The sequence below is a fragment of the Castanea sativa genome, chromosome 4, assembly GCF_040712315.1.
Source record: "Castanea sativa cultivar Marrone di Chiusa Pesio chromosome 4, ASM4071231v1".
Classification (NCBI taxonomy): domain Eukaryota; kingdom Viridiplantae; phylum Streptophyta; class Magnoliopsida; order Fagales; family Fagaceae; genus Castanea; species Castanea sativa.
In genome coordinates, this window is record NC_134016.1 from 16,778,799 (window position 1) to 16,897,078 (window position 118,280).

General features: G+C 34.1%; 4 protein-coding genes across 7 annotated transcripts; 2 read left to right on the plus strand and 2 right to left on the minus strand.

Moving 5' to 3' along the window:
- The first annotated feature begins 11,882 nt into the window (after nucleotides 1–11,882).
- Nucleotides 11,883–18,887, plus strand: LOC142631982 (filament-like plant protein 3). Of its 3 annotated transcripts, none has more exons than XM_075806390.1 (5): nucleotides 11,883–12,013; nucleotides 12,773–12,940; nucleotides 15,032–15,212; nucleotides 15,820–17,177; nucleotides 18,310–18,887. In XM_075806390.1, the coding sequence occupies exons 2-5, from the start codon at nucleotides 12,830–12,832 to the stop codon at nucleotides 18,691–18,693; spliced, it is 2,034 nt and encodes a 677-aa protein (XP_075662505.1). In that variant the 5' UTR covers nucleotides 11,883–12,013; nucleotides 12,773–12,829; the 3' UTR covers nucleotides 18,694–18,887. The 3 variants fall into 3 exon arrangements, with proteins under 3 accessions (XP_075662505.1, XP_075662507.1, XP_075662506.1); XM_075806392.1 differs by lacking the exon at nucleotides 11,883–12,013 and adding an exon at nucleotides 12,247–12,261; XM_075806391.1 differs by lacking the exon at nucleotides 11,883–12,013 and adding an exon at nucleotides 12,509–12,649.
- A 27,589-nt stretch (nucleotides 18,888–46,476) lies between these two features.
- On the plus strand, nucleotides 46,477–56,233 carry LOC142631244 (disease resistance protein RGA2-like). 2 transcript variants are annotated; one of them, XR_012843557.1, is made up of 4 exons: nucleotides 46,477–50,058; nucleotides 50,213–50,280; nucleotides 52,491–52,597; nucleotides 56,099–56,233. XR_012843557.1 is itself a non-coding variant. In XM_075805364.1 (2 exons), exon 1 carries the CDS (start codon nucleotides 46,549–46,551, stop codon nucleotides 50,023–50,025), a length of 3,477 nt encoding a protein of 1,158 aa, XP_075661479.1. In that variant the 5' UTR covers nucleotides 46,478–46,548; the 3' UTR covers nucleotides 50,026–50,058; nucleotides 50,213–50,334. The 2 variants fall into 2 exon arrangements, 1 of the variants encoding a protein (XP_075661479.1); XM_075805364.1 differs by lacking the exons at nucleotides 52,491–52,597; nucleotides 56,099–56,233 and having other exon boundaries at nucleotides 46,478–50,058; nucleotides 50,213–50,334.
- On the minus strand, nucleotides 52,645–66,874 carry LOC142631246 (fatty acid amide hydrolase-like). Its single transcript, XM_075805365.1, has 20 exons — nucleotides 66,495–66,874; nucleotides 65,909–66,018; nucleotides 60,810–60,870; nucleotides 60,322–60,509; nucleotides 59,892–60,021; nucleotides 59,553–59,630; nucleotides 59,250–59,397; nucleotides 59,025–59,137; nucleotides 57,482–57,557; nucleotides 57,328–57,399; nucleotides 57,174–57,219; nucleotides 56,644–56,715; nucleotides 56,457–56,537; nucleotides 56,117–56,220; nucleotides 55,929–56,021; nucleotides 54,137–54,205; nucleotides 53,881–53,945; nucleotides 53,725–53,786; nucleotides 53,543–53,638; nucleotides 52,645–52,915 (listed from the first exon to the last, which is right to left on the minus strand). Exons 1-20 carry the CDS (start codon nucleotides 66,592–66,594, stop codon nucleotides 52,853–52,855), a joined length of 1,827 nt encoding a protein of 608 aa, XP_075661480.1. The 5' UTR covers nucleotides 66,595–66,874; the 3' UTR covers nucleotides 52,645–52,852.
- Nucleotides 66,875–97,401: 30,527 nt separating this feature from the next.
- LOC142630499 (alternative NAD(P)H-ubiquinone oxidoreductase C1, chloroplastic/mitochondrial) lies at nucleotides 97,402–103,597 on the minus strand. Its single transcript, XM_075804496.1, has 11 exons — nucleotides 103,453–103,597; nucleotides 103,087–103,274; nucleotides 102,304–102,399; nucleotides 102,064–102,130; nucleotides 101,781–101,964; nucleotides 101,195–101,288; nucleotides 100,860–101,072; nucleotides 100,101–100,505; nucleotides 99,868–99,944; nucleotides 97,787–97,890; nucleotides 97,402–97,698 (listed from the first exon to the last, which is right to left on the minus strand). The coding sequence occupies exons 1-11, from the start codon at nucleotides 103,514–103,516 to the stop codon at nucleotides 97,559–97,561; spliced, it is 1,632 nt and encodes a 543-aa protein (XP_075660611.1). The 5' UTR covers nucleotides 103,517–103,597; the 3' UTR covers nucleotides 97,402–97,558.
- Between the last annotated feature and the right edge of the window lie 14,683 nt (nucleotides 103,598–118,280).

Below are 118,280 nucleotides of genomic sequence, written 5' to 3' on the forward strand. Positions count from 1 at the left end.
AATTTAGTTGGAAGTGCATCCATGCACGCACGCCAAGCAAATATTCTAATTTTTGTCGGGATCTTTAGATGCCACAAACTTTTCCATAAAGGTGCTCTTGCATCTCCACTAGAACACTCTCCATCCTCGTTGGTCTCTACAAGTTTGAGAGCAATATAGTAAGCACTTTTGATAGTAAATTCTCCTCTTTTATTGCCAACCCAAATGATTTTATCTTCAGGCAAATTGTAACTCAACGGCATGTTAATAATGGTATTAGCTTCTAAAGGAAGAAACAAAGACCTTACCAAGTCAACGTTCCACCTTCTTGTTTCAGCATCTATTAAGGTAGAAACCATCGGGAAGTCATCAAGAGGACGAGCAGGAGAAATAACTTTATAAGTAGAGGGAGTAGGGAGCCATCTATCCTCCCAAATATGAATACGTCTTCCATTACCAACCCTCCACCGGGACCCTTTTCTTATGACATCTAAACTGTTAAAGATACTTCGCCAAGCATGCGACGGGTTGCAGTCTAGTTTTGAGTTTAGTACGTCACCATGTGGATAGCACTTGGCTTTGTAAATTCGTGCAACCAGCGAGTGTGGGTTTGAAAGCAATCTCCACCCTTGCTTAGCAAGCATGGCCAAATTGAAAGCCTGGAGATTTCGGAACCCCATGCCACCATTCAACTTTGATTTGCACATACGTTTCTAGCTAACCCAAGCAATTCTATTTTCCTACTGCTTTTGCCCCCACCAAAACTTTCTCATCATTCCTTCTATCTCCTCACAAAGGCCTTTTGGAAGCTGAAAACAGCTCATGGTATAAGTTAGGATGACTTGGGCCACCGCCTTTATAAGGATCTCTCTTCCCCCAATGGATAAGAGTCTTTCTTTCCACCCCATCAGTTTTTTTGCAACTCTTTCTTTTACCTCAGCAAAAACCTCTTTTTTAGACTTCCCAATAATTGAGGGAAGGCCAAGGTATTTTCCATGTCTTGTATCCTGCATTGGTCCCAATATCTCCATAACTTCACCCCTAGTGTCATTTGAGGTGTTTTGGCTGAAAAACACTGAGGATTTGTCCACGTTAATTTTCTGACCAGAAGCTGCTTCATAAAGATTAAGAATCTCCAAAAGCTTTTGGCTCTCCTGCCTGCTAGCTTTGCAAAAAAGGAGGCTATCGTCTGCGAAAAAGAGATGCATGACCATAGGACATCCTCTGCATATTGACACACCATTGAACATTTTATTCCTAGCTGCCTCATTGATCAAAGCTGAAAAACCATCTGCACATAATAGAAAGAGATAAGGTGACAGGGGGTCACCTTGCCGCAGCCCCCTGGTTGGAATAATACTTCCAAAAGCAACTCCATTAATTAGCACAGAGTAAGTCACAATTGTAATGCAATGCATAATAAGGTTGACCCATCTTTCATGAAAACCCATATGCTCCATAATTTTTTCAATAAAACTCCATTCAATCCTATCATATGCTTTACTCATGTCAAGCTTAACCGCCATATTGCACTCATTTCCCTTCCTTTTATTATCAAGATAGTGCAAAAGCTCAAAAGCAATCAAAACATTATCTGATATGAGACGCTCAGAAAGAAAAGCACTTTGGTTTTCCGAAATAATTTAGGGTAGGATTGTTTTAAGACGGTTCGCTAAGACTTTTGAGATCAGTTTATAAATAACATTGCACAAACTGATAGGTCTAAATTCAGTCATCTTGCTAGGATTTTTTGTTTTAGGGACAAGAGTTATATTGGTTCTATTAATTTCAGCCATAGACAAGTTTGAGTTTAACACATTTAGAACCATACCAACTACATCATTACCAACAATGTCCCAATACTTTTGAAAAAAGATTGCAGGCATACCATCCGGCCCAGGGGCTTTAATTAAAGGAAGAGAGGGAATCGTAATAAAATATGTATTTTATTTTATTTTGGGTAAATTACAAATTACACCCCTGAAGTTTGTGTTGCTTGGACTTTACACCCCAAAGTTTCAGAACTTTGATTTTACATCTTGAAATTTGGTTCCATTAGTAATGTACCCCACATGGTTAGTTTGGCTGTTAAGTGACATATGTGCAAGTTGACGTGTTTTATTTTTGCCAAATCAGCCTTCAAAACTACATCTTTTTAATAAAAAATAAAAACTTACCTGCACCATCCAAACAATACAGTTTTGCCTAAGCTAAAATACAAAACTTCAATCCTAAACTACAGCGTTTTAGTCATATTCTAAAATCCCAAATCACTCTTATCATCCCATCAGCTACTCCCAAATCGCATAGCAAGTCTCACCTTGAGTTACTCGCAAAAAGAATCACCAAAGATGAGTTCACGCTATATGCAATAGTGGCAATGAAATCCTTTGGATAACACAAGTGGACACTCTGGTTTCAAACACTAAACCCAAATTAGCCAATTTAGGGATCTTGATTCTTGAGTCATTGCTCTTTGAATTTTCAAGGCATTAATTTAGATTGAATGATGTTGAGAGGTCGCTATCAAATACACATTTGTTACACCAATAAGCTCAATACCATCCATAATTTCATATAAACCAAAAAGTAGTTGAAAACATCAATGTCTAAGATGACATACCGTGAAGATTTTAGAGGTAGTCCTCCCAAATTTGAAAAATTAGTCGTTAATAAGTTTAGAACAAACCCAAAAAAAGAAGAAGTGATAATGAAATCACTACTTTGCTAATCATTAAACAGAATTTCCGCCTATATATAGTCCTATTTGACCTTTGCTTTCAAAGCTTCATGCTGTGTATATCAAACCAGAAAGTCCCAAGAAAAAAAAAATGAAGGGTATCTAGCACCACAAACTTGTAGTCGGATGATGAATCTGCTCTAGAGATTCTCTTTATTTTGTTAGCTTGGTGTTGAGTATTTATCTTGTAGTGGTGGATGGGTTCTCACGATAAGGCCTACTTTACGATTTGGGAGTAGCTAATGAGATGATACGAGTGATTTGAGATTTTAGAATTTGACTGAAATGGTGTAGTTTAGGATTGGAGTTTTTTATTTTAGCTAGGGAAAACTGTACTGTTTGGTTGGTGTCAGGTAAGCTTTTATTTTTCATTGAAACAACGTAATTTGGGGCTGATTTGGCAAAAATAAAACCTTTCAGCATGCACATGTGTCACTTAATAGTATAAACTAACAGTGAGGAGTGAATTGCTAACGGAATCAAACTTCAGAATGTAAAATCAAAGTTTTGAAACGTTGGGGTGTCCAAGCAACCTCAAACTTTAGGGATGTAAATTAATTTGCCCTTTTTATTTTTAACAACTTGCTATAGTTAACAAGTATTTATAGCAATTTACTATAGTAGTAAAAAAAATTAACTTCTCCAATAAAAAATATTTTTTTGTGGTAAAATAGTTTTTTTTTTTAAGTACAATCACCGTTGTGAATGCTTTATTGTTCTTGTTAAGTTTTTAGGTTGGATAGTTGCTAATTGGGTAAAGCTGAATAGAGAGGACGGGCCTAAAATTTTGGAAAAGGAGAACCCCACTACAAAAATGAAAAATTTAACAAGGAAAGCAATTTTTTTTTTCTTTGGGCTAGGGGGCCAAGCCCCCTTGGGCTCCCTTTTGGGTTCATCCCTGTTCTAAAATAAAAATAAAATTTATAATAAGGTCCTCCAGCCCAATTGAAAAAAAGAAGCCCTTCATTGATTCTCTTTTTTTTTTTTCTTTGATGAACTAAAAACCTTATTCCAAGAAAAGAAGATTACAATATAGCAGACAAACTTGCCTCAACCCTGAGGACATCACTTAAAAAAGAAACCCACCCTTCGCTGAACCTCAATTAGGTTCAGCTTATGAGGAGGCAATGTACTTTTAAGAAAGCCCATGCCCAAGCAATAATGTACCCACCCATATCTCCCAAACTTTTAAATTTTTATTTTTATTTTTATACAAGATAAAAATTATAATCTAAGTTTGTACATATGTGTAAATCTCCCTCCTATAAACTTGAATCTCAGTTCCTACTTCACATCCTACAAGCACTTATATTTATGAAGTGATCATCGTACTAAGAGTGTGCAGTGATCATATTCCCCAAACATTAATAATTGTTAAAATGAAATGCAATAAATGATTTTTTGACTCACCCAGAAAGCCAAAACCAAAACAAAAGAATGGTATAGGCCCAATGTATTTTTTTAATTTTTAATTTTTTATACTCTCAAATTTATGCTTACAGTTAGAGAAACAAAAACTTTGTGGACCCAAGGCTCGCCTCGGTGGGTTGATCTGGGCGGAAGACAGAGAAACAAAAACTTTGATAAAAAAACAAATACATCAATATGTTGAATTGTCATTTTCGTACTTTAAACTTTCTCATTTTAATCCTTGAAGTTTAGACTTGTTATCAATGTAGGTCCTTTTGTCCCCTAAAGTCCATTAACTACTGAAAAAAAAAAGTTTTTAACACTAATAAACTAATAAAATATCATTTAAATAACAAAAATGATAATTACAGTAAACCTACCTGTGGTATGGTTCGTTTTTATTTTGCCTACCCGTAGTTCAAACCTTTACACTTTGCCCACCTGAGGTAACTTCCGTTAGGGATCTGTTACCCACCTCTCCCTTTGCCGTTAGAAAAACATATTTTTAGGGAAAAAAAAACATAACAAAAATAAAAAAGTTAGGGTTTTTGATTGCTTAAGAACTTCTATGAGAACATATGCCCATAAAAATTAAACCTCACCATAGGTAAAGTGTTAAGTTTAAACAAATATTTCATAAAAAAAAAAAGTTTAAACAAATATTTAGTTAACGGCAAAGGGAGTGAATGATACAAGTCAAGTGTTAACTAATATGCCCAGAAAAATCAAACCTAACCACAGGTAAAGTGTTAACTAATATTTACCCGTGGTTCAAAACAAACATATGCCTAGAATTTCCATATTAGTCTATCTCTCTCTCTCTCTCTCTCCGATGGTGGAGTTAAGGAGGACATCGGCCACCACAGCGATGGGTTTCATTTACCTTCATTCTTGCTTCATGGGTTTAATTTTTTTTTTAATGGTTTTGCTTGTGGGTTCATCTGATTTTTGTGGTTTTGGTTGTGGGTTCATTTGATTTCCTTCGTTCTCACATCCGTCTCGATCTCAGCCTCCGTCTCGGCGGTTTGGAGCAGATCTAAGAAGAGGGCCAGCGGTGGTTTAGAAAGAATGGAGCTTGATCTCAACCTTCGTCTCGGCCAAAATGGAGCTCGATCTCGGATTGATCACTATCTTTGCTTCATGGGTTTTTTCTTTTCTTTTCTTTTTTTGCTTTTGGGTTGTGGGTTTGATAATGATCTGATTATGGTGGGGTTATGGATTGTGGCTTGTGGTGGTTGTGGATTGTGGGCGAGGTGATGGTGGTGCTGAGTTGTGGGTTCTGATAGTGGTGGTGGTGGAGTGGGTGGCAACGCTTCGTGGGTTTCATTTTTTTTTTTTTTTTTTTTGCCTTTTGGTTATGGGTTTTATTTGATTTTGGTGACCTCCATGGCCGCCGTTAGCACCATTATGAGCCACCGCCACGACAGCCAAGCCATTGTACAAGCCACCATCAAACTTTAGGTCGAAGCACTCGACCACCACCATCGACAGGATGAATAATGGTGCTGTTTGTCTCTTTGGTTTGTTTATATTTTCTGTTTAATCTATGATTGGCTTCTAAAACTTTTTTTTTTATTACAGTTTGGGTTTGAAAAATGAGAGGGATTTTTGGTATGGATTCAGAGGATTTAATTGGTTTTGGATGTGTGCAATTGAAAATTTTGAACTATATTTACAAATGTTGTGTTATTGTGTTCGTGAGGAAAAGATTCAATGGTTTGTGTTTTTTATTTGTGTTATGTTTTGATTTTTAATAAGATGTGTTTTTCTAATGTCTGAGGGTGAAGTGGGTAACAGATAGGTAATGGATTGAAGTTCATTTGGGTAAAGTGTAAAGTTTTGAACCACGGGTAGGCAAAGTGAAAATGGGTCATATCACAGGTGGGTTTATTGTAATTATCCCTAAAAAAATTTTAAAAACTAAATTAAACTTAGTCAATGGCTATAGGGGCAGCCTCTGTGACTCGCTTTTGTGGCTGATGGTACTCTTCACACACACGTGGATATGTCTACTTTTGCAGCCACACTCAGAAATATTTTACAATCAGGAACACCCTGACTTGAAAAAAAAAATTTATACATAATAATTTAAAATTTTATATTTATCTACCTTTAAAAAAAAATTTGGGAACAACTTGAATTTTTTTTATGCCTATAAAATTAAATTTTGGTCCATAATTTGAGCAACTTAATAATATATTAGGGTCCTTCAAGCAAAAAGAACCACGTACTTTTATATTCTTTTGAGCCTATATTACGACTTTACTTTTAGTTTTTGCTTTACCTGACACACTGTCATTATATAAATACTTTTCCTCTAAAGCATTATAATATATATTATACAACTAATTTTGTCAAAGTCACGTAAATTTAGTTTTTTTTCATTGTACAACTACTTTTCTTTTTTCCTTTTCTGATAATTTTGATTAGAAAAAATAGTAGTTTTAGTTAATTAAGTGAATAAACTTAAAAAGTTACTTAATTTTTATATAAAATCAATTAATTCATTATATATATAAAATAAACTTTTTATTTTTATGATTATAATTAAACATGTGATTGTCCATTTTATGAAAATTTGATTAAATTTACACAAAAAGTGTCACTAAATATTATGTTTTTACATTTTACTATCATATTATTATTAATAAACTTATTATCTTTTTATTTATATAATTTAAAATTTTATTAATTATATTATTTATGACGTCACCGGTTCTACTATTGGTCGGATCTCGGTCGGACCAAAAAACTAGTAACCAGTTCCTTTTCTGGTTCTTTTATTGTACTGGTTTATAAAACCATGGAAAAAACCCAAAATAAAAAACTTGAATGAAAATTTGGAAAAAAAGATTATAATAAAACCACTAACAAGGCCCAAACCAAATGCCAATAGAAAAGCCCAGTACAAGATCAATCTCATCTCAAACTAAGACTATTACTACTCCAACACCAACACAATTACGTTTTTAATTCAACAAATATTAAAAAAAAAAAATCCTCACTGTCTTAGTGCCTCACGGATTCACAAGTCATTAAACAATTTAAACTAAAACTAAATCAAACCTAAAGGCTAAAAGAAAATAAGAAACTCACTTACTCTCCCTAGTCATCGCTGTCCATCCCTATTCAGCAACACTAACAATAACCACAACTGAACTCCACAAGTTTTATGTTGTAAAACTTTATGTATTTGCATGTTTTTTTATTATTGTTGTTGTTGTTGTTATTGTCAATATATAATTTTTTGTTTATTAGATTGTATAATTTATGCTTCTTGAGGCACACCCTAGAAAAAATTTCTAGAGTCGCTACTGAATGGCTAAGCACATTGAAAGAAAAAAAATTGTGCAAAAAAGCATCATGAGTACCAAAACTCAAGTGCGCTTTATAAACTCTCCCCTCTATCATCATTCTCTCTATTTTCTCTATCTCTTTTGGGCTTAAGCAATAACAAGAGTTTGTTTAGGTACTTCACAACTTTTGATAGCTTATTTGCATCATGTTTGTAAAACAAATATATAGTTTTTTGTAACTGTTATGTTAAAAGTGTGATAAAAAGTTAAAAACTAGTTAATTTTCAAAAAGGTTAAAACTTAAAAGTTAGATTATTTGCCAAAAAAAAAAAAAAAGAACTGAGACAAAAAACAAAAAACATTTTACTTTTACCCAAATGAACACCAAAACAATGCTAAATGAACAAAGTGGATGGTTATGCTGACTTGGCTACAACACCTTTCTGATGAATATGAAGGTGGAGGCTGGCAGTAATTATATCTTACTAGTAATTAAGATTTTTGGGATGGACAAATCTTCTCCAACTCACTATGTGACAATTCATAAAATTATGTGTATTATTTAAACAAGTTAAATGACCAATTGAAAAAGTCATAAATTAAAAATACATTTAGATGGTCTTTTCAATTGTCATGTAGTTGGTTGGAAAAGTTTTCTCTAAACTGATTTGGAGGTAAACATTTGTAATAGTAAATGATAATTGAAATCTTAGTAATTAAATTTTTTTTAAAGGACTTTTATAAATTTTGAAGGACTAAATTGCATTTTAGCCAAAACTTGTTTTGGGTGCCGAAAAAAAATAAGAGCTATCCTCACATCCCAATAAAATCATTTGTTAGTTGGATGTCACTCCTAATGTCACATCCATGAGAGAAAATATTGAGCTTATATTAAATTAACGAAGCTAAACTCTACAACTAGCTATGTATAAAAATACGAAAAAGATAAGGGGTTTTTGAGAATGTTTGTTAACTAGAAAGCCTATAAAAGACTTTCACATGTCAAGTTTCCTTAGAAAATCTGAGATGTCTACATCAACTCAACCGACAAATAGTATGTACAGCATTTATTACATATTTCTTTACCTGGATATCATTCTGCTCAATCAAATATGAGGGAGAGAGGGAAAGATTATCAAGGTTATATCATATGCTAATCCCATTATTTATTTTCTTACTAATGTATAGGGCAAATTCCAATAAGGACAAGTAATTGATGTAACGTTGAATATATTGCATGGTAAGTAAGTCTGTGATGCACCATATATTTGGCAGTGGAGTGTGATTGCTAGGATTAGCATCCTATGACTGCTACGTGGAAATTGCTGGTGGACTGTCCAACATTTTTGTCAAACATCTCAATCCTTTTCTTGTCAAAAATAACCTCAACCCCTTCATTTTGCTTATCATTTAACCAACTAATAGCATCTATTAGAAAAAAAACAAGATATTTGAAATTCAACTGTGCTTAATCCAAAAATTAATTGATATATTGACTTGATGATAAAAAATTATTATTATAAAATAGATGTTATAAGTTTGAAATATTATCTTATTTATCAAATTTATCAAAAAATAATTGTCACATTTTACATTGATACGCAAGACCAAATTTCTTATGACAATTATAGATTATAGTACAATCCTTGACTCTTTTGTTAGCTGTTAATAATTTGATTGGTGCTGGATACCAACCATGCTTTGCCAAAGAGATGAGAATTGATCTTCTTTTATAAGCCTCGCCCAAATCAATAGCGGCCATCATATAGGTGGTGGAAACATGAACTCTAAAAAATTCATGCTTGAATACAATGAATGGACCTTTAGTCCATTCTCAAAGCAACTAATCAAAAATTATTTGGTCAATAGTACCGTCTTGCACTTCGTATCGTGACGATTGTCAAAAGCTTCATACATGGTAGGGCCAAATGTGTACAAAGTGCCTTCATAAACTCATCCAATACTTTATCATTAGTCAAATTGAATGTGAAAAATAGATCAGATTGGATCTTCTTCATCAAAGTAAGGAAATTTGAGACCCGTGATTCGTGGTTGGTCAATAATCCTTTTAACTTGTGTATACTACAAATTGGTTAAACCTTTTCTTCATTCTAGACTATGTGATAGGTAATATTTGAAATCTCATTTGTGGCTTTTCCATGTTTTCTTAGAATCTCTTAACTAAATTGAAAATTACGCTATTTAAGTTTGGGAGCTGATTTCTTCCTCACCAAATACTCCAAAAGCCTCTTAGAGCCCCCCAAAAAAGAAAAAAAAAAAGGTTTAGTCACTCTTAGGAAAAAGATGGTCTATTAACTCTTAGAAAAAAGGGAAAAAAAAAGAGGTTTAATCACTCTCAGAAAGAAGAAAATAAAAAACCTTCAAATGGGTACTTAATCTCAGTTTCCACTTGAAACGTGTATATTGTCGATCATAAGTCCAACGCCAAAAGGTATGATATTATTATACTTGAAAAAAAAAATTAAAGTACAATTTGATCTTTAAAATTTAGAGTTGTTTTGTTTTGGCATTTCATGAAAGCATTATTAGTCATATCTATACTATTTCCCAAAAATACTAGTCTAGTCACAATTAAGACTTCTTATAATTGTTGAAAAACCTTGAATTAGCCTAGTACAGTGGTGTCCACGGGTTGAGTCTAGTTGGATTCCCCTTAAACTTGTGCTCGTCTTGATTGGATCAGGTTTGAGACCCATGCACTCGTTGCAGACTAATAGAATATGGGTTGTCAATTGACAAAAAAAAAAAAACCAATTTGGAACTGTCAGATTGGTCAAATCTAATATCTCCTTCAATAGTGGTAGTTTTGTGTCAAATCTTAAATTTTCGTTGAATTTTGATGAGATTTCACTAAATTAGTGATGATTTCGCTAGATGTGATGAAAATCTCACCAAATTTGGTGGAGATCTCATCAAAATTAGTAGATCTCCATCGAATCTAGTGATGTTCTTCACAGATTGACAAAAATTTGAATGGAGAAGAGTAAAGGGGTGGAGGACAACGATAGCTTGTGATGATCAGAATCGGGTCTTTGCTTGAAGAACTTGCCATTCGAACCAATAATATTGATTATTGTCAATCAACAACTATCAGTTTAGCTTGGATTGGATAGATTTTGGTTTGGATTTGGATGATGGTAGGTTGAGCCTAGTCTATGCCCAATGTAGGATTTAACACACAATTAATATCTCAAAAAATCAAGGGCACCACAATTTTTGTTAGCTTTTAGAGCCTCTCCCCCCCTCCCCCCCCCCCCCCCACAAAGGTTTATTAACTTAATCTCAATCTCACTTGAACAATTATTAGTTATGATGGAGATCTCAATTACACACCCAATTTCACAACATACTAAGGTATCAAGTTGTGATTTGTACAGAAAAGAGCCAAATGCTTCAAGAAGATTGTGCCTTCAAAAGGAAAAACCCAGTTGAACAACTTGGGCAAAACTTTCATTAATTGTAGTGGAGCTTTAGAAGCAAGCCAATTCTAAACAAGTCATGAAGTACAAGGGAAAACATTGTTTTTTTTAGAGCTAAAAGCCTAAAACTGATTTTTAATTAACTTGTCAAGTTTGTTGTTATTGTATAAGGGACCTTATAATTTATTTTATTTTTTTATTTTTATAAAAGAGCCTTAATTGTGAGTATCAAAACCAATTTGTTTATTTTTAAGTCCCCAAACAATAACATTACACATATTTGCTATTAGTTTGTAAACTGGACTCAGAAAGGTATATTCTAGAGAAATAACTGATCAAGCAAAAAAAAAAAAAAAAAGAGAAATAATTGATAAAAGGACTGATTAATTACTAATAATTGCCGTGTCATAGATCTCCAAAAAAAAAGCCAGAGTCATATCACCTTCTCTTAAAAGATACTCCATTTCACCTTTTTTTTTTTTTTGAGGAAAAAAACCCATTTTCTTTTCTAAAATGAGTACTTAGGAAATTATTGTTTTTCATTAAAGTTATAAAAATAACTTTTTGTTATGTTTTTATTTATGGTTTTTGTTTTCTAACAAAGCACAGGTATTCTATCTTTTATCTCAAAAAAAACAAAGCACAGGCAAAACATGAAGATCAAGAACAGTTGCGGAGAAGTGACAAGTCCCATATTCAAGGGCGGGAATAATGCAATCTCCATTTGAAAAAGTAGGTACCTCTAAGCTAAAGCTCAGCAACATTAAAAAAACAAAGTTAAAAACGTAGGTCTAGACTTTTTTAATACCATTCCTCCTAACTACATGTTCTCACATGGTCCAACTTTTTATTTTTTCTTAATTATTTTGATTTTTCAACACAGAAACAAAAGTAAACTTAAAAAAAAAAAAAGAGTTAAAAACAAATACGAAGTACAGTATTTCAATATTCTCCATGTGTCTGTCTACTTCATCAATCCCTATACAATAATACTATACATTTTCTTCTGACATTTCTCATCAGATCTCTCTCTGCACATTGTCAAAGCTTGTGTGTGTTCTCTCATTTTCATTCAGCTTCCAGAGAGGCCTTTAGTTATTGCGGTTTGGCTTTGATGGGATTCAACATTTTCAGCTATCTCGAAATGGGTATTCTTCTTTTCTTGTTGGTTTTCATCATGTGATATGTATTGAGTTGTATTTGAAGTGGGTCTTTGGCTCTTTCTTAGTTTTCTTCAAGATATTTTGAAATGTGGGTATTGTCTATTTCATACTCCTTTGTGGTCCTCTCCCAACTTTTTTTTTTTGGTTTTTTTGGTTTTTTTGTCTGTCTGTCTCTCTCACACACAGACACAGACACATACACATATCGTATGGCGTAAAATTTGGGGAATTTGGTAGGTAATGATAAACAGTTTGTTCGAATATTGTGCTTGAAGTAAATAAATTGTTAATTAGTTATACAGTTCAAATAAATTGTTTTTATTGCTTTTCCCTTTCTATTTCAGACTACATGGCCTTTCCCTTTCTTCTGGGTTGGTGTAAAAAGGTTTATAAGTTTTTTTTCTAATATTGTTCAGGGTAGATTGGACTGTGGAGTGAATTGTAAGTAAAGCTGGTAATTACCAGTATATCCAACCTCTTTTGGGTTAAACAGTTGGTTATATCTTATTGCTTCTTTTGGTTGCTTACAACCGTTTGGAAGCTCAGAATTTCCCATACAACACAAACCCATGACAGGGTTTTTATAGTTGTGGATGATGTGCTTGTTCCCTGGTTTTAATTGTAAGATTTTCATTTTAAATTTCAAGCAGTGAAGGTTCAAAGTTTGTTAGCTCTGGTGTTGCTTTTATTTGGTGGTTGTTTCTCAATGTAGCACTTACGGTTGCTGGTTTTTTATTTATGAAGTTGTAGATGAAAGTCTATGTGAGAGGCTACTGAGGTGAAGCTTTGCTGGGATTCGAAATGGACCGGCGGAGCTGGCTATGGCGAAGAAAGTCTTCAGAGAAGAGCCCTGGTGAGACCGAGAGTTCGGGATCATTATCTTCTCATTCTGAAAGATTTTCTGATGAGCAGGTAGGTGGTTTTGGGATTTGTGGTGTGAAGGAATCCATTTGACGATTTGGGTTGTTGAATTGTATGAAAAACTGGGATTTGCATAGATAATGATCATTTCTTGCCCAATTCATTCTTTTTTATCCCCTTTGTTAACGACTATTTGTAGGCAATTTCTTTTCTGTACTAAAAAGGAATTATATTAAATGTAGTTCAAATGTCTTGACTCATTTTGTTGAAATATTCATGCCATTATAATCAGAGACCACTTCTTTCTTCTCCTTTCCTTTTCCTCTTTTGTTTACTTATTATGACTCTGGAAAGTTGGTGTCATGGGACATTTTTTCCTTCATGTATCAAATACGCTTTGCAATGACAAAAACTATCTAGACCAATGTGATCACAGAAGCAAAAGGTGGCAATTCTAAAAGTGTATGTCTTGACTCTTGAGTTCGTCCAGGGTGTCCATGAAAATAGTTATGTGAGTGTGTGGATGTGGAAGCTTAAAGTTTATACTAGTTGATGTATAGATTAAGACAAGAAAAAACTGTAATCACCTGCTGGGAGGGGCAGGGGTTGAGTTATACAACAGTGAGTCTGCAATGAATTTGCTCTCTGATTGATTACATTCTATGTGATTGACTCTCATAATATTCAGTTAACTGGTCAATTAATCTAAAGTATTGACTGTTAAACTATATCAGTGTTGTCTAAACTCTAAACAAAATTGTTCAGTTGAAATACCAAAAACTAAGGTTGTTAATAGCCATTTCCACATGAAGCTTGGCTTGTTTTCCTGCAACAGAACTATCAACCTGTTACCTTTCCTCTTTCAACTTTCAAGTGTGATACCTTAGAATAGGAATTTTTATAGACCCAAAGATGCAAAAAATATAAAAAAACTCAAGATACCTTGTCCCATAACTTTTATTTTATTACTTCGTATAGGATTATCACGGAATATTCCTCATAACCAGGGGAAAACCTTACAAATCTTTTAATGATTATTCAGATAGACGAGATAATGCAGCTTTTTAGTCCACATCTTTGGGATGCTTTTTGTTTGTGGAGTTCCTCTTCCCTTCCCTAGCACATATAAACTTCTCTTCATAGTTATTTCTCTTTACAAATATTAATTTTCCCTCATTGGCTTTCTTTTTTACTTTCAGTGTTCTTTCTATCTTCTTGGTCAATTTTTCCATATGTTTAATTCTTAGTTCATCATTCTCATTGCCTGTTTTACTTTGATTCTTGTTGTTTTATTCATATTATCTTCACTCATAATTTCATTTCTTTCAATACTTTGAATCAACCTTTGTCCCTCAATTTGAATTTACTTCAAACATTCACTTTTCTGTGAAATTAGACAAGTTAAACTGATAAAACAATGAAAGAAAGGGTCATCGGCAACAATTGTTGATATGGAAAATAGAGAACATTGAATAGAGTTCAGAAATTTCATCTTTAGCTGTTGGAGTTAGTTCACTGTGAAGCTGCAAACTGGAATATCAAGAAGTCACAAATCAGTTTGGCAATGAACTTTTTGAGGAACAAGGGCTTTATTGATCACTTTGTTTTCATGGTCTCATGAGAATAAATTATTCTGCAATTCTCACCTTATCAGATTCGGAGGTGACATAAGCTATGGATGGAATGTACTAATAAAAGATGCAGATATTATCAACTTAAGCCTTGGGTTCCTTTGAAGAAAACAAAGGAAATGAGGTGTTAAAACAATATGAGAACTTTAGCTGTAGATAGGTTTTCTTGTTCTCACCACTAGTTAGAAAGTGTTCTGAATCAAGCATGTCCTGAATATATTTTATTCTCTGATAATAGTCATGTTCTGAATATATTTTATTCTCTGATAATAGTTATCATTTGAATTATAAATATACATGTGATTCCTTGCAGTGTGAGTTGTCTAGATGAGCTTTGTATGAAATTTGTGGTGTTGTGTACTTCCTTGACTCAATTATAATTCCTTTAAAGGATGAATGTTGTGATCTAGAAATGTTGCATGATTTTGGTCTCTTGTAAGTTTCAGATTGGTTTTTCCCTTTGAATGATGTGGTAGAACAAAATCTTATTTTATTTACTACGTTGTGAAAGGCATATCCAGCTCAAAGTACTCAATCACCAGAAGTCACATCTAAAGTTGCAATTGTTGATGAAGAAGCTAATGATAGTGTGAAGACCTTAACGGAGAAACTATCTGCTGCTCTTATGAACATTAGTGCCAAAGAAGACTTGGTAAAGCAGCATGCCAAAGTTGCTGAAGAAGCTGTCTCAGGTATTCTTTCTTCAACTGTTTTTATTCATGAAATTTCTCTTAAACAATGGTGGCCAAAAAAAAGAAGATGTAGAACTCCTATGGGAAATCAGGTTGCAATATTACTTTTGTTACATCAAATAAATCTAAACTTGTGTTGTGAAAAGGTAAATTTAGGGTCACACCATTTCTGAAAGTCCAAGAACAAATTTCAGGGAGAAATATTGTTAAACAATATTGAGGGAGGGGTGACGTGTGAGGTTATAATCAAGGCATCATGTTATGATGTTTATTTCAAAAGAATATATTTTTGTTACATTTTCCCCCTTAAATCATATATATCAAGTATTTGCATGAATTATTAATCAGGAATTGATATTAAAACTTCCAGGAACACAAAGTTTAGGGAGTCTTTTTGTTCTTGTTTTTGTTTTTTAATAAGTTAGGAATGATATTCACCAATCTTAAGTAGGTATATTTAAAGTTTAATTATTATGGGAACACTTTTTGTTTGGTGTTTGGTGAGCTCCTCTTTTTAGGGGCTATTACTTATTGATTTTAAATTTCCTTTAGTGGCCACCATATGTGTGTAATAAACTGGTTTCCTTGACTGCCTTTCTAATGCTAGGCTGGGAGAAGTCTGAAAATGAAGTATTAGCTTTAAAGCAACAACTTGAGGCTGCCAACAAGAAGAACTCAGCTCTTGAAGATCGTGTTGGTCATCTTGATGGAGCATTGAAAGAATGTGTGAGGCAGCTTAGACAATCCAGAGAAGATCAAGATAATAAGATCACTGAAGTTGTTGCGAAGAAAACTCATGAATGGGAATCTACAAAGTCTGAGCTTGACAGACAGCTTTCTGAGCTTCAGGCTCAACTTCAGGCTGCTAAAGCTGAAGCTGCTGCTTCAATTGATTCTGATCTCCGCCCAAAGCTTGAGGCTGTAGAGAAAGAAAACTCAGCCCTCAAACTTGATCTCCTTTCTCGAGCTGAGGAGATAGAAATCAGGATTATGGAGAGGGACTTGAGCACACAGGCTGCTGAAACAGCCAGCAAACAACATCTAGAAAGCATCAAGAAGGTGGCTAAGCTTGAAGCTGAGTGCCGCAGGCTAAAAGCTACAGCTCGTAGAGCTTTCCCTGCTAATGATCGCAAGTCCTTTACTGTCTCCTCAGTTTGTGTGGAATCTTTCACAGATAGCCAGTCGGACAGTGGGGAAAGGCTACTTGCGGTTGAAACTGATATGCGCAAAATGAGTCGCTTGGAACCTAGTTATTGTGAATCAAGCCGTTCTGACTCATGGGCATCTTCTCTAATCACAGAACTTGATCAGCATAAGAATGAGAAGGCTCTTGGAAGGAGCCTTACGGTCTCTTCAGTAGAAATCAATCTCATGGATGATTTCCTTGAAATGGAAAGGCTTGCAGCTTTGCCAGACACAAAAAGTGGGAGCCATTCCCTTGAAAAAGGGCCTGCTTTGGATCAAGCCAATGCTGCTGAAAGCCCTATGAAAGCAGAACTTGAAGCCATGATTAACAGGACTGCTGAACTGGAGGAAAAGTTAGAGAATTTGGAGTCCGAAAAAGTGGAATTACAGATAGTTTTAACTGAATGCCAAAAGCAGCTGGAGACATCAAGGAGTCAGCTTAAGGAAGCAGAGGTAAGGTTGGTAGAACTGCAGACTCAGTTAGAACTAGTGAACGAATTAAAGCATGCAGCAGATCAAGAAGTAAAGGTTACCCAAACAAAATGGGAAATGGCAGAGTCACAACTCAGAGTTGTTGAAGCTGAGGTCAAAACCTTGCTTTTGAAAGTTGGTTCATTAGAAGAAGAGGTCGAGAAGGAGCATGCTTCTTCAGCAGAAAATGTGGTCAAGTATCAGAAATTGGAGGATGAACTTTTAAGAATGAAAAGAGAAGCCGAGCTCCACCGTGAAGCTGAGCTTCTGCGTTTGACAAACACTAATGGTGAATTGAAGATAAAGCAGGTTAGTTTGCTAAGACAGCTAAACAATAATCTGTTCTTATTTAGTATACAGGAATATATATATTTGAAAACTCATCAAATTCCTTTTGCAATTTTAATATATTTAAAATGCAGAAAATCGTGTTCCTATTAGGAAACAGTACTGGTAGTGTTAAATGTTAATGACACATTGGCTGTTTAAAATCCATGAATGCCTTATTATTAGCGCATGATTGGTAGTGACTACTGATTTCATACAACTGTTATGACCCCATTTCAAGTATTTACAAGAAAAAGAAGCATATGCTGTGGTCTCTGTCGGAAAGTCTTCCTTAAAAGATGGCATGTGCTACAATGCAAATTATGTAATACTTAAGACATATGTTATTACTTGTTTATGTCTGGTAGGCGGATGATGCGATAACCCATTTTCATTAATTAGGCCGCATGGAACTACCAATTAGCCTCAAGTTCAATTTTCAACTTCTGAAACTATCTTTCAATTTTTCTGTTAAGCTACTTGACCACAAAGTAAGATTTAGGTATTTCCTGTTAGCAGTTTCGAGACGGTCCCTACTCCCTAACCAAATAAAAGCAATTATGCTTTTAAGTTGTAAAAGTACATCTAAAGGCTACCATGCAGTAGGTACGTGATATGGATTATTACCATCTGCTGTGGCTGTTTATGTGCTGCCCATTTTAGTTAACTAGTCTTTGCATGATGCTGCTTGTCGAACTGCCATTCTGCCAATTAGTTTCAAGTTCAATATCTTCATACCCAAATAGAGTCCTACCCTTCTCTGGAAGATACTTGATTTAAGCAATTTGAAGATACATTCCCAACCAAATGAAAGCAAATATGCCTTCACAGATAGAAAGTAAATTTGAAAGCAAATTGAGTAGTTTTTAGAAGTCATGTGTTGAAAGACCCCCTTAAACTGCTAAACTGAATTGGGACTATAAGAGATGTGAGGTCCCTGGGTTCAAGACCCATTGGGTACTTACCAATAAGAAAAAAAGAAATCAGAGGCCTGACAAATCTGCATCTTATAGATTTCCAATTGAGCAAACAAGTGCTTTTTTTAAAAAAAAAAAAAAAAAATACCAACTGCTTTCCTCAATATACTGGTTTGATGTCTTAATGTTTATGACAGGAAAAGGAACTTGCAGCGGCTGCGAGTAAATTTGCTGAGTGTCAGAAAACAATTGCATCCCTTGGCCAGCAGTTGAAGTCTCTTGCAACACTGGAAGACTTCCTGATTGACTCTGAAAAGCCTTTGGAACTCACTAGTGAGGGAATGCAAGGGCCTAAAATTAGTAGAGAACCATTGAAATTGCAAATTAGCAACCTGAATTTGCCAAAAAGAGATTCTGAATCTATGAAAATAGTCAGTGATGGTTCAAGTCTTTCAAAGAACAGTAATGAAAGTGAGTCATCGTTATCACTAAACCCATCCAATGCCTCTGAGAAATCCCGAAATGGGTTTGGGAAGTTTTTCCCTAGAAATAAGAGTGTGACTCGGAATGAAAATCTGTGAGAACGATAAACAAGAGAAATTGATAGAAAATTAGTAGGCTTGAATTTTTCGTTGTAAAGTTGCTTTATTTGTTCTTATTACCAATACTGTAGATTCGATGCTTGCGAATCAGCAGTTGTATTTACATACAAGGTGCATCTTGGAGAACAGAAATTGTTCAAAGAAGTTATAGTGATACGTCAAGTTCGAAATTAGAATTTCTAATTGCTTTTTAAGTTTTAACTGCATTTCTGCTCTTGGTTTCAATTAATCGGCATCTTCAAAAGCATTGATGTTAAGAACGGGGAGTGTTCTACATGATTAATGAGTGGCATATTTGAGCTACACGCATCCAAAATTTGTGACTGGCAAGGATGGCAGTTGAATGATTTTTTATTTTTCAAATAGAGAAAAAAAGAACGAGGTATTTTCCAGGATTTATGTATTAGAAGGGGTTGTCATTACAATTATGGGGATTATTACTTAGTAGTATAATGAATTGTGATGGTCTTGGGCATTTTGAGAAAAGCTAGACACAAAATTTGACAACTGTTAATGTGGCAGATTGTTAATAGTAAGTAAAAAGTTATGTTCCTGGTGGGTCTAGACGAGAGCTAGCAAAAAAGATTTGCTAATTTAATTATTGTGAAAAATATAATGAATTTTTTTGTATATGTAGCATTGCTTGGGCATTTTTTTGGGATTGTAATATAACGAATTGCTCTGGTGGTTGGGGTCATGTATATAGTAAGCAAACTTGTAGTGTGTGATTTTGGTGGCTGTTCGATTTCAATTTGACTTGGATTTGGTTCCAAATGTGCATGCAAATCCCTTAGTCGTAATTGTAATTGGTAGAAAGATGTGAATTATGTAATATATATTTGACTAGCAGTCTACCACCTAATATTTTCTTCAAATTAGTTCAATTTATTGAATGTTTTTTATAATTGATGTCTTGTACTTGACTTCAAACTCAGTTGTAATTGTAATTGGTAGACAGATGTGAATTATGTAATATATATTTGACTAGCAGTCTACCACTAATATTTTCTTCAAATTAGTTCAATTTATTGAATGCTTTTTTATAATTGATGTCTTGTGCTTGACTTTTGCTAAAACAGTTGCATCTGAGTTTTAGCTTTTAATGGTGAGATCAACCCACAATCATATAGTATATACCAATACTGTAGATTCAATGCTTGTTTGTGCATGAGAAAAAACAAATAGGCCAAAAAGAGGGTATTGGGTTGAGAGAGGCTCGAACTCTCGACCTCAGGATCACTCAGAAGCTATGAGACCTACGCGCTAGCCAACTGCGCCACCACCCCAGATGAGGCTTTGTGGTTAATCAAATTAATATGTACGTAATAGTTGGGATGAATTGTTAATAATTATCCCCTCTAAAACAAACTGCTAAAAACATTACAAAACCACAGATTAACATGGGCTGCAATGATGGGTTCCAGTTAGCTCAATTGGTAAAATCTCTAATGGTTGAATAAGAAATTTAGGGTTTAGTTCCTGCCTACCAGGGTAGTCGATACCGTACCGGTCAGTGCACCGGTACCGGTACACTTCTATATTGTACCGGAAAAAATACCGGCCGTACCGGCCATACCGGCCAATTTCAGGCAATACCGGCCGGTACAGAAAAAAAGCTTTTTTTTTTTAGTTTTGTAATTTTTGAATTTTTGTAAGGGCATAATGGTAACTTATTTACATTAACTTATTAGTATTATTTGTTTTCTTAGTATGCAATGAAAAACTAAGCTTTTTATTTTTTATATTGTGTTTTTTTTTCTTTTAATTGATACTAAAGTCTAAAACTATGAATAATTTGTTCTGAATTAAGGTAATGTTCTATGATAAACTTTTATATTTACTATAATATAAGTGAAATATTATATGTTTATAAACATGGTTCTAGAGATTTTGGTGTGTGTGTGTATATATATATATATATAAAATAGCGGTAAACCCGAAACGGTACATTGGTATTGACCGGTATCCGAAATATATCGTACCGGTGGCCAAACCGGTACAGTCTTCGGTATGGTATTGACTTCCTTGCTGCCTACACCAAAAATCGATTGGTGTCTTGGTCTGATGACAAAGAGAGCTCGTCAGGAGTGAACACCATAGGTTGAAAACTCCTTTAAAAAAAAATGGCTTGCAATGCAGGACCATACCCTACTCCAATCATAATATTAGACCAAACCAAAATTATAAAAATAAAGATACATATCATATGCTGTATGCAAGGAAAGACCCCCAATATGAAATTGAGTTTTTGACATCTTTTTACGATTTGTAAGTCTAGAATTAACATCATATTTGATTGCTTGAATGAGGCCTTTATATTTAAGTTGCTCATCGAGAACTATTACAATTCTTGTTATAATGGATATGATATATTGTAGGAGACCACGCAAATGAATAAAGTGATTTTATTCCTTTTCTTTTAGTGTATGAACTATCCAATGAATTTCGTACCTTTTTATTTTTTTTTTGAGAATGAATTTCGTACATATTCTTTTGGTAGAGAAATACTCATAGAAAAGATGGTCTCGATCATCCATTCTACTTCCGGGGAAAAAAAAGCACAAATAAGATCACATAACCCTAGTTGGCCATTGTAATAAGCAGCCAAATGTATGAAAGGATGTTTTTTAAGTCATTAAAAAGTGTGTGTCTATATATATATATATATATGGGTACTTTAGTATTTAAGTAACAAGCCCATTTATAGATATTTTATTCTAAATGTTTTTTTTTCTTCTATTTTATATTTAAATATAAAATTTAATAATTATGATGTATATTTTTGAATTATTATCCATGCACCTATGACCTAACTACTAAGGGTATGTTTGGTAATTGTTTTTTCTCATTATTTTCTGTTTTCAAAAACAATTTTATATTTTTGAGACTAAAAAACTTGTTTGGCAACCCAAAATAGACAAAAAAACAAAAACTGTTTTCAAAACTCAATTTGTGAAGGAAACTGAAAACATGCAAAATGTTGTTTTCAGTTTCTAATTTTCAAAAGTCAATAAAATACGCATATAATTTAATAAATCTATCTCATTTAATGAGTTAGCAATAGAGTACAAATCCTAATAACAACATATTTTAGTATTTTCTATTTTTTTTCCTTAAAAAAACTATTTTTTTTTATTTCAACTAACCAAACATGTTTTTGATTTCAAAAATACAGGAAAATTTTTTTTTCTTTATATTTCCAAAAACAAGTTTTTGAAAATAGAAAACAAAAACTATTACTAAACATAACCTTAATTGTTTTTGTTTTGTTTGTTGTTGTTGTAAATAAGGATAAATTTATTGAAGAAGAGTACCCGAAGGAACCAACCCATCAACATCAACAAGGGCACGTCCCAAATTGTGGGGCAAACCCTTAGCGCAAGGGTCACTCCACAAGTATTAAGTGTTTGTGGGGTGCGGGGGTAGGAGTTGAGGTTCAAGTCTCTAAGAGGGAGTTTCACACACACACACACTTAGATTAAGTTAGAGTAGAATTTCTATCTTGTATAAAAAAAATGTTATAACTATCTAATAACATTTATGTGATTGTGTAATTGGAAAAAAGAAAAAGAAAAAGAAAACCAACAAATGGACCACATTGAAGGTCTGTTTATGATTTACTTTATTTTGTTGAAACTGATTTTTTTTGCTGAAAGTATTGTAGATTAATGCTCTATTTGTTTCAGTAATGATGTTTTCTAGAAAATAAGTCATTTTTCAAAAAACATTTTTCATAAAACTATCTCATTTTCCTATATTTAGTAGCAATCTTAAATGAGTTGAAAAATAAACTCACAACTTCCTTTATTTAGCTTATTGTGAGATAGAGTTGTTTTCCAAAAAATATTTAGTGGAAAATAATATTTTAAAATAAACCATACTTTTTATACTGACTAAAAATAGTTTTCTTTTGACTTATTTATTATAATACTACCAAACACTGGAAAATACGGAAAACTCTCTTTACACAATGTTTTCCATCGAAACAAATAGAGCATGAGGTAAAATTTAGCTGAAATAGTACAGCAGGGCCTATGAATAGTACCAAAAAGTGCAATGGGACCATGAATAGTAGCGAAAATAAGTTGATAAAAATAATTCATGCCAAACGCACACTAAGTATGTGCACAGTAGTGTATAGTAGTTGAAGATTATGCGCATATTCAAAGATTTTTTTAAAAAATAAAACAATATTTCTAATAATAAAAAAGTTAATATTTTTATAAGTGAAATCTTAAGAATTATAGCTTAATTTAAAAAAATAAAAAAAAAAGAATTGAAGAAGGTATTTTTTTAATATTAATTAAAAAAAACTGAAGAAGTGAGCTAGTAGACTATAGACAGAGATATATGATTTATCTTTTCACATATCTAATTGGCTCATTTCAATGTATTTTGGCTTGTATCAGTTCAAGGGTTTTACTAAACGTTAGTAAACTATTTTAAGAAATTTTTATGAAAAAGTAAAAAAAGTGATTTATTTTTTTGACAGTTTTTTTTAATTTTTATATAAAAATTTTCAAAAAAGAAATGATTAATATAAGCTCTATGCGTATACATTACTCGAACTCCAATTCAAAACATAAAACTTTTTTTTTTCAAACCCAAATTTTTTTTCTGGAGACAATCAGTGATTGTTCACATCTAATCCAACATTTCACATCATGTTGACATTAATAAAAGTGTGGATATTAAGGCCCTGTTTGGATTTTTTTTTTCATCACTCATTACTCTTTACTCAATTTTCATCACTTAAAATACCTCAATTTTCTATACCCACCCGTTTGGCACACTTCACTCACCTTCTCATCACTCAATTTTTCTACTTTTTTGTGGGATCCATTCTTGTAAAATGGTTAGACCCTTCTGTTAACAAAATCAGCTTCAACCACAAAACAAAAACAGTAACAACAACAACAACAACAACAATAACAGCAGCAACAACACTCATCTCTCCCAAAACACAAACTTGAACCCATAAAAATTTCAGAAGCTCTCTTGCTTCGTCGAGACCGTCATTGGTGAACAACACCCATCTCTCCAATGTGTAAGGCGGCGCGATGGGGTGGGTTTTTTTTTTAAAATTGGCTGGTTTTTTTTTGTGTGGATGCACATGTTTGTGGGTTTGTGTTTGTGTTTGTGTGTTAGAGAAAAGATCGTGAGAAGTGAAGAAATTAGAAAGAACAAGAAGAAAAAAAAAAAAAAAAAAGAAGAAGAGAACCCAGAAACCTGGTGAAAAGGAAAAAAGAAAAAAGAAAAAAGAAAAAAGAAAAAAAATGCAACCAAACCCAGAAACCCAATGTGAAAAGGAAAGAAAAGAAGAAGGAAAAAAAAAGGAAGATGAAGAAGACCATACCAGCAGTGTGAAAGGGAAAAGAAAAATGGAAGAAGAAGAAGACCTGTGTGAAAGGAAAAAAGAAGAAGAAGAAGAAGAAGAAGACCACCTCACCGAACCCACTGAGAGAAAAAAAAGGGGGTCAAAAGTTGCGGCTAACCTGACTAGTGGCTCTCTCAGTGTATGTTTAATTACGAAAATGCTATTGAAAATAGTGTTATGGAAACTGAAAATACAAAAAAATGTGTTTTCAGTTTTCATAACTCATCACTAAAAAATCAGAAAATTGAGTGATGGAAACAATATCTGGAAACAAAATCCAAACAAGCCTCTCAGTCATGGGTCCTACCATTTTTGAGTTATGAGTGATGAAACCAGAGTTATGAGTTATGAAAACATGAAATCCAAACACTCCTAAATGTGTGAATTTTAAGAGTGTTGAAATAATATATTTCTTCTTCATAATCATAGCTATATGTTTTTTGGGTAGTTTCTATGCATTTCTTCTCTAATTTTTTTTTTTATAAAAATTATTTATATTCGGTTTTGATTTGATGTTGCACCGGCTATTAAATCTCCTCTCTATTTCGTCTTCCTCACTTTTTTTTTTTGGGTGTTGCTCAATATGTTGTTGCTGTGACTGTCAATAATGATGGTATTATAATTAAATTATAATGGTTTCCCATGTTAATGATATTGGAATATGAGGTAAAAGGCTTGGGGGAGTGTGTATGCTTTTGAGATAAAGAATGTGCGGGGAGATATCTTGTTTTGGGGAGCAGCTAGCAGCACAGTAAAAACAGTTTATGGGGCCACACTGGAAGCTACGGTGAAGGCAACTCTCAAGGCAAAACACTATGGTGGAGGCTAGTCCAGGTTTTGACCAAGAAGAAAGTTCCAAACTGGCAAGAAAGGACTTTGTGGGCAGATATAAATCATTTACAGCTGGATGGATTAACTTCCAAATTGTACTCAGTCCCTAAAGTTGTTGTAGAGCAGGTTTTGTCTGTAGCTTATGTGGCAACCAGAATGCCTATACACTAATGCTGGCATAACTCCGCTCTTTTGTGGTTTGTATAACTCTGTTTATCTCCCTCAACCCGTATGAAAAAAAAAAAAAAAAAAGGAATATGAGGTAGTGTTTCGGAATTGTTATGGATTTTCTGGGTTTCTAGCAAGGGATACCACTGTTTATTGACTTGGGATTTTTTTTTTTTTCCACTCTTATTGCTTTAAATTTAATAAATATTCTAATTAATAGGTATTCTTAGGATATTTGTTAATAGATTATTTTATAAAATTTTTAATACCACTTTTATGAAAGATATAAAAATTGTCAAAAAAGTTAACTTTTTTTTTTTCTTATAAAAAGATTTTAAAAATATTTCTTAGCCAATGTCTTAAGGTATCAGTTAACTTTTGTTTTTAACAAATGTGTGATATAATTGTCAAGCTCAATTGATGCATCTTGGGACAAAGGTGAGGTTCAAGGCAATGTTGGTAAAAGTGTCAAACGTACTTAGAGTAATAGTATTGGTGGTGCTTAATAGTTATATTGCTATTTTTAGCACTATTATCAAATATCAAAATGTGGCTATATTGATTGAGCCAAAGTCATATTTTTTAGTGCCCGATGCACTGTAGTTCATATGTAAAAAATAAATAAAATTATTAAATTGTTGTGTTTATATTGCTTTTTAATAAATAAAAAAAATCTCTGTTGGTTGTATTCACACTACTTTTTAATAATTTTTTATATTATTTTAATTAAATAGCTAAAAATATAGATCTATTGATGTTGGGTGTTGGGTGTATTGTAAAGTGAAAAAGTAAAATAGATAAAGTAGCTTTTTGTGAAGCCATATTGCTAAATTTATGGTTTTACCAATGTGAATACTAAGAGCACAAGCCTCTTAGATCTTAAGCACAAAATATAAAAGCGCAAGCACTAAATATACATTTTTCAAATATAATATCCAATAAACTCTAATAGAAATATTCATATCATATAAGTTTAAAATATATAAATTTGATTTATATATTTTACCCACCATATAAGTGCAATTGTATAATGTTTGTAAGTTTCAATTTTACATAAGTTATTTCAATTTTCTTAAAATTTAATATAGTATATTTTTAAATCATAGAAAGTTTAAATATAACATTTTATATAACTCTTTTGTGTATTATAAAAATACTTAATAGTAATAGTTATGACTTATGATTAAATGATCTACATGATTCAATCAATATATATCTAAAAGTTAAAGACTAAAAAGGACAAAAATTGTATATTAACATTATTTGTATATTTTGACATTTAAATACTTTTTATTTTGTGTAATACAACACCTTAAGAACATTGTTTGTATAATAAATCAACTGTGTATGTCATTTCCTTCGAGATCAAACAATTAATTTTAATGATTCATACCTTAGCAATAAAATTTAAAAAGTACGTCTAGTCATGCTTTGTGCATTTCCAAAAAGCACCAAAAAGTGTGTCTATAGTGCTTTCCACTAAATGAGCTTTGGATTGGCCAAACGAAGTGTTTATACAATTGGGTTTTAGCTTTAAGTATGCCTAAGTGCACTGTTAATAACATTTGTTTAAGGTTTAAGGGTCCGTCCGTTTGGGTGGAACATATGGAGGATGAAAAATAGAGGAAGGAAAATAGGGTAGAAAATATTGTTTTTCACTGTTTGTTTGGAGAAGGAAAATAGGAAGGAGAGAAAATTGGGGAGAAAGTTTTCTCCGAGCCTACATTTTTTTTTCCCTTTCAAATTGGAAGGAAAATTTGGAGAGAAAAGTGTTATGGTTTACAAAAATACCCTCTTCCCACCTATTTTTTTTCAACGTTCTCCTTTTTTTTTTTTTTTTTAAACGTTACTTGAACTTCAACGTACTTTCTTCTTCTTCTTTTTTTTTTTGTTTTCTTTTTCAACGTGACCTGAACGTTTTTTTTTCAACGTGACCTAATATAATTTTTACATTATAATAGTAAAAATAAAAATAAAAATTTATATATATATGATGTGATAAATTTTATATTATGTAATGCGTACAAATAAATCTATTTTTTTACATATTATGTAATAAGGGTATAATAGTTGTCGGGAACGTTTTGCGACAAGGGCCAAAAATGTGAGAATGGTCCAAATCTCCCCTTGGGTTCTTTAGAAGTATTTATTAAGGAGAATCAAGCCCAAAATTCCAAATGTATAATGAACAAAAGGCTAATGGTGCTTTTATAAGAGAAAATCAAAATGCTAATAACAGAAGTGTAGAAAAAGTGTAAAAACATAATAGGTCTGAAACTTCGACCCACAGTCACCGAGAAAAGGAAAATGAGAGAGGTTGTGAGGAAGAGATGGAAGGTTCCTCTGTACCCATATTTCCACCCCTAAGGTTCAGAATTGTGAGAATATTTCCTAGCTCAGTGAGTTTTTGCTCTCAAGTTTCAGCTCTATGGGGAAAACGTGATTCAACAGGTCTGAAATTTCGACCCACAGTCATCGAGAAGAGGAAATTGAGAGAGGTTGTGAGGAAGAGAGGGAAGGTTCCCCTGTACCCATATTTCCACCCCTAAGGTTCAAAATTGTAAGATTGTTGATTGGATGAATGAGTTTTTGTTCTGAAGTTTCAGGTCTCTAGGTAGAACGTGGTTGGCCTGTTTATGAGCTGAAGAGAGAGTTTTATATAGAGTTTGGGGTGTTGCTCTCGACTGGTTTTTGAGTGGTAGAAGAGGCTTTTATCCCCTATGATACTATTTTGGTGTTTTGGCTTGGGTAACTTTTGTTTAGGGAAGAGTTTTGTATACTTTTAGCATGATTTTGGAAAGAAAGTGGGTTTTCTTTAATTGGTTGCCTTTGGTCAGAAATTTCAGACCATTGGGAGGCTCACCTAAGTGAGGGCTAGCATGAAGTTGGCCAATGAGAGCAAACTATGTTTAAAGGAAAAAAAAGGTTTGGGCAGAAACTTTAGGTCACAGTCACCCAGAGTATAAAAGCTGTTTTGGGGTGGAAATTTTGGATACAAGACCTCCTTCATGAGCCTGAGTTGCTACCAGCGTCCCTTGCCCACTTGGTAGCACGCATGGGCTGGGCTCATGCAAAAGGTCCAAAAGGAACCGACCCATATCATCCAAACCACACTTCCTCAATTTTCCCCAATAAGTCGCACGGGTTTGGGCCATGCTTAAAAGAATAAAAGATAATATAACACATGAATGGGGCCCACAAGGAAGTTGGGCTTGGTTGAATCGGGTTTGTAGAAAATGTGTCGCGAAAATGAGTATCAATAATAGTCAATTTATATAAATTACATTTTCCATCCTTCTATTTTTTTCTCCAACTGAACAAAAGACTTTTCCACCCTCCCACTTTTCCACTCCTCCAACTGAACATACAAGAGGGAAAACTAAATATTTTCTATCTTTCCACAATTTTTCATCTTCCCACTTTTCCACTCTTCCAACCGAACGGACTTTTCTTCCCATTATAAATATTAAATTATCCAAAATAAAATAAAAATAAATGAGGGGTATAATTGTCAATGTCAAAGGTGTTATAGGTTACAGCCCCCTAGATCATCAAAACATCAAATCAAGGGAAATAAACAGCCATTTTCTTCCCCACCTTTGCTTCCCCTTGTATCTTTTACTCTCCTCTTCCTTCACACTTTCAAACGCATTGTTAGGATATCTAACTCTTGCTTTACCCCTTTTAATTTGACCAGAGGTCTCTGCAGGTGGCTTGTGCCCAAGGGTTAACTCAATAGGCGTGGGTCCAAAGGTTTGCCATGGAGAGGTTCCACATCACTAAAAAAAAAAATTATAATGCACCAAGCACCATGCATTGGTTTAGTACTTTCACTTGCCTTTAGTCATCTTAAAATGAAAATACTAGGGACACAAAAAAAAGTTTAAGGGCTGTTTGGTATATAATTTTAAATATATATTTTTAATTTTCAAATAATATTACACGTATTTTTACATACTTTTTTATCCACATGCATTTTTAAAAAAACTAAAAACCATTATTTAACTTACTATGCGGTGAACTGTTAGTAATGTTCAACATCAAGTACTACCTCTTTCTCTTTTCTTTCTCTTTCTCTAGAAATCTCCAGACATCACTTTGTGGAGCCACAATTTGACTATTTTTCTAGAAGTTGATCTGGACAAGAAATAAATAAACTAGAGCCTAGAAGATTGTAGAACTGAAACTATAGAGACAAAAAGAAGAATACTCTAGAGGCTGTCACGGGTTACAAATTAAAAAGTGTTCGGTTAATGTATCCCCAAAGGCATACATTAACCATTACATATTTAGGAATCGTTTTTAGTATTGCTTTTGCTTTTACATAGGATAGAGAAGACTCTTATGGGAATAAGAGAAAGGCACCTGACCATTTATATTTTTTTTAAAGAGACCAAATTACCCTTCACTCATTTCTCCTCCTCCTCCAAAGTTGAAACACAAGTTACACAACTCAAAGAAGTTAACCAAAAACAACACTCTACCACCAAACAACCTCTTATAGAGTAAAATTGGTGGGTTGATTAGTTTATATCACATTTGATTATTTTAATTACAATGAAATTTATTGTGAAATTTATTATAAGTATTTGTGAAAAACTAAATTTATTGTGAAATTTATTATAGGTATCGATTGTGTCTATTATTCACGTCATTTTTATTCTGCCACGTACTCATGTGATATTATTTTATTGGATAAACTAAACACATGTAACTTGATTATGTGGCACCTAATGAAAAAAATATAAATTGAGGGGCTATTGATACAAACAATATACATCTTCAAGAGGTAAAATCAAAATTCTAAAACTTTAGGATATAAAATTCAAAGACTCCCAAACATTAATGGTGTAGTTTGCACTTTAGCCTCTTTTGATATCAAAATTAGTTTAATTTTTTTTTAGGGTAAATTGCAAATTACACCCCTAAAATTTGAGGGTGTTTGAATTTTACACTTTCAAGTTTCAGAATTTTGATTTAACCCCCAGAAGTTTAGGAGTGTTTAGATTTTACAACCCCAACTTTAGAAACTTCGGGGTGTAAAATCCAAATACTCAAAAACTTTAGAAAATAAAATTCAAATACCTCTAAAATTTAGGAGGTAAAATTCAAATTCTAAAATGTCAGGATGTAAAATCCAAAAACCCCCCAAATTTTAGGGGTGTAATCTACAATTTATCCCTTTTTAATTTGATATTAATTATGTATTTGGATTTTGCTTTAAACAAATTTTCTTTTTGCTTTATGAAAATAATCTAACTTTAAATTTTTTTGAAAATAAACTAACTCTTTGATTTTTATCACATATTTAAGAAAAATATATCACATTAATAAAATCTTTAAATTTCAAGTTTTTATTGAGTGTAAATTTTGACAAATACATATTTGCATTACATTTTCTTTTTGTAACCACTACGCTTGCAACATTTCAAGATGATATGAGGTCAATAAGTATCACAACAATAAAATATTGTTTCTTGCAACAATGACCAATTCCTTTTGAGTCCGCAATTTCTATTTGTATATGTAATGGCACAAGCTTGAGTCATTGCATGTTCTTTTTTGTCCAATACCACTAGCCTTATCAGAGAAAGTGTGTGAGAGGCCACACCCTTAGTCCACTAACTTTTTGTTGGGACAAACTTGCATGATTTGGTGGGGTTGTATTGGTGCCCTGCTATATTTCCCCCCATAGATTTAGGGTTTTACATGGAGTCAATATTTTTATTACTTAAATAGTAAAAATAATAAAATCCAAAATGAAAGAAATAAAAATACTTTATTGATTAGTAGAGGCTTAGAGGTGTTATATAAAATTACATTTCTATTTTAGTGAACCACTATTATTTCTATGGTAAAATTTGTATTATTATTATTTAAGAATGAATGATATTCATTGGAATAATATTGTCAAAATGATAATATAACACTGACAAGAATAAAAAGTTGACAAACATCATATTGGTGGTTTTTTTTAAGCAAAAGACCTAACATTTCAAATAAAATATTTTGTTCAATCCCATATCTATTGAAGTACAATTTTTCATCTTCTTTGCACCATTTGAGGAGGTTGAGTTTTCCTTCTCCTTCATATGTAGAGATGTTATGGCCAATATGCTTACAAAATGCATTTATACTTTCGAATCTTCTGGTTGTTGTCATTCCTCCAAAAAAAAGCTACAAAGGTAACATGATAACAAAAAATGCTTGATTTGATGTAAACCACTTATTGCTTGTTAGTGAGCATATCATACCATTAATGTTTAAACTCTTCACATGATTCTAACTTATATAGCTTGTAGAAATCCGTGCGTCAATTTGAATACTGACTACGAAGAATTGCAGTAAACCAACTACTAAATTTAGTAGCAATGTGCCATATACAAAAAGCATGTTTTTGTGGATAACAATTCTTTTGATATTGCCTCTGTAATCCTTGGATCTTGGTCCATTAAAATTACTTTAGGTGACTTCATTACATTTGCAAAAGTATATTAATCAAATACAAAGTTATTAGCACATGAAAAAATATCAAAGGATATATACTACTATACTACTAATTAATTAAATAAAATCAAAAAATGATTGCGCAAACTTAACAAGATAATTAAATAATTTACATACCTTCATTAACCATTGAAATCCACTAGTTGTTTCATTTCGAAGAAGTGCATAACCAAAGAGAATTGTCTTTCCATGATTATTGATACCAACAAAAATATGAAAAGGCATATCATATGCATTTACTTTGTAAGCTGTATAAAAAACAACCAAATCTCCATATTTTTGGTACCAATCAAAAAAAGGAGTAGGCGACCAAAAAATATGTTCCAACTTCCAACCTACTCTCTTCATCGGTTGTATATGCATATTAAAACTTAGAATTCTTTTCCTTAGCAACTTTGCACAACTGTAAGAGACCCATAGAATCATTCATTGCATGCATCCTTCTCATTTTCCCATAAAGGTTATGGATATCTCTTTTAAAAAATGGAAGATCTCCATGCTTTACACTTTTCTCAAGCTCCATAACACGCATTATTTGCGTAGTTGAAAGTCCACCATTTTTCAATAAGAGAATGTGATCTTTATCTTCTTTAGTGATAACTCAATTGGCCAAAAGAAATCTCACTTACGAAGGTGACAACAATTCATGATTGTGATCTATAACAAACTTAGTGACATGTCATTCTCGTGGAAAAATGCAAAATGACTTTCACAATGTGATTCTTAGATGAGTTTTGTATTCACATCTTGAAGATATTTTATTTCGTTTCTCCTTATATGAATCCACTCTTTTTAATTGTTGTCTACCTTCTCGGCGACAAAAAAAAATCACGTTTTACATTTTTTCCATTTTTTATGACAAACAACTTTTTCGAATTGTAAAACCATATTGATTTGCATAATTTTTATAGAAAATGAAAGCCTATTCTTCACTAAGAAAACACTGATCAACAAAAGGTTCAAACTCATTTTCTATTTAATTTGTATCTTCATTTTCTTCAATAACTCCTATTTCTTCTATTGGATATTCATTCCAAATCACTATTTCCTCCCCACAAGTGTCAATATTTTCTCCATCATTTGGAAGTTCATTTAAGTCAACACAATTCCTTGAAACAATTTGACAAATCTCACTTGCAATTACAATATCATTCATTTGTTCTATGTTGTAACAAGGATAAAAAAAATCAACATCAGATTCAATTATAAATGAAATATAAACTATAAATTAAAAAAAAAATAGTATACCTTCTTGAGGTAATTCATTTAAGTCAAAACAACTCATTAGAACTAATTGATGAATCTCACTTGCAATAAAAATCTCATCCATTAATTCTACAATAATTTAACAAAAATAATAAATAAATAATAAATAAATATTAACATCATATTTCAATATATTTGAAAAATAAATTAAGAACAAAATAAATATATGCATCTTATTTATAATTTCTTGAACACTATATCCTTGTAGATATTCTTTGATCATTCATTGAACTCTTCTTTATTTCTTTCTTCTTCTTCTTCTTCTTCTTCTTTTTCCTGAACATTGCACTCTTCTTTTAGTATTTTCTATGATATTGGTGAAGTGAGGGAGAAGAAAAAGTAAATATTGGCAAAGTAAGTATTGGAGGGAGATGAAATAGAAAATGAAGGAAAATTGTAAAAAGAACATTTTTGTCTTATTAAAAAAAATTGAGGACAACTTAGTAATTTTGCTTAGTTAAATCCGGCCATGTCAATAGATTGTTGGCAATCACTTGCCAGAGCAAAGAAGAACCCCTTTTCACCCCATTTCAAGTTTCTATTCACAAGAAGCCCACCACTAACATTGGCATAAATGTGTGCCCTTAAGGCACACAATTCCAGTTAATGCATGCCCTTAGAGTACACATTAACCATCCATTTTAATAAAGTTTTTATGGGAAATTGAAAAATTTGACAAAAAGTTTGTCAGCCTTTTCAATTTCCTATAAAAAATTTCCGAAAATGTCAATGTATGCTCTAAAGGCACACATTAGTAAATCCCTTATATAAATAGGAACCTTTGGTTCCCACTTCTATGAAGTGAAGAAAAGAAAGTCAAGAGCTAGTGTGTGTAGGTGTCTACAAGTGAGGTTGTGCAGGCATAGTTATTAGTATCGTACGATACGCGATATGTATTGTACGATATGTATCGATGTATCATAAGTGCTCATGAATTGTACGATACAGTGTGCGTATTGTATGAATTGTATCGTATCGTAAAATTGTATGTATCGTACGATACATAGATAAATACTTTAAAATGAGATTTTGTTAAAATTTGTACTTTCATTTGAATCTAACAAGTTATTAGACTTGTTTTTGACACAAAATTATTAGTTTACTTAATTTAGCACTACTAAAATAACATATTCATAAGTTTTTTTCCCCTCTTTCTTCCAATTGGACTACACAGTACGCACTTACCTTTCACTTTAATATTTTAAAATTTATTTTATTTTTATCGTTATTGTTATAAGTCCAAGAAACTAGAATGCCAAAAAAAATTATTAAAAAAAAAAAGAACAAGAAAAGATAGTAAATGTTAATGACGAATGACGATGAAATTTTTTTTAATGAATAAAAACATTTGCAAAATTATAAACATGATGATTGCGTTGACTTAGATGGGGTTGATTAGGCAATTTGATGAATATAAATTATTATTTTTCGGTCATTCATAATATATTATCACTTTTGAATTTAAGTAATTTGAATGTGTATGTTATGTTCACATGCTAGTTTGATTTTTTTAGTTAGCTTGTTAAATATTATTACATAAGTGATAAATAAATTAGTCATTAGTTGAATATATTCAAAATTTATAATGAATATATCCTTTATATATGTATATTTATAATTTTTTAATAAATTTTATTAAGTGTTTGTGTATCTTACGATACACAATATGATACGATACACGATACGGAAAAATTAAAAATTAATTCACGATACGATTCACATTGACTTGTATCTTTGTAAAAGTATACTATTAACTTGTCAATATTGTGAAATAAATTTTGCTTTCTTTAGCACATGTTGTCCTCTTTTGTTCAACAAGTAGTAGAGGTAAAATGTTGGTTACATACATCCACCAGCCATGTGGCAAGTTGTGGCAAAAGTTGTGGGCTTTTTTGTCTCTGTCATTGCTCTCTCAAGATATAAATAGATGATGCAGGCTAAAATTGTTGGATATGTTTAAAACTTTTCTAAACCCATTATTTTAGAAGCCCACTTTGTGTTTGAATTAAGCCTAATCCCATGACTTATTGAGTTAGCTACTACGTGGAGAGCATAAATAAATCCGCTAATATCATCTCTTTCCTTTCCTAAAAGCTGTGATTTGGGTAGCAACATTATTAAAGGGATGAAATCCCTTAAATCCCTCTTTTGTTGGGAGAATCTCCTAAACCCTATCATTCTTTTATTTCCTTATTCACTCTTGGAAAAGGTCACAACTTTCAACGTTCATAAGACTAACGGCTGCAATTGGGGATTTTTCCATGCAGAGCAAATTCAAATGGAGCCAGCCAATTGCGTGAATGTGGGTAATTTCTTAGTATATGCAAGTTAGCTCTTCTATATAAGACTAGTTCCAAAAAGATCAATACAGAACGAAATCTAATATCTTTCCCTCTCACTAATACTTGAACGCTTTGTTTGTTTTGTTGGAAAACTTTCTGTAAAGATAGTTTTCCACATTTTCCAATGTTTGGTAGCACAAAAAAAAAATTAGTCAACGAAAAACTATCTTTAGTCAATGAAAAATCCTAATAAAAATAAGGCTTGTTTTTTATAGCTTGTTTTCCAAAATTTTTTTTTGGAAAACAATCTCTATCTCATAGTACGCACTCTCACTCTCACTCTTTCTCTTTTCTCTTTTTTTTTTCTTTCCTCACACCCTCACTATCACTCACTCTGGTCTCTCCTCTTCCATAGATCTCTCTCCCTCACTTTCTCTCCATATTTTTCTTCCCCCTTTATAACACAGTTCTTTGAGTAGATTTTTTTTCCTTCATTGCTCAGTAATTATTTCATTCCTCTCTACTAACTTGCAAAAGAGAACATATTTGCAGCGGTAATTATTCATTCCTCTCTACCAAAATCTCAATTCTTTACTTTGAATTTCAAACTTGATTTTATTTTTTTCTCTAAGAAACTTTTGGTTTGATGGATTCCATGTATAAGTTTTTTTTTGCACATAAAAGTGCTAAAAAAATATATAAAAAATAAATAAGAAGAAAGAATGAAGGAAGGAAGTAAAAGACGAAAATTTTAAACATAGTGCCTATATGGCTCTAAATTACTTTTACATAGCATAATCTTTTTTGTTGATAGATACATTATGCAAATATTATGTAGTGATGATATACTATATAGATACATTATATAAATACATAATTTTGAGTAATATTAAAGATTTCTGGTTGACCATAGTAGACAATTAGTGTATTAGCAAAAAGAGTAGACAATGAAAAGTTATTGTTATTTTGTAGTTATTAAAGATGTATTCTCTTGTCAATTTTATGTATATAGACAAATGGTTAATATATATAAATGTGTGTGTGTGTGGACGTTCCTGTCCATATATATAAGTAAAATGAGTGGTAGAGATCATGAAAATTTGACAACTAATTTTTATTGTATCTAATATCAAAATTTTAGAATGAAAACCAAATTAATTCTTTGTTTTTTTTTTTTAATATTGATTACATTATTTAGTTTACATAATACGCATGTTTTAAATTACACAAGAAATATAAAAAATAAAAATAAAAATTTGTATACCAAACATCAGAAAACATTCTCAAACTTATTTTCAAGGTCGTTACCAAACATTGGAAGATGATAAAATTTTCTAGAAAATGCTCTTTGAAAAATGAACCATTTTCTAGAAAATGTTGATGCTGAAACAAACAGAGCGGAAAATTCCGATTAGGCATCTTGTGACGAATTCAAAGCTCTGTTTGTGAGTGCATACTAATAGAGTAGCCATTGTATCCTAAGAGTGACCACCCAATCCATTTGCACCAAATATCATAATAGTGGGGGCAAAATCGTTTCTTAAGAACAGCGGATTTAGTTCCGTGCCTTGGCTACTGATAAGTTTCTATTCTCTACATACTTATTCCATAGCACCGATATCATTGTATTTGATTTACATTTTTGTTAATTAATTTGAACAGTTTTCAGAATATATCTCCAACAATTGCACTGAATTTCATGTTTATGTTTACTCCACCAACGTCATATCCAAATGCAACCAATGTTTGTTATCAATATTCCTACTTGTGATTAGTTTAGGCGAACTTATACCTATTACATCACAAAGTTTAATGCACTGAAATTGAATCATTAATTTGTGGTGGGTGATATGAATTATGTTTTATGATTGGCGAGTTTTGATGTTTGTTTATTATTGGTATGCCGAGTATGAGTAAAAAGAGGAAAAAAGAAAAAGAAAGGCCAAAACTTGTTAGGCACACTCTATTTCACACAAGACACAACTTTACACAGATGCACAATTTAAATTGAGAAGTCACTATTTCCAACATATGTAGACTTAGGATAGTTCATCTTATGATAAAGAGCTATCATCAGAAGTAGACGCTATATATTGAAATCTCAAAAAAAAAAAAATGATTCATCTTTTATAAGTTTACATGTAGGGATGGACCCAAGTGGGGGCTCGAGCGCCTCCTATAATTTTTTTTTTTACTTTTATATATATATATATATATATATATATATATATATATATCAGTTTTGTAAATGCCCATTTCAAAACCTTAAGCCCCTTAAACTAGCAATTATCCAACTCAAAAATTTAACAAAAAGAATAAAAACATTCACAATGGTGATTGTATTTTAGAAAAATAAACTAACTTACCACAAAAAAACCAAAAAATCATGTGTTATTGGTGAAGTTAAAGCTAATTTTTTTTTGCAATTAGTAAGATTGTAGTAAGTTGTTAAAAATAAAATACAATTTTTTTGTTTGTTTGTTTTTGGTAGATGATTGTATCTTGATGTATTAATTAACAACGATTTTGTGTATCTATAACTTATTAATACTATATGGATACCTATTTAGAGTATACTCCGGCCCCCTCTAGCTTGAAATTCTGAGTCCGTCCTTGTTTATATGGTTTGTTCACAAATCACATTTATCTGGTTGCAAGAGGAGTTGAATAGCAGCCAATCATGAGAATTCATCTTTTTGTTACCAAATTATCTTTCTTGAAATTTTGATTGGGATTGCTAACGGAAACATAACATTTCCTATGTTTATTATTTTTTATTTATTTATAAATAGTCATTTTATTCTTAATTGGATAATTACATTGAGGGAGTGGTGATTTAAACGTTGAATGTCTTTGTTAAAAATACTAAGAAGTGTTAGTTAAATTACAAGACTCTTGGTCATAAAAAGTCATTTCTAGCTATCAAAAATTCAATATGTAAAATTTGTTCAGTGCATCATGGGTTAACGACTAGTTTTGTCATAAAGATTAATCGTTCGCTTGGGTACTCAACAATTTTTGGTATCTTATATGCATAGTATTTATTTAAAAAAAAATTGGTAACTTTTATGTTGACAAAAGTTAAAAGCTAGCTTATTTACCACCCACTTATAAAAAAATTAAAAATTAAATTATTTGCAAAAAAAAAAAAAAAGAAATTGCTTTTTATCTTTTTCCACACACTCTCTGTAGTCCACATTGCCCCACACCCCTTCCACCTACAAGATACAAAAAAACACCCCATAAAATCCTTTGTCCTCTTCAACACTATTCTATCACTAACTCGGACATATCCAATTTCACAATATGTTGAAGTGGTTGATAGTAAGCAGTGGAAAAATAACAGTGATGAGTCTATGTAAAATTAACTATTTACCGCTCACAATCAACTATTTACCACCCACTTATATATCTGGCTTATGTAATGTCCTTGTCACAAGGGAGTAGATCCCATAACCATGAGACCCATCCCTAGATGAGAGGAGTGTTAAATATGCCTTATGCACAAAATATCTTCTCTTAAAATTGGCGTGCGTTTGGCTACACTATCTATGTGTACTGTTTTTAATATCCCTCTATCCCATTTAAATATTATCTCCCTATCCCTTTTTTTTGGGTAATTTATTCATTAATTTATCAACAAAATTTACCATTACACGTTACTTTAAAAAAAAATTAAATTAAACCCATTACAACAAACAATTAAATCCAAAAGGGCTAAACACTCGGCTTATTAAACAAAATAATCATTACCCATTACTTAAAAAAAAAAAAATTAAACCCACACCTAACATTTACCCAAAACAGTTTTCAATTCCTATTAAAAAAAAACATTTACCCAAAACACTCGGGTAATTGAACCCAAAAACTACACCACTAATTAAACCCTTTTTAATTGGACCACATACAAGATGCTTCATCTTATCCAAAAAAGAAAAAAAGAAAAAAAGAGGACAAACAGATAGAGAGAGAGAGAACGGCAAAGGCCAAAGAGGCAAAGAGAGATATTGCTCCACTGTTGAACGCTGGTGGAGAATCGGCGTTCACAGTGCCAAACCACCTGCGCCTTCCACTCCACCGTTGCTTATCTTCCTTCCTAACGCTGCCTAGTTGTGGGTCAAATCGGCTTCTCTCTTTCTTTTTTTGCTTTTGTTGTTATGATTTGATTAGTTTTAAGATTGTGTTTTTGAGTTTGTACTTTGATTGTTCTTGACTTTACAGATTTTTGAGAGAGAGAGAGAGAGAGAGAGAGGATTTGGCCTTTGTTGTGTTTGTAGCCATTGTGAATGATGCGTTAAAATTGAATATATATATATATATATATATTTTTTTTTTTTGAAAAGAGATAGTAACTTTCATTAGACAATAACCAGAAAAGGAAGAACAACAGAGAAGAGCAACAAGGCTCATAGATACAAAGACTAAGGGGGGTCTGGGAAGAGAAGAGAGTGAGGCAATGGGGGAGTAGTTCCTTTCCAGACTTGAGCAATGCCAACTGATTTTGCTAGCTGGGCAAGCTCGTGAGCTACTCTGTTGTGTTCCCGTTTCAGGTGTTGGAGTGTCCAAGTGCAAAAAAGGAGCAGGGAGCTACGAATTCCGCAAAGGATATGGCCGATCGGATCGCTAGAGGCAGATGCATTCACAGATTGCACCGTTGTAAGAGAGTCCAATTCAAAGATGGCTCGGGCAATGTTCATCTCATGAGCCAATAGAACACCACATCCAAGGCAAGAGCTTCAACAGCTTCAGGGGAGTAATGGCTAGGCAAAGGTTTACTTATTGCTGATGTAACCTGTCCGCTTGAGTCGCGGATAATTGCTCCAATACATGAATTAGCACCATCGGGACTGGTAGCACCATCGACATTAACCTTGTGGAATCTAGGTGGGGGAGGGGACCAATGGGAGGCTCGGCAGCCAGGCTGGATGCTAATAGGAGATAGAGCGCCCCTGTAGTCCTTAACAAGCCTCATGGTCGAGTCCCATATCTGGCTAGGGGGAAGGGAAAAAGATTCATGCACAACCTGATTTCGATTATACCAGATATACCAAGCAGTGACAAAGAGCCATTCCAAGTCTTTTTGAGAACCATTTCTGATTACTTCAAGGGCCACCTCAATAATATCCCATGCTTGACCATCCAAGATAGCAGGTCTGCTAATCCAAAAGCTCCATACCAGCTTAGGAATGTCACAAGTAAAGAGGGCATGCATGATGTTTTCAGAATAATGGCCGAATAACGGACACCTACCATCAGTATTGACCCCCCTAGTCTTAAGGTTCTGCAATGTAGGAAGAGCAATCAAGCAAGCCCGCCAAGCAAAAATTCTGATTTTTTCAGGAAGATGGAGATGCCATACCTTCTTCCATAGTAGAGTTCGAGGGTCCCTAGCTGAACATTCCCCTTCATTGTTTGTCTCAACCAGTGGGGGGGCTACATAATAAGCACTTCTAACTGTGAATTCACCTCTCTTGTTCCCCAACCAAATAAGCTTGTCATCCGGGAGAGAATAGCTAAGGGGAATGCTAAGAATAGTGTCAACTTCAAAAGGGAGGAAGGTGTCCTTGACCAGGCCTGTTTTCCAACGCTTTGTATCATGATCAATAAGGGCGAAGACCATGGGGAAATCATCAATGCAGCGTGGTGGGCTGATTGCCTTGAAAGTAGTGGGTGTCGGTAACCATTTGTCCTCCCAAATGTGGATAGTTTTACCATTTCCAACTCGCCATCTTGTGCCCTTCCTTATTACTTCAAGGCTACTATGGATACTTTGCCAAGCATACGAAGGATTGCAGCCCAAATTGGCACTGAGAACGCCAAAAGATGGAAAATATCTTGCCTTATAAATTCTTGAGATCAAAGAATCTGGCCTAGTGAGAAGTCTCCATGCTTGCTTAGCTAGCATGGCCAAGTTGAAAGCATGGAGATTTCGGAAACCCATATCCCTATGGCTTTTTGACTTGCACATTTTTTTCCACGCAACCCACGCAATTTTTTTCTCTTGATGCCGCTGCCCCCACTAGAAGTTACGCGTCATGCTTTCAAGGTCGTCACATAGCCCTTTTGGAAGGAGAAAACAACTCATTGTGTATGTGGGCACAGCTTGTGCAATGGCTTTGATAAGAATTTGTTTACCACCCATAGAAAGCATAGATTCCTTCCATCCGGATAATTTCCTGCCCACTTTCTCCTTTACTTCCGCAAAAACCTCATTGTTAGACTTTCCAATGATGGATGGGAGACCAAGGTACTTGGAGTGCCTAGAATCTTGCATTGGGCCGAGAATGTCAAAAGCTACATCCTTAGTTTCTTGGGTTGCATTATGGCTGAAAAACACGGAAGACTTGTCCGTGTTAATTTTTTGGCCCGATACAGCCTCGTAAAGAGCAAGAATCTCAGTGAGCTTGTGGCATTCTTGGCTGGTTGCACAGCAAAAAAGCAGGCTATCATCGGCGAAAAACAACCGGCTCACTTGAGGACACCCCCGGCTGATGGAAATGCCATTTAGCTCTCTATTTTGAACAGCCCAATTAATGAGGGAGGAGAGGCCTTTAGCACAGAGAATAAACAGGTAGGGGGAAAGAGGATCCCCCTGCCTTAGGCCTCTAGTGGGGTTGATGCAGCCATAAGCCTTGCCATTAATGAGAACAGAGTACGAGACCGTGGTAATACAGTGCATGATTAGGCTGATCCACCGCTCATGAAACCCAAGCTTTTCCATTACCGCTTCAATGAAACCCCGCTCAACACGGTCAAAAGCTTTGCTCATATCTAATTTTACAGCCATAAAACTCTCCTTCCCCTCTCGCTTGTTATTGAGATAATGCATAATTTCAAAAGCCACCAATATATTGTCCGTAATGAGGCGCTTCGTAAGAAATGCACTTTGATTTTCAGTAATAATTTGAGGAAGAACCATCTTGAGCCTGTTGGAGAGGACTTTGGCAATGATTTTATAAACCACATTGCTTAGACTAATTGGCCTAAAGTTAGCCATTTTTGTCACAGATTTTTTCTTTGGAATAAGAGCAATGTTAGTTTTATTTATTTCAGCAATAGGCATATTAGCATTAAGCACATTTAACACCATGTTTACAACAACACTATTACCAACAATATCCCAATACTTTTGAAAGAAAATTGCTGACATACCATCGGGACCAGGAGCCTTAGTTGGGTGCATTTGCTTAATGACAATGATAACTTCATCCTTGGAGAACTCCTTGATCAGTTCCATATTCATTCCGTCTGTGACTCGGGAAGGTAATGCAGCAATAACATCTTCAAAGCTAGATGGTTGGGACGATGTATAGATGTTCCTGAAATATTGGACCGCGACCTCAGCAATAGTATCATCTGTATCAAACCAGTTCCCATTGTCATCCCGAAGTCCCAAGATAGAGTTTTTCCTTTTCCTTTCCGAAGCTTGAAAGTGGAAGAACTTTGTGTTGCGGTCTCCTTCCTTCAGCCATTGGACTCTTGACCTTTGGCTCTAGTAAATTTCCTCACTATCAAGAAGGTTGTTTATATCCTTCCTCAAGTTGTTTATTTTAGCCCCATGGCTACCATCAGTATCTCGAAGGTTGTGTTTAATAGGTTGTGTTTTATTCCTGTTAATTCTTTTACTAATGAACAATAAGTGATCAAATTAAGAGAGTGACCGTTCATTAGAAAGGAAAAAAAAAATGTTTAGAGAGTATGTTGGAGCAAATACACTCTCCAAAGTAAAGAGGATTTTGGATTGCGATGACAGTACAGTGCTTGAATTACTATATCTATATCTATATATAAAAAGCGCCAATGTGCAAACAGTGCCACTTTGGTTTGTTTAAGTGGCATTGTAGCTACAACATTTTTTTTTTCTTTTCAGTCTTCTGTTTGTACTTTTTTTTTTCTTTTCTTTCACAAACAGTGCCACCTTGGCTTGTTCAAGTGGCATTGTAGCTACAGTAGCTACAACGTTTTTTTTTTTTTTTTTTGGTTTTGTTTTTGTTTTGTTTTGTTTTTTCTTTTGTTTTCAGTCTTATGTTTGCACTTTTTTTTTTCTTTTAAATATTTATATGAACCTGCATATATATTGTTATAGTGACACAACAAATTTCATAATATTTTCATAATTATTGAGGTGTTAATTTCTTATAAGTCGAAATAAAATAATAAAATATAAAATTGAGACCAACCACAACTAAAAATAAATGTTTTGTGAAAATGTTGTGACACTTGTTGGGTGAATGTGTAAAAACTACAGTATTTTTGGTTTGTTCAATATGTATTGTTCATTTTTTTTTTCCAGTCATCGATTTGTGCTCTTTTTTTAAAATTTTTTTTTTATGAGCTTGCATATATATTGTTATACTGACATAACAAATTTAATAATGATTGAGGTGTCAATTTCTTATAGGTTGAAATAAAATAATAAAATATGAGACTATGACCAACCACAAATAAAAATAAATGTTTTGTGAAAATGTTGTAATATTTGTTGTTATCACAATATTTTTACAATTTTTGAGATCTCAGTTTCTTATAGATCAAATAAAAAAAAATACTAAGTCCACAACATTTTTACATTAATTTTACAACAAATCATAGGTAAACTACTATTGATGGATAAAAAAATGATATCAGTCGTGGGTCTATTTTAAAATCAATAACAACTTGCCAACTAGAATTTGTTATGAAAATATTATAGAGATAACATTTCTATAAAATAAATAATAATATATTAGACTGAAACTTACAACGGTTGAAAATAAAGGTATTGTAAAAATATTATGATGATTTGTTGTGTTCATAGACTTCTATTTTGGTTTAGACAAATTTGGTGAGCAAAAATTCAATGTTTCATGAAAAATTTTCTTTTGTTGATTTTTTGTGCATAGTTTAAAGTGGTTTTTCCAATTAAAACCAGAAACAATTTACTACCTAGGACCTGTTATGAAAATGTTGTGCATGTAGCATTACTCCAAAATAAAATCATAAAAATATCATACTAGGGCCCACCATAGCTAAAATAAAGGTATTGAGAAAATATCATGAAATTTATTATGTTCCTGACTTTTTTTTTAGCCAATTTGTTGAGCCAAAACTTATAGTTTTACAAACAGCTTTCTTGGGCTGACTTTTTTTTATATTATTTTTATTTTTTTAACACATTGTTTAAAGTAAAAAACACATAGTTTTACCAACAAAAAAGAATTATAGAAAAAAGTATTTTCCTCCTTTATGTTTGGGGTAGTTTCATCCCCTCCAATTATAAAGTTCAATAATTTCTCACTTTATATTTTGTAGACAAGTAATAGTTCCTACTATTACTCTCTTAGTTAAACCCTAAAATTTTTTTATGATTCCTAGAATATTTCATTGTGCAATAATTAAAATACCTCATTAAATTTTAAGATAAGTTTGGAATCTACTTATTTTGCTGAAACTGAAATTTTTTTGCTGAAAGTACTGTAGATAAAAGAAAAAGTTAGCTGAAATAGTATAGTGGGACCTATGAATAGTATCAAAAAGTGCAGTGGGACCTATAAATAGTCGCAAAATAAGCTGAATAGTAAAATAAGTTAGCAAAAATAATATTTGCCAAACAGACACTTAGTGAGCGTACGCGCTTCCCAAGTCATTTTTTTTCCAGTTAAGCGCACTTGGCACTGTTCATTATCCATGAATAGTGGCAAGTGCATGAACAGTAACTTTTTTATTATCTATTTTTTATTAGTTGTTTTCAGTTTTTAGCAAAATAAACAGTATCCAAATGGATATTTTCTTCATGTATTTTGAGTTTTATGTGTTAGTCATACTTAAAAAGTAAAAAAGATGATGTATGATATTCAATTTGTTATCTAGAGAACACTGATTTATTAGTGGTTTAAATCTTCTGGATTTATATTTTTATCTAATAAATACTTTAATGACATATGTCTTTTGTTATTTGTTTTATTTCTAAAAATGTGTTCATTAAAAATTAAGTAAGCTAAGCATCGTAGTTAGACTCATAAAATAAATGATAAAGAGGAAGTATGAATAACAAAATATCCATTGCAAACGGTTGTATGTATTTAATTTGATGAGGAGTTTCAATTGCAGCATATGTTATCATTTATTGAAAAAAATTTAAATAGTGTGACAATGTTTTATCAAAACTTAGTTGTTAATTGTTGAAAGATGATGACATTTGTTATTATTCTTATTAGATTTTTTTTTGTGAGTAGATACTGTCTTTAGTAAATAGGTTCTAAAAAATGAAAAACTATATTGTATCACATGATATCACGCCATCCATATCAAAATTCAATAAATGAGAAACATGTGTGCAAAAATAACTACCCATTAACACGTCTTTCAATTATTAGTGGGTTAGTTATTTTTTGCTGATATGTCACATACTTATTAAATTTTTTTTTTTAAAATACTAAGTATTTTTAACACGCACATAGGAAGAGATGAGAAAGTTTTTTAAAGCAATTTACAGTGGTCTCATACTTAGATTTTGATACCATTGATATGGTATCATTTAATACTAAATACCTTCTCTTAAGAAATTATCATACTAAATAGATAGTTATATATTTAATAACTATTCTAAATTTAAATACATAATTAGATACTATTTCAAAAAAAAAATTTATCTTAAATTTTCCTCACTCAAGGTCAAACCCTTACTAATTCATACGTAATTTGTTGAACGCACGTATTAAATTATGAATATGATGAGGTATTTAGTTATATTTTTACCAAAATAAGAAAGATACTAGTTTGATTAGCTTAAAATTAATGCTCTCACCGACATTATGGTTAAGTTAGTGGCTGTGTCCATAAAAAAAATAATTATCACATATCACATGTGAACAGTGAGTGGACCCCACATGCAACATAAGGTATTCTTCCCTGCAAAGTCACTCACGGTTTTCCATAAAGTTTGTTTTCTTGCTGTTGCATGATTGAAGGGGCAATAATTCCGTTATATCATAAATTAATTGATGTTTTAATTTATTATCAAAAATTATTATTAAAATTGAATGTTATAAACTAAAATTCTCTTAAAAAAAAATAGTTATATCCATACTTCATAGACGCATGTGGGATCCACCTAATTGACGGACATTAATTCATCTATAAAAAATGATTGATATCTTAATTTAATAATAAAAAATTATTAAATGGCCATAAATTGAGTCTCTCTCGTATACGTACTTTATACGCATGTTGGAATCCAGCCCAACTTTTTTTATTTTTTATTTTTTATTTTTATCCTTTCAAGTAGTGCTGACCAGAGGACAATCCACCCTCTTTGAATTATATTACTACTCAAATATGTGATATCTGTAGACTAGACAGTAAACACTAGCACATCTGTAATCTGTTGAGGAGTAGTCTGTCCTCAGAGAAAGAGAAAGAGAAATGGCCGAGGCAGTTGTCTCCAGCGTTGTAGAAGCACTCATTTCAAACTTGACCTCCGGTGCCATCCAGCAGTTTAGAGGGTATATGAATGTGGAAGAGGAGCTTGGGAGGCTCCAGCAGGCTGTTTCCAGAATCCAACCTCTACTTTTGGATGCAGAGGAGAGGTACACTCAGAGCTATGAGGTCAAAATCTGGCTTGCCAAGCTCAAAGATGCATTTGATGATGCTGATGACTTGGTGGATGATTTCTCCACTGAGGCTCTGCGGCGAGAACTGATGAACCGAGGTAGAAGCTTAAAAGAGGTACGTATCCTCTTATCCAAGCTTGCATATGGTTCAAAAAGGCTGCCAAAGTTTAAGGCAGTTAATAAGAGAATAGAGAAAATTGCATCCGAAGCTGACAAATTCCAGTTTAATAACCGGCGTCCTGAGAAGAAGGAGAGAAGAGAGACTCAGTCTTCTTCTTCTTCGTCACGCGAGGTCGAGATTATTGGGAGAGAGAAGGAGAAGCGTGCAATTGTAGATGATCTAGTGAGTATGGATAATATCAATGGCAAAGCGCATGTCTCGGTGATTTCAATAGTTGGGAGTGCAGGTGTAGGAAAGACTGCACTTGCTCAATTCGCATACCATCACGAGACTGTAAGAAAACATTTCGAGCTACGATTATGGGTGTGTGTCTCTGATTCCTTTGATTTGAAAACCATTGTTGAAGAGATTGTGGAATCTTCAGCAGCCGGGGAGAGACCGGACAATCTTGGGTTGAGTTCATTGTTGGTACGCCTTCGAGCAATGATTGATGGGAAGCGGTTTTTACTTGTACTGGATGATGTTTGGAATGAAGATAATGAAAAATGGTCCAGCTTGAAAAAATTGTTATTGTGCGGCGCGAGGGGAAGTAAGATTGTAGCTACAACACGAAGTAAAGCGGTTGCAGACATTATGCTCACAGTTCCAATGTTTGTTTTAGAACCTCTGTCGTACAATGATTCACTGGCTTTATTTAAGAAGATGGCATTTGGAGAAGGAGAAGAGCGAACCAGTCAAGCTCTTGAATCCATCGGGCAGGAGATTGTACAGAAATATGCTGGTGTTCCTCTTGCCCTAAGGACTATAGGGAGTCTGTTATACTTCAAAAATTTAGAAGGGGATTGGTTGAAATTCCAGCAGGATGAACTTCCAAAAATTTTACAACAAGAAAATGATATTTCTGCGATACTTAAGTTGAGTTACGATCATCTCCCATCGCATTTGAAACAATGTTTTGCTTATTGTAGATTATTTCCTAAAGATTATGAAATTGATGTACAAAAACTGATTAAACTTTGGATGGGGCAAGGGTTTCTCATTTCATCAAACAAAGATCAATCTCTAGAAGATGTTGGTTATGAGTATTTTATGGATCTATTCCAGAGGTCCTTTTTCCAAGAGGTAGAAAAAGATGAATGGGGCATTGTAAGAAGTTGCAAAATGCCAAAAATCTTGCATGATCATGCAATTTTAGTGGCAGGGGTTGTGAGCTGTGCATCAAATCCAAATGGGGACAATGTAAATGATAGAGTCCGTCACGTGTCATTGGATTTTAATTTGGATTCATCACAGCAATTTGTGAGACCCTTGCTTAAAGCCAAGAGAATACAGACATTTCTATTGCCTATTCAATCATGGTTTCCAAATGAAGAAAAGTTCAGCAAGTCCACTTGTAGAGCAATTTTTTCACGATTCAAGTGTTTACGTGTGTTGGATTTACATGATTTAGGGATCAAGGTGGTTCCAAGTAGCGTCTGTAAGTTGAAGCGTTTAAGATATCTTGATCTCTCTAAGAATAGAATCAAAAAGCTTCCAAGTTCCATAACCAGCCTACTGAATTTGCAAACATTGAAACTTTCAAATTGTGATGTGCTTGAGGAATTGCCAAAGGACATTAAAAATTTAGTCAGGCTTCGGCATCTTGAGATTGATGGCTGTGATAAATTGGCTCAAATGCCATGTGGACTGGGACAATTGGCTTCTCTTCAGACATTATCTTTATTTGTATTAAGGAGTCAGTCTGTCTTCAGACAGAGTGGCAAGCTAAGTGAACTGAAGAGGCTAAACAACTTGAGCAGAGGGCTTGAGATTTTACATCTAGAACAGTTGTCAGATGCTTCAACAGAAACTAAGAATGCAAATTTGAAGGAGAAACAACATCTTCGAGCCTTGACTCTAAGATGGTATCGACAGGATGATGCTGATGTTGATGTGGAGAGTGACGAGAAGTCATTGGAAGGCCTCCAGCCACATCGAAATCTGAAAATATTGTGGGTGATAGGCTATGGGGGTATGAAGTTTCCAAGTTGGCTATCTTCTCTCGTATATCTTGTTAAATTTACTCTCTGCAATTGTCTCAAATTCCAGCATCTACCGCCATTAGATCAACTCTCTTTTCTCAAGAGTCTGAAACTTCAAAGGTTGCATGCCCTGGAGTACATAACAGACAGCGGCGGAAAAGGCAAGTTCTCTTCTTCAGCAGTATCAATAAAATTCTTCCCATCCTTAAAGGAACTTGTACTTTGGGATTGTCCCAATCTGAAGGGTTGGTGGAGGGATGTTCCAGTTGGTGATGATAAGAGTGCTGTTGGAACAACACAAGCATCATTGACAGATCATCAACAACAGTATCTATTGCTGCCTTCATTTCCCTGTCTTTCAAAATTAGAAATCCAGTATTGTCCAATGCTGAATTCCATTCCCTTCTATCCACATCTTGATGAACAGCTGGTCCTGAGTAATGCCAAGCTGACACTTTTGCAACAGACAATGTGGTATATGGCAGCATCGCAAGGCCCAACAACTGTAGCTATGTCAGTTCATTCTTCTACTCTGCCCTCTTCCTCCTTGGGCCCTCTTTCCAAATTAAATTCTTTGACTTTAACTGGCATTAAGGAGCTAGAGTGTTTGCAAGATGAATGGCTGCAAAACCTCACTTCTCTTGAGCGTCTCAGCATTTCAGGGTGCCCAAGACTAATGTTCTTATCACAAGGTATTCAGTATCTTACCTCCCTTAAGTTTATGGACATTAGGGACTGCGAGGAGCTTGATCTTTCCAGCGATGAAGGTGATGGCCAGCGATGGAAAGGACTGAGAAACCTCTGTTCCCTCACTATTTGGGGAATCCCAAAGATGAAGTCTCTCCCGAATGGGCTGCAATATGTTATGCCTCTTGAAAAGCTCCGGATCCTAAATTGTCCAAATTTAGTAGCTCTAGAAGATTGGATCAGCAGTTTCACATCTCTTAATAGGCTTGTTATTTCTAAATGCCGCAAATTGGCTTTGCTGCCTCATGGAATGAGTAGCCTTAAGTCTTTACGTAGACTGGTGATTGATGATTGTCCCATGTTATTGCGAAGATGCCAGGGGGAAACTGGTGAGGATTTGCACAAGATTAAACATATCCCAGAAATTTCTGAAAGGCTGACTTCTCGGGACTTTGATTAATCTCTTGTTTCATGCTTCATTCAGCTTGTTTAGGTATGTAAAATTCCTTCCTAATCTCATAGGCATTCAACAATTGAAAATGTTGTTTTTTATGTTGACACCCTGCTCCCTGCTCCCTGTTTCATTTTTTTTTTCCTTGGAGGCTTTTGAGAAGCAAATTTCTCATTTATTTTTAGCTCATATGCAGAACCAAATGCTGCTGATAGAGAGTCGGGATTCATGAGACATCTTTGGCAGATGGAATAAGAACAGGCTGTAAGGACCATTTGTTTCTTTATTTCATCAATCTCAAGAGCCAATAACAACATGAAACATAAAAATTAAAAAAAATTATAGAAATTCATAGATATGTTCACCAAATGTACAGATTGCTTTTAAAATAGGGGAAAAAACCCCATACTCATTACATGCATAGATTAGAACATGTATAAAAAAATAACTGAAGAAATTTCAAATTTCTTTTTGGCATTTTATCAAACACTTTCAATGGTGATGAGGTTGGACTCTCTTCACGTGTGTGAGGCCCTAAAAGAGCCAGTTTTTTTTTTTTTGAGAAAGAAAAGAGCCAGTTATTATAGAAGAGTCTGGGATGATTTTAAACGTCCCTCCTTGGATCATGGTAACATAAACCACCTACATTATGTAAAGTCAAATATGAAATTCAACTACAAATTGTAGACTTAACTTGTAAACTAAATCCTATAAAAAAAATAAAATAAAACTTGCAAATGACTGAATTCATTTGATAGGAGTACTAGGGGCCGTTTGGTAACGTTTATACTTTTTAGAAATATGTGTAGGTGAAAAAGTGTGTAAAAATATATGTAAGGTTGTTTAAAAATTAAAAACATGTGTATAAACATATATACCAAGCGGACCTTTAGACTTTGAAATTATTATTAATTAATACTCCAGAATGTAAAGGGTCTATCTCCCTTGACACAATATTTTGCAAGCTAACTACTTGAACTTTGAAAATCATGGTTCTCCCACTCTCCTTCATCTCTAGATCAAATTTGATGTAAAATTCTACTTCTTTTATGGTGCCTTTGAACCAAAACAACACAATTCCTGAACGTATATTTGAAGGCACACTACAGACTACAGTATATAAAAGCTACTCCTCTTTTTTTTTTGCATCAATTAGTATGTAAAAAGCTACTCAAACATATCATTACCAGGGAATAGACTCTTTTTTTTTTTTTTTAAAGTATTACCAGGGAATAGACATAGCATAAAATTGGGTCAAGAGGTGAAATCAACGAAACTTTCACTGTTATTGGCAATATCATGGATTACTTACCTTCACACTCACTCTGGATGATCAGTGTTGTTCAGCTAACGCTTATATAGTTGTGTCAGCGACTCAGCACCAGATAGTAGAATGGTCTTTTATTGGGAGCAACATTATGGGTTGGAAACATACAAAAGCTATGGTCACTACTTGGGTAGTTCAGATGAATGATAGCCTATTAACAAAATCGTATGGTAAACGCTGTGACCGTGTGGTTCTTAGGATTTCAGTTTAGGGTTTTCCAGAAACATTAAAAGTCATGAAATCATGTAGTCGGGTTTTCAAAGGTGGATCGTGTGCTTTTTACTAAGCAAATTAAATAATTTTAAAAATTAAAATGAGGTGTAAAATTATGGAGGCTCAAAGCTGAGGTGGCACACCCTTGAGAGGTTAACAAATAGTAAAGGCTTCGTTATATGGTATGGATTCAGATCTTCTATAGTTCCTAGGGTACTCTACCAGTAGATTTCATTAAATTCTAACCACTCTTTAATGATTTAATGGTTTAGATTCTGCCATGTTAGCATTTCATTAATAATATTCTTAAAATAATAAAATAATGTTGTAAACAAAACAATTAAGATGATTGTTAATGAAATGCTGACATGGCAGAATCTAGACCATTAAATCATTTAAGAGTGGTTAAGATTTAATGAAATCTACTTGGTAGAGTACACTAGGAACTCTAGAGGATCTGAATCCGATATGGTATTTGAATTTTATTAATGTGTTCTGTAAGGCGTAAAATAGTATACAATTTTTGAAATTTTTTTTATCAAAATTATAAAATATTTTTAAAAATAGATGGATTAATGGAACCGGACCCATAGGATTTATAGATAAACTAGTTATTATTATTTTTTTGTCTACTAATATTTCTCAAACAGAGCCGCCCTTCCTGTATTAACGGAATTAAAGGGCTACCCAACCCAATCAATCAATAAAAAGACTAACCCCACAAACTCCGGACCAACTGAGAGTCAATACTGTCTACCTCAGTTTCCTGTAAGCAAACGGTAGAACACAACGCAATTCCAGACACACAACAAAATTCTTCACCAATCTTTTCTGTGGGTTGTTTAAACACCTCTTTATAGTTCACAGTTTAAACTAAATTTGTTACTTCTCTAACACTCTTCATATGCTTGTGTTTCCTGTTTTATACTCACAGATTTCCACAAATCTCCCTTCTCCATAAGAGCTTAAAGAATGGTGGTTTTGAGTTACTCCTCCAAAGAGTCAACATTCCACTTCAAACCTTTCTGGCCCATATATTATGTAAGTGAAACAGATGAATTTGATTAAGAATTTGAATAGGAAAGTGATTATGCTTAATAAATTCCTTTATTATTATTTTTTTTTCTAAAGAAATGTTACACTCGTTTATTACATACATGGCTTTAACTTAAACAAATTGCATTAAAGCGATAGCATAACTGTGTGGCTTTAACTTAAACAAATTGCATTAAACCAATGGCATGAATTATTATCCAATTAAGATCATTTGTAATTTTGTGGAGGTTCTTGGTTCATCTAATCCTTTTTCAGCAGATTATAGAAAACCTCTGGCTTTCTGTAGTCTGGCTTGCAGATGGCCTGCATTGAAATTATCCCTTACATGTTAGTCATCAAATGACAAATACATTGCAGATAATGCTACATACACAACCATTTGGTTTGACAAGTTAGTATTGATACCCATTTGGCTTTACTATTGATATCATTTTTATATCTACAGATAACAACTTGCCACCTTAGCAATTGTGAATTTTTTTGTGCCTCTAGATTTATTGTTAGTTTTTGGGGTAGTGTTTGTTACGCACACCCTGTTTCAAACAAATTGAAATTGTGACTTGAAGTCACAATTTCAGTTTAAATGTTTTAAACTGAAATCTTCATTTAAATTTAAAAAAAAAAATTATTTATCCTTATTTGTTAGGAGACTGGTGCAGCAAAGTTATGATAGTGTTTCACTTTATCATGTTTTTCCTTCACAAAGCAAATCATTATCACGTATGCTATTATAGAAGTATGTCAAGGAAAATGTTGGGAAAAACACATCACAGAGCGGTATCTGACTATGCAATTTGTACAACCAGATGTACAGACAATATGCATGGGATTGGCCGCTTACTAAGAAGGTTTAGTAAAATACTAAGATGTGAATATTTTCAGCAATTGAGTGATTCAGTACAAAAACAAATCAAGAGTTTCACAATTTACCTGCATTGCAGATGCTATGTGAATTAATGTTGGTTCGGACCATGGCTGCCCAATAAACTGAAGGCCAATTGGCAAACCCAATTTGTCATATCCAACCTATCAAGTGCAGTTTAGGTTAACAAAGAAGTAATAGCATTCCATAAAAAAAGAGTAAAAGACAGGAAAGGATGATAAGATCATACTGGAACAGTCACTGCAGGCAATCCTAGAAAATTTCCTGCTATTGAATACCGAACTAGGGCAGCTGAAATAGCAGCAAACTTGTCAAGTTTCATTTCACTATTTTGTCCTTCACTGTAACAGAAATTTTAGAAACTAATTTATTAGGCGTTTCAAACCTCCATTTATGTAGTCCAGTTCACCAGTTTCTGAAGCATCATCCTGTATTGGGTATGCGGTTACGCTGTCACATAGATCATGGAGAGGAATCATTAGATAATAGTATTACTGAAGGAACAGTGAGGAAAAGTAAGCTACAAAGTGGCTTTTTTTTTCTTTGAAATATTATTTCAGTCATGTTTCCTAAAATGGAAAAATTTTAGCTCAAAATGAATTAAGATGTTGCTTAAAATTTATTAGAGCAGCAAAAGATACCCTGTTGTTGGTGAAACAATGACATCTGCCTCAGCAAATATTTTCATATGAAACTGCATCTGGCGGTTCCTGTGGATAGTGAAACAAGAAAGTGTCATAATGTGAATATAGTAGAACTAAACATCCAAATGCTTAGTTGTAGTCATTTGTATGCATGCCCACAAAGTGCAAATAATGCACTAAAATATTTTAAAGCACTCTTGGTTAGGTACATTTCTAATCCATTCTTCTGCTTTCTAGAATTTTTTTGCTTTCTAGAATGGTAGACAACAATGCTGATAAAATGTGTATAGTGAAGAAGTTTTTTGAAAATTATAATGGAAAAGGGGCAATTGAAATATATTGGAAGATGATCTAATTTAAAAAGGAAGAAAAATAAAAACAGCACTACCTAGCAAACTGGGATACTAAAAGATGTTAATCTACCCTCAAATTACATGGCAGATATATACAACATCATCTGAATGTGTAGAATTTGTCTTATAAAAAAGGAGTCAGAACCACGATCTAAAAAATTTCATAGCAAACATCAACTGCCAATTAAAACAGCTGATAAATATTCAATACAATCTGAAACATATAGGCATTTTTCTAAACTATGTGTCAGACTTACAATCTGTAGATTCCCTTAACCACTTTTTAAACTTGCGTTACCTCTGAAACTTTGATATTTTTTTTTTACTTACGTTTTCAAAACTTCCAACTTTTTTATTAAGGTGAAACTGTGGAAACTTCAAAGTTGAACCATCCAGCCTGCAGAGCTGACTGATAGTAAATATGCTTTTTTTGGGGATTAATAAAAGAGCTTTCCTGTTAGCTGCATTGCTTATACAAGAAACTAATAGGCCCAGGCCAACCTGATAAGAACTGGGAAATTAATTCTTTACTATCAGTTATGATGGTTGTGTGTTTGATCCTAGTTTTTCATTTATTTCCCATATCATAAAGCTTCTTAATTAGAAATGAGTCAATCAGAGCAGCCAAAGTCCAGTTATAATGTAGAAGCCCGAAGATCATGCCAATCTGGGTTGAGGATCTTGGCAAATAGTAAAAATTGGAACCCTAATCCATGCATGCCTAATGTACATAGTATGCCTTTTACTGTGCACTAGGAAAGCTTTGGCAATTGCTTTCCAGACCTTCTTATATAATTTCTACAAAAAAAAAAATTGAAAAACCTTGACAATATTTTTTTTTTTGGGTAATCGATATTTTCATTAAAAAAGGTACAACATGTTCACGATGATGAACAGAGTACTAGGAACAAATACAAACAAATCAAACAGAAACAAAAACAGATTGCATGAAATAAAAAACGGAAATACATTGTGTAAAACTCCAAATGCAAGACCACCCAAACAAAGTCCCAACTAGCAAAGACTTCACAAAATCAGCAGAGTTCTCAGCATCCTCAAAAAAATGTGGGTATTACGTTCCTTCCAAATCAACCACATCAAAGCAGACAGAGGACAGAAGATGTTGCTGATGTATTTAACCAGATAGCTACATTATTAGAAAAATGTTGAATGCAGATATAATGATTTATGATTAAGAAAAGTTTAGCAGTCCAGAAAAAAGCAGTAATTAATGATCAGGAAGGCTTAGTTGAGTATATCATGAATTCTTCACCTGAATTCTGTGTTTGGTTTTGTGCTTCTAAGTTTTATGATATTGACGTTTTGCAGCATTAAGTATTTTATAGCTGATCAAGTCTTTATGATTACTATTGTTTCCAACTTTTGGTACCTTTTCCTATCACTTTAAATTAATAAAGATAGGTAAAAAACATCACCTAATTTTCTGCGCCTTTATATACTCCTTGCTACTGAAAGAACCATACACGCTAAGTGCTACCCTTGCATCCCATCCTATTTCTTCAGGCTTCCTGTAATGCATTCTTAATGTCAGCATTTTGATTTCTTACTCTTTAGTCTTTAAAAGATAACAGTGAAGAAAATGCAGTGCTGGAAGACAATGTACAGCTTTTCCAGATGAGAACTAAGTGAAGTGCTACACTCAGATCCAATTGTTGAATAATGTGCCAGACGCATCACTTCTATCTCCGGTATAGTCACCTTTACAATCTTTCAGACAAGAAGAACTTCGCAGGTTAGCAAGGAATGGCTTTTGTATTTATCAACTATTTTTTATTTACTATAGTCACCATGATATGGACAGAATTTTAAATATCTTGCACTACTATCAACAACTTTTTCTGAGAAAGTAGGTTATGCTATTTCTTTGTATTCAAAGGGAATTATTTCAGTACCAAGATATAAGTAGTTTTGAACTAAGAAAGGTAGCATTTAATTGCAAATACCTTCCAACTGTAGTGCTCCTGAAGCTTGTCTAAAGCTTGAGAACAGCATGTTCTTATATCATCACTACAATCATTAAACCACTAATTGACCCAAATAGTGGTTTAAATGTAAGATTAAAGATATCAGAAGATAATAAAAAAATATTGTTGATCAAAGTATTATCAAGTTGAGAAAGAGGTTACTAACCTCTGCATACGTTGCCATTTTGACATCAGAGATAGATTTAGTTGGGTTGAGCAATGGAAAGTACAATTTGGGCTGGAAGATTATCCAAAAAGAAGGTGGTCTGAAATTAGAATAGTTTATTGAACTATTCATAATTTCACAATTTGAAAATGACATTGAAAGAACGTTATAGATAAAACCTATGCAAAGCTTATATTGTAAACTTGGCAAACAAAGAATAATGCTGGTCCGTCAGTTTGGCCAACCATACCAAACTGTACTGCACTCGTTCCTATGCTCCTCCATCTTTAGTACTTACAAATTTAAGAAAGATAAAAAGCCGTAGCATTTTCCAAATATCTGGAAAAATGTAAGCTCAAACAAAAATCTTCAAGTTTAAAAGTCCTGATATTCATCTCTTCCTAATTAGAGGAGAAAGAATTTTAAGCAAGTTTCTACTTTTATAGAAAGAAAGCATGATTAGGTAGAACAATAATTATATTTCAAAACTATGGTAGATACTTTTTCAAACAATTGCAAAAAGTTCTTACTCTGGTGGGTTGATCTGGTAGAAGTTGTCCATTCATAGCTGCATAACTGTATATTAAATTGGTAGAAGCTATATATTATCAAAATCATAAAAGGAATCAACAGAAAAAATGAAAAGCCACAGTAAAAAAAGAGCAAATAGGAAAGATCACTGACACAATAAATGCATCCTCAATGGTGCCTGCTAAGATTCCAACCATCCCTACTGTCCAGTTCAAAGGAAGAACACTAAAAAACAAAGAGTTAATTTTTAAAATGGTCATATACCTTCCAACTTATATAGATCACTAGTAAAAAAATCATTATTCACCCATTATGAGGTATGCGCCCAAAAGTTGGTTTTAAACCTACTACACCACAAAGAGCTGCAGGCATCCGCACAGATCCTATACATAGATACAGATAAAACATTCAGTTTGTAATACATACGTGATGTATAGTGAACATCTGCATGATGCAGAATTCGTTGGCATGAACCTTAATCTATCTTGGAAACATCTCCTTCCCCTTGTAAGCATAGGATGGAAGGTGAGATCATGGGTTCAGGGTTCACTGGTGCATGTGTAATTTATCAGTTTGAAAAAGTAAAAAGAACCTTAATCAAATGTTAAGGAATATAAACTGTTATGTTAGTGGTTGAGTTGACCATATTGAGTTTTTACAGTAAGCTAGAAGTTTTGCCTATGCTTGATGGCTTCAAGGGATCATACTTCAGTTTTTAGTGCTGGAAACATCCACCTTAGACAATTCTCAAGCATGAAGTTATTTTCATTTTAATTAGAAGCTATGCTTTATGGTGGACTTCAAAATAAAAATAATGTCATGTACATTTACGTTGGAAGGGTCAGAATATACCCCTACTGGAAAATAGGTGGTGTTGAGTGTGTTGACTAAAGATATGAACTTACCCATGGACAAAAGGGCCAGAAAATCCTCATTACCAAAGGACAGAAGCATCTTTCCTCATATTCTTTATGTTTCTTGGTTTTTGACAACAAAAGTTTAAAGAAAGAAAAGAAAACTAACCAGACATGCTTCATTTAAAAGAAAGTTTAAAGAGGCAACTTTTCTTAGTTCTTTACTGACTCTTGGTGTAATTCATAGCAGCCTAATTAAAAATTTTCCAATATTGCTAATATTGTAATTTGGTGGATTTTGTAGATCTGGAAGGATAATTTGTTTTTGTGTCTATGAGGTTTAAAATCCCCTCGTACTTTTTTGGAAAATTCTTTCTAGCTGGCCCAAAGTGGGTGATACTCAAATTCTTTTTGGCTTTCTCTAAGCAAAATAATTGGATATATTAGCACTACTTGACTGGAGATATTTGGTAGGATTTGGTCTTTGGTGACCAGACTTAAGGAATCAAGACTTCCCTTATTCTTGTTTTCTATATTTTTTTTCTTAGTATGGTATTTTAGTGATTGATAATTACTTTATGGGTCCAACCAGTGTGAAATTTACTGCTTCATCTAGCATAATTATTTCTCTAAGCAGAAAAGACACCTCAGTATTAAAAGATCCTCATTAACCGGGATCTTGCTGCTTAGTTTGAGTTACCATAGAACATCTCATCCTTGTAGCAAACAAGATATTTAGAAATTATCTGTGTAGATCTAGGTTCTTCTATATTAATTCCTTAAAAATAAACATGATATGGATCCCACACAGATGAGAACAGCAAATGCAGATCTAGTAAATGAATCATCAGTACCACAGTACCACTACAATGTTGGTCTCAAGTATAATTCTACAAGAAAAAATAGAGCACAATAAAGCAAATATGGGAAAAATTATTTTTCTGCATAGAGTAATTTGGTGTTTTCTTATTATATTATTATTTTTAAATAAGTTACCTCCCCCATCAACACCAAGGGCAACAGGGCACAATCCTGCAGCCACCACTGCAGCAGATCCACTAGAAGAACCACCAGCAATCTTGCTAATGTCATATGGATTTCTAGTAGCCCTGCACAAGTCATTAATAGACGAAGGAATATCATCAAGGGATATAAATGAAAAAATGTTAAATCATGATACGGTTCTTGGGTAAATAAAGCACTAGAACAGGGTGTTCTTACCCATAGTGAGGATTTATCCCACTTGTTCCGGCCCCAAGTTCATGCATGTTGGTCTTCCCAACAAGTATGGCACCACATAATCTGAGGCACTTAACACAGCTTGCATCACCTGTACAAGGTCTTACTTTGTGCAGCCACTTTGTTCCTCCTAGAAGAACCAACTTTTGGTTTAGGCAAATATTCTATGAGAATAAATAAATTGTCTGTTTAAGAAAATTTGGATTAGTTTGACAAACATGTCTAGTGTCTCATATCCAAAAAACATATACATAGTGAATGGAATACGAAAGCATGTTGAATTACCTGTAGTAGGATATGGAGAACAATCTATTTCATCCTTGATAGCAATTGGGATTCCATCTAGAATGGATATTGGCTTTCCTGGAGGGGATCATATTGAGAATGAGATGGACGTGTGTTGCTTTTTTTTTTTTTCCTTCTTCAATTCATTGAATCAGGGAGCTACATTAGAACTACATCTAAATGCTGAAGCATAATAACTGAATTGACAGCAGCATTACCACTGTTTGAATACTGTCTCAGTAATGGGTGCTATGCATAGCAATGAGCGTTAAGCATATCAAATAATGGTATATTCATTAGAAAGACTCATGGCTTGTTGCTTATGTTACAGACAGGTACCTTGTTCATACCGAAGAGTTGATTCATCTGCTTGCCTCAAAATATCTTCAGCATTATAGTTTATAAAGAATGACATCTGTGATGGAGGATTAGAAGATTCATGCACAGCAGCTATAAATCGCTCCGCTACCTGTACCAAGGGGAAAGTCAAGGCCAGTGAGTATGGTACAACAATTCATCATTTCCCTAATATTTCTCTTTTAAATTCTTTGGGTGAGTGCCAAATATTTCGTAGGAAACTCACAATCGCTACAACAAGCACACAAACATAAGGCATAGGAAATTCATAAAAGAATTTCAAAATATTTTTCAAGATTTCAATACAGTTTAAAGTTTGAAAGGTAATTGTGTAAATTTCAATTTAATGAATACATATGTAAATAAGGAAAACAACAATATACCATAAACAAAGTAGCTAAAGTTGGCATACCATCCGAGGAGTTATTTCTTTCAAATTATAGGCTTTTGAATAGTCCAGTATTGTCCAATGTTGAAAAGAAGGTTGTAAACCACGTAAACTCTTTTCTGAAGAATTAGGCAAACAATCCATTGCCTGTTGAACTTGTTCAGGTGGAGATAATTTAGAATCTATGCATTTGACTTCTTGTTCTTTAAGATCTGCAATCATAAACTGATATTAGAGCAACATAATCCTACTCTCTAGAGAAAAATTCATTTTCAGCCATTGGCATACATAGAAATCTTCAGATATTAGAACATTTACATAGAGTAGTGTTTAACACCATTTAACCCCTGCAAATTCCTACTAGTCCTTTGTTTTAATAAGCTATTTTATTAACTTAAAAAAAATTGTTGGTTAGTTTCAGTCACGATTTGTGGAACATTGCTTTTTATTTGAAAACCTGTCCTTCTGTAAAAGAGCTGAAATGCAATGAAAGTTAAGGATAAAAACATGACCTTCGAAAGGATGTAAGGGAACAAAGAGAGGTGACTCCTCTAGCCGCGCATTTGTTACGAGCTGCACAATTTCGAAGAAATTTTTTAAGAATTTCATAACAAATTTTTTGCATGCAACAATTGGTTCAATGTAGACAGTAACATCTGCAGAGAGACGAAAATTTATGCGTACTACCGATCTTATTTTAAATTCTATGGCATTGGTGTACAATGGTATACAATTTTTTTATGGCAGTGACTATGTTACTGTGACAAATGACTACTTATTATGAAGGGAAAAAAGAAATAGTTGTGAACTTAATTTTTTTGGATATCTCATATTTACTGATGGTATCTATGCTACTATTTACGTGGCTTTCTCTGTTTGAATTTCTCATTTTTTTGGTTAAAAAATACCCTTACACTCCTATGTTTAAGTAGGAATAAAATTAAAGGACAATCCAGTAAAAATACAACTCTAACTCCCACTAAAACATGACCTAAAAAAGAGGGTCACCCTCCTGTTGATTTTCAAATTAATTTATCCACTTATAAATTAAATTCTATAGATATATATTATATGAGAGATGCTACGTCGACAACATTTTTACAATATTTTCATAACAAATCATAAGTGGTTAGTTGTTATTAGTTCAAATTTGAACCTAACACTAAGATTACTTTTTTGCCTCAACAATAACAACTAGTAACAACTTGCCATTTATGATTTGTTGTAAAAATGTTGTGAAAATGTTATAAATATATCATTTCTCAAATTATATATAATAAAATAAAAACACAAATTGCGCGAAACGCATGTAATGAGGCTAGTGTTCAACACAAGTAAATTAGTAATTAGTTATTTTAATTTATAAGAGGTATCTAGAAAGAAATTACATGCTGAGGTATCTAGAAAGAAATTACATGCTTGGAACTATAGAGATATAAAGGAAAAATAATTTAGAATATGTTGTCTGATATTCTCATGAATAAACGTATGGCTCTGTATAAGACATTTAAAATCGGTGGGATAAACAAAATGAACTTCTACCCTCTAGTTTTTCTTTGTTGATCTTGTATATATACTTGTACCAATTTAATTAAAAAAAAAGACTGCTTAAATACTCTCATTCTTCAAAATTGTAAAGTCTGAAATTGTTATTATAATATAATTGAGTGGCTAAGATTAGAAGATTAACTAATGATGATTCTTTCTCCAAAAAAAAAAAAAAAAAAAAAACTAATGATGATTGATGAAGAAGGTTTTGGATATAATGACAAATGGAGTTAAGGTTATCCATTTCCTTAATCCTAAAACACGATAACTAATAAACTCTTAATGGAAAGTCTCCAAAATTTAATTTTACTCCTGTTTTGTGTTCCCAGGGTCATGATAAACATGTAAAGTTCCCTTAATGCTAATATGTAACTTTGCCAAGCTCAACCAATTCTAGGTTTTTTTAATGGTAACGTTTATTAATGTCCTAACTCTTTCCCATCTATTAATTTTTAATTTTTATTTATTTGAAAAAAAAAATTCAGCTTTTGATATCGACATGATCAAGGATACAGTTTGAAAAAAGGTCTAGTAAATTATATATATATATATATATATATATAATAAAAAAAAGTATAGAAAATCATCATTCCTAAAGAAAGTATTAAAAAAGAAATGGCCCCATTGCTAAAGGCAACCAACCGCCAGGTGAGGGACGTTAAGTTAGATGTCATATCGATGGCAAAGTTAGTAGAGCAACCCACGTGGTATTTAAAGCTCATCAATAGGCTTTGTTTGCTGCATTTTTTTGGTTTCATTATTTCTTTGTTATTTCCCCTTTTTGGATATAAATTGAGAATGATATCAAGTTGGAGAAGACGAGTGTTGTCGTGTTGTATATCCGTATGTTAAATGGATGATTGACTTAGTTGCTTACTACGGTATTATTCTTGTTAAGGATTTGTATTTGGAGACTATGATACCTCCTTCTCCTTCTTCTTCTTCTTCTTCTTCTTCTTCTTTTTTTTTTTTGGTGTGTGTGTGGAAACCCTAATACGAATATTTTAGCATGAAAGTACCTTTGGAAGCACTGTCATACAAGACTGATTGTAAAACTGTTATGGGCTTGAGAAAGATATTATAAACAATAATAGGAAAAGAGAAAAATAGACACAACCACACACAAGAGAAGAACACCAATGATTAACGCAGTTCAACCTTAGCCTTTCATCCATGGGCGGCATAAGATGAATTCACTCCATCAAATAGAGACTAGAAATATTTACACACTAAAGTGTTAGGAATTTAAACTGTTTTCTAGAACTTGAAAATAGAGAAATATTGTGCAAAGAAATAATCATATACACAAAGATTTATGTGGTTCGGCAATGCGCTTATGTTCGTAGAGTTGTAGTAATTTCACTATATTAGGGAAAAAACAAAAGTGGCTAGTGGCTACGGTATAGTTTTTCAATAAATCAAACTCTAATTTTGAATCAACAAATATATATTCCAAAAACAAGCCGAAAATGAGCCAACAAATTTTCTTGGGGGTACTGCCCGGAACTTGGCCCAAGCCTCCACTCCATGGACTCTACCTTAGAAATCTCCTATTTAAAATTATAATGCTTCCAAGTCGGGTTAGGTCATGAATTGGATCGAACACAAAACCATACTCCACATAGTCCAACATAAAGAACTTTCATAAATAACAAAATCTCTATAAGCCCTCGTTTAGGAAGAAGGAATGGAAAGGAATGAAAAAAATAATTTTAAAATATTTTTTCCTTCCCTTATTTAGGAGTTTTAATGGAGAGAATAGAAAGTCTATTTCTTTATTTGAGAGTTTAAGTGAGAGGGAATGGAATAGGTAGGACTTAGGAGGGAACACTTTATTCCTTTAAAACCATAAATTTTCATTCCACCCGAAATTGGGAGAAATGAGAGGAAATGAAATTAGATTTAATGAATTTTTTTACTAAAACTCCCAAAATGCCTCTATATTTTCAACCATTTATTTTAAATAGGGATCTAATATTAATATTGTCATAAAATGATTCCATTCTATTCATTTTATGTTACTCCCAAACAAGATTTTTTACATTTTGTTCATTTTAATTTCTTTCCATTCCTTTATTTTAAAACATTCAATTAAGGTTACTTAATTTTATTCTTTTCCATTCCTTTTCCTTGCTTAAATACATCTTATTCTTTTCCATTCCGTTATGAACTCCTAAACGAAGCCTAAGGCTCTCTCAAACTAAATCGAAATCTCTCTTCAGGTGAAAATGCCCTTATACACCAAATCCATAATAATTTTGTCGTAGTTATAAGATTTCAATACATATTCTTTGGTTGGAAAGGCATACCAATTTACTTTTATAGCAAGTAATATAATTTTTTTCCTTTTTTTTTAGGGACAATTTTCTTCCACTTCAAGTGAAAAAAAAAAAAAAACACTAAACCAAGTCAAATTAGAAATATCAGAAATTTTTTAACAAATCTCTACTTTCACTCAAATTGCACCAAATAATCGTCCTTATTTTGTTAAGAGTTCCACCTCAATTTAAGAAGTTAAAGTTAAAAATTGAGCCATACTGTACAATAACTTCAAGAAAGGAGCTATTTAACTTTGTATAAAGAAAAAGATTTTAGCAGAGTAAAATGGACAATGATAATTATGCCGACATCATGGGAGTTGGTGATATTTGTGTGGAGAGTAATATGGGATGCACTTTAGCGCCTAAGGAACAGGTTAAACATATGCACTCGAATATGATCTCAATGTATGCTCTAGATCAAGCATGATATGGTAGCTATTTAGGCAATGAAAAATAGAAACTCACTACATGGTCAATAGTGTTTGATAGAAAAAAGATATGTTAAACACTTCATATGACACAAGTAAAGTTATGCAGGGGTGTAGTAAATGTAACTCGAGATAATTTTTTGCTTAACTTGTAGCATATGCAGATGACTTACATGAGCGAATAGTGGTTACACATTTCGATAAAAAAGAGAGTCTCTTATTCCCTTTGCTAAAAGCATGTTCTAAATCCCTATGATTATTTTTTATTTAGCAAACATCGTAAAGTTTCATTTCATAAATCCTTTAGTAGAAAAGCCCAATGTGTTAGATTTAGTTTATTTCAATGTATGTGGTCCCATTGAGCTTTAATCAGGTGGCTATAGATATTTTGTTAATTTTGTTGATGATGCATGATTCATGAGAAGTGTAGGTGACAAAAGACCAAGATTTTCAACAGTACAAGAAATTTTATGCCATGTTAGAAAGAGATACATGAAAGACTTTGAATTGTCTTTTTATTGATATCGGATAAGAATACACATTAAATAAGTTTTAAATTTACTGTTTAAAAGTTAAATAACAACATTAGACATGAGAAGAAAATTTTAAGGACCCTACCATTACCATGACAATTGACAAAGCTGTGCTGGGGATAACAAAAAAGTCTCCACATAGTGAGTTGAGTGGATCAATTTTTTTAATTTTATATGAACACTGTTGTATTTGAGAAATTAAGATAAGCATCTTCTTTAAAAGAAAGGACCCTACCATCCAATACCATGACAAGCATTGTCGATTGATGGTGAGCTGGGAAAATGATATATGTTCTTATTCTAGTGGTTCGTTGTGTTATCGGTAAAGCCACCGAACCCTCAAATAGTCAAATTAATGAGTTAGTGGACCACTTTATGTGTTCATTATGTACTTTGCCGTGAGGAAAGAAAGTATTGATTTTTTTTTTTAAAGGGAAACTCCATTCTCATACAGATGTTAGTTAAAGAACTACCTTGCTAGCTTAAAGTGAATTCCTCAACTAAAGCCTAAATACCATTATATTAGCATGTACAGAGGAAATTTATGCGATAATTTAATCAATTGTTAAAGATGCAGCAAAGTATATGTTTGGTAGAAAATTCATATGTTGGTTTCACATAGGAAGATAGAAGGGTCTCCCTTGAAACTAAAAAGGAAGAAATCTCAAGTGTGAGAAACCAGTCAGGCCAATAGTTGACAAAAACTAAGAGCTTTTAGATAATCATATAGAAAAGTTAAGACAATACCTCAAAAATGAAACTCGAGACCAAGAGTGTGTACCTTGTGAATTAGATTGTTTTTCTTCAATATGTACACCAATAATGTCCCAAAGATTCGTGACTCCAGAAACCAGGTGAAAATTTTGACCAGAAGTCCAGCCATTCTAGGAGCTATGCAGCAAATGAAAGTTCACTAGTTATGTATGTTCAACAAGTATTCAACAATGAATGTGAAAGAAAACAGCTTTTTTTTTTTTGGTTCAATCCATCATCCTATTATTCTTCAGTTACAAAATTACAATACAAAAGCAATTTTTTATGCCTTCACTTTTTTTTTTCTCAAAAAAAAAAAAAAACAGGACCAAAAGTTCTACCACAAATACATAAATAAAAAACTGAAATTTAATTCAGATATGCAGGCCCAAAAAAAGTTCTATTTTTCAAGATGCATCATGTATTGTTCTAATTCACAAAATGGATTTTTGGTGAATTAGAATAGAGAACCAAATGGGGCTCAAGACTAATCCTATGACACCAAATTATATAAAGAATCCCAACTAATGGTAACAGTTCTTTGACAGAAGAAGAAGCATGCATGGAGAGTATAAAAAAGATTGTGAAGCAAGAGCTAGGACCCAAGATTGAACCTTTAACATTGGCACGGAGATAGACATGATCACTCTTAGGACCAAGATCAACCTCCTCCACTGGCTTGTAAACCACCCCTTGATCCTTGAACAACCCCATGAAGGCAAAAATAATATGATCTTTCAGGCTTACTTGATCACAAAATAAAACAAAGGAAGTGAACAAGAAGAAGATGACACAACCTATAGATTCCTATATATAGATTAAGACATTAGGAAGAATGACTCGGCGGTGGATGCAATGCAAAGGAAAGACTTTTAACTTATCCAACAAAAAAAACAATAACTTGAAAGCTTGTTGTGATAGACAAAGCGTGTGGTTTGACAATATGAGCAATTGAAAGATAAAAACTAGCATGTGAGTGAGAGAGAAAGTGAGTCTTTGAAGTAGTTGGAGAAAATCAAAGACACCTCCTACGTCAGATTTCCCGGGCTTCTTTCACTAGAGACTTCTAATAACGGCTTTTTTAGTTTTATTTTAGTTATTTTTTGATAAAAAAGAGGATTTTATTTTTATTTTTATTATTATGGGTTAAGTTTAAGGTGTAACTTTAAGCAATGCTACATCAACCAATAGTTTTTAATTAGATGCAAATTTTGATAAATCCACTGTTAGATTACATTATCTTTGTATATTCTTCATGCTTGCAATATTTCAAGGTGATTAAAAATCAATAGTCATGTTATCAATCAATTATTTAAATTCAAGTTTTTGTAGTTTGAAATAATACATAAAAGATTAATTTATGGATCAAATGGTAAATTACATTTAATTGACATGAAATTTGGCATGCATGTTAAGAACATATAAAATATGTAATTTAATAGTTTGATTTTCAAAATATGAATTCAATAATAAGTTATTGAGTGGTGTAACTTGAACCCAACCCTATTATTATTATTATTATACAATGAGAAAATGGGAGATTTTAATCTTGGGCGTTTCGTTTTGATATATAGGAGGTGCTAGTTGAGTTACAAAGTTTTTGGATTAGAAGTTTCAACTTTCAAGTTTAAAAAAAAATTAAGTTAAATGATCAATGAAAATTAAAATAATTCAAATTTACATTAAGGGCAAAACTTACAGCAACTATTTAGATATTATATTAGGTTTTTGAACTAAATTCAATCATGTGGTTGCATTGGCTAACACAACCCAAATATAGAATGAGTTCGGTTAACATGTGTCCTTAGGGTATTTGTTAATCAACAATTTTAGAAACGTTTTAATACTCACTTTCATGGGATATATAAAAAGTTAAAAAAGTTCTTTCATAAATTTTTTTAAAAAAATACTTTTTAAATAAATACTTTTAGGGTATCCATTAGCTAATTTAGCTTTTCTAGTATAACATTATCAATTATAAAGACAATGATATTCAACTATATGATTTCTTGGACCACGCAAAAACATTAGTTCTTAAATTGAATTTTAGCAACTGTGCTTAATCTTCTGTCTTTCCCCTGAGTACCTTTGGAGTAAGGGTAAAGGCAACTCTTCCCCTATAGGAAGGTATGGCTAAGTGATACTTTCGAGGGTGTGTACAAGCTAAATTATTGGGTAAAAAAACCAAGTTGAATGGTGGTAGGTCGTGTTTCCATTTACTTATTGAAGGATTCAAGAGGGTGAGAAAGCATGTGGATGCGTTGTCTTTGTACGTAATTGCAAATCCAAATAACTAAACACTGTTAGAATTAGTACTCTACACTACATTTCTCAGTCCTTTTAGATAATTGTTATTTATCATTATTAATGCTAAATAAATTAACTAAAAGGACTGACATGGGAACAAAACGTGGGCTTGGAAAAGTGAAAACGACCTTAAACTACTAAAACCAAATTAAATGGTTAACGCTCACCAAATTAAATAAAACCAAATTAAACGGATGACTAACACTAAATTAAAGTTTATGGCCATTTATATTTTTGTTGGGGAAGTGTGAGTTTTCAAATAACTTTAAAGTTTTGGACAAATCTTAGGTATAGTATTTTAGGTGCTGTTCTTTAGATTTTCCTTATAAAATTCAGTCATGTGGCTACTTAACTAAAAAAATATACTTTTATTCCATAAGAAAAAATTCACATGGCAGAATTTTAAGAGAGAAATCTAAGGAACAACATTTTAGTACTGTACCTAAGTCTTGCCCTCAATTTTATGATCCGGCCACTATCTAAATTAATAACTTTTTTTAAGACTCATTTAATTTAATTGACACTTCATGAATGTTTCTAACAGAAATGTTCAAGGTTCAAATACTGCATACCCTTGGTACGATGGTCACCTTACAAATATAAATATTTGTGGAGTGTGGGGGTAAGGGTCAGGGTAAGAGTTAGGATTCAAGTTTCCAAGAGGGAATTTCATACATATATACAATTAAATTAAATTAGAATAGAATTTTTATCTTGTATAAAAAATAAAAAAAAAACTCACCCCAGGCAAGGGCCATGGTTCAAGTCTCTAGGAGGGAACTTCATACACATATACATTTAGATTGTGTCATAGTAGAATTTTTATCTTTTATATATATAAATATATATATAATAAAAAACTCACCCAACTATAAAATTATCAAAAAATAATAATAAAAAAGATTATAACTTTGGATGCATGTGAGTAGCTTAGCACTATGGTCCATAGTTCTCTGAAAAAAAAAAAACAAAAAACTGATTTGACTATATATCATTTGAAAGACTGAATTAAATTGGGACTTAAAGAAGTTAACCCTAGTCTATACGGCTTTATCGGGTAAATACTCCAATTGAGTTGTACATAAGGAAGTTCACACAACTGTGAACACAATATGGGCAGCTAAGGTATGTAACAAAATCAAAATTTTTATTTGGCTAGCTTGTAAAGATACAATGCGAGCTAAACTTAATTTGACTAGGAGGAAAATTTTGTATGATGTTGGATGTGAATGTTGTGAGGATGAGGAGTCAATAGACCATGTCTTGTTGCGCTGCAGTGTGAAACTTTATGATGTTGGTAGTCTCACTTGAGTTCCAAATACTTTTTGCTGTTCTGCTCTTTATGGGATTTTTTTTTTTTAATAATAATTCACTCTCTCGGTTTTGCTGCTTTGGAGATTCAGATGGATATGACAGTTGATTTAGATATAACAGAAGCCTTTAAATTGTTGTCTCTATTGTTGGTTTCGGTTGGAGGCATTTCCCATTTCCTCTGGCTTGTACTGGTTGCGCTAGTTGTCTCTATACTTTTTGTGGTTGAATGAAATTCTGACATTTTATCCTAAAAAAAAAACTTTGCACACGTGAGGCTTAAAACGTGTAGCAAACGCTGCTCGAAAAGAAAAAGAAAAAAAAAATATGTACATTTTGAGCGGAACTATTAAAGGAGCAGCATAAATGGTTCAATAAGGTACTATTTAATATTTATGGGATTGGGATCTGGTGTACCGTGCAATTCACCAAATTCCCTCACAATTTTTTTTTTCTTTTTTACTTTTACTTATTATACTTATTTTTTATATTGAATGGTTGAGACAATCCATAGTTTCCATACCAATTGCATCAAGTGCAATATCTAGGATCTCAATCCCTATTTATGAGCCCCAAAATTTGGTGAAATATATGGTCATAATTTAATATATGCAATCATGGCATCGGCCTCCCAATACCTTTTTTCCAGGCTCGGAATATATATGGCCACCCTACTCTTTAAGAGACCTTGCATTTATTTTTTTTGGAGTTAAAAAGACAATGCATTCATTATTGCCGCTTTCTTATATTTTTAGCATCCTCACCATTAATTTTTTATTTACTGTATTTATTTTGCAGCTGTTGAAAATGACTATCAGACAACATCTTTCATTTATCTTGATTACGATGAGAGCTAGCTTATTGAAATTTGAAAGAGCAAATCAAACCAAACTAATATATATTTTTTGATTTGAATGATTTGATAATGTTGAAATGATTCAATGTGGTGAAACATAATAACAAAACTAATGCAACTATCAACTTTGCTAAAGTCATCTTGATATTTTGCAAACATCAATATTTGAAGAGGTTTGGTAAAATCCATCGTTTGTAAGAGAAAATAGAAAATTTACATCAGTTCAAGATAAATCTAATTTTTTTTTTTAAATAAAACTTCTTCTATGGTGGGTACACCAAGAGCTAATGAGGTCTGGATAACTTAAAAAAGGCAAACTAAGAGATTTGTCCGAGTTAGATAAACAGTAGTAAGAACAAGTTTCCAATTTGAATCTCAAGTCACAATAAACAATACATTGAATAAGGTAATACTTCAATTCCTGTGAAATTTGTTACCAAGTCTTAAGCGCATATATATATATATACACACACATCCTAGTTGAGAGTCATGAGTGACTAAGGAGAAGTCCCAAATGAAAGAAGTCTCGACATTTCTTTCATTTAGGACTTCTCCTTAGTCACTCATGACTCTCAACTAATCAACTATTGTCTCACCCAAACTGAGACAAAGTTAATTGTCTTGTGTGCCCACTTAATTATGATTGATGTGCTTACTCACTCTTCTTGCTTCTAGATACCATGGCTGCATGCATTGAGTTGGGACCTTTAGAGTTCCCAAAGTAATACTCTACTTCCTAGTGGGGTTGTTTTGTTTTTCTTGAGTAATAAGTAGCTAGGGGTAAGAATCGAATTTTACTTCTGCAAGTTCTGTAGAAAAGAGAAAACAAATATACTAGTGAAAATTAATTGTAAAAAGCTGTTTGTAATCAATTATCAATTAGAGAGAAGAAGGAAAAAAGGTCTTTAAAACTCTCTCAAAATCAATATGATAAAAGTTTAAGGATAAAGTTTAGATTAAATTATCAAGTAGTTGCCTTTCTTGCTAGTGGGGGTTGAAATGTTTGGATTTAGTGCTGAGATTAAATTCATCAAGACTTTGGTAAAAAAAAAAAAAACCTGATTTACACCCTCCAATGAAATATTGCCATATTAGTTTTTCTCAAATGGAAGAATAACCAAGACCATGAAATTACAAGCTATTAAAATCTATTCATTGAATAATTATCAAATTCAATATCTAAAATCAAAATCAAAATAAAAAAGAATATTTTCATGTGGGTTGATGTCACTTTATTTAAAGTTATTTTTTAAAATATTTTAATTAGTTTGATTTTTCCAATTTCCAATGGTAACTATTTTTTTAATATTTCAAGAAATTTATATAATTTGTATTGTTTAAGTATATTTTCATTAGTTATCCTTTGAAAACAATCTAATTTTAGTATTAGTACTAATTTATTTAGTTATATGATAAATAAATTTCTATTTGTGCAAGTTTAGAGTAGGAAGTGACCACATCATTTAGTAAAGTTGCAATCTTGCTTTTGATAAATTAGGTATATTATTTTATACTTCATATTTTATTTTAGTTAAATTACAATTCACTATTATAAATTGTGCTCAATTTATTTTTATATATATTTTTTAATTATAAATGTCTACTAGAAAATATCCATGATATAAAAAATAAAAAAAAAAATAAAAAGAGAAAAGAAGAAGAAGAAGAAGAAGAGAAAACTAGAAAAACCAATTGGATCTCAAAATGTATCTATAGATAATTTTGTTATTTATATTAAACAAGACACAACAAAAATATTTGGGTGAAATATAAAAAATGAATAAGAAATATATTAAAAGGATTTAGACGATAATAATGAAAATATTATAATTAAATAAATATTATTTAATTGGTATTTAAATATAAAAAATGAAAATGAAAATGCCCACTTAAAATTTTCCCCTTAGGCCCCAAAATTGGTTGAGCCACCCTTGATTTAATGGCACTCTGGCATTGTATTACTCTCTTTTTTCGGTCTGCCTACGAACACATCCATTACTGCGCCCAATTTTATAACTTGCTAACTTATATAATTGTAAGTGAGCAATGTAAAGTGATAGGTTGCTATTAGGAACCTAGAAGTTCCTAATGGGGATGGGTATGAATTGCAAGGGGATTGATGAGAATTGTAGAGAAATTGACTTGATTCGAGGTAATCACCCTTCATAAAGAGAGAGAGAGAGAGAGATGCATAAATACACTAAGAAGTTGGTTTATTCTTCAATTGATTTCTCATATTGGATTACAATCATGTATTTATATGAGACTATCTCTAATCTTATTGGCCCACATGGTCTCATCCTATTGGTTCTATTATTCCCTATGTGCATAATAATTCCAACATGTGCTAAATGTGATTAACATGCTTGGAATTGTAACTAACTAACTAACTAAATCTCAACACAACAATTATTATTCATATGCTTATAGCATTCCTAACAGTTGCACAAGATAGAAAATGTCCACCACTCATTCATTAATGCATATGCATATCACTGGCATCTTTTATCACTTTAGACTTTAGTGATAGTTGGATTGGGTGATTAGTCTGGACAAAGGTTAACACGTCATTTCTTCATTTTATAAAATTATTTTAATCTACCTATTTGTGAGGTAAATTAAAATAATTTTATAAAATTTTCAATTGATTAAGAAATTACATTATTGCATGATTTACTCTTGTATGACTTCAATTTGTGTTACAATTTAATGAAGAAGTCATTGCTTAAACATGCAATGACTTACAAAATATTTGTTAGACAGTTTCAAATACTGCAAAAAAATAACTTAAAAATTCAGATATTAAAACTTTTGAAAGACCAAAAAATATTAAAAAATCAGATGATTCACTACTTAGAATTATTGAAAAAAAAAAATATGACTAAATAATAGAGAAATGTAAGAGAAAGATGAGTTACATTCAAAAGAATAATTTCAATTATTGCAAGCTTTTTATCTTGTAAAAAACGGCTAAAGAGAGTTTGGTGGTTCATGTAAGAAAATTACTTTTAAAAAAATACATGAAAAACCATAAAATAAAATGTATTTTTTAACAAAGTAGAGAAGAAGAAAATAACATAAGAATAGCTCATACCTCTACTCGGCTTTAAAAAAAAAATATTGGGGTTTGCATTGCTTTTATAGTATTCATGATTAACCTCACAAATTTGGAGATAAATTATCAACGTTTGAATTTGAGTTTAAGTTGGACTTGTTGGAGAGATAGAGTTTTACTCCTTATTAAGTTTGAATTAGACAAAAATAATTTTGTTTTTAAAAATGATAATGATGAATTTGAGTTTAAGTTGGACTTGTTAGAGAGATAGGGTTTCACTTCTTGTTAAGTTTGAACTAAACAAAAATACTTTTAGTTAAATAAAATGATAATTTTATTGTGCTGAAGTGAAAAATTGTGAGAGTTTAAGAGATTTCGGTTATATATGTATATAGATATCACACTTGGCATAATAATAAACAATTATACTATTTTTAAGTGTATTAAAGTTTACTCAAATTTAAATTCCAGATCAACTTAAAAAAAAAAAAAAACCTAAACACATGATAAATGTTCATCAATATCAATAAAAGTACTAAAGCTTCGTTAAGTTGAAATATTTTTAATTAGTATAATAAGAGAAACGTTAGTCATGTTTTTTGTATTTCAAAATATTTTATCTAATTAGGCATGTTAAATGTGATATCCTAATTTTGCCATATTCCAACTCTCATATGGTATCGTATAAGAGTTATTGTTCATAAATGACAAATACAATAATGATCTCTACCTTCTAGGCATAAAATACACAACCATCCTTTTTTAAATTAAAAGAAAATGATAATAATGAGTTTGAGTTTAAGTTGGACTTATTAGAGAGATAGAGTTTCACTTCTTGTTAAGTTTGGATTAAACAAAAATAATTTTATTTAAATAAAATGATAATTTTATTTAAATATTGTGCTGACCTGGAAAATTGTGAGAGTTTCAAAGGCTTCGGTTATATATATATATAAAATAAAAAATTAATTACCATTATAGTTTTTTAAAGCTTGAGAGCATTCACATTTAGGTTGCTAAAATAATTTAGCATTTAGCATCTTAAAAAGTTACTTTATCTGATTTAACACATCATTTAACAAAACACCCTACATTTCATATCCTATTTTAACATACAGTCCAATAAATAATATATATAATCCAATAAAATTCACTCACAGCTCCATTAGAACCACGACACTACCATGATCACCCTCTAGTTCACATCACCTATGTAGCACCATCGAAACCTAGGACCACCATGATTTACCACCACTGTTGGCACCCAATCAAAAAGCCACTATGATCAACCCAACCAAAAACCCACTAAAATCTTTGTTTTAGATTTGTGTAAAACTTCTCTCACTTGGTATGGTTTTGTACATGTAGACTAGCTTTAGTTTGTGTTTGTCCTTTGTTTATCTTTGGAGGTGAGTCTAGACTCTAGAAGACACACATAGGTCAGAAGGCATTTTTTATCCATGTAATATAAAGTGACCACTTTTACTTGGTACAAAGAATTTCCTGAGCCAGCGCTTTACCCCTTCGTGGGCCCACTCGGTGTGAATAGTGATTAGTTTTTGGTTGAAAGTCTTGAGGATACATTGTGGGAAACCAAAAAAAAAAAAAAATGCATTATAAAAGAAAAAAAAAAAGTTTGAGTGTGATTAAGTAGGGCAAAACTTAGGTATGATACTTAAATGTTATTTTTTAGGTTTCTCCTCTTAAAATTCAACAATGTGGTTGTATATACTTAATTAAAAATACAATTCCATTCTATAAAAAAAAAGCCACATAATTAAATCTAAAAAAAAAAAATCCTAACGAACAACATTTAATTACTGTATCTAATTTTTTTTTTTTTGGATTAAGTAAATCATGGGCATTGCCACGACCATACATGTCATCTTATGCCACAAGCTGCCAACCAACATTGTCCTCTTTCTCATTTGGAATACGACCAGTCCATTGTGTAGGTATATTATTAGTTACTAGCTTGTAACCCATGCATATGCATGGATACAGTTAAAGATATACAATAAGATGAATAATATAATTCATATATATATATATATATAATTAAAATACTATTGATAGTCATTTTTATATTTTTTTAACTCTTTAAAAAATTTTGCAAGGATATTATTAGGCACAAAATGTAAATTGTCCATTTTTTTTTATATTATTGTGAAGCACTTTTTATTTTTTTACAATTCATTTATTCTAGACTCTTTGGTTTTTGTGCTTAATATCTCACTTGGAGTGGGTTCCAGTTAGCTCAACTGGTAAAGTCTCTGATGGTTGTATAAGCGGGGTTCAATCCCCGCCTACACCAAAAACTGATTAGTGTCTTGGTCTGATGATAAAGAGCTATTATTAGGAGTGGACGCCATAAGTTGAAACTCTCTCAAAAAAAAAAAAACTCACTTGGATGAATATTTATGATGTGGTCCCACATTTAATTCTAAAATTAAGAAATAAAACTCTTTGAGAATAAATAATTTAGGACACATGGCGTAACATTGAAACTCTAATTTATAATTCTAATTTAAGTTTTTCTCAGTTTCACCTATTATTATATACATAGATTACAGTTTTTGGGTGATTATAGCCTTTTGAGAACCCGTTGGTAGCAGTGGTGGCTCTAGGAATTTTTTCTAGGGTGTTTCTTAAGAAGTATAAAATACACAATCTAATAAAAAGAAAATTTTATATATTGACAACAAAAATAATAAAAACAAATACAAATACATAAAGTTTTACAACATAAAGTTTGTGGAGTTCAGTTGTGGTTGTCGTTAGTGTTGCTGAATAGGGATGGACGGCGATGGCTGGGGAGAGTAAGTGAGTTTCTTATTTACTTTTTGCCTTTAGGTTTGATTTAGTTTTAGTTTAAATTGTTTAATGACTTGTGAATCCGTGAGGCACTAAGGCAATGGGGATTTTTTTTTTATAATATTTGTTGAATTAAAAACGTAATTGTGTTGGTGTTGGAGTAGTGATAGTCTTAGTTTGAGATGAGATTGATCTTGTATTGGGCTTTTCCATTGGCATTTGGTTTGGGCCGTGTTAGTGGTTTTATTATAATTTTTTTCCCATGGTTTTATAAACCAATATGGTGAAAAAACCGAAAAATAGACTAGTTATTGGTTTTTTGGTCAGACCGAGATTTGACCGATGATTGAACCGGTGACGTCATAAATTATATAATTAATAACATTTTAAATTATATAAATAAAAATATAATAAGTTTATTACTAATAATATGATAGCAAAATGTAAAAACATAATATTTAGTGACATTTTTCGTGTAAATTTAATCAAATTTCGTTAGAATGGACAATCACATGTTTAATTATAATCATAAAAATAAAAAGTTTATTTTTAATATATATATATTGATGATGCAAAGAAAATTAGTAGACTAGATGCTTCAGATTTCAAAGGTGTGGTGACTTTTAAAAGCTTGAAAAAGAAAGAACAATGATCAAAGGTGACCGGGGTTGCCGGCTAAGAACTCTCCGATGGCAAAGTTAGTTTTTTCTCTTAAATTTTGGAGTTCCAACTTTTTTGGAAATGTAAAAACGTACTTTTGTTTGGTCTAAATGGGTGTTTATATAGTGCACCCTAGAAACGGTTATTAGACTTGTAACCTCCCCTATATGTGAAGAGGTTTGAGGGATTAAGGATAACTTCCATAACCGTTTAGGAGTTACACTTTTTTCATATAACTGTCACTAGAAGTTATTCATGTGATAAGGAGTTATAGTACTTGACTTGGATTTCACTCACGTCCTGGAACATTAGCATGTAGGCAAGTTCACACTTGGGAATTTGCCCAAGTGTCAAGAGCTCGTCCAGGAGCCTCCCTGACTAGCGTACCTTGTTCCCAGGGAAGGTCATCCTTCTATAGACGACCTTCTCATTTTTCCTAATTGGGGGCTCATCCAGAAGCCTTCCTGTCGAGCATACCTTGTTCCCACGAAAGGTCGTCCTTCTATGGACGACCTTATCACGAATGGTTATCCTCACATGGACGACCTTCTTGTGTGGGATGCATCTTCATTCTTTGGATGGTTCCTTTAGACGATATGGAGTTGGTCAAATTTATTATTCACCATCAGTTGCCCCTTGGCCAAAAGGTCGTCTAGAGCATTGGAGGACCTAATGTTGTTCTCTGGACGCGTGTCTTCATGTTGTTGATCATACGCTACTCTAGGCGTCACAATCTTAATGACTGAGTTCTATGATCTCAGATTGTGCCACACGTCACAATTTCATTGGCGATCTGTCACGTTGATTTAAGTTTTCAAGGGAAATGCCACATGGCGCTTCCTGGTTGGTCACGTAATTCGAGATACCATTTTTCAACGCCTATAAATAGTGGAATTCCCCTCGTACCCTTTGCATTTATCAAATTTCCTACTTTGACATCCCTCGTCTTAGCGCCTCGTCTAGAAGTTTCCTGCGTCCATAGTCTCCTTTCGTCTAGATCTAGGTATTTTCTCCATCCTTGTCCTCAGGTTTCAAGTTTTCTTAAAGAATGTTTGAGGTGGTCCTTTCTTCGTCTAGTAATAGTGTTGATAAGGCCATAGACGAGTATCATGACCCTAGCAATTTTAGTGGGTCTAGTGATAGTAGTAGCAGTGGTTGCAATAGCAGTAGTGGGGGAAACACTACAGACGAGTATATGTCTGGTGTCCCTGGGGTTCCTTTAGATGGTACTTCAGGAAGGACTTAGGACGAGGGCTGAGTTCGGGTCTAGGGCTGGCACAAGCACTCCCTCGTCTACTATTTAAGACGAGGAGGAGATATTTTATAGTTGTGCTGTTGGGATTGCCTCTAAAACAGACGAGAAAAAATTAGGTGTCCTTAAGACTTGGTACCAAATTCTTGAAGACTTGAATCCCAGGGTACTTGTACGTGGGGAGTGGTGTTGTCAACCCCGTTTTGGCGTTGGCATTTATGAGGCTTACCTCTTGGGGGGTTTGAGGTTGCCCCTTAATGCCTTTGCCAGGGAGTTGCGTACTAGGTTACGTTTAGGTATATGTCAGTTCAACCCTAATGCATGGAGGATAATTGTCGCTATGCAAGTCTTGTGGAGGGAGGTGTTTAAGAGGGATCGTCCTCTTACTGTGGACAAGTTCCTCTTCCGCTAGAAGCCCTCCAAGATTAACCAATCCCTTAGCTTCTATCAGTTCACAGTTAGAGGGAGAGATTATAGGTTAATAAATTCCTTAGTCACCTCAGATAGGAAGTGGAAGACGGAGTTTTTCTTCTTCTCTGGTTTTTAGGCTGGACGCCTTATTGAAGTTGACAGGGATCCATTCCCTCCCTACACAGGAGAGTTAGGGAACCTTTGTCCTGAAGGTACATCTGTGGTTGTCATTTTATTATTTGTTATTTATTCTTGATTATAGTCGTCAAAACATTTTTTTTAGGTGTTAAACGGCCTCATTCGAGCAGGTTCTACCTTGAACGAGTCCAGAAGGCGTGTCTATATATTGATAGGACTTTCCATTTCTTGGTAAGTCTTCAACGTCTTGCCACTTGGGGGTTAGGTCCAGAGCCATCCGCTGAAGTTATTGCCCACTAGCTCACTGTTCGTAGATGTAAGTTCTCATTTTCTCTCATATTCTCCTCTTTTGGGGGGGGGGGCTGACGTCTTTCTTTTTAGGAATGGTGACGATGAAGGAGAATAAGGGCAAAGAAGTGGTAGACGAGGCAGCTGGGTAGGGGTGCAATCCCAACCTCGTCTATCTACTGTCAATAGGAGTTGATTTGGGGAACCTTTTGAGCAGACGTAAGGAGAAAAAAGGCTAAGCATAGGTTGTCCAAGCCTCAGGACGCCCAAACTCAAGACGACCAACCCAATCCCTTCCTCCTTCCTCAGGGTCACCCCGTCCAGATTTTGGACATTGATTCAAAGCCCAAGGGTCCCCCGTCTGTGCAAATCTTGTCCACGGTTAATGCGCCTGCCTCGCCTCAACCTCCTCAACAGGTGCCTCAAAACCTTCTTGGAAATGAGGACTTGGCTTGGGAAATGTTTGAGAAGGTTGTGACGGACGAGGACGTGACGACATGTTATGACATGTCTTTGAAGGACTTTGAGCACTCTGGTGTTCATGACCTTTTTAAGGTATGTACTCTTTATATATACAGTCCTGTCATTAATATACATGTATATTTTGTAATAAAATTTTAATTTATGCAGGCAATGTCTAAGTTCATCACCACGTCTAGGCAGGCAACTGAGCTAAACAAGACGAGGATTCTACTAGAGAAGACGGTCAAAAAGGGGAAGGACAAGTCTAAAAGGGGAAGGACAAGTCTAAAAGGTGGGCTGAGGTGGCTGCTAAGGCCAAGGACGACGCAAAGAAGTTGCAAAACCACGGCGAGGAGTTGAAGACTGAAGTCAAAGAGAAGGATACTCGTCTTGATCTCCTTTAGAAGAAGAACGACGAGTTAAGTGCCCTTCTTGAAAAAGCTAAGGGAGATGCAGTTGCAGAGTTTAAGGCGTCCAAACAATTCACCGATTTGATGAATACTAACTATGCAGCTGGGTTTGAAGATTTCAGGATGGACGCCGTGGAGAAATTCCCTGAGACTGACTTCAGCTCTATCAAACTCAACCTTGGTGGGGTTGCTTCAAGCTCCCTCCTCCATACAAGTTCAGAAAAGATCAATATAGAGGACGATGCTACCACACTGCCACCTCAGGATGACCCCAATGCTGATGCCCATCCTGCTTAAAGACGAGATTTTTATATTTTGCTTATTCAAGTGTTTTTCTTTTTTATTTTTGTTTGGTCCATTGTTTTAGGACCATCTTTAAGATTTATTTGAGTATATTTCGCTCGTCCAGAGTGCTTTAGACGAGTTTATTAACAATTTCCTTTTAAGGCCTACTTTGTAAGGGTTTATGGACAGTGGTCGTCTACTCTTTTCAAACTTTGATAAATGTTTATTTTTACCCATCGTTGAACGTTATTGTATGGATGAGTGTATCCTCTTTTCATTATTAATGTTACTTGCTTCTAAGTAGTCTGCCCACTCTAAGTGTTGGAGGGTCGTCCACGTGTTTTTCTTATGGACGACCTACTTATGCATGGGCGTCTTGTTTGCCATTTAGATTTTCTGAAGTGTAACCCATCCTAGAAGTAGTAATGATGATTTTGCCAATCCGTTTCCTTGTCCATAGGCTGGGCAATTGGCATTCATCTTTTGTCAAGATGTTACTAGTGTTTTACACGTCTAGAACATGGAAGCGTCTTGACTAGATGCTCGTCCACTACTTGGGCGTTAGGCTCGCCATTTCTTTTCATCCTTTTCTTTAGATGAGTATAAGTTACTCAGTCTATTTTTCAAACGAGTATGCCTTAGCCTATTTTTCTTTGCTTTATCCTCATTTCGAGGAAAGCTTATGAACGTTACATCCCTGCGTTCAGAGATTTTCATTCATCTTAGGCTTTTGCCTTTTTGTGGGTACTATTATGGAATTTAGATTTACGCATTGAATACATTAGAAATCCAAACCATATTATTATATAAACATCGTCCACAAATATGGCACATGCTTAGAAGCCAGTGCCTTAGGAAAACACTTAGGAAAATACTTAAATGTACATAACTTCATCTTTCACAAACTTGTCTGTAAACGGTACAAAAGTTTAAGAACTAGTGCAATTTTTATTCTTAAAACACACAATAGCAGTAGTAAGAACACATAATAGTAAACATGAGTAAACACGTAGACCATAGTTGTAACCTCGTCCTTGGTAAATTTCGTCCAAGTTCAGTACTGATAATACCTCCTTAGGTGCTCCACGTTCTAGGGATGCTCTAACTTTCGTCCGTCTAGAGCTTCCAAGTAGTACGACCACTGCCTCTTGCAGTTGATTACCCTATAGGGTTCTTCCCAATTGGGTCCTAATTTTCCATGAGCTGGATTCTTGGTTACCAAGGAGACTCTTTTGAGAACGAGGTCTCCAATGTTGAAACGCTTGAGTTTTACCATGGCATCATGCTGCCTAGCCATAAGATTTTTGTATCTTGCTGTCCATTGCTCTGTGTCCATCCTTACCTCGTCAATGAGATTGAGGTTAAGACGAAATTGCTCTTAATTATCTTTCTCCTGGTATTTCATCACCTGATGATTAGCCATATGAACTTCCGCAGGTATGACTGTTTCACTTCCAAAGGCTAGCTTGAAGGAGGTTTCTCTTGTCCATGTCCTCATAGTCGTCCTGTAGGCCTAAAGAACACCTGGCAACTCATCTAGCCATACCCCTTTTGCCCCCTCGACTCAAGTCGAGTCTTGATGATTTTCAGCACGGATCGGTTCGCTACTTTTGCTTGTTCGTTCAGCTGTGGGTGAGAGGGTGAGGAATAGTGATTCTTAATTCCGAACTGTTCACAAAAGTCTCTGAAAGGTGCGTTGTCAAACTGTCATCCGTTATCAGATACTAGTACCCTGGGTACTCCGAACCTACATAGAATGTTCTTCCAAACCAAGTTCTTAACATTTTGCTGAGTAATTTTTGCAAGAAGCTTGGCCTCCACCTACTTGGTAAAGTAGTCAATCTCTACTACCAAAATTTCATTTGTCTGGTTCCTGAGGGGAAAGAATCTAGGATATCCAGTCCCTATTGTGCAAAGGGCCATGGGGCCATCATTGGGGTCTGGTACTTCGATGGCTGTCTAGGGACGTTGCTATAGCACTGACACTAGTCACACACCTTGACATAAGCCTTAGCATCTGCTTGAATTGTAGGCTAGTAGTAGCCTGCACGGACGACCTTATGGACTAGCGATCTTGCTCCCGAGTGATTCCCACATGCTTCTTCATGGACCTCCCTCAACACATAGTTTGACTTGTCTAGAGCCAGGCACCTTAGGTAGGGCTGAGAAAAGTCTCGCTTGTATAGTACTTCATTTATAAGGATGTACTTGGCAGCCCTGACCCTCATCTTCCTAGCCTCGTCCTTGTCTTCTGGAAGCCTTCCATCCTTAAGATAGATTACTATTGGACTCATCCAATTTTCTCCTCCTCCTATTTGCTATATATCTGGAAGGTCTATGCTTGGCATGTATTGGATTCCGTCATATTCGTCCATAACTCCTCCTACCGAAGCTGCTTTCGCCAAGGCCTCTGCTTCCATGTTTTCCTCCTTCGGGAGTTGAACAAAACTCACTTCTTTAAACTTTTGGACAAGCCGCTTCACTTTGTTGAGGTATTTCTTCATCCGATCTTCCTTAGTATCACACATTTCATTGACTTGATAGATGACTAGCTGAGAGTCACCTTTGACTATTATTGAGTCCGCCCCTAAAGACTTAGCCAATTCCAACCCTTTGAGTAGAGCTTCATACTCAGTTTCGTTGTTGGTGGTTTGATATTGTAAATGGGCTATGTACTCCAACTTATCACTCTCTGGAGACTTCAGTATGACTCCAATCCCCCCTGTATATTGTGTTGAAGATCCGTCTACATTAATAACCCACCTTTCAGCTCCTACCTCTTTGTCCAGCTCGTCTTGGCTGGGGGTGAACTCCGCAATGAAATCTGCCAACGCCTGTGCCTTTATCGCGCTCCTTAGCTGGTACTTGACATCAAACTCACTGAGCTCCATAGCCCATTGGATTAGTCGTCCTGCGGCTTCCAACTTGTTCATTGCCTTCTTTAAGGGATGATTCGTTAGGACGTTGATAACATGAGCTTGAAAATAATGCCTCACTTTCTAGAAGCCGTGATCAAAGCAAGGGCTAGCTTCTCCATCATCGGATATCGTCCTTCCGCTCCTCTTAGTGCCCGACTCGTATAGTAAACTAGTTTCTGAATCTGCCCTTCTTCTCTAACTAGAGCCGAGCTCACAGCGTGCGGAGATACTACCAAATACAAATACAAATACAATTCCTTACCAGGTACAGATGGGCTCAGCAACGGTGCCATTGTGAGGTAAGCCTTCAAGTCTTGGAAGGCCTTCTGACACTCGTCCGTCCCCTCAAACGCCTTCCTGAGGACCTTAAAGAATGGTAAACATTTGTCAGTAGCTTATGAAACAAACCTGTTAAAGGCGGCAACTCGTCCGGTAAGAGCCTGGACTTCTTTGATGTTCATCGGTGGTTCCATATTTAGTATCGCTTGGATTTTGTTTGGATTTGCCTTAATTCCTCTATGTGAAACCATGAACCCCAAAAAATTCCTTGACGAAACTCCACAAGCACACTTACTTGGATTTAATTTCATTTTATACCGCCGAAGTGTGTCAAAGGTGTCTTGAAGGTCGTCCAGATGCTTTCACTCGTCCAAAATCTTTACCAACATATCGTTTACGTAGACCTCCACATTTCATCCGATTTGAGGGCGGAACATGTGGTTAACCAGTCTTTGGTAAGTCGTCCCCGCATTCTTTAAACCAAAAGACATTACCTTGTAGTAAAATAACCCTTGGCTAGTAATAAAGGAAGTCTTCTCTTGATCTATCTCGTCCATCTTTATTTGGTTGTAGCCTGAGAATGCGTCCATGAAACTTAGCAGTTTGTGACCTGTCGTCGAGTCCACCAATTGGTCAATGCGTGGCAGTGGATAACTATCCTTGGGGCAAGCCTTATTTAAGTCAGTAAAGTCCACGCACATCCGCCACTTGCCGTTGGCCTTCTTTACCATGACTACATTCGCCAACCAGTCCGAATAATAGACTTCTCGAATGAACTCCGTGGTAATCAACTTATTGACTTCTTCTTTGATGGCATTGTCTCGCTCAGGAGTAAAAACCCTCTTCTTCTGACGCACAGGTTTGGAGTAAGGATACACATTCAAACGATGGGTAATGACACTTGGGTCAATACCCGGCATGTCCTCATGACTCCACACGAAAACATCAAGGCTTTTCTTCAAAAACTGGACTAGAGTATGCTTTGTCTCCCTTTCCATATTCGCCCCAATTCTAGTGAACTTCTCGAGGCTGGTCTCGTCCAAAGGGACATCTTCTAATGCCTCAGTAGGTTCCGCTGTAATCCTTCTCTCGTCTATGCTCATTGTTTGCACGTGCTTGTCCATTGCCAACATGGCTAAGTAGCACTCTCTGGCGGCCAACTGATCTCCTTGCACTTGACCCACTCCATACTCGGTCGTGAATTTGACGGAAAAATGGTAGGTAGAGGTTATTGCCTTCCAACAATTCAAAGTCGGCCTTCCAATAATAGCATTATATGATGATGGACAATGAACGACAAGGAAGTTTACCTCTTTGGTTAACTGTTGCGGGTATGCTCCAACTACCACAAGTAATGCAATGGTGCCCACAGGCTACACCTTCATTCCTCCAAATCCTACCAATGGGGAATTTACTGGTTGGAGTTGATCTCATCCTAACCTCATTTGTTGGAAGGCGGGGTAATACAGGATGTCCGCCGAGCTGCCATTGTCTACTAACACCCTCTTGGTCGTATAATCGGCAATGAGCAGGGTAATGACAATCGCATCATCGTATGGGTGGTGAACTCTTTCAGCATCCTCGTCCGTGAACGTGATGGCTTGCTCGTCTGCTTCACTTGTCCTGGGAGATCGTCCCTCCAAGCGGTGGTCGTGATGACCCCTCCACCTTGGCCTTCAGCTTCTCGTCCTTGTGGTCTTGTCCAAGGAAATTCCTCAACTTTCCTTATCTGATAAGATTCTCTATCTGGTGCTTCAAATCAAAACACTGCTTCCTTCATCCTGGGAGATCGTCCAGACAACTGGACGTTTTGCACCACCTTCAGGTATGTCTTCCTTGATTTGGATGACTGAGCTGCAGAGGTTCCTCCTATAATAACTCTTATTTCTCCAAGCGGTGGTCGTGATGACTCTTCCACCTTGGCCTTCAGCTTCTCGTCCTTGTGGTCTCGTCCAAGGAAAATTTTCAACTTTCCTTATTTGATAAGATTCTCTATCTGGTGCTTCAAATCAAAACACTCATCCTTGTCATGCCCATGGTCTCTGTGAAAGCGATAATACTTGTTCCTATTGCGCTTGTTAGGATCTCCTTTCATTTTCTCTAGCCACTTCAAGGATGGATCATTCTTGATTTGCATAAGTACTTGCTCTAATGGCGTATCCAAGGGAGTGTATTGTTGATTTCTCGCTGAAAAGCTTGCCTTCTTACTATCTTTATCTTTTTTCTCTTCTGCCTAAGCCTTCTTTGGACAAGGACCCTGATGTGGATAACGCAGGTGACCCACTTCCGAGCGCTCTGCTTTCTTCCTCTTCTTGGCTATGATAGCGTCCTCAGCATTCATGAAATTTTGGGTTGAATGGACTAGTTTGACCATAGTTTGTGGTTCTTGCTTGTAAAGCTTATGAATGAATAAGTCAGAGTTGACCCCATTGTGGAAGGTGGCCAATAACAGCTTGTCGTCCATTTCATCCATCATCAAGGCTTCTCTATTGAACCGGGTAACGAAGGACCGCAAACTTTCATTTTTCCCTTACTCTATAGTTAGCAAACTAGAAGAGGAACGCTTGTGGTGTTGCATTCCAATAAAATTATTGACGAACAACTTACTCAACTCCTTAAATGAGCCCACAGAGTTTGGGGGTATTTTGCTAAACCACACTTGCGTTGGTCCCTTAAGTGTGGTAGGAAATTCTCTGCACATAATCTTGTCTGGAACCCTTTGAACATGCATGGTGGTCTTAAAGGTAGCGATGTGATCACACGGGTCACAATTTCCATCATACGAATCCAAGGAAGGCATTTTGAATTTCGGGGGTAGGGGATGACTATTGATGGAAGCCGTGAAAGGGGAGTCCATTCGGTGAACTAAGTCATCCACGGGGTTCGCCCGTCTCATATTCTCCTTCATTTCATCCATAGCTTTTCTCATCTAGTCCATCTCCCTCTCCAAGTGTGGCACTCTTCTTGAAGCAGTATCCCTTGACTGATTCTCGGATTCAACGTTTTCTCCTCTACCCTCTTGACTTTGGGCTTGCCCTTCCACATGCCTTTCATGGTGTTGTCTCCTTAAATTGATCTCTCTATTCAACTCTTGGTTCTGACGGGTTAATTTTGCTATAGCGGCAGCCATAGACTGTATATGTTGAACAGAAGGCAGTTGCATGACAGGCGTTGACTGACGATCATAGAAGGGATTACTAGAAGCATCTCTACTCTCCTGGTGGCCTGGGCTGGTAGCCCTTGATCTTGTTCGAACCATTCAGTCTTTTGTTTAAGAAAGGTGAATTGTTGAAAACAAATAATCAAACGAAAAGAACACTGTTGATTTTCCACAGACGACGCCAACTGATGATGCAAAGAAAATCAGTAGACTGGATGCTTTGGATTTCAAAGGTGTGGTGACTGTCTTAAAAGCCTGAAAAAGAAAAAACAATGATCAACGATGACTAGGTTGCCAGCCAAGAACCCTCCGATGGCAAAGTTAGTTTTCTCTCTTAAATTTTGGAGTTCCAACTTTTTTGGAAATGTAAAAACGTACCTTTATCTGGTCTGAATGGACGTTTATATAGTGCACCCTAGAAATGGTTATTAGACTTATAACCTCCCCTATATTTGAGGAGGTTTGAGGGTTTAAGGATAACTTCCATTACCATTTAGAAGTTACACTTTTTTCATATAACTGTCACTGGAAGTTATCCATGTGATAAGGAGTCATAGTACTTAACTTGGATTTCACTCACGTCACTGGGAATTTTTTCAAGTGTCAGGAGCTCATCCAGGAGCCTCTCTGACTAGCGTACCTTGTTCCTAGGGAAGGTCGTCCTTCTATAGACGACCTTCTCATTTTTCCTAATAGAGGGCTCATCCAGGAGCCTTCTTGACGAGCATACCTTGTTCCCACGTAAGGTTGTCCTTCTATGGACGACCTTATCACGGACGGTTATCCTCACACGGACGACCTTCTTGTGTGGGATGCATCTTCATTCTCTGGACGGCTCCTTTGGACGATATAAAGTTGGTCAAATTTATTATTCACCATCATATATATATAATGAATTAATTGATGTTATATAAAAATTAAGTAACTTTTTAAGTTTATTTACTTAATTAACTAAATATACTATTTTTTTTTTCTAATCAAAATTATTGGAAAAAGAAAAAAGAAAAGTAATTGTACAATGGAAAAAGCTAGATTATTGTGACTTTGACCAATTAGTTATATAATATATATTATAATGTTTTTGAGGAAAAGTAGTCGTACAATGACAGTGTGTCAGGTAAAGCAAAAACTAAAAATAAAGCCATAGTATAGGCTTAAAAGAATATAAAAATATGTCGTTCTTTTTACTTGAAAGATTCTAATATATTGTTAAGTTGCTCAAATTATGGATCAAAATTTAATTTTATTGACATAAAAATAGTAGTTTACATTATTATGAATATTTTTTTTTCCAGATTAGAGTGGTCTTGGGACATCCTGACCATAAGTTGATGCCGCCCCTCATTGGTAGGTGGCACAATTTTAATGAGCAATGACTGCGTTTAGTCATGTGCGTGCGCAACTCCCTTGTGTTGCACAAAATAAAGTCGATGTCGATAGTATCGAAATTGATTGATGCAGACACACACATGTGAATTATTAATTATCTTTCACAGGACATCATAGTATTAGGGGCGGAGGCAAGGGGGGGCGAGAGGGGGCAAGTGCCCCCCCTGACCTCCTAAAAAAAATCTAGAGTAGCAACCTAAATATTAGGCTCTCAAGTATTTTGACCTTGACACAAACGTTCCACACCTAGAGACTAGAGAAGAAAACAATATTAAGTGCAACTCTCTGTAACATTATTTTGTCTTTTTCCAAATAAAACAAAGTTTTATGGGTCCTACTTAACACTCATGCTGTTTTTCCTTGCCACATGTTCTCAAGCATTGGAAGTTTTTTTTTCCTGGAGTGCTTTTTTTAGGGCAATTTGTTCCTCAAATAAGGTATTCCCATGTAATCATAATAAAAAAAAAATATTTAGGTCCTTGTGTATCAAACTAAAACCATAGCGTTCCCTAATCTTTTTCTCTTCTAGTTTAACTTTTTCATAATTTCAATTTTGAAACACTTTATTTTTACTATAGAACCAATTTTAATTACTTACTACTTAAAGAATAGAGTAAAAAATACTGAATTTTGCATAAATGAAAATACAACTTTATAATTCTTTTATATTGATTTATTTTCTCAATTTATTTTAAAGAATCAAATTACATGTTTAAATTCTTTATATTTAAAATAATCTCTTAATTTGATTGTTATTAACTATGATTTTTTTTGTTTTATTTATTTTAATAATATGAAATAAATACTTATAATCAATTGAGATTATGGAGAAGCCAAATTATAATAATGATTTAGATTCAAATTCTAAACAAACTCATATCGAGGTGTATTTTACTAATCTTCCAATTGAACAAATTAAATTATGTATGAAAAAATAAATTAGAGTTTATATTATATTAGATTTTGTACAACAATTGCATTAATAGTATATAATTCTATATCTATTTTGTTATTAACATCGATTAATAATATTTAGATTAATTTTACTTTCAATCTTGTCTTTTAATTTTGCCCCCCCTAAATTGAAATCTTGGCTCCGCCACTGCATAGTATCCATCAGGTTTGTTTTGATTTTTATTTATCTTTGACAGAACACAATAGTCATATACACGTCATTGACAAAACCGTGGTTATTTATTTATTTTAATGAAAAAACCCATGTTTATTTGATTGATCATTTTTTTTATTTGATAAGCATTTGATTGATCATTTGATGCCATAAAAAAAAAAAAAAGATAAATACTAGTGCATACTATTTATTGCACATTGACGTATATATATACACACCTTTATGCACTACAAAAAGTATATGTATGTACTTTTATATGTAATAAGTGGTATGAAATAAACACAACCCAATAATAATAATAATAATAATAATAATAATAATAATAATAATAATAATGATCTCCTTCAAAATTAACATTTTATATTACATATATAAATATAAAAAACATTTTATATTACATATGATTATATAGTTAAAAGTTTCCAAAATTACATTTATTCGCCCAAAAAATATTTAGTCAAATTGTCTCATGCAATGCGATACATTTCACTTTAGAAATATAATAGCTAACCACTCATAAATTTTTTGGTCCCATTAAATAATTAATTATACTTGATAGGATGTAATGGTCATATACACATTATTGACATGACAAAACCTTCATGTTTATTTGATTAACCCATAGACAAATAAAAGAAAAGAAAAGAAAAAAAACAAAATAAACTAATAATACCCTCCAAATATAATATTTATATTACACACATAATAATAATAATAATAATAATAATAATAATAGGAGAAGCTAAGAGAAAATACAATTAAATTCTAAATTGAAGTCTAATTTTGTGCCACATGTCTTATCTAATTTTGAATTTATATGTCAAATGAATTATTAGGTGCAAAAATCAAAGAGTTTAAATTCAATTAGATTCTAAATTGAATTTTAATTGAAATTCAATTTTGTGCTACGTGGCTCATCTAATTTTTTAATTTTTAAAGGCAAGTAAATTATTAGATGTAAAAACTGAAAAGTCTAGATCCAATTAGATTCCAAATTATATATATATATATATATATATATATATAATTGTGATTAATTTTAAAGGTAGAGTTACATGCTAGTAATCTTATTAAGCTTTCAAAAGGGCAACGATTTGCTATATACAATGTCTATTAACGTCAAATCCCTTTCTCTCTCTTCACAACCTTATCAAGGTGCTCCCCCCTTCGCCTCTCTCTCTCTCTCTCTCTCTCTTCTATCTCCTTTTCCTTCGTTCTTCTCACTTCTTAGATACCCAGCCCCCAAAACCAAATAAAAATAAAAATTCCTCTCTCTCTCTCTCAGCATCTCTTCAAAAATAATTTTACACACATGCTTAGATTTACATGCATACATACTAATCAAAGCCAATAAACCCAAATCAAAACCCATTTGTTTCGGCCTGCCCAAAACCCACAAATTGATTCATTTTGAAAGAAATTCAAATCCAAATCCAAACCCAAACCCAAACCCAAACCCAAAACAAAAACTTCCTTTTTCAAACTCAAGCCTACGAACCAGCAATCAACCCCTCAAATATTCCATTTCAAATCCTCAAACAAAATACCAAATTCTCAAACCCATAACCAACCAAACAAACATATAGCTTTTGGTCATGCATAGAAAAATAGAACGAAAATAAAAATAGAGGAAGAGAAGAAGACCGCCACTGATGGTGGATGAGCTCTTAAGGGTTCGGCCATGGTGGTTTGCGGTAGAGCCATGGAGCTTCAATTTAGAAAGGGTTTGAGAGAGAGAGAGAGAGATTTATTTTGATTTGGTTTTTGGAGCTGGGTATTGGAGAAGTGAGAAGAACATAGGAGGAGGAAGAAGAGCGAGAGAAGCTCTGCTTTGATGGGTTTTCCCGTTCTGAAGAGAGAGAAAGGGATTTGTCTTTTGCGTGCATGTGAGAGAAACACGTTAAAAGGTTAATAGACTTTTACCATTAAATTGGTCAGTTGACATGTGTCACAATCATTTTTTGACACGTATACCATTATGTAGCAAGTGCTACAAACTTGTATGCAGCAAATCCTTACCCTTCCAAAAATACATTTACCCAAAAGAGAGCTATAAAAAATAGAATAGCCAAAAAAAAAAAAGTGTGAATGTTTTTTTTTAAATTTATTTTTAATAACCTTCAATATTATTGAATTATACGAGAATAGGGGAACTATAGTCAACCGAGTTAGGGATTTTACCAAATTAAAGAGTAACAATGAGGGAACAAATGAACACATCAAGTATACAGAAATTAGTGATTGACTTGGAGGCATAATTGAATGTTATCCTTAGACAATATTTGTCCCCATACGCAAGTTGCTAAAGGGTTTTTATAAATTTGTCCCAAGGATACAACCAAATTTTTTTGGGTCCTACAAATAGGAATTTTGGAGAATACCCATAGGATTTTTTTGTGTTTCTTTGTAACTTACTATTTTTGAGAGATAGTCACATTTTCAAGTGAACACAAACCTCTATTTACACCCATAGGGTCATAACCCTTCAAAAGGTACGTATGGAGAGTTACGATGCCTCAAAAAACCGTTTACAAGATTTAAAACATTTCCCAACATTCAAAATGCTTATCACAATTTTGCAGAAAATTCTACAAAAAACAGTTTTCATGAGGCTCAATCGATCGAGAGGAATCGAGTATTAATCGAATGCTCTTTTCGATCAATCGAACAGGAATTGATCATCAATCAAGTCAGGTAAAAACTTTAGATCAATTTTCTTGATCAATTCAATTGATCGAACAAAAGTTTCGACCGATCGAACATCTTGAAATTTGAATTTTCACAAAAAAAAATCCAGATCTAGAAATCCAATATTATTCATTTTACAAATGAATACTCTCCAACTTTATATCATTATTACAATCTATCATTGTATATACCTTTATATACAACAAACCGTACCTAACATGCTATCCTTAAGACTTTGGAAGATTGAGTTTATTGAAATAAAAAGACTTGACATATGAAAAAGAGAGAATTTAGCAGTAGCATGAACTACTATGTCACATTCTCTCTTGACCAAACAGAAACTATAGTTAATAAAAAACTCTCTAGGACTAAAAGTATTGCAGACGGTGTTACTAATAGACCACCTGTCATTTTCGCGATGAAGATAGCAGGTCAAAGAACTTTTTTTGCGTCACCTTCAACGACAATATGGGGCCATCTTTCTGCCTTGGCTAATTGAATAGTCTTGTATATGGTTGAAGCTTCGGCCTGGACAGGAGATCATGGAGGAAGAGTTCTTACCCACACTTTCAAAACTTCACCTCAATGGTCTCTGGCAATAACAGCTATTGCATTGAGATTTTTGGAGGTTGATAGATTTGAATTAGACAGATCCAAAAGACAACTTCCCTTCATCACATGTCGATACACTTCTGAACAACACAACATAAATGTAATATTATTATTATTATTATTATTTTTTGAAAAAAGCTTATAGTCACAAAAAACTTTTTACAACTGTTAATCTTGCAAATTGTTAGCAGGGGTAAAAAAGTACGCTAGAGCATCCTCATTCGTGGTGGAGCTATAATTTTAGCTATTTGGCACTACAAAAAGCAAATTTATTTATTTTGCCTTTCCACTTTACAGGACATCCAACGTCAGTGATCTTATTTTAATTTTCAACACAATAAAATAATATATCAACTACAATAAAATAATATATTTATTATAATAAAATAATATATACCTACTCTAATAAACACCCATCACAATCACTGTAAGCACAACCTCCCTGCACATATAAAATTTCCAAACAAACATTTACAAGTTGAAAAAAAAATAAGCACAACAATCTATCTCTTTACAATATTTTCCTCAATTCAGTCATAGGTTGATCAGAAAATGCAGGAAAAATACCATTTGACCCAGCAAAACCCAATTTTAATTAACAATCAAATTATTAATATATCATCTGTTTTCTCAGCAACCAAACAAAAGGGTTGCATGGCCCCAACCCAAATCTCTAATCTTTTTCCTCAATCCAGACCATAAAAAATCACCAATCACAAACAAAACTTCAAAAAATTTAGGATCTTTTCAATAACCCCAAAGCAAAGTCAACAACATAAATAAACACACACAAAGATGGCGATGGTGCGTGCCCTGAGTGGGTCGGTGATGGAGTGTGGGTCAACGATGGCTGATTGAACAAAGAGCTTTGGTGAGGATGATGGATGAATGGAGTTGGGCTTCGAAGATGGGTGAGGAGGATGATGAATTGGGTCGGCGATGGTGCATGGGTCGGAAAGGGCGAGATTGGTCAACGAGAAGAATGGGCGAGATGGGCTGGATATATGTCGGTGTGGGTTGGCTTGAGTCTATGGCGGCTGGGCTTGTGCATATCGGTGAGGGAGGAAGAGATAAACTTAGGGTCCGTTTGGTTGGAGGAGTGGAGAAGTGGGAGGGTGGAAAACTCTTTTGTTCGGTTGGAGAGAAAAATTGAAGGATGGAAAATGTAATTTATATAAATTGGCTATTATACCATTGTTACATAATATATAAGAATTAGATTTATTTATACTCATTACATAATATAAAATTTATCACATCATATATATAAATTTATTTTATTATTTTTATTATTATAATGTAAAAATTAGATTAAGTCACGTTAAATAAAAGAAGAGAGAGAACGTTCGTTGAAAAAAAAAAAAGAGAACGTTCAGGTCCTGAACGTTGACAAAAAAAAAAAAAAAAAGTTGGGGAGATGACCACTTTTCTCTCCAACGTTTTCCTCCCAATTTAGGAGGAAAATATATGTGAGCTTGGGAGGAAAATTTTCCTTCCGTATTTTCCATCCTTCCTATTTTTTCTCTCCAAACGAACAGTAGAAAATGCTATTTTCCTCCCTTTGTTTTCCATCCCCCTATTTTCACTCCAAACGGACGGGGCCTTAGATTGGAGATGGAGAGAAAAAGTGAGGAGTGAGACGGACGAATAGAAATGAAAGAAAAGGAAGAGAAAAAATAAGGATTAAAAGAAAGAAAACAAATATAAAATTATTAAAGTAGTGTGAACGCGTGAATAAAAAAGTTTTTTTTATTGGTTGTGCATTGTAGCAAAAATGTAAAAAATTATGGCTACAGCTCCACTAATGGTGGTGCTAAATATAACAATATAGCATTTGGTGGTGCTAAATATAACAATATAGCTTTTTAGCACCACCAGTACTAATGTTCTTAGTGGTGGAACCAAATAATGCCTACAAAAGTGTTGTAAATTGTTTTTGTAAAGTTATGTTATTTTAGATATATTTTCTAGATTCAACTAGATCAAGTAAATAACATAGTGGGTTCTAGTTAGTTCAACTGGTAAAGTCTCTGATGGTTGTATGAGAGATCTGAAGTTCAATCCTTGCCTACACCAAAAACTGATTGGTGTCTTGGTTTGATGATAAAAAGCTATTATTAGGAGCAGACACCATAAGTTGGAACTCTCTTTTAAAAAAAATAAAAAAAAAAAGAAGAAGAAGAAGAAGAATAAAATATCATAAATATTATACTTGCTAGGATATTTAATGTTGGCTAAATTTCGTGTAAAAAATTTCATTTGTTATCGCATTATTCAATATATTTGAAATTCAGTTCATATGTAATTGCATTGTATCAAAGAGTAACAAGTAAGATGGCACTGTACAAAGTGATATAGCAAGATTTTCGCTCAAATGAGAATCTCGTGTCAGGCAAGTTCAACAATTTTTGAAAAGTGGTTACATAGAAATATTTGCGTTGAAAGTGGCCTAAATTTGGCTCGAGGAAGTTTTCACTAGAGATAAAAATTTTCATTTTTTCTCTTCCATTCCTATAGCCAATCAAGCCTCAATTTTGACACATATATCTATATAAAAGAAGATTTCCCTCTTTCAACTAGACTTTTATATGGTTCAAAAATATCCTTATTAATAAATGGTAACTTCATTATAAAATAAGGTTATAAATGTCAAATAACAAATTTCATTTTGAATTAAAAAAGAGAATTCTTAAAATTTAGGATTTTTTCCCTTTGTCTTTAAAAAAGAAATTACAGTTACTACTTATCTTTAAAATTTATCATTTTTATTTGTTTCAAAAAAAAATATTTCTAAATTATAATAGATGTAAATTAAAATTATTAACCTTCACCCAAAAAAATAGAAGATGCGCATGCTCAGAGGTTAGTATATATATATATGTTGCGCACTCTATGAAAAAAATTGAAACTCTTAAGTCACATCAGAGATAATAACAAATTTAAAAATAAGGACTCATTATTTCTTTTGGTTCAATGTTTCAAAACTAATTTTTGTTACAATTTTTATTCAATGTTTTAAGACTACTACTTGTTTCATTTGGTTAAATGTATCAAGACTTTTCCTCTTTCTCACACACAAAAAACTCTTTGCATTTTCATTCACCCTTCTAACTTCTACTCCTTTCTATATACATGCCCACAGCCCTTGGCTTTATGCCATCCCATTTCAAATACACTAAGACAGAAAACAATACGATTTACCTCCAACTCTTCAACGACACCTACATAATTCCAACATTGCAGTACCATTTGATCCTATCCTGTATGAGTAGATTTTGACCAAGGAAAGGGGCTTGGGTTTTTAATTAGTGACGGTAGCTTATGGTTTTGATGTTATAGTCGGACCTTGTGGATTTTGTAAAGGTTGTGATTCGCTTTGAGTATTTGGATGTTTGAGATTTTGGTTTGGGAAAGTCATAAATGTATTTTGTTTTAGAACTAAAGAAAAAGAAAAATTCTAATTGATTATTTATGAAGTTAGCTATTTTTTTTTACTCTATGTTAGAACTCATAATTTGTAGGTTTCTTTGTAAATTTATTATTTCTATTTCGTGTAGTATGAGCCATAGTGATAAAAATAAAGATCGATGATGATTTCTAAGAATTTTTCGCTTTTTTTTAATCTTATTTTAAAGGATATGGAATCCCAACTAAAGACAATTAAATTCTGATAAAATCTCATTTTATGCTTTAAATTCGTATGTAAAGATTTTAAAATCATTTAATCCATTTAAAAAATAAAATCTATTTTTAACGGTAAATATTATAATCTATTATAGTCTTATAGTGTTATACAATTTTTTAAAAATAAAATATGAATTAAGAAAATTAAGTTTCAAAGTATTCAACAATACTGTGGGCAAACATAAATATTATACAACAAAAACAAGTATTATATATAGGTCTTAATATATATAAAATGATTTCAAATGAAATTGTAAAGTAGTTTATGCGTCGCTTAGGATATTATTTAGTTAAGTCCTAAAAATACCGAGAAAGCTAAGAGTACCAAATTCCCTTTAGAGACAAATCTTTGTAGCCTCCATACCTTCACCCTCTCTAAATTGACTTACCCTTTGAGAGGAGAACCCAACCAAACACTCTCGATTCCCTTGTGTGTATTGGAATAGTGCTGGAAACCATAGAGACAATCCCAAACCTTCAAGTGGCCTTGAAGTATCCAAGAGATTAAATTGGCGGTTGGTGTCTTGAGTTGCGAAACCTAAAACTATTGAACAGAAGTGAGTACAACATATTCCTAACAAGAGCAGGGACCTCAGATACAAGAACATCTCCATTGAACTAGAGGGTTTTTGTAAGTTGTTTTTGTATTGAAACTATTTTCATAATGGATTGATTTGCTAGGCTAAGGCTTAGAGAATCTTCCCCATTAAGATTCTCTTTATAAAGACAGCGTATGTTTGGTTGTGTGAGTTGTGGTTAGCTGTGATATTGTTTTGTCCTTGCTGAATTGTAGTCGACTAATTAGTCACTTGGACTTAATTTGATCAATTTGTTTAAGTTGATAGAAAGCCGATGCTAGGGGGCCAAACCTGAATTTTTAATATTTATCATGCATTTGAGACTTGGGAGTACCTAGGCTACGCGTACGCTTTATGACTCATGCCATGTAAATATACACGCACCATAAATTTGGCAAGGCCAACTGTCTTAGAAAACCCTTTTACGTATTCTTTCCAATAAATGATGAGTTTCGATGTTGCAACCAGTAAGGATCATGTTCCAATTCTTACTTGACAGTATTTTTTTTAACTGGTAACCTATCTTGAACCTACGAATTACCCCCAACCCCCAATTTTTCCAGTAAAAAGCGGTGTTTTTTGAGGTAGCGTCATTGACATTTAACACCAAGCTTATATAATTCATGGATCGCACATCATAACTTCAAAGAGAGAACAAAAAGGACAGAAAGTACACTTCATATCATATATTTCTTCTAACTCAAGGAAAGAACGTTATTTGTTTCATTTTAATAGGCTGCAATGCAAGATTTAGGAAATATTGATATTTCATTCGTCTGACTTAAGAAAACTCTATAGATAAAACACATTAATCAAATTGTCTGACCCACTACTGTTAGCCAGAGATAGTATCCATTCCGTGACTATTTGTGTCCCTCTTTCTCGAAATCATATGGAATTTTAAAAGTCATTACATCAAAAAAAGAAGAAAAACAATACTGTACAACTGGAAGAGCTGATTAACCATGTTCTACAAGATAGACAAGGAATGTCTATGAGCCTGAGAGAACCTTACTTAGGGTGCTTTGCAGCGATGAAACTGAATTTATAGCAGATTTTGTAAGCCAGCTGATACCCACTTTAAGCCTATGCTCATCTGTAGGTAATCTGATCAAGTATGCTATTTTCCTTGCTGCAAAAAATTGAGATCCATGACTATAAATAATTACAGAAAGTAAAGAGAAAATGGGAACATAAGGGCGCGCTGCAAAGAAGTTTACCAGTATGACCAATAGGACCTTCTAAGGTTAGCCCCTCTATAAAACTTGGTGAAATAGCAGCATCATTACTCCCCAGAGTCATCATCTCACCTAAATTCTGGAACCTGGTAGCCAAATGGGCAGGTTACATACAACTGATCGAAGGTTTTCACCCACCATCTCTTTGTATAGAAGGGTATCTAACATAGCCTATGTAATGCCATTGAGAGTAATAATACAACCAAGAAGCTCAACATAATCACATAAAATTACTATATAATCACATAAAATGTTAAGAGATGCTAGATGTGCAAGGATATGTGGTGCCTGCCACCAAGCCCAACAGAGAGAGAGGTGATCTTGAATTGAAACATACAACCAGAACCCAAAACCATAATCTAGACTATAACCACACAAATGCATTTCAAGTCATTGAAATAAACTGTTTGATTGATTAAATGCACCAACCATAAGTTAGTCGTGGAAGTGAACTAAACAACTATAGACATCTATAGTTATCATTTTGTCATTATTAGGGGGGGAAAAAGAAAAAAATGGAAAAAGTTGACTCAACCCCTATAGGAGTGGCTAGCAGCAGTGGTGAGAGGAAACCTAAGTCTAGGGGTTAGTGGAGGCCACAAAGATCTAGCTCTGATATCATGGTAGAAAAGGTGAGACAAAAAAATTAGGAAGAAGAAAATAGAAGAATGACGCAGGACAGAAGCCATAATGAGTTTTGATACCAATTTTGAGGTAGGATCTTTAGAAATTCAGCACTAAATTACGGTTTTTGATGAGATCTCGAATGAGTTTGATGGTTGTTTGGATTAAAATAATGAATAGAACAAGAGACAAAGTAAAATAAATCCTAGGTAATCACATCCTCAAAGCTTAAAATAAGCTGCCAATATTTTATTAAATTCATTCTCCCTATCAATGTTATTGCCTACAATAAAGTCTTTATATTGGCTATTGCAAAATCCTTTCCTAGAAGGACTAGGACTCCTAACTAAAATAGTCCTAAAATGACAAGGACTCTAATCACAAAGAAAAAGTACCTAAGAACTTTGAAATCAATAGAAAAAAGGACTGAAAACATAAAATAAGACTCATGGGCCTTTTGAGCAACTTTGACAGCCCTTTCCAGAAAATCTGGAATCTAGTAAAACTTAATTAAAACTGAACCAACAATTTTCTAACCGAAAGAACCTTAATACTAACACTCAATCATAGATGAAGCATCCTATTAAAAGTATCAAGAAAGTCCCACATCCGAGACCACAATTATTGAATTCTTTTGGTATTTAATCTTGTTTCTCCTGAACTCTTTATGTTTACATCAAACAAGAAAGAGAAATATCATATAAAATTAATGTGGTTCAGCCTTAGAGGCCAACATCTACAACAAATAGCCTCAAACAGCTACATCTTTAATAATCAGCTCTATTTATTACAATGAATTTTTTAAAAGACTAACACTAGACTTACAATATTGATGACATAGTTAAGAATACTTGCACTTATGTAGGATTTGGATTCCAAGTACAATGAACTTGAACTAAGATAATACAATCAACCTTGATCAATAATATAATGGGCTTGGGCCTCAACATCTCTAAAAGTCATGTTGTCTTAGGGAACATTATGGCTAAACTAACAAGCCAAATGAATAAACCATTTGCGAGGCAAACATCACAATGGGAACTTTAGTAGCTCAACCAATATTTACTTGCTAGATGCTATAGAAAACCCCTAATAGTAAAGATTGAAAGCTGCTCACAAATAATATCAATGGGCTAGGGCAGTGTATGGAATGGAAAGTAGAATTAAGGATTACAGGCAAGACAAAGCCTAGGCTGTTTAAAGTAGTTTTTAGGCTGAAACTTGATGCAGACAAGGAAGAAGAAAATCTGTAATTTCAAGTTTGGCATCTTAAAGATTTTCTTGAGTGGAATTCACATACAACATTTGAATGAGAAAAGTGTTAAATGATTTTGAAGGTCAAGTCAATGAGTCTAGGGTTTAAAACGGGTTTTAATTTGGCTTTATTAATCCCCTATTGGGTTGTCAGTAAGATACTAGCAAGTGTATGAGTTTCCAACCTAAATGGCAAAAGAGGACGGTCATTGATAGCTGCCCATAGATTCCAACCAGCAAAGTCTGCTTGCTGAAATGCAACCTGCAAAGTGTATGGAAACAAGTCGTCAGATAATAAAATTAACTTTACCACAAAAAAGAATAATGTATATATTGATGAACAGGTCTGATAATTTTAGCCCGTAATCCTTAGTAACCTATAAGAACAGGATATAAGAAGATAAATTACATATTACACCTGTGCAGTGGCTGGAAGAAGCTTTCCATTTGAGTCTCTTAAAGAAGAAGAGTCACCAAGTGCAAATATGCGAGGGTGGCCCTTAACACGAAGTGTTTCATCTGTTTCTGCTTGTCCTTGAGCATTTAGGGGAAGCTCATGAGGCTTGTCACCAGGTTTTAGCAGAGGAAGAAGAGGTTTAGATCCAACAGTCCATAATACTAGATCCGCCTCGATGATTTGCCTTTGAAATCCCCTTTCAGCAGGTTGAAGTTCCAATATATATTTCTCATGATCATGTTCTGCAGCAATACCTGGAACTGCTCCACTGTCAGTCAGCTTTTCTGAAGCTTCTGCATTGCCCACTCTCTGAATAGAGCGGACAAAATAACCCAATAGTAGTTGAACTTTCCTAGATGAAAGAACCTAGCACCAACAGCCAAAAAGAAGGTGCTGTCAGGGCAGATATATAATTTTACTCTCAATAATTATAATGAGAAAGTTGCAACAAAAATTGGAACTTTCTTAGAGAAGAACAACAAAATCTACTCTGCGAAAGACTTGAAAGAAAAAAGTTAAGTCACATACTGAAGCTAGGATTCTTGGGAGTTGGGTTTCAAATTCCAAGTACTAAACATTTCACCAAGTTCGCATTACTAAATTCTATAAACAAATAAATTCATCTATTAATATAGCTAAAAGGATTACTCTGAAGCTGTTGTTCAGCGATACACAAATAATCTTTCAAGAAACATGAAATCCAAATTCCAGACAACTTACTTTTAAGGCAGCTTCTCTATTCCCAGGTGGGGCAGTTGGGCAGATTGTGGTATCCACATTAATTGCTTGCACAATCCCTCCATCCTGCAGTCTCTCTGCTACTGTGGCAGCTAACTCAACCCCGGCGTAACCACAACCAACAACAGCCACACGAATTGGAGAGCCCTTACCAAAGTTCGTCCTCTCTAGTGTTCTCAGCTTATTGTCAACCTTCTGCATTGCAAGAATATTATCATGTGAAGGCAGGGAACACTAATTTGTTGCAACATAGAAAACTCATTGTCTATCAAAAGATAACATAGAATGAAAAAAAATATTTTCAGTCAAGCACTCACGTGTGCATCCTCCAGGGTGGAGAATGGCAATGCAAACTCTAATGCTCCTGGTACAAAATCAAGTTTCGATTCAGCTCCCAAGGCAAGAACCAACCTGGCTGTCCAGGGTAAAAGACCAATAATTAAAAAGAAAGAAAAGTCAAATCAGTAGGGCCAAGCAACCTTTACATTAGAGCCATGAGAACAAAGCCAATCTAGATCATGCTAATAATAGGGACATCTGACTGTTGAAAACAAATTCTTTATATTGATACAAGGTTTTTCATTTGCATGTTCTTTTGGTACATATAAGGACTTCCTTACACTGCATCATACCCAGAAGTAATCAATTCCTACACCCCATGTATTACAGAGGCAAGAAGGAACCTCTTCTCTAAGATCACTTAGGGAGCTCTAAAACTAAAAAACCAACAGGTCCTGGCCTTTTACATATTTTAAGTATAAATTAAAGATTATGACAATGAGCAGCACCTATCATTATATATCTTTGATGGAACAGAAAGGAAAAATGAGTAAGAAAGACTAATTAAAAATAAAAAAAAAGAGTAGAAACTCTAAAGAGGTGTGTCAATAATGAGCACTATACCAGTCATATTCAATACGGAGGCCACTTTCAAGATGCACAATTCCTCCACAACTAGATCTGGAGGGCCCATTCATTCCGAAATGATCGGCTGGATGCAATAGTTTTACCCTGTCTTGAAAAAACTGCACACTGGTGTTTGCCAGCAAATCCAAGAAACGAGGAGCTATTTCCCACGCATCTACTTCTGCATACAAAGAGATACTTACTTTTTCCCCTACTTTTATAAGATCATTTAGATGGATTAGGAGAACATAAATGTGATTTAAGCCAAAGAACGACGTACCTCCAGATAGAAGCTCATACAACATTGGCTTAAAAACAAAACGTTCAGACTGGTCGACAAGAAGCACCTAGTCCCATATCCAATGCATTTCAAAGGTGATACATAACAAATTGAATAGTGAAAATATTGCTATGAAAAAAAAATTCACAAAATGCCCAAGCTAAAAGGGCACCTCTGCCACTAGCTAAGGCAAACAAATCAAGTGATTAAATTATTTGTTTGTTTTTAATCAAAAATTACCTGAGGTTTTTTGTCATCAGGCCACACAAGTGATTCTAGTCTCAAAGCAGTATATAAGCCTCCAAATCCACCACCTAGGATACAAACCCTTGGCTTCTGTAAGCAAAACATTTTTGTTACTAATGTTAGCATATCCAACCCAAAAGCATAAGGTTAGTTGGAGAGGCCCAAACTGAATGTGGCACTCTCCAACCAGGAATATGTAGAAGCTAGGCTCTGATACCGTGTTTGAAGTTTGAACATCCAACCCAAAACAATAAGGTATTAGGTGAAGAGACCCAAACCAAGGTGAGGCTTTAAAAATTATAACACATAACCACCAAGTTTAAGATATTTCTTCACCATTTCTACAGTGTAAAACACAATAAATTTGATGCAGCAGCATAAAGCATGGTCAACTTCAATTTAAGCACAAGGAAGTCATCCAACACTGATAACAAAGTAATTTAAGAATGCATTATTATATAAATGTATGTAAAGCCATTGAGCTCTAGCTCAAATGGCACTTCCTCCACTAGCAAATGTCGAGTGCGAGCATAATTACCAATAAATATATATACATATAAATTTGGTGAATAGTTGCCAAGAGTCTTGCAACTCAACAGACAGTTCTTGGTGTTTCCAACGGACTAAATTCACGAGTTCCTAATAGCTTTAAGCTTTAGGGAGAATCGGAAATTTATTAGATATAGCATCATGTTGTAATAACAAATACAATAGACAAAGCTTTACAAATGAGACACACTTCAATTGCAACAGTAATTTAACACAAGGGGGGGCAACCTTGTTGTCTTGCCAAACATAAGACCTCGGAGCTTTTTCACCTTCAGAAATCTCCACAACACCTCCATTCCCTACCGTCACACCCGAACCAACGAATCGAACTCCTTTGTTCGGAAATAACGAGAAACCGGTCCCGTATCTTTTTGGAAATACAGGAAATAGCTTGTTGGTCCATTGCTTTGCTCCTCCTGAAATTCCACAAACCTTAAGAGTAGTGAAGCTAGTGTTTAGCTATATGTGCCATTTTTTTTTTTATTGGTTATCATTCTGAGACAAGTAAACATGTTATTATCCATACATAAAATTTCTGAAATGTTTCATTTTTCTAAGAAGCCAATGTTTAGAGAGAAAGAGATAGCAGCTTACGATTGAAGGGTAAGAGTAGCGTAGCTGAAGCTGAAGCTGAAGTAGATAACGCAATGTGTGCCATTACCGATCTGTGCGAGCGTGCAATTAGGGATTTTAGTCTAACCCGTAACAGCTTTTAGAGAGTGAGTGAATTGGCTGTTTTGTATTATATGGCTGTTTGGGTTCCACGCTACCTGTGCCACAACGCACGTTGCAACGGTCGCCCAAACTCCGCGTTACTTTTTATTTTTTCTTTTTCTTTTTATTTTATATTATTATTATTATTGTTTTTTTTTTATTTGAATAAATTTCATTTATTTGGTTTCCAGCATTTACATTAAAAATAAAATAAAAATTGGTCTATATCGGTGTAACTTTTTAATTGTGTCAATTTGGTTTCTTATCATTCAATATGATGTCAATTTAACCACTGTCGTTTTCTCTTAAATGAAAATTACTTATGTGATTTACAACCAAAATATAAAATTAGTTTACGTGGATGTGACACTAAACTAATTATTATTATTATTTTTTATACAAGATAAAATTTCTACTATAGTTTAATCTAAGTGTATATTGAAGGAAAAATTCTAGTTTTGCATCTCATGCAAAACCCACAGCGGAAGCAACAAACAAGGATCTATTTCATTCATGATTGATAATATGCACTATGTAAATTTCAGAATTTAAGAACAAGATAGCGTACCTTGGTGTGGAGAAATTCAAAACAAATATTAGAAGCACTTGGGAACACTTTTAATCTTCACTCCAATTCCACTTTACGCCCAAGATGTGTGGTCTCTCAATCAGTTTTTCAAGGGGAGAATGAAAGTGTGTCTCACACTCTCTCACACACCGTTTCTTTTTCTTTTCTAATTTCATCTAATAAAAATTCTGTATGTTTCTCCATTTATAACTAACTGATTATCTAATTGGGCTGGCCTATTAGGCCTTTCCAATTGGGCTTTAGTGTGTGGCTTGGAGTGGGACCAAAAGGGACCAATAAGACACTAGCTCCAATGGGCCTTGGGTTTTTTTCGTCAACTCTTGACAAGCCCAAAGTTACCATTAATTATATTTAATACCACTATATAAATATAATTGCACTCTAGACCTTATTAATAAATTATATCCCAAGACTTTATTATGCATGCAACCCCTTCATTAAAATATTCGTAGTAATCCAAAATCATTAATATAGACTGCCACTTTGAAGATTACTACATCTTAATCCTTGAGTAGCCGGTTTAATCCTTTATGTTATTCGTCATATATTTATGAAATCCAATTTCATAAATATATACTTTAGTAACTCCTTACTAAAGTGGTTGGGCCCAACACTCTGAATAACTAAACCCATTAAACTTATCTCAAGGGAATATTTTGTATCTCCATTAAGAGACTATGAATTCCATCTTGAGAATATATGTTCCATCAACACTAAATGCGGATGCCCAACATACTGAGGTTTTGACCGTAACTAATAGATCTCACTCCTGATATATCAAAGCAACAACATCTCATGATCAGGTCCATTATTCTCTCAGGATTTAGAGTTGATGTAAATAGAAGTCGTGAGATTTATTATTCATTTGACAGTCGTTAGGAGAATAATAAATCTCACAGCGGTCCAGTTCAATAAGTCTTAACTCTTAAAACATATCAACATACCAACTAGAAGTCTCCACTTCCATGATCAAGACAAATCATCTTAGTTGATATGTTATAATCTTCGCAGATGAAACGCCCAATTTCATCACCGACTACGAACTAAACTTCTGAGTTTACAAAGAACTTGTGATTTATATCTTCTGTGACTTTTCACATAAATCACATACAATGCATCTCATGGACTATGATAATGTCTTAGTTCATTTATAGATAGTCTCATATAATTAAACAATTTAATTATTAAATACATGCCAATAAATTGGGTTTTAGGGCATAAACCCAACAATCTCCCACTTGCCCTCAAAGACAATTTATCATATATCTGACACTTATTTCCCTTTAGAGTAATTCATAATCACTCTAAGCCAAGGCGTGGAAACAAGTTATAGCCAAATTTATTGCATAAATTATCTTTTCTACTACTACTATTTCTCATGTACTCATATCTCTCTAATGAGAAGATATCATTTACACTTAATGTGTATCTTCACCACCTAGAGTTAACACATATCTTGAAGTCCAACTTCATGAATCACAATCAAACTACAAATCAGTATTTGCACATCCAGTAATGATCAAAATTTCACTTCTGTGGACAAGCATATAACACCTTATTCCCATAAGATATTTGAGTATATGCTTTACTCCCACTAAATTAAATGATCTTTGATTCAATTGATATTTGCTTACTATGCCCACCGTAAAATAGATATTTAGCCTAGCATGTAGCATAGCATAAAGACTTCCTATCTTTTTGGTATAAGGAACCGTCTTAATATGCTCTTCCTTTATATGTCTTAGGACCACAATCCCATATAAAGGAACTTCAAACTTAAAAAGAAAGAATCCTTTCTTGAAGTATTATATGCTATACTTGGCTAGAATCTAATCTATTTAAGCAGTTTGAGATAGACCCAACATCCTAATTTCTGAATTATAACAAAGTTTAATTCTTAGGATGTGACCAGTCTTTCCCAAGTACTTTATATCAAACTGGACTAGACAACCAAAAACACATTGATGACAATAAATCAACATCATTCTAAATGATTAGAATGTCATCAACATACATTAAGAAATTTATTATTCTATATAGCTATACACACATAAGGCCTTTTAATATTTGATCAAGATCAAACAATTTGATTTCTTGATCAAAGATAATATTTTATGATTTAGATGCTTGCTTTAATCCTTAAATGAAATTTAAGGAACTTGCAATCTAAATACTACCGTTTCTTTGCTATGTACAAGTCCAGTTACATCATATAGATGTCTTCCTCAAGATTGCTACTAAAAGAAGCTTTCTTGATATCCATTGCCATATTTCATTCAAATGAAATATAATGGATAAGAGAATCTAGATAAAGTCAAACTTGACTAATGGTGAAAAAATCTTTTCATAGTCGAACCATTTCGTTCTGAATAAATATTTTCACCATTAGTCTTGACTTTGAAGGTTTGCACCTTCAAATCTATCAATCTCAATTTTTCTTGTAGACCTATTTAAGAACAATAGGCTTAATGCCATTAGGCTCCTCTACAAGTTCTAGACTTTAAATAGAATCTAATTCTATTTACATAACCTTGATCCAGTAATCCATATTTATATCATCTATTGCCTCAACGTAGGACCGAGGATCAAATTCATATCCTTGTGGAATGACTTCAAAAGTTTATTCCAAAAGTATGAATTTATTTGATAATTGGTAATCCTCCCACTACGATATTGTATCGGTGTATTAGCTATATATCTAGAATAATTCCTTGTGCTGTATCTAATACAACCATCTCATTTCTAAATGTATTTCATAGTTGTCTTACAACAAATTCTGACATTTTTCTTCTAGAACGATTCTATGTATAGCTTTAAGATTATTCACATAGTCATCTTCTTTATGAATACCAAAACAATCTTTTGAAATTCCTTTTGGATACCCAACATAAACAACACACATTTTTCTACCTTTTGATTTCATTTTGTTAGACTTCCTTTCTAGCACAAGTCTTGGACATCCCCAAAAGTGGAAGTATCATATACTAGGTTTTTACCTAATCCACAATTTGACAAATGTCTTAGGAACAAACTTTTGAAATCAATTTTAGAAAATGTATAGTAATACATAGAGTGTATCTCCAAAAGAAATAAGGAAATTGAAATACTTATCATGTACTTTACTATTTCTAAAAGAGTCTTATTCCTCCTTTATGTATGCATTGACTTAAAGAAGTCATTGAAACTATATTCCTTTACAATAAAGGAACCCTAGATCATATTATCATCTAAATAGAATTCATAGATTGGGAATTTAACAAGATAATGGTTCTAAAAGCCCATCTTTCACCAATCTTGAATATCATTTAGATTAATAAGATCTAGACATAAGTGCCAAAAACATACAATACCAAAGGATGAAAACTTTCTCTTTAAAAAGTAAAACATGTAAATCTCCATCTAGAAAACAATCATGGACAAAACTTAGCTTTACCAAAACGGAAACATGTTCCTTTTGGTCATACTTTTGAGTATAATTTCCTTTTGGCAACTACTAGGGCAAATAGCTTGTCCAACTGTTTGGTATTTTAATTCCTCTTCTTACCACCTTTTCCTTTCGGTCTAGGCTAAGAATTTGAATTAAATCATATTGATCCTAGCCTTAGCTTTTAGGATGTCTTCTGTTGTGTAGAACTCACTCATCAATTCAGATAATATAAAAGAAATTTATTTTCAAAACAATCTGAATTGGTCAAATGATTCTAACATGGACTTATGGATCATATCCATATGAGATTAACATTTAATCTCTACATCTAAGAATTCCAATTCATTTTAAAATGAAAATATTTTCATAAAATGATATAGAATTGGAACTACTTAAGCTTTTCTTGGCACCCAATATGATTTATATTAAATATCGTCTAGTAGCACGATATTTCATACCAAACATCTCATTTAGACTTAATACAAAGTCTAAGTCTAGTACTAACTCTTGCATCTCATGCTGTAGCACATTTGAGATAAAAGCCAATGTAACATATTAGCATTTCAATGGAGATTATGATCATATCATAAGCCATCTTCCATCAATGCATCATGCATAGGCAATTATGATAATGCTGAATTGAAACATATATATGTACTTCAGCTCCTTAAGCACCATGTCCAAAAATTATATCTTAGTTAATGTAATTCAATAAAAAAATAGTTAGAGAACAAAAATTTATGGCAACTTCAATTCGAGACTATGAACATAATTACAAGGACATTATATTTTGCATCCATAACCATATAGTATAAAACCCGAAAAACATACTATACTAGGTGCAACAACAACCTAATCTCGCAATTAATATTCCTCAGCATAGAGTGAATACCAACCACTACGATCAGGTGAGAATTACTCTCATTATTAATGCTATCATGGTAACTCTTACCAAACAAAATAATTTGCCGCTATTTCTTTGGCCTCTAAGTGATAATAGCAAGAACTCAGCATAGAGGATACTATTAAACTTAGTCTAGTGTACACCATTGCCTAGAATCATGTGTAGCCACATTTCATCCCTTTAAACAGGCTTATTATGTTGTGTCATGATACAAAACACCCTCCGCATGGAATGCAAAGCTCGAGGCTAAGACAAGGTGTTTGATCAAACTACTATAAACCAAGAAATTCAATCCTGTAGTACCATGAAATAAATACTCTCCGCATGGAATGCTAAGCTCGAAGCAAAGACAAAATATATATTTCACACTACTATGAACCAACAATGGAGGCCGTGAGATCCAACCCTTGTATCTCTCTCCCACTAGAAATTTTAAAACAAGTGGATTGTCCTAAAAAACATTGTGATCTAATCACAAATTTAACCCTACACATCAAATGTGTTTAATTGTTTAAATTCGATGTGATGTTACTAAGTCACGTCACTTTAGTGTAACGAACATTCGCTTAATCACAAAGAAGTTTAACCTTGTAATCCGTGAAGTAAATACCCTCCGCATGGAATGCAAGACTCGAAGTCAAGACAAGGTATCTATTCACGTTACAATAAACTTAACAAAAAGGGTCATTTCAACACTCTCACTCGTTATTTGGGTTTTTCTTAAATAATTGTAATCCCATCACAACTAATAACCTTGCACTTGTTGAAGACTCTAATCTCATTAGAATCACTAACTAAAATGGAAGTCCTAAACTATTTAAGATTCCTTAAACCCTAATGGATCAAAAATTAGTTATAAAGAACTCTATCCTTAATTTATTAGATAAAGTATTCTAATCACATTAGATACTATATAACTTTTAATTAGAATTTTAATCTAATTAAAAACCTCTAATTAAAATAAATTAAGGACTTCTAATCATAAAACAATTTAAGATTAAGAGTTCTATTTAACTAACATTTTTTATCTCATTAGATCTTTTAGTTAGATAATGATTAATAAATATCCTTAACTTTTAAGGACTATAAAATTAATCATATAGCCTTGCTTTTATTAAAGTTTTAACACTTAGTCAAAAACAAGTGAAAATTCAAAAATTCAGTGTCTTTGATCAGTCGAAAGGAATTCTCGATCGATCGAGACTTGCAAAACTAATTTTTACCAGAATTTTTAGGTAACCGTTTTTGACATCTTTATTGGTCTGCCATCAAAAACACTTTTTAATTTTATCAACGAAGATTTACAGATCAAGAACCATAATAATGCTAGACACGTGAAAAAATATAATCCTAATCTCATTAGGAATAAATTTCATTAAACTAGCATTAACGTATATAAATATATATAACGTAATAAAAACCTTTATTATATATAAAAATTTATATTATATTATAAATAATATAATATACAAATTAATATATATAATATATAATTATTACTTTATATATATATATATACACACACACATAACCTACGGATTGTAAGAATCCTTTATTCATGGATTCAACTTTTCCATGGCTATTATTGATGCAAGACAAAAGAGTACTTGAAAAGCCAAGCCATGCAACATAAGAATAGACCAAATGGTAGTTATATCATGAAACAAAGTCTAGCCATGCATGAAAACACCAATACGTATAACACATAAAGTTATATTATGTAACTTCCATTGACCAAGTCAAACGGTGCAAGGGAAATCAAGTGCAAAAGGTAGTTATATCCAAGTGCAAAAGGTAGTTATATCCATATATTACGGTCAGGAGAATAACTGCCCATCTCAATAACTATTAAGACATGGCCTTACGGATTGTCAAAAAGTAAGAATCCTTACAGATTCACTTTTCCAAAGAAAAAAAATGGCCAGTGCACTTGCATAACAATATATTACATATATTTATTAATGCACACAAAATTTATGGAATAATATTTTTATGTATAAATTTGAAAACACAAAGATATCGGTTTTCTTAAATTCTAAAATACAATCACACGCTATACAATCATGATATGAAAACCTGGCTCTGATACCAATTGAAGGAAAAATTCTAGTTTTGCATCTCATACAAAACCCACAGCGGAAGCAACAAACAAGGATCTATTTCATTCATGATTGATAACATGCACTATGTAAATTTCAGAATTTAAGAACAAGATAGCGTACCTTGGTGTGGAGAAATTCAAAACAAATATTAGAAGCACTTGGGAACACTTTTAATCTTCACTCCAATTCCACTTTATGCCCAAGATGTGTGGTCTCTCAATCAGTTTTTCAAGGGGAGAATGAAAGTGTGTCTCACACTCTCTCACACACCGTTTCTTTTTCTTTTCTAATTTCATCTAATAAAAATTCTGTATGTTTCTCCCTTTATAACTAACTGATTATCTAATTGGGCTGGCCTATTAGGCCTTTTCAATTGGGCTTTAGTGTGTGGCTTGGAGTGGGACCAAAATGGACCAATAAGACACTAGCTCCAATGGGCCTTGGGTTTTTTTCGTCAACTCTTGACAAGCCCAAAGTTACCATTAATTATATTTAATACCACTATATAAATATAATTGCACTCTAGGCCTTATTAATAAATTATCTCCCAAGACTTTATTATGCATGCAACCCCTTCATTAAAATATTCGTAGTAATCCAAAATCATGAATATAGACTGCCACTTTGAAGATTACTACATCTTAATCCTTGAGTACCCGGTTTAATCCTTTATGTTATTCGTCATATATTTATGAAATCCAATTTCATAAATATATACTTTAGTAACTCCTTACTAAAGTGGTTGGGCCCAACACTCTGAATAACTAAACCTATTAAACTTATCTCAAGGGAATATTTTGTATCTCCATTAAGAGACTATGAATTCCATCTTGAGAATATATGTTCCATCAACACTAAATGCGGATACCCAACATACTGAGGTTTTGACCGTAACTAATAGATCTCACTCCGGATATATCAAAGCAACAACATCTCATGATCAGGTCCATTATTCTCTCAGGATTTAGAGTTGATGTAAATAGAAGTCGTGAGATTTATTATTCATTTGACAGTCGTTAGGAGAATAATAAATCTCACAGCGGTCCAGTTCAATAAGTCTTAACTCTTAAAACATATCAACATACCAACTAAAAGTCTACACTTCCATGATCAAGACAAATCATCTTAGTTGATATGTTATAGTCTTCGCAGATGAAACGCCCAATTTCATCACCAACTACGAACTAAACTTCTGAGTTTACAAAGAACTTGTGATTTATATCTTCTGTGACTTTTCACATAAATCACATACAATGCATCTCATGGACTATGATAATGTCTTAGTTCATTTATAGATAGTCTCATATAATTAAACAATTTAATTATTAAATACATGCCAATAAATTGGGTTTTAGGGCATAAACCCCAACATATATGTGTGTAAAACTCTCTCATGGAATGAACCGCACCAAGGGTGCGCAGTGGTCACTAAACTAATTTTTTATTTTGGTTGTTAGTTACGTCAATTATTTCCATTCAAGAGATAACAGCAGAAACTAGGGGTGTCCACGGGACTCAAATACTCGACCAACCCGCGGGACCCGCCCAGAACCGACCCGAGAGCTCCGGCGGGTTACAGAACCCATAAACGAATCTGGCGGGTCGGATGGCGGGTTCACAAAAAGAAAACAAAATTAATACTTCACAAAAAGAAGGAAACAAAACCCTGTGGCATTATATCCTGTCTTTGCCTTAGGTGAGTTTTAGACTGAGTTTTCTACCTTAGCTTAACTTTGGGGTCACTAATGGAAAGCCAATTTAAAACTTGACAACACATGAGCAATGAGCCCTATGGTAAAGGATTTTGCAACTATCTTGGGTAAGTGATTGACTAAATTTCATGTTTTAGTTTAATTCTAAAGTCAACTAGCGAGTGTTATCAAAACCTAACAAGGTATACACCTACATCTCATAGAACTAAAAACGTTTCTCCAAATCATGAAAGTTGATCATTGAATGTTCAAGTAACTCAAGAAATGCAAGTATAAAGCATAGATGGATATAAAAACTTAGCAATATTATTAAGCATAAAAGTTTAAAGTGCCTTAGGAAATTAAGTACCAAAACAAAAGCCCCCAAAACTGGGCAAACTAAAGAAGTGTTTAATATAGAAAACATAAATAGAAAAAATTAATCTCGGGGAGGCTCCTTGGTAGTAGACATCGCAGCAGAACTAGTCACCTCTCCTTCTGACATAGCAACTAGACCAGTCCCTTCAACTTCACGGCCAAGAAATTCATTGTTGATGATAGCCTAAATCTCAGGATTCAGAATTGTGGGGGTGGAATGATTAAAACACGTATTTGGGTCTTGGGCTTGATATTGGTGGTATAAGCCTATCTGAGAAGATCCGTTGAGGCCCACAAGTTTGCTCTTGCTGGAAAGGGAGGTGAGGTGGTCCGAGGAGAAGCATTTTCTCCTCATACTCTCATTTCGGATAATGGCCTGCAATTTGATAGTAAGGCCTTTAGAGAATACTGTGATGATTTAGGTATCACGAATAGATACTCCACTTCAGCTTATCTGCAGGGTAATAGGCAAGTCGAGGCAGTTAATAAAGTTATAGTAAGTGGACTCAAGAAGAGGTTGGATGATGCAAAGGGAAGGTGGGTAGAAGAATTGCCACATGTTCTGTAGACATATCAAACTACACCACAAAGATCCATAGGAGAGACGCCCTTCTCCATGACTTATGGGGTCGAGATCGTTATCCTTTTGGAGACTGGGTTTCCGATGTTAAGGGCGAGCACTTTCAGCCTAGATAACAACGATGGTTTGTTGGAGAAAAGCCTGGATCTAGTTGAAGAACAACGAGAGATCGTCATGGTTCGACTAGCTTATTATCAACATAAATTCAAATGAGGATATGATGCTCACGTGAAGTTAAGGCCACTAGTGCCTGGAGACTTAGTATTGAGGAAGGTCTTGGGTACGACCAAGAACCTAGCATGGGGAAAGCTGGGACCTACCTGGAAGGGACCATATCGAATCATTTCTGTCGCGGGCATAGGGGCGTATCGTCTAGCAGACTTAGATGAGAAAGTTGTACAACGTCCATGGAATGTAAATAACCTGCGAAGATATTACTATTAATGAAAGGCATGCCTGCCGTTTTTGTTCTATTATCCTTGTGTTGTGCTTCAATTCATTATTATAAGTATCAAACAGAAACTTGGTCATGTATGGCTCCTCGGACCACATACCTCGTGGAAATTGATATTTTATTAAGTGTTAAACAGAACCTTAATTATGTCGGGTCCTCGGACCTTCTACTTTGGGAAAATTAACATTACGGCTTATTCTTATAAGTATCAAACAGAAACTTGGTCATGTATGGCTCCTCGGACCACATACCTCGTGGAAATTGATATTTTATTAAGTGTTAAATAGAACCTTAGTTATGTCAAGTCCTCGGACTTTCTACTTTGGGGAAATTAACATTACCATTCATTCTTATAAGTGTCAAACAGAAACTTAGTCATATATGGTTCCTCAGACCACATACCTCGTGAAAATTGATATCTTGTTACGTGTTAAACAGAACCTTGGTTACGTCTGGTTCTCAGACCATCTACCTTGGAAAAATTAACATTTCACTTTATTTTTCTGAATATCTGACAGAGATTTGGATAAGCCTTGATTCTTGGGCTATACACCACGGTAGGTTTATTGGTTTGCTTTATGTCCAAGTTAAACATCAAATCAAGCCTTAGACTGTATTTCTCCTACCTTGAGTTTAGATATATCCATACATATTCAACTGTATCCTGCTGCACTTTAGATGTTGCAATTTTAATACGTAGTTTATCTGTTGGTAATCTAAGTTGATGAAGTTAGCATAGTTTTCATTTCAGATTATAAATATTGGCTGAGACATTAATAAGATTTCTATGTATGTCGGGGTATTAAATCAATTTTTATATGCATGTAATTTACACTAAGGTAAAAGAGGTAAATATTGCAGTAAAGAAGATTGGCAACGAACTAAAGAGCAATCTTTTGAATTTTTCATTAATTCCATCAGTGGTTACATTGGAAATAAAGTTCTTACAAGGATCAAAATAAAAGTTCTAAAACAAAAAAGAAATTACATAAAGGAAAAAGTCCTAAACGGCCTATGCCTAGAGTTTTGTGGGAGGATCCTGTCTGGACTTGTTGGCAACTTCCTTTGTTTTGACCTTCAGCTCTGTTTGCTTAAGCTCCGTTTCGAACGAGGTTTGGACTTGTTTTCCTTTGTCCTTTGCCATTAGGGGAGGAACATTTGGCTCAACATGCTCGCTTATGCACTTCCCGACCCCATCTCCTTGTTCCTTCTCTTTATCAGAACCAGTAAGTTCTTTAGGAGATGGAAGAGGTTCTTGAATTGGGGATGGATGTGCCGAAGGCACTGCCTCGGAGGTAGTTAAAGTGGGAGGAAGGTCTTCAATCACTCGGATATCCTGTGGAATCCAAATGTTCTCGGATTTCCTCAACTCAGAATCGGTTGGAACTCCTGCCACGTTTAGGGCTTCTGCCCAAACCTGTTGATAGTACTCCCTACACAATTCTGCTAGCTCCTCGGTCAGACGGGTTTCCGTTGCCTCGACCCCTTCATTGTAAGCAACCTTTTTGGCAGCCTCCATGGTTTCCTTGAAAGTACGAGCCTCTTCCTTGGCTTGGGTAAGCTCCTTTTTTAGGTCAGAGTTTTCTTGCTAAGTTTTGGATAGGTCCTCGTCTTTTTAGCGCAGGAGTTTGCATTGCCCCTCCACTTGAGCCTTAGTGGTTTTAAGGCTGGCCTCGGCACCGTTTCTTTCTCTCTTTTCGTCTGCTAACTTTTTGGTCAGATCCTCGTTGTCCGCCATGGCACGGCCTAAAGCCTTCTCGGTCTCGACCCTAATTTGGAGCTCAGCCACAGTCTGCTTCCGAGAGTCCTCTACCCACTTCTCGGCGACAAAAACCTCTTGAACGGCCTGCGTTCAAGTGTTAAACAGACGCATTATGGTAGAAACAACATAAGAAGCATGTACGAAAGATTTTACATAGAGAGATAATAAAGACAGCAAGATAGAAGTAGTTGGAGGACACTTACCAAAGCCAAGTCCCTTTTAAGTGAAAGGAAGAGGTGTGGCTGACTCATCTTCTCTAAAGCCTCCATGTCCTTCGGCAGAAGAATGGGCTACTCCAGAACATTAGCCAGATGGTGGGCATGTCCTTGTTGGAACGCCCTAATGCTGGAGTGGCTGGGAATGGGAGCCCCATCCAGTTCCAGTATAGGAGACCAATTGGCCTACGTACGACGCACCTCGGCCAGGTCATGACTTTCCCTACTCTCTATAGAAGGGGCGCGCGTTCTGCCCTTAGCAATTTTTTGTTGTTGTTGTTGCTTTAGCTTCTTCTGTTGGGCCACTTTTGTCTCCTCAGCCTCGTTTTTCCTTTTCTTTTTGGGGTCAGAGGCAGGAATTTTGGGGTCGGAAGGAGGAGGAGGTGGTGGTAGTTGGGGAGGAGGCTGAGATCCAACTGCACTCTTTTTGGGAGCTTGTGTGCCCCTTCTGGTTGTCAAAGATCTTAAACTGGACATTTCTTCTTCCTCGGCACTGGTGTCAACTTGTGCTGTTACTAGGCCTTTTATATCATAACCCTTTACGGGTTCGTTTTCTTCGTCCGAGAGGATGACAACGTGACCCTCTTGTGGTCTTTCGGCTTCCTTAAGACGGAAATGGTCAATCTCCTCTTCGAGGGATAGGTGCGAGGATGCTGTCCCTTCTCGGATGTCTGTTTCCTGTGGATGTGTCGAAAGAGGAACCGCTGTGATTGGGCATGCGTAAAGGATAACCGAGGGATCGTCAGGTAATTCATGTGTATCGAGAAAGCCCGGTCTCACAATGTTTATCCTCCTGCGTCTCTTTTCACCTGCAATGATCGCATTGCCGATGTCTTGGAAGTCCTCTGACAGAGGATCGTATCCCAGTATGAGGTGGGCTGACCTCACTTGTAGATCTGCGCTCACGAACACCTTGGATCGTAGAACGCGATTGAGGTCCGCGACGCTGCGATGACTTAGACGGGGTCGTACGTGTTGTTTGTCTGAAAAAATATCCGAGAATATAAGCATGGTTAAATCAACGAAAAATACCAAATAAAGAAGTAATAATAGGCCATGTAACTAGAAATGATTAAAGTTAATAGAATCAAGTCACAAGTTAGGGAATCTAACTCCTATGGAGTCACACCTGGGTCTCCCCATTCGACTGGGCAATGAGGACCATTGTACCACATTCCAGTAGCAATAAGGTAGTCGTCCTTCATGCCTTTATTGGATTTGGGAAGGCAAGATATGAGCCTTACCACGCTAGACCTAGATTTCAGGTAATATCCTACATCTTTAAGTTTATGACACTCGTACATGTAGACGACGTCGTGCCATGTGAGATTCAGGCCCATTTGCTCATTTAAAGCATCGACACAGCCTAAGACTCTAAACACGTTGGGTGTACATTGGTCTAGGCACAGCTTATGGTTGCGAAGAAGGTATTCACTGGTTACATTTTTCATAGGAAGTGTCATCCCACCCTCTAAGAAGGCAATGATGGGAATGCGATATTTAGCCCGAAAACCTTCCATACTGGCATCGATATCTACTAGACATTTGAATCTACTCATTAGGTGGGGGTAAGAGTAAAATTTCGAAAAGGAAAGGATATAGTTAATGGCCGAGAACAATAGCTAAGGAGAAATGAACTTAGAGGATTGAGAACTTACGGGAGATAGGTAGACGATGCTTCGCGAGATTCTTGAAAGGAGAGAGAGTAGAAACTTTTGAGATTTGATTGATTTCTGAGTTGAGGGGTTGAATTTCGGTTTCCTAAGTGTTTTGGCGTGTGGGAGGCGACATTGAATGGGAGTTATCCCACCTAAATTTGAGAAAAAAGATCCGGATCGTTGGATGCGCATCTCACCGTTGAACGTGGGGAACAAGGTGTAACTTACAGCCATTAATGCGGGTGTTATGAGTTTCGAAGCGTCAAAAGCGGTTCAAAAGTAGCGAAGTGACCCTTTCACGTGTGACAATTCGCAAAGCATGTGGAAGTTGCGTCGTCGGTTCAAAACTCCACTTCTCTCCTCGAATGGGGAGAAAAATGAAGTTTTGAGGGCTATTGTGGGGGTGGAATGATTAAAACACGTATTTGGGTCTTGGGCTTGATATTGGTGGTATAAGCCTATCCGAGAAGATCCTTTGAGGCCCACAAGTTTGCTCTTGCTGAAGAGGGAGGTGAGGCGGTCCGAGGAGAAGCATCTTCTCGGTTGAGTTCAGTAAGGGTTGCATGACACGTCGTGATGTTTGGGGGGAGAATTCTGGAAGGTTTGTTGGGTAAAGACATGTTTCACACCGTTAAAGGAAGGAAGAACATATGAGAAATATCAAGGAAAAAGGCTGCTACCACCGCATTAAAGACCCTGCACCTACCTCTCTGGCCGCATTAATGGAGAAATGACATCTGAACAGTACCAATCAGCCTTACAGCTATTTTTTGAGGACTTTTAGAAGGCGGTGGAAAAGAAAGGAGGATCTGGATCATTGATTTATGCTACACGTGGAAGGTGAAGGGAAGAGGGAGAGTGATATAAAAGGAAAGAGGGAAGGAAAGAGGGGGAGGGATTTTTCACTTGTAAGTTATTATTGAAAAGAAAGAAAAGCAATACAAACTA

Excerpts from the sequence above, each read along its gene's own strand:
- LOC142631982 (XM_075806390.1), top strand. The coding sequence starts at position 12,830 with ATGGACCGGCGGAGCTGGCTATGGCGAAGAAAGTCTTCAGAGAAGAGC. Across the intron at positions 15,213-15,819 it reads TGCTGAAGAAGCTGTCTCAG|GCTGGGAGAAGTCTGAAAAT; the intron begins GTATTCTTTCTT and ends TTCTAATGCTAG. Across the intron at positions 17,178-18,309 it reads GTGAATTGAAGATAAAGCAG|GAAAAGGAACTTGCAGCGGC; the intron begins GTTAGTTTGCTA and ends TGTTTATGACAG.
- LOC142631244 (XM_075805364.1), top strand. The coding sequence starts at position 46,549 with ATGGCCGAGGCAGTTGTCTCCAGCGTTGTAGAAGCACTCATTTCAAAC.
- LOC142631246 (XM_075805365.1), bottom strand. The coding sequence starts at position 66,594 with ATGGGGTTGTTCAAGGATCAAGGGGTGGTTTACAAGCCAGTGGAGGAG. Across the intron at positions 60,510-60,809 it reads TCCCTTACATCCTTTCGAAG|ATCTTAAAGAACAAGAAGTC; the intron begins GTCATGTTTTTA and ends TTATGATTGCAG. Across the intron at positions 57,558-59,024 it reads CCTTGGTGTTGATGGGGGAG|GATCTGTGCGGATGCCTGCA; the intron begins GTAACTTATTTA and ends ATCTATGTATAG.
- LOC142630499 (XM_075804496.1), bottom strand. The coding sequence starts at position 103,516 with ATGGCACACATTGCGTTATCTACTTCAGCTTCAGCTTCAGCTACGCTA. Across the intron at positions 101,965-102,063 it reads GTATGAGCTTCTATCTGGAG|AAGTAGATGCGTGGGAAATA; the intron begins GTACGTCGTTCT and ends CTTTGTATGCAG. Across the intron at positions 97,699-97,786 it reads AGGTCCTATTGGTCATACTG|CAAGGAAAATAGCATACTTG; the intron begins GTAAACTTCTTT and ends AATTTTTTGCAG.